Source organism: Saimiri boliviensis, chromosome 5, assembly GCF_048565385.1.
Source record: "Saimiri boliviensis isolate mSaiBol1 chromosome 5, mSaiBol1.pri, whole genome shotgun sequence".
NCBI classification, from domain to species: Eukaryota; Metazoa; Chordata; class Mammalia; order Primates; family Cebidae; genus Saimiri; species Saimiri boliviensis.
In genome coordinates, this window is record NC_133453.1 from 133,099,191 (window position 1) to 133,240,749 (window position 141,559).

Genomic DNA, 141,559 nt, shown 5'->3' on the forward strand with positions numbered 1-141,559 from the left:
GTTGACGGAGGCAGAGGAGAGGTGGGGGTGGTCAGGGAAGGCTTCTGATATGTAAAGGACAACGTGAAGATGAGGTGTCACTCTCAAGAAAAGAGCAAGGGGAAGTGCACGGGAGATGGGTGGGGAGATGAGATGAGGGAAGGGAGGCAAGCAGGTTACGCTCAGGCCTCGTGGTGTCCCGAGTGTAACCCCAAGCCACAAGGTGATTCTAAGCAGAGATGCAACAGGATCTCATCTTACCTCTTTCAATGCGCATACTGCAATTTTCCCTCCACTGAAGAGGAAACTGAGGCCCAAGCTCACATCCCTGGGCAATGATGTGGGTGGTACTACAGCAGCTCTCATCAGCCCTAGCTCAGCAAACCTGCCAATTTACTACTTCTCACTCACCCTCTCCTGTACAGCAGGAACCTACTTGCCGAAAGCCCTTCACCTGCTCATGGGGTCATGGTGCCTGTCTTGATTTAAACTCACACCCCACCCAGGACTCCACCTTGCACAACTGAGGGCCCAGCAAAGGTTTCCATGCCAATGGCTTGTGCTCCTTTCCCACTGTTTCCATCCCCCACAGCCACCGGAGTTGACACCCAAGCCAATAACCACAGGTAAACGTGTTTCTCCCTGTGACACGGAGTTAAACACACAACCACAGAGATGTGTCTTGGGTCCAGAATGGAAGGGCCAGGGTGCCAGGGGTGACAAATCCTCCGGGAATCCAGCTCGAAGCTCCGCCAGGAGACACCCCTCCCCAAAATAGGCAAAGCAGGTCAGGAACACTCGTGCAAACAGCTGATTCACAAAACCCCCACTGTACCCACGGCTTTCCCCACCTCAGACCTTTCTATTTTTATCAGGAGAGTGACAGGGGGTTGCCAGGCGGGGCCATGCTGCTGTTTATGTCTGAAATTTGAAAAGATGCACAGAGTACTTGGGAGAAGGCGTTGGTGTTAAAGGAATTTCGGAGGAGAATTTCAAACCGGGCGGGGTGAATAGGTGCCTTGTGTTCTGACTTTTGACTCTGGAAAAGCCGCGTTTTCAACCTTGGCACGCAGAGGGGCCAGGGTGAGGGAGAAAATGCATGCATGTGAGATTCAGATAGGGAGTGAGACCCAACTCACCTGGGCACAGGAAAGAACTAATTTTCAGACTGGGGATGCTTTGGGAGGAAGCCCTTCTGCCCCTCCAGTGTCATTTCTATGTATTTATTTCCCAAGTAATTCACGGACTTCTTGCTCTCTTAGACTTAGTTGATTATCCCCACTCCATCCTGACCGTCCTCTACTCCATATCTGCCATCTCTCTCTCCTCTTGGTCAGAGAGTTTTGCTGGGTATTAATATTCTTGCTTATTTGCTCGTTAAGGCGTTAAGAGGCAGAAAAGGTGAAGAAAAGGAGGCTATTGGATAAATATGTCAAATATCTGCCCAGAATCTCACTCTGGACACCCAGGCTGGAGTGCTGAGGCATGATCTCTGCTTATTGCAGCCTTAACCTCCCAGGCTCAAATAATTCTCCCACCGCAGCACCCCTGAATATCTGGGACTACAGGCACGCACCACCACACCGGCCTAATTTTTGTACTTTTTGTGGAGATGGGCTTTTAAGAGGCTTTAAGTCACTCCGATTTGTCAATTTTTTTCCTTCCTAATTACATTGTACATGTTCCTTTGATAGCTGTATGTCTACTGTTTCTTTAACACACGCACACAACTTAAACCCGGTGGAGGGTTTTGCTCTATAGGCAATACAGCAGGTCAAATCAGTGCTACCTCTCCGACTGTGTAAAACAGGAGGTAAGAAACAGCAGTAAGAAAGTAGCTCCCGGCTGAAGGAATTTCATCACGCCTCTCCTCTCTCTTCCTTCATCCTTCAAAGGTTAAACTGGCTCTAACGGCCCTGTCGGTTCTAGCCCAGACTACACAAGACCCGTATTAAGCCAGGGATCCTCAGGAAGGTTGGTGTCACTTTTAGGGGGTTTGATTTCTGACTTTGGGGTGGACCTGATCCCCAAGTTTGTAGTTGCTTATCTAATTTCCTTGGGTCTGGGAGTAAGGGCCAAGAAGTTCCAGCCTCACTGATGCAGAGAGGTGCAAAAATGCAACTGTTTATGAAGTTCATTGGCCACAAAGTCCTAGAAGACACAAGATGCAGCTGTCATGCAATTATATAAACTCCAGCTGTCTGTCCAATGAAAGTTCATGGCTTGACAATGCCTGTATTTCTTTTTCTCTAGAACCTCCTCACATGCAGCACCTTTCCTCGGGCGTGTGAGTCTCTGGTAGTCCCTCCCTGTGTTTCTGGGTCTCTCTGTTTCTCTCAGGACCCTTACATTTTTGTCCAATAGCCTCCCTTTCTTCAATTCTTCTGCCTCTTTTATTTTCTCCTGTAATTAGTTTGCAATTAAAATGTATTTTGGCATTTGTTGAATACAATTTAGTACTCCTTTTTTTTTTTTTTTCTTCCAGAATTTGACACTGTCGCCCAGGCTGGAGTGCAGCAGCCTGATCTCTGCTTACTGTAGCCTTGACCCCCACAAGTTCAAGTAATTCTCCCACCTCAGCACCTCCGAATAGCTGGGACTACAGGCGCGCACCACCAGGCTTGGCTAATTTTTGTATTTTTTATAGAGATGGGGCTTTGCCCTGTTGCCTAGGCTGGTCTCAAACCCTTGACCTCAGGAGATCCACCCACCTTGGCCTCCCAAAGTGCTGCGATGACAGGCCAGAGTCACTGCCCCTGGCTTAATGCTCCATTCTTTTCTTAAGTTAATAATTTTCCTGAACTCTCGACCCACGTTTCTCTGCCTTTTGGCCGCCTCCTCCTGGATGTCCCTCTATGTCTAAAAACCCAACTTGTTCACAACTAAACTCTCCATCTTTTCTCCCCAAGCCAGCCGCTTCCTGGTCCCCCACTTCCCTGTTGCTACTGCAGCAACTCCACGTCTCTCAATCATTCAGGTCCAGAAGTTCGAGGCCATCCTGGATTCCCAACCCTTCCAGTCCACTCTCATTGCCGTCACCATAAAATTATTTCACCACTTGCAGATGTATTCATTGCACGTACACTTCTTTGTGTTGGCACATGCCTTGTTTTAAATTTTTAAATTAATCATCATCTGATTTTTTTGGTTTCCCAAGGAAAAAATCCTAACTACTACTGCTGCAGAAACCATATGATGTACCAACAGTGAGCCTGAGTTCCCGATGCCAGCATTCAGTGGGAGCTGGGTAGTCAGTGCTGTCCCATGAATGGGGCTTACACCCTCCGGTTTGAGTGAAAGGCAGGCTCAAAGGAGTACACTTGGGAAAATAACATTCATATCAAGTTCAAAAACAGACAAAATTGATCTATCAGACAGGTCAGAATAGTGGTCTCCCTGGGGTCAGGGGATCTTCAGAGGAGCTAGAAACGTTCTTCATATTGACCTGGTTGTGACTATGACATTGTTCACCGAGCTGTACACTTAAGACATACTTTATGTATATGTTACATATTATAAAAGGAAGGAAGAGAAGGAGGGGGATGTGTTGGCATAGTGCCTGGCTTAGTCCCTGGCACGTAGTAAGTACTCAGTAAATGGTTATTTTTAAAGTTTTGATTGCTAAATGGTTGCTAACTAATAGGGCACTGTATTAGTGTGTTTTCACACTGCTATAGAGAACTACCTGAGACTGGGTAATTTATGAAGAAAAGAGGTATAATTCACTCATGGTTCTGCAGGCTATACAGGCAACATGGCTGGGAAGGCATCAGGAAACTTACAGTCATAGTAGAAGGCAAAAGGGAGCAGGTGCATCTTGCCGTTGCAGAGCAGGAGAGAGAGTGTACAGGGGGAGAGGCGCCACACGCTTCCAAACCGTCAGATCTCGGGGGAACAGCAAGGCAGAAATCCACCTCCATGACCCAATCACCTTTTATCAGGCCCCTCCCCAAACACTGGGAATTACAATTCAACATGAGTTTTGGGTGGGAATGCAGAGCCAAACCACATCAAGCAGCTTTCTAAACATTCCTGTCCTCAGTTTCTTCATCTGTGAAATGGAGCTAATGAGAGTCCCTACCTCAGAGGGTGATTGTGAGATCCATTGAAGCGCATAGCACAAGGCCTGGCCTGTAGTAAGAGCTCAATAAGTGTTACCCTAAAAGGAAGAAAATCCTGACCTATGCTGCAATATGGCTGAACCTGGAAGACATGATGCTGAGTGAATAAGCCAATCATGAAAAGACAAATTTGGTGGGATTCCACTTACATAAGGTACCGACGGTAGTTAAATTCACAGAGACAGGAAGTACAGTGGTGGCTGCTAGGGGCAGAGGGTAAGGGGAATTAGGAATTATAATTAAATGGGTACATAGTTTCAAAGAGGAAGAGGAGAAAAGTTTTGGAGATGGATAGTAGTGATGGCTCTACAACAATGTGAATGTACTTAATGTACTTTAAAACTGAACTGCACTTTTAAAATGGTTTAAATGATGAATTTTATGTTATGTATATTTTACTACAATAAATAAGTAAATGAATATGGCCGTAATGATGAGGCTGTGTTAGCTCATGGAAGAACTGACATTCCACTTTTCGAACTTGAGAATTTGAGACTAGACAGAATACTCTCAGCACTTTGGAAATGCCTTTTGGTGATGGATTTGGTACATGACTATTTTAAGACTGTAATGCTAACAAGTAAATGTCCTAAGAATAAAAGGTAACCCAGCTAAATATTTATTTTTTTCCTTACCTATTCTTTATTTTGTCTCCTTAAAAGAATATGCACTAAAAAACAAACAAACAAATATAGCAATAACAACCACTAAAATGTCAGGAAGACTATTCCCAGCACTGTAATATCAAATGAGTGCCAAGTTCGGTGGGAAAAAGTCATGCCTGTGTCTTAGCAGAACATTTTTAATCTATGGAGTTGCTGCCTGCATCTCTTCGATTTCAATTCTAGCAAATGTTCATGGGACATCATTTTTGCTTGTTTTATAAGTGTGTATTCTGTATCTATGCCATCACTGTGTGAAAATCTGGGACAATAATTTTTCTGAACAATCTAGTATTTACCACTGAAAGAAAATAAAAATATCAAGCCCAATGTGACAAAGGTTGAGAAGCCAGTCCCAAAAGACTCTGATGGCTAGAATAAGGGAAAGAATAGAGAAAAGCCAGCTCCAGCCTCAAGTGCGGGAGCCCCTTAGGGTTCGGGGTCGGGGAGAGAAGGTGAGCAGGATCGCACAAGCCTCAGGGGCTGGGGCTGCTGGGAGGTACAAAGCCTAAATCCTCCTACTTCTCTTCTTACTCTGGAACAAGGTGCTTGGAACTTGCTTGGAAAAAGTTTTTTTTGATGATGACAGTGATGACGGTGGGGGGGATGCTGATGATGATGGTGATACAGTAACATTCCACTCAGCATCCCTCACTGAGTATTCTCAATGATTAAAAAAAAAAAACAACAAAACTAATGAGTAATGAGTAAAATGCTCGCCATAATTTTCTCTTCTATAGATGGCAGAGTTTTACTAAAAATAAGAATCTGCTGTGAATTCAAGAAAAAAATTGAAGCTGAATCTTTAAGAAATGAGTTTCCTTAAACGTGCCCTTCAGTTTCTATGTCTTTGGTGACACAGCACTTTCCCGTTACTGTACGTCATTATTCCACACAGACCTGTGGGGGCTTGTGAAGGTTTCACTAACTTTCTCCATGTTCTTTATAGAACATTTCCCTCCTACTTTGCCACTTGTACAGTGTTAAAGTAATAAAACAGCACTTTTCAAATGTTCCACTAGTTCTCAGTAAACTCCACTCCCTGGCCCAATTCTGCTATAAGAAGGCTTTTCTATATCATGCTTCTATGGCCCTTTGCTTCCAAAAAGCATCACAACCTTCTCTACACATATTACATATAATATTCATCATTGCCACGCTTCTATGAGGTGCATATTTTTAGTTTCTTTTGCAAACACAGAAAACAGCACACAGGAGAGAATGTACTTACTCAGGCACACCAAATTACAGGGGTTGGGGAAAGGGAAGAAAATTAAATATCCTTGCACCTTGAGCCAGATCAGTTGCTAGGTGCTGACATTCCATATCTTACTTTAATTCTCACAACAATTTGATGAGATAGCTCCATTTTACAGATATGAAACCAAAATCCAGACAGGTTAAGAAATTCGCCCAGGGTTCACATACCAGAGCTGGGATTCACACCCAACGCTCCTGATTACACAGGGAATCTCCTTGCTACACAACTCTCTTTGTTGCTTGAGATACACAGGAATCCTTTTCGTGGGTGCCAGGATGGAAACGGTCTTAATTTTAATTGCCTGCAAGATTCAATTTCAAGCAACAGTGGGATGTAGTTCTGAAACTCTATGATCTTTGGCCATACCAGTTGGAGCAGAATGTCCAAATGGTGAGAGAAGAGAGCTGTCCTGGTTCCCCTCTGATCAGTTCACAGTTGGGCTTATGCATCCAATGCTGGGCATTGCATTTGTGAGGGGCATCCACAAACAAGGTTCGCAGAGTGAGGAATCCAGAAGCGAATTCCAGAAGCACCCTCCCTTGGGAAACTATAGAGACCATGAAGGGCCATGCGAGAGCACTCCTGCACTAACTGGAGGCTGTCCTGTTGAAATGGCGGCAGACTGTTGCTCTATTGAGCTGAATGGGGCCACTCACTTGTAAAAGAGTCTGAAATGAATGTTTCAGAGGAATTCTGCAAACACCTTATATTGGGACTTAGCAAGGTACCTTCATGGCGCCCCCACATACAGGGCAGAAACAAGCACTCCGTGGTAATACAGTCAGATGAGCTGGGAGACTGGCCACGCTCTACGAGTTAGTTTGATGGAGTATAGAAGCCAACCTTCAAGATGCCCCCAGCCATCCCCATCCCCTGGTATTCACACCCTGTATGCCCGCTCCCACTCTAATTCAGGGCTGGCCCTGTGTGACCAACAGAATACAGAAGTGTGACTTCCAAAGCTATGACACAGAAGGACTGCACTGTGTCATACACTGTGGTGGAAACCAGCTGCCACGTCAAGAAGACACTCAAGCAGCTCCATTGGGAGGCCCTGTGGAGATGAATGAGCCCACTGACCAGCAACCAGCACCAACTCAACAATCACGTGAGTGACCCACCTTGGACATGGATCCTCAATCCCCAGTCAAGCCTTCAGCTGACTGCAGCTGTAGCTGCTATCTGACTACAACTTTATGAGCTAGTCCAAGCCAGAACTGCCTGGCAGGTTTCTCCCAAATTCCTGATCCATAGAAACCATAAGTCACATTAAATGACTATTGTTCTAAGCCACTCCGTTTTGGGGTGATTTGTTATACAGCCGTAATAACTAGAATATAGAACTGTGTGGTTCATTCCAGGAGGGCTGTCTCCAATGCTCTGCTCTAGATCAGGGAGCCAAACTCATGGCCAAACCGTGTCTGATGTCCTACTTCAGAGCATCATGGACAGAACTGACATACTCCATGGACAGTTGCCCTTAAAGTTATCGAAGAAAGAGCTCTTCCCAGCTCTGAGGTTCTCTTATTCTGTGATTTTGTGATTGGATGAGCAGAACTTGCTGAATGATGTTAGCACAGTGCTTCTCAAACTTCAGTAGGCATATACGCCATGGGAGGGATCTTGTGAAAATGCAGATTTTGAGTCAGTAGGAACCTGCCACTCTGCATTTTGAATAAGCTCCCAGGTGACACTGCCTGTCTATAAACCATACTGAGCAGCAAGAGGTTAGAAATCCCCAGTGACAGCAGATTGCATTGGGTGGCCTGGAAAAGGCATTAGGTAACTGTGAAGTATTCTACAGAGAAGGGATGACCAGCTTCAGAAATCCTACACTGGAACAGAGCTCCTGAGTTGGGCGTGAGGAGCCTGTCTAAGGCACCAAGGGCCTTCTGACACTCATGTCCTTTGATTCTCTGAATATGGTCTTAAAAGCATCCAAACACGTTGCCATCATCCTGGGTTTTCTGAATCCTTTAGGGGTGGGGAGTGTGAAGTCGGGCCAGCCTGCACTCCAATCCCATTCACTACCTTGGTGGCCTCTGAGTCTTGGTTTCTTAGTATGTAAATGGAAATGACAACCATCTGAGAGGCTGCTATACCAAGCAGTATCTGACACATAATAGGTGCCCAATATATGTTTCTTAGACTCATTACAAAACCAGATGATCAATAAACATTTGTTCCCTTCAATATGCAGATAAATTGCCTAATTAATATTTGCCCTTGACTTGAATTGTTCTTCATTAACCACACCTGCCCTAGGATGCATGTCAACATGACCCCATTTTACAATTGAGTGCAATATGTTCTCACCCCAGGCATCAGGTAAATACAGGCATGAGAGTCCATGATCTTGTTGGAATTTCAGGGATTGGTTTTTACCCAGGAGGGTCATTCCCCCTGGTCCAGGCATTGAGGCCAGTAACTACTAAGATTTCATCTCATTTCTTTATCTGAGAGAGAAGCCACTATCACCCCGAGGGGCATCTGTCACCAGCATTTTTTCTGTGCCCTAAATGCTCCGAAACTTACAAACCTCACTCGGAGAAGTGCCCTGAATGCTTCAAGACTTACAGACCCGGCTCAATAGGCTCAGGCAGGAAAAGGGTGAAATCAAGAATGGCTAACCATGGGAACACTTTAGCCATTGCTCTGAGATGTAGGTGGGTCAAGTGGGCACTGCACCCCTCCGACAGGGCTTCACTGCCCTGGACAGGGGAGAGACAGAGGGCTCACAGAGCATGTGCTAGGCCAGGGCCAGTCGTGACCCCAGGCACAGTGCCAGTGGAGTGGCCCTGGGGAAACCCAGGCACTTAAATTCCTTTTCATCAAGGAACTGATTAAAGTGTAGTCTATTATCTCTGTCGTGGGCAGCCCCCAAAGATTCCACTTATTCCTCTTCTTCATTCAGTCCTTGCCCAATGAAAGGGCCAGGAAGCTTCCACCACCATCCTGACTGTGGCCACCACACCACCAGCTTCCTCCATAAGAACTCTGAAGGTCACCAGCCAGCATGAGTCCCCCAAAAGTGCCGTGGCTCAGCCAGCAGCCCGTGCAGCAGAGAGCCCAAGACCTTGGACTTGAACTCAGACCCACCACTTTCTGAGCCTGTTTTCACATCTTTGGTGGGGGGGCAGGTGGGGAGTTGTCATATTTACCTTGTTGGGCTCTTTGGAAAAATTAAATGAAATAATAATGTATGTTATACAACGGGCTCATAGGAGGGATGAAAAGCTGCTAGTTCTTTTACTGGTTTTCCCGGAAACAGTATTAAAGAGTGCTGTAGAGGAGCTGGAGAATTCCTGCCCCATATGGGATGTCCTTGGTCTCTTCTGGGGACTTTGAAGACCCAGAGGCTCGCAACTTCCGTGCACCTACCTCCCCGCCGCCGTCTCGCCTCCCCTCTCCACCATCCCCTGCCATCCCCTGCCATCCCGGTGTACCCCACCACCAGAAAACTTTCAGCCAGCTCCTCGGTGAGGGTCCTTCCAAATCGAGGTCGAGAGTAAGGGGCCGCACCCTCCCTTGACAGCGTCGTGCCCAGCCTCAGCGGCAGACCCCAGCCCGGCGCCCGGGAGCCCCGTCAGGCCGCGGCGGCCCCAGAGCCCGGGCGCTCGGGATTGCTCTGAGGGTGCAGTCCTCCGGGCCCCTCCGACTGCGGAGCTGCGACCGCAATGCAGACGCGGGCCCTCCAGCCCTCCTCGCGCCGCCTTCCTCCCGCCGGCCGCGGAGCGCCGGGTCCGCGCCGCCGCTGCGAGCGTTCCTCTCACGCCCTCAGCGCAGGGTGGCTTCCCCTTCCGCGCGCCTGTCCGGAGCCAGGGTTCAGCGCGCTCCAGACGCCTCTGCCTTCCCCTCCCCCTGCCGGCCGCCCCTCGGTCCCCGGGGGTGGGGTTTCCCTTCGCGCGCGCCCCCTCCCGCCCCCCACCCCTCGCGGGCCCTCCCCTCCCCTGCCCGTCCCTATGTATGTGTCACCGCGCGCTATGCCCGCCCGCCGGCCCACCTACCTCCCCGCCGCTCCAGAGGGGGCTCTCAGAGCTGGGGACGCGCGCCGCGCTGCTCAAGGGCTCGCTCTCTCCGCACCGTCGCCGGCCGGCATCTGACGCGGGTGCCAGGGGGCTCCGGGCACCTCTCAGTGTCCCTTCCCTCGGCCAGCCAGGACTCCGCAACCCAGCAGTTGCCGCTGCGGCCGCCGCCCGAGAGTACCGGCGGACAGGACGCCGGCAGGAGGAGGAGTGCGCAGCGCCCGCGCAGAGCGTCTCCCTCGCGGCGCGGCGAGCCTCGGGCCTCCGGGCCCCGGGAGCCCCCAGCTGCCTCGCCAGGTGTGTGGGACCGAAGTTCTCGGAGAAGGGAGTCCAACTCTTCAAGGTAACTGTCTCCTTCCCTCCAGGGCGAGGCTCTCCTAGGGCGCCCGGAGAGCCAGGAGGGGGGCTGAGGCTGCACGCCTCGGGGCTGGGGGCTGCGCTGCCTGGGTCTCCGCCCGGAAGCTGCGGGCGCCGGGGGCTTCCGACGTCCACCCGCCGCGTCCGCGGTGGAGTTGAGCAAACTTTTTGGCGGTTGCAGACTCAGTGAATGGGGCAAAGGAACACGTGAGGAGGGGCGCTTGCCTCCGAGTCCTCCAAAATAAAGGAACAAGGCAGCCTTGACTCCAAACCCCCGTGTGATTTTTTAAATCCTAGGGTCTGGAAGGACCCGTGGCTGACAGAGTAGCGGCTTCAGAGTCAAGGGAGTGCTGGTTTGAATCCCCCAGGTGTTACTTTTGAGTTGGAAGATGTGCTTCACCTTCCTGAGCCTTGGCCTGACCTCTGTCAGCTGAGAAGGAGAAGGCGTTCGTGGGGTCTGGAGGAATCAATGAAATCATATGGATAGTATGTCAGGGACACAGCAGGTCCTCAGCTGAGGCTACAGAGCCCATCCTTAGCCACTCGGCTTCCTCCAGGGACCAGAGTGCCTGAAGAGCTGAGAGGATGCCCCAGGGAGACTGGCGGAACCTGGGACAGAGCTACTGAACTGCCAGCACGGGAGAGAGCAGTGCCCTGAGCACCCGGGTGTCCAACCAAGAAGGGGCATTTCTCCAGGAAGAAAGGGGAGGGGAGCTGAGGACACGCGACCACCGCGGTTTTTCCCTGCGGGTTCCTCTGCAAACGCAGCCAGTGCTGGCGGAGCGAGAGCCCTTTCCAGCCCTGGGGCTGAGTTGGAGGCTGTCAGCATGTCAACGGAACCACACGCTAGGCAGAGCAGGCTGCGGGGTGAGGGCTTGTCTCTGGTTGCGAGACAGGATCCAACCCCAACTTTTCCTCCTTTCAGTCACGAGCTGGGTTCTGACGGGATCCTACTAGGGTTTCACCATGAAGAAGCTGGAGTTTCAGCATTTTGACTGATGTGTAAATTCCAGTTCTGTGAGGGTGGCTGCCGGGAGAAAAATACAAAGCGGAATTGGGTTAGCACGGTGTTTTGGGGTCGTGGGTGCTGCAGTGGGTGGGTGTCTGACAGTGTAAGGCGGACGCTGGACGTTGAAAAGATACCAGTCTCATGTGAAGAGGAGGGCGAGTGGACCCAGAAAGGTGCAATGAATTTCTGAAGGTTGCACTGTGACTTAGGGGCAGGGGCAGAACTAGAATCTAAGTTTTCTGAGGCCATAGTCGGTCCCTCATCCCGATTTCAGGGTCCAGAGGTCTTGGGTTCTAATCCTTACCTCTCTTCCTCATCCTGGGTTGCCATGTTCAAGGAGCAATCAGGTTGCCCATGTGCCCTGGGCAAGGAGGGATTGGAGGTGCTATGAAGATGCGGAGTAGGACTGTTGACTTGTCAGTCACAGAGTCCAGGGAGAGACTGCGGCCAATGGAAAGGCAATGGGGAAGAAACCCCCGAGGCTTTCTGAGGGCGGAAGCACGGAGTGGGAGAGTGGAGGGGAGATTCTAACCTGAAAGGATTGCAGAACAATAGATCTCCCCAGCTTAAAAAGTTTCAGAAGAAGGAATTGTCAGAAGGAAGAAAATATCTCTTAGAGAGATGCTGGAATTCCGCAAGTTGCCTTGAGTTGTGTTTAGTTTAGATATACTTACCTGTAGTTTCTACTGCTGTGCCTGGTATTTTCATTCATTCTCCAATATCCGCTGAGCGCCACCTAGGCGCCGCGCTGTGTGCTCAGACAGCAAGTACTCATTAAATAGACGTGAGGTGACCCAAGCAAAGGGCTGAGCGTAGTGCCTGGCAGCGGGCAAGTACTCAGTAACTGTTCGATATTATTAATTTTACTATTATTCTTAATTCTAGTAGCAAATGAATGTTTTTATTTTCCTAGAATATTCGGTGAAAATCATACTTACATGGGAATATTTTGTTTGATGTTTGGAAGTCCTCTTCACACCCAGGCACACCTCTTGCCCCTGCTCCCCATCTCTCTGTCACACAACCCCAATCCCAGGCAGCAACTCACCCCTGCATGCCAAGGCAGAGCATTCTCCTCCTCTTACGCCCGTCCCCAATTAGAGAGGGAGCTCCAAGAGAGACCTCACCTCCTGAGACGGTGGGCAAGAGCCGGGACAGTGGACAGCCCACCATGCAAGGAAGACCGGGGTTCAAATCCCAGCTCAGCCACTCACTGCCTACATGACTTTGATGAGGGTACCTCAGCCTCCCGGAGGCTTCATTTCCTCTTCTCTAAAAAGGGGAGAAAATCCTCCACGAAAGGATTTTTGTGAAGATTAAAAGATGTAAAGTGGGTGTCTTGTTCGGCTCTCAGCAATCACCACAAACCTTAATTCCTCTCCTCTAACAGCTCCTAAGCCTCCTTGGGGGTCACCGCAAACCCCAAGTTATGGATAGCAAAAATTCAAATATTTTCTCTTGGCAAGAAACTGTGTGTCCCAACTCTTGGTGTGAATCTTTTTTTTTTTTTTTTTTTTTTTTTTTCTGAGATGGAGTCTCACTCTGTCATCCAGGCTGGAGTGCAGTGGCCCAGTCTCAGCTCACTGCAACCTCCACCCTTCAGGTTCAAGTGATTCTTGTGCCTCAGCCTCCCAAGTAGCTGGGGTTACAGGTGTGTGCCACCACACCCAGCTAATTTTTTTATTTTTAGTAGATATGGGGTTTTACCATGTTGGCCAGGTTGGTCTTGACCTTCAGACCTCAGGTGATCACCTGCCTTGGCCTCCCAAAGTGCTGGGTTTACAGGCTGGAGCTACTATGCCTGGCCAGTGAATTTATTTTTAATGATGTCTCCTAGAACTGGGTTCCTCCCAAGGCCCTTCTTATTGGGCCCTTAGGAGGACCTCAGCTGAGCCAAAGGAAGCCCATGAGACCCTGCTTAGAGACCCACTTTGAGTCTGTCTGCTGCTGCAGGGATGTCTAGCACCGGGTTTGTCCAAAGGCAGGTTGTGAAATCAATTTAGTGGAGTTCTTAATAAAATAGGAAATACTAGATAATCTCATAGTGTCTTCTATGTAGCAAAGGTAAGTATTGTTTCTGGAAACTTTTGTTTCTGTTATCTATGTTGAAGCCCTCTATGAGGTTATGTGTGTTTATAATATAAATGTATCTATGAAAATATATACAAATTTGATCTTTGCATATACATTTTTATTTATTTATTTTTTACTATATTGAGCCCACTGATGTTTCTGTGTCAGAAATTCCAGCATTGTGGTGCTAGGTGGCTTGTGCTGGGGCACCCTTGCTGCCACTGCAGCAAATGCTGGGGAGTCAAGGCAGCTGAGGTGGAAACTGGAGCTGGGGAAAGGCAAGTTCAAGGAAGAGGACCCAGAGTCAGAGAGCAAGCAGGGCATGGAGGACAGGTCTGCTTACAAGTAGAGCAGGGGAGGGAACAGGCCAGCAGCTGCCCTGGGAAAGGGGATCTGAGTATGGGAGCACGTCTTGGGAACAGGAGCTTTCCTCTCCTGCTGTCGCTGCAGCCTGGCCTCGTGGCCATGCTTCCTGTCCTGATGCACTGCCGCCCTGATAACTTAAGGAGGTCCTGTTCAATGGGATGAAAGTCCTGTTTCTGTGACAGCTACCTTGGGAGTGGCTGCTCCCCTTCCCCCAGATCCAACAGGACCCAGCCACCCCTGCGAGGGAATCTGGGCCCCTGGGCATGGTTGAAGAAGGGTCACTGGGAGACCAGCAAAACAAGAGGAGGGCTGAAGAAGGAGCGGGAGTGCAGGCGAGAGGAGGACCAGAGAGGGAGATTTGTAGGGAACACGGTAAAACGGTTTCTTTTTTCAAAAGTTGAATCCAGGGCAAGAACGGAAACAGTGGAGTTTACTTTTAAAAACTCAGAGCCTCCTTGTAAGGGGAGGAGTGTGTGTCTATGTGTGTGTGTGCGTGTGCACGCTGGGAGGGCGGGCCCTGCGGGCTGGCCAGGCCTGTGAGAGGTGACTTCTCTCCCTCTCAATGGCCTTACAGTGTATCCTAAAGAAGCTTTTTGTTAAACCCATGAATAGGTGGATTTGGGGTGTGTGATGCTGGGCATCACGATTTGGATATTTGGTTACCTTTGAGGTTACATGTTTTTCATTTTAAGATACACACTCAAAAAAGGAGGCACCTCTTCCTTGTAGGTCACTGTTTTGGTGGATTTGGGGGCGGGGGGTGCCTGTCTCTGTAATTGACTTGACTTGAGGGGCGAGGGTAAGAAGGAGAAACAGGACACGGCAGGTCTGCAATACCTGGCCTGGAAAACAGCCCCCCTCAGTCCCCTCGTCTCTGGCAGTCTCCAGATCACAGATTCCCAGGGCCTTCCAGGCCTATGATGGCCCTCATTTAAGAGATTGCAAAAGGGACCCAGGCCCAAAGAGGGGAAAGATATGCCCCAGGCTGCTGCCTCAGAGCTGGTTGGTAAGAATCTGGACAGGGATCTAGAACTTCAGGCTCTCATTGCAGAACATGCCGTATTCCCAGAGACCATTCACGACCATTTGTTCATTCATTTCATTCACTTATTCATTCATTCATTCCATTCATTCATTTATTCATCCCATTCATTCATTTATTCATTCATTAATTCTTCTTTCAGCAGCGTTTGCTACATGCCAGGCACTGTGCTAGGCATGGATAACACAGCAGCGAATAAATCAACTCACTCTCCCTGCCCTCCACCTGCTTACAGTCTAAATGGGGAAGACAGGCTATAACCAACCTGAACCTGACCTCTCACTTCTAGACAGCAGTGGCTCTCACCTGGCTTTCCCCAGGGAACATTTGGCCATGTCTGGAGACATTTTTTGTTGTCACCGCTGGAAAGTGAGATGCTACTAGCATCTCATGGATAGAGCCAGGGGTGCTGTGAAACATCTTACAGTGTACAGCACAGTCCCCACCCACATACATACACAGGAGGGAATTATCTGGCCCCAGATGTCAGTAGTCCCAAGGCTGAGAAACTCTGCTGCAGACCTTCATTTAGTTAGTAGGTCAGGCCATGACCTACTGTGCACAGCAACTGGAAGACAGGGGTTAGGAGGACAAGAGGGAGAGTTGGGTAGGCAGTTCAGAGGAGAAAACAAATGAAAAGTCAGGGACCCTGTGGTAAATTAGAAAAAGTGTGGGCGTTGGCCCAGACTGAGGTTGAAATCCTAGCTGTATGCCCTTGGGTAAGGCAGTCGTCCTCTCTGAGTCTCACTGCATTTCTCATATGTGACATGGACTCGTGGGACAGTTGTGAAGGTTTAAGAGAACACAAATAGAGGACCTGGCACAAATTAGATGTACAATAAAATGGCAGCTGTTATTATTATCTTTGAGGCTTTTAAAGTCCCCACTATGGAAAGTTACAGCATCAACAGGTTCAGACATGCATGATCAGGAAGCCAAAGAAGGTTGCTGTTTGGGGCAGGGTTGCCATCGTATTCCTTTCTGCTTCGGGGAGGGGCAGTGGGTGGTGTGAGCATCTCCCTCCACACTCCACTCCCAGCAAGGAGTGGGAAGCTGGGAGGCCTTGCTCCAGAGGAAGGCCCGGTGCTTGCTTTCCTCCAGTGTGTGCGGCGGGAGGAGCACCGCACTCGGAGTCAGCCCATGGACTGGGCACGGATGGTTGCATGACCGAGGGCAAACTGTCTCACTTCTCAGCCTCGGGCTCTTTATTTATAACACGGAGATGCTAAGCCTGCCTTCATGGGCCAAGATCCAGTGAGGTCCTACTGTCTGTGGAGGAGGCTTGTGGGAGTACCTTGAAACGGATGCAGGCACCTTTCATGTCTGGTGTGCCCTATCCCTAATCCAGGGCCAGGCACATATAACAGACTAGTTGAAAGAATGAATGAACCATAGTACTAGAATTTCCTTTCAGTTCTTGACAAGGAGAGCACCAACAATATTCAGATGGGCATTTTGTCACTCCTCCATCTTGCACTCCCTGCAACATGCAGGGATCTCTGGTTCCCAGAACAGGCTGCGTTAGTTGCGGCACCGGGCAGCTGCGTCCTCCAGAGGGCACTGCAGATACAGCAGCTGCACCGTGACTCCACGTGGAGTGAGAGGTAGAGGGGTCCGGGTGTCTGTAGAACTGAGGTGAGCCCAGCTACTGAAAAGAGGACCAAATGAGGATCAGGACCACGGAGATTTATCTCAATGCAGCAATATCATTGAATACCTCCACTTTTCTATCTGTAAGATGGAGTTGAAGTCACGATAAATTCAGGCCTAACTAAAAGCCACTAGCCAAAGGGGTGGATTTGTGTAAACCGTCAAGCTTTCCCGAGCCTCTGTTTTACAGTCATAAAACATTGCAGCAGAGAGATATATAGGGGTCACCACACTGTCTTCTTCATTATGCAGAGGGGGAGGCTGAGTTCCGGAGGAGAGGGCACTTGGATGGAGGGTCTCAGGCTGCTTCGGAGGCTCCTCGCCTCGCTCCACGCACGTCCCATTCAAGGCAGTAAAGGAAATCATCAGATCATGGTAACGCTGTGACATCTCATTAGAACCCAGCTCTAAACAGACTTGGTCCTTGGGCCACCCATTGTCCACCCTTGGAACACCCTGTGGCTCTGTCCCTCCATGTCCTCGCTGTTTCCAGGGCTACTTTTGGGGGAAAAACTCCTCTAGAAGAGAAATGTCTAAGGCAAGTCAGAGCTCAACCTCACATCTCACTCAGAAAACGTGGCTTCCTTGCCTCAGCCCCGCCTCCGGTCCTGTGTAGGGGGTTTTTCCCGGCAAAGTCTGGACCCTTGGCCTGACCCTCCCCTCACTCCTTTCCTCCCCAAGCAGCTGCTCCCTGTCTCCCCTCCAACCCATCTCATTTGACCTGCATATCCAGATGGCTCAGGGGAAGCCTGGATTTTAGGATGACTCAGGCAGAAATGTAGTTAAGTGTTTTTCAACATCACAAGACACTGAAAAGGAGGCCCGGAGGCTGTCATTAGAGTTAGCCTTCGGGGCCTAAAATTAGCTGCATCTGAGGAGCTTTTCAAAAATACGGGTGCTTGAAGCCCTGATGTGCTCCAGGAGATTCTGCTTCAGTGGGATGGAGGGGATGGCGGTGGGGAATCTGTGGGTTTTAAAATGGCCCAGGTGATTCCAGTGTGGTCTAATTTGTCAACTACTAGTTAAAAGCCCAAAACAGTTCCTCAGAGTGTATTGGGTTCTAAGCTCTTCTCTCGAGCCCTGCCTGTTGGGCCACTTGCTCTCTTCCTTCCCCAAGGGCAGAACTGCCTCTGCCCCCAGTTTGCCCTGTAGGGGAGTGAGAAAGTCAAGGCCAGCTTCTCCTGTGTCCACTTCCTGGCCTGAGACAAAGACCCTTCCTCCCTTGGTTCTCCAAGGTGGTTTCTATAGAACACGCTTTTCAAGACCAGCAACAGGCTTTGCAGATGAAAAAGGTCTCATCCCTCAGAGAAAGTCAAGGTTGAACAAAATTAACCCTAGTTAACTTTGGGTCCCTTCCCTGTAGGGCTTCTTAATATGCTGATGGACCTTGGAAATCTCCATCAAGTTTTTCAAATTGAATTTGACCTTGAAGCTTTTTTTTTTTTTTTCCTACAGTAGATGGAGGGACTTGAGACTAAAGAGATGTTAATCTAGGTACTGGTCCAGGTTGAGCCCACAGCAGGAATACAGCAGCTGCATCCAGCCAAGGGGCAACCCAGGGAAAGGGGAGACCCTGATAGTTAGGGCTTAAAATCCTAAATCTCAAATGAAGTCCCTGACCCAGCAAGCACTCTCTAAGCCCCGTCTTCTCCAAGGCCTGGCTGGGCCTTAACTTCCCCTTTTTTTATCTCACACCTGTAACCTTCCCTCTAAAGGTTGGCCATGCTGGGTACTCATTTTGTTCCCTTTTTCTCTGGATTAAAAGAAAACACTGGGGAGAGAGGTGGAGCATTCAGTAGAGTTCACTGCGAGATGGGGTAGGGCCCTGTCCCCTCAGCAGTTTCTCCACTTGTTCTCTGTCCAAGCCTGGCCACCTGCCTCCCCTGTCTGAGCCGAGGGCTTAACCCTGTGTTGTTCCCTGGCCTGTTGGGTGCCAGCCTCCTGGAACACTTGGACTAGCACCAGTGGGGCTGAACAGCGGCCCCTGGAGCTGTGCAAATCAGTGCCCTGTTTGCATGCTTGTCTCTGTCGCCTGTCCTCACTGTCCCATCCATGGGCATCAACCCCACTCCAGACTCACATGGCCCAGCCAGGGGCTTTTTCCCCCATCCCAGGCCATCTATTTCCCCTAAAGCAGCCTTGTTCTGGGATTCCCACTGGTTTCCTAAATACAACCCACGTGGGCCTCTGTTGTGACTTATTTCATTAATGTTTTGACAGAGGGTCCCCTAGTGTGAGACATCAGATTGCCTTTACACCCACTCCTGAGCAGAGGAGGGCTGCTTCAGGCTGGGTTGGGAGTTGGAGTGGCTTCATTAGTGCAGGAGGAGCGTAGCACTGGGTTAGTGCCTCAGCCTCTTGGAGTCCCAGCTAGGCCCTCCCCATCTGCCCTCCTCTCTGGATCTGCCATCTCAGTGACCCAGGGACTCCCGAGTTTACGCACAGCAGGGTCAGCAAGACTTGTATACACCAGATAAGGCTCTGATGCTTCAGCGGCTGGAAAATGGGACTCCCACCCCTTCCTAAGCCACTGCAAGTGCTGTGTGGAATGACTCGCCCTTAGATGCACGCAGCAATTGATCAAGGTTATTTGTGTATCCCTTCTAAAAGCCTCTTGGGGATTGCAGAGGCTTTTAAAAGACCTTAGAGATGGTCCTGTCTCACTTAAAATCAAGCCCAATCCCCGGCCTTGGCCTACAGTTCCCCAAACTGGCTGGCGTCCCCTCCTCCTCCTGTCACCCTCCCCTCCCCCACCTCCCTGCAGCCCCTGGCCTCCCACTTCCTTCAGGACTTTTGCCCTCTCTGTCTCCCTGCGCAGATGCATTTCCCACAGGGCTTTGATGGATGGTTCATTCTGGTCATGCAGGTCCAAATGTCACCTCCTCTTGGGAAGCTTTTTCTTTTCCCCCCACCCGATTTAAAGAAAATAAACACCCCCACTCCCATCTCCTGCATTTTCCTTTAGCTTGTCATTATCTAGAAATTCTGGTCGGCTTCCTTGGTCGGCTTCCTTGGTGATTCTCTGGTCTCTCCTAAGCTCCATCAAGAGCAAAAGCTGCATGGGACACGAGCTCCATCTGTCTTGATCACTCTGTGTCTCCAGCACCTAGGAAATGCTTGGCACACAGTAGGTCTCAGGATAAGCTTATTGGCTGGACAAATAACTTCAGGGATTTTCAAAATATGCTTCAGAGTCTGCAGGGAGTCGGGGTTCAGTCTATGATACCCCATGGGGCCAGAGAGGTGGGTCAAGAAGGGCACAGCAGATTCTATTAGAACATCTCCAGTTTTCTGTCTTTTGAAAGCCATCGATATGTTGGACTCTGCTCTTGTCATAGACAAGAAATCTGGGACCTGGGAGAGAATATGTCTTTACTGTGGCCACGGTTCAGGGACTCTGTACAATCAGAATGGCCACCCCCTGGGCCAGCTCATGTTCTGCCACCAGTGACCCAACTGAGGAGAGCGATGGCCACTTCCATATGCGCAGCCCTCATCTCCCCAGCCTCTCTCAGCAGTTCATCATGACCCCAACATCATCGGGAGGAGCTGCTTTTAGGAATAAATGCCTATTTTTAGGTGCTACCACCTTTGGAGCCTTAGTTCTTATCACTACTGGGCCACCCAGCATGTGCCAGGGCCATCTTTTACCTCATTTCCCTTACATCTTTTGAGCCCCAGGGTCCTAGCACCTCTATGCCACAGTAGGAAGCAGGCCAGGTACTGGGGCTAGGATGGAGAATAAGATATGGTCTCCCTGGCTACTCAGGTTTCGTGACTCTGTAAATCTCAGTGGGCACCTCTTCTCAGCCATTGGAGTCCACACTGAATATCTGTCACCTCACCTCCAGACTCATCTGCATCTGTCCTCTCCAGCACCATGCCCTGGGGGCCCTCCTGGCCCTACAGCTCCCTCTGGTCTTTCCTTAGTTGTGATAGTGACTCTGGCACATGGCACCTACATTTTTATTCCTGGTTCCCTTCCTGATGACAGCTAGTGCTTAGACTCATGAAAGAATCCATTCAGCCATCCTCTTCCAGGAGTGGATCGGACTGAAGGGCTCCAGGCTCACTTTGGTCACTTCATCAGCAGTGTGACTTTGACAGAGTTGATTAGTCTTGCTGTGCCTCGTTTTCCTCATCCGCGAATTGGATATAATGACTCCCACCCAGTAGATTTGTTGGGAGAATAAAAGGAGATAATATACCTAAGCCATGGTACCTCCCACAGAGCAAAGGCTCTCAAAACAGTAGCTGCTGTAAATCATGAATATTCCCAGACCCATTCCTGATATCTCTGAACCTGCATTTTTGTTGGATGATCGTGACTGAGCTGTGACAGCCTCCTCTTGCCCAAACTGAAGTTTCTCAGCTGCTTTTCTGCCAACTTATGCTCTTAAGATAGTCTTACCATCCTGGAGCAGAAAGGGGCCTCAGGAATACAAGAAGAGCCACATGCCATCTGCCACCCTGAAGCTAGCAAGGGATAGGGCAGATGACGAAAGCCAAGGCTGGCTCCTGATAGGCCTGGGAAGTGCAGTGGGTTCTGTTGTACCCGGGGCTCCCACAAAGCATCACTCCAGAGGGCGCCATTCCATCATGGTCCATGGGAATAGCGACTCCTGGAGTTGTGCAATGTGCAGCCTTTGCAATTGATTGCACCCGACTCCTTCAGCCAGCATGTCCGTGCTATCAGGAGGCTCGTGGGGCAGGAGGTGCCGGTGCTGTGTTGGGAACTGCCTCTGGCCCTACTGATCTCTGCCCCCATCGCCTGTCCTCCTCTCCTGGGACTGCAGAATGCGTAATTCTAAAGGTACCAGAAGAAACTTTGGTGGTCCCGAGCCAGTTAAGGTGGCTGAACAGACTCAGTTCTACCATCGGCTGAAACTGTGGTTTTTCTTGTCCTGTGTGGACCCTGCAAAAAAAGATGCACTGAGTCTAGACAGGACAGAAATCTTGAAGAAACACAACGATTGGATTCAAAGTAGAAGGGCAAGATCAGACATGGTGGCTTGTGTCTGTAATCCCAGCACGTTGGGAGACTGAGGCAGGAGGATCACTTGAGGTCAGGAGTTCGAGACCAGCTTGGGCAACACGGTGAAACTCTGTCTCTACTAAAAATACAAAAATTAGCCAGGTATGCTACTAAAAATACAAAAATTAGCCAGGTGCGGCAGTAGGTGCCTGTAATCCCATCTACTCGAGAGGCTGAGGCGGGAGAGTTGCTTGAACCCAGGAGGCAGAGGTTGCGGTGAGCCGAGATCGCACCACTGCACTTCAGCCTGGCACCTGGCGACAGAGCAAGACTCTAAAAAAGATGGAGAGATTGAGACCAGATATCGGAAATGGTTTTCCTGAGAAATCTAAGTGACCCTGAGGTTGATGACCAAGTAAGATTGGGGACTCTTGTTTATAAAGAAGTTTTAAAATTAGTAGTAGTAGTATTATAAAAAATTACCCTTTGTATTCATTTCCTAGGCCTTCCTTAACAAAGAACCTCAAACGGGGTGCTTAAAACAATAGACATTTATAGTCTCACAGTCTTGGAAGCCAGAAATCGGAACTCGAGGTGTTGGTAGGACCATGCTCCCTCTGAAACCCGTAGGAAATCCTTCCTTGCCCTTTCCTGTCTTCTGATGGCAGCCGTCAATCTTTGATGTTCCTTGGCTTGCAGCTGTGTCACTCCCGTCTCTGCCTCCACTGTCACTTGGTGATCTCCATGTGTATCTGTGTTTCCACAAGGACATCTTCCCCTCCAATAGGGACACCAGCCATATTGGACTGAGGGCCCATTCTAACCACCTCATCTTAGATTGATGACCTCTGCAGAGACCCTCTTTCCAAATAAGGTCACATTCACAGGCACTGGGGGTTTGGACTTAGACATAAGGTGTCTTTTTTTGGTGGGAGGGACTCAATTCAACATATAACGCCATTTACTGACTTGCTGTCAATGTATTTAGACCTGCACTTCATCCAAGGGATTTAAGGGAAGTCATTCTCTCAGGGGAGACAGATTAAACAAAAGATGTACTCTCCCATCGGCCAATGCTTTTATGCTGACTAGAGACTGGGCAGGTTGCGTAGCGAAGGTATAAATGCCCTTGTATGATCTGAGCTGAACTCTGGCATGCACATACTTCACGCTGAGGCAGCAGAAAGCTCTATGAAGTAGGTCTAATTATTTCCATTTTATAGATGACGATACTGAGACGTAGCTCGTAAGTGGTAGGGCCAAGTCTTGAACTCATGACCGTCTGATTCCAAAGTTCATGGTTGCCTGGCTATTCCATGCACTAAGCTTAGAGAGAAGGCAAATTTCTCAGTCTTTACTCACATACCGTGACATCTACCATAAGAAAAAGAAGCAGAGAGGCCTGTTACCCAGAAAGGACCCCATGATCAAGTTATGTGCATAAAGGCCTGTTTATTTCAACACACCATGCCCAAAAACTTCATATGGATTCCTTCAGCTCAGAGTCAGAGCCACCTTCAGGTGATAGAGGGCGTGAGCTAGAACGACTTCGAGCCCCAAATCTGTTGAACACAGTAACAGAAGAAAATTCTGTTTCCCATTAGATTCTCAAGAGTTTTAACACACCAGGAGTCTGCTCCCTCCCCAGCTGAGACATTCCTTCCCTCTCTGTCCCCAGTTGGCCGCCATCTTGGTCACTGTGGAATCCTTTGGCTTTGACATACAACTCCTGTTCCCCTAATGACCTTCCAGGCCTGGAATCTATTTTCTCCTGTGATTGTCTTGAATGTAGATTTTTTTAAAGGATATAAAATTCGCTTTATTTTTAGAAACAGTTTTTCTTTAAAAATAATAAAGGACATCATAGAAAATTTAGGAAATAGATATATTCAAGATAGAAAAAAAAAAAAAATCGGCCAGGCACAGTGGCTCATGCCTGTAATCCCAGAACTTTGGGAAGCCAAGGCAGGCAGATCACCTGAGCTCAGCAGTTTGAGATCAGCCTGAGCAACATGGTGAAGCCTTGTCTCTACAAAAAAAACACAAAAATTAGGCAGACCTAATAGCGCATGCCTATAGTCCCAGATAGGGAGGCTGAGATGGGAGGATTGCTTGAGCCTGGGAGGCAGAAGTCGCAGTGAGCCCAGATCACACCACTGTATTCCAGCCTGGGCAGCAAAGTGAGACTCTGTCTGGAAAAAAAAAAAAAGAGAGAGAAAGAAAGGAAAATGAAAAAAAAAGAAAAATTTACTGTAGACTTATTACCCAAAGACAACCAGAGTTAAATTTCTGTCTATCTTTCCTGTCTTTTTCCCATGAATGGATATACAGAAAAACAGAATGGAATTTTATTGTATGTGTTATTTTGCAGCTTGCTTTTTGTGCTTAATGATACAGCACGGACATGTTTCCAAGTCAGTAAACAGTTTTCCTTACTTGACTATTCTGTGTGCCAGGCTCTCTCCGAGACACAGACGGGGATAGAAAAGGTGGGATAGAAGTTTTCTCTGCTCGCAGGGAGCCCACAGTCTAGGTAGGAGAGAGGCATGTCTGCAATGCTAGGTACTTGTCAGTAGGAGGCAGAGAGCCCTTCTTAGCCCCAGCACTGCATCTGATGGCACAACTATGGGTGCATTCCTTCATCAGGGACAATCTGCACAGTTGCTCCCATAGATTTGAGGTTCCACTGCAATACAGTGGTGTGCCACTGGGAGAGAGAACACTTTAGTGAGAAATTCTGCAGGTTATCCTCCTGGTGGTTATGTGTCCTCAGTGAACCAGAGACAAGAGATCCAAATTTGCCATTCCCAGAATTGGCCCTAGTTCCCTTGCTCGCTTATGGTGTGAGCATCTTGAGGCACCAGCATGTGTCTGGTGTTTGATGATACATATTTCTCATATAATATGGCCCTCATAGCAGCCAGTTGATTCATTTGTCACTGCAATACACAATAGTCTGACTCGGCAATGGAAGGCAGATGGTTGTGTGGGACTCATTGGAAGCTAGCATGAGGGTCTCCAATATGGTGCCTTCCTCCAAGATTTTCAAGGGGAATTTTAATTGCACCAGGATTCTGTCTTACGTGGAGCTTTAGGCTCCAAACCCATGAAGAGATAACTCCTCTGTAGAGTATATGATGGCCTCCTAGACTGCTGAAGGTGATGTGTACCTGGGAGGACCCTGTGAATGTGAAGGCTTTCTTGGATATAGAAGGCACTCAAGAATAAAACATGGAACTTGTCCAGTTGGAATAGCATCTAAAGTTATCTAGATACCGGCTGGGTGTGGTGGCTTACGCCTGTAATCCCAGCACTTTGGGAGGCCAAGGCAGGAGGATCACAAGGTTAGGAGTTCGAGACCAGCCTGGCCAATATGGTGAAACCCTGTCTCTATTTAAAAAATGCAAAAATTAGCTGGGCATGATGGCGTATGCCTGTAGTCCCAGCTACTTGGGAGGCTGAGACAGGAGAATTGCTTGAATCTAGGAGGCAGAGGTTGCAGTGAGCTGAGATCGTGCCACTGCACTCCAGCCTTGGTGATGCAGTATAAGAGTCCATCTCAAAAAAAAAAAAAAAAAAGATATCTAGAGACTGTATTGGATAAGGCTATTTATTTCCTCAAAAGAAAAGACAGTAGTCAGATTCAGATTCATAGAGGCAGAAAGTAAAATGGTGGTTGCCAGAGACTAGGAGGAGGGAGAAATGGGGAATTACTGTTTCATGTGTAAGAGTTTCAGTTTTGAACGCTGAAAAGAATTCTGGAGATGAATGGTGATAATGATTGCATAAAAATGTGAATACGTAATGCCACTAAACTGACATTTTTAGAAGATTAAGATGGTAAATTTTATGTTGTGTGTATTTTACCACAATTTAGGAGAAAACATCATCAATTTTTTTAAAGTAAGGGAAGGTAGCTTCTTAGTGAGGATAACGGCATTGGAGAGGCTCTGACTGGAAGGATGTGAGAGGCAGCAGATAGCATGAGTCCCTAGAAGGCACTTTTGAGAAGGCAGCAGCTCAGGCATCCTGTTGGTAGGTTATCAAGCACTATAATCCTAACAGCCTTGCAGGGGACAGTCACACAGCCAGGACAGACTGGCAGAGAACTGGGGACATGCCGGAGACAGCTGGAAAGGAAGAAAACCAAGGGTCGGGGGCAACCTCATGTCAAGGTCTTGCAGCTCTTCCGTGACTGCTCTGGGACAGGTAGGCTTTTAGGGGGAGGTCTGTGAGGGGCTCAGAGAGCAAATCCCTCCTCTTCTGAGGTTGGAGGCCTTATTCTGCAGCCCTGAGGTACCTTGGTCCTTTGAGTCAAATTTGATGCTGAACTCACTTCACGTGGAGAACCCTTCTGTAGCAGACACTCAACAAATGCCTGTGAATTGAATCTATGATTTCAATAAATCTGGGGTTGGCTGGGTTCATTGACTTGCCTGTAATCCCAACACTTTGGAAGGCTGAGGTGGGGAATTGCTTGAAGGCAGGAGTTTGAGAGCAGCTTGGGTAACATAATGAGACTCTCATCTCTACCAAAAAAAAAAAAAAAATTAACTGGATGTGGTGGCTCAAAGCTGTAGTTCCAGCTGTTGAGGATGCTGAGGCAGGAGGATCACTGGAACCCAGGAATTGGAGGCTGCAGTGAGCTATGATCTCACCACTGCCCTCCAGCCTGGGTAACAGAGCAAAACTCTGTCTCTAAAAAAAAAAAAAAAAAAAAAAAAAAAGGCCAGTAGAGGTGGCTCACGCCTGTAATTCCAGCACTTTCGGATGCCAAGGTGGGTGAATCACTTGAGGCCAGGAGTTCGAGACCCCGTCTCTTTAAAAAAAAGAAAGAAAGAAAGAAAGAAAATTAATCTGGGGGCACAGTTGTCAAAGGCCCTTTGATGACTAGAACAAACCTCCAAGGGTACCATCTTCAGCCCCTAGCAACATTCTTGGCACACACATGGAAAGCAGGGAACTGGTTAAGAGCCCAGCTTTTGGAGTCAGACCAATCTGGGTTTGAATTCTGGCTCTACCACTCTCCAGCTGAGGGATATGAGATAAGTTATTCACCCCCTCTGAGCCTCTGTCCCCTTGGTTCTAAAATAGGACTAATCACAGCGTGCCTCTCTTAGGACTATTATGTTCAAAATGCTGCTGGGCACCGTGCCTGGCATGGACTCAAGCCTGGATACATGCAATTTTTAGAGGAAGTAGTTGTGATAGGTGCACACAGGTGAGGGACAGACCCAAGGATGAATAAGACCCAGTGCATGCTCCTCCTGGCAGTCTCCTTGCAGAGACAGACAGGTGCTACAGGCAGCATGTGCTCCTGCTGTGATCGAGGAGGGCAAACTGGATCATAATGGAATCATGATGGGGGACTTTGTGGAGGAGGGGCCCACTACCAAAGATCGTGAGTGATACATACCTGAGTCATTCCTTGACACCCTGAGACTCTCCATCACCTAAAGCATAAAGCCAAATTCTGTAGCCCAATCATAGAGGCCTCTTCAGAATCTGGCCCGTTTGTCTCTAACTTTATTTGATGCTCCGCCACTGGGACCCGCTCCTTTCTCTCTGCCTTGTGTGTGCAGTCTCTGTCTCCTAGAAGGCCCTTTCCCCATCTCTCCGTGTACATATCGTACCTGTCCGTCAAGGATCAACTCAAATCCTACCTCTTCTTTGAAGCTCTCCCAGATCTCCCAAATAGGATGATGCAGATTCTGCCTTCTCTCAACTCCCAGAGCCCTCTCTGTCTCTGCCTCTCATTGAGAGGGGCTCTCCTAGTATTGTAAAAATTTTTTTTCAGACAAGTTCTTTCTCTGTTGCCAGGCTGGGGTGCTCTGGTTGTATTAGTCCATTCTCATGCTGCTAATAAAGACATACCCAAGACTGGGTAATTTATAAAGGAAAGACGTTTAACTGACTCACAGTTCAGCACGGCTGGGAGGCCTCAGGAAATGTACAATCATGATGGAAGGGAAAGCAGACACATCCTTCTTCACATGATGGCAGGAAGGAGAAATGCCGAGCAAAAGGGGGAAAACTCCTATATAAAACTATCAGACCTCGTGAGAACTCATTCACTAGTAAGAGAACAACATGAGGGTAATCACCCCCATGATTCAATTACCTTCAGCTGGGGTCCCTCCCGCAATATATGGGAGTTATGGGCACCACAATTCAAAATGAGATTTGGGCAGGGACACAGCCAAACTGTATCAGTGGTGCAACCAGAGTTCACTGCAGCCTTTACCTTCCAGGCTCAAGTGATCCTCCTACCTCAGCCTCCCAAGCAGCTGGAACCACAGGTGCATACCACCATGGCTGGCTAATGTTGTAGAGATAGGGGCTGGGTTGGAGGGATGGGAGGATGGTTTACCTAAGTTGCCGGGGGGTGGTCTCCTTTGGTTGTCCAGGCTGGTCTCAAATCCTCCTGGACTCTCAATCCTCCTGTTTTGGCCTCCCAATATTATAGGATTTATTCACACATTGCAGCCCTGCCTCACACAGTGAGCTCCTGGGGGTAGATTCACAGCTGGTCCATCTGTAGTTCCCTGTCAGCACCTGCTACAGAGTCTTCCATATGGCGGGTGTTTGACAGATGAAAGGAAGGAGGAGGAAAGCCAAGAAGTGCTTGGAGCTTTCCTGGATGAAAGGCAATTATTCTTGCCACGTGAGGGCCAGAAAGAAGGCTCTGCCAAGGAGGGAAAGCAGTGTCACTGAAGGATGCCCATGGGATGAAGAGGTCTTGTTCACTGTCCACTCAGCCGACACTGAACCATCCTGAGCAGGATGTGCTGACCTGATGAATCAGGTGGGGAGTGACCAAGACCACCCTCTGGTTCAGTAATTTGCTCGAAGGGCTCGGAGAACTCAGCAAAACTGTTATACTCACAGTTACGGTTTATTACAGCAAAAGAGTAGAGATGAAAATTAGCAAAGGGAAGAGGCACAAAGGTTGGGGGAGAGACCAGACATGAGCTTCCAGTTGTCCTCTCCTAGAGGTGTCTGTCCTCCTAGAGGAGGAGCATTGTCTTCTCCCAGAAATCATATGTGCAACATGCACAGAGTCTTGCTAACCAGGGAAGCTCACCTGAGCCTTGGTGTTCAGGGGTTTGACTGGGACATGGTCATATAGACATGGCTGACCTTAGTCTCCAGCCCCTCCAGAGGTCTGGTTGATACCTCATGGCCCAAGGTCCCCACCATACATCACACTGTTAAGCATAGACCATCCAGCATGGCCCAAGGCGCCCACATAAACAGAGTTGTATTAGACAGGACATTTCAAGGGCTTAGAGGTTACTCCTGGAAGCCAGGGTCAAGGGCCAAATCTTTCTTTGGGCAAAATTAGTTATTTGCTGCACAGAAGGACTGTTCTGTGAATGCCCTGAAATCGTACACAAAATCCCATGAGTGTGGGCAATATTTGCTAAGAACTGTGTCCATAGCTTCCATCAGCACTCAAAGAGAACCACGATCCAAGAAGCTAACTATGTGTTTTCTGTGAGGTCCTTCCCAGACTCTGGAATCAGGGGATGCAATTAGGGTCAAAATAATGAGGTTGGACTACAGATAACCCAGCTCCTTTCTTCCCTTTGATCCCAGGACTAAATTCCAAGAACCTGAGTGTCTTCCCCCAAAACTGAAAGGATTGGACTGGTCACCATTTGTTTCCTTTCAGCCACATCGCAGCCACCCGGCCCTTGATTTGTCCAGAAATTCAGCTGTAGCCCACACATCTGACGGCTCTTTCTGGCAAGCAGGCATTTCCACTAGGACCCTCAGCTTCCAGAAACACTTACTGGAGGTCACTTTTTAAACCTGGGCGCAATTTCCGTGCAGGGAGGCTACTGAAGCATCATGCTGGGTCCCCCAGCCCCTTCTCACAGAGGAAAGATCTCTCTGTCCTGCCGGGTTGGCAGTCAGAGCCGAGTAAAGGGAATTTAGCTCTTGGCCCAAGATCCCTGCCCAGGAAAGGTGCTTGTGCCTGATGGAAACTTTGGGCTGAAGTATATTCCTTTCCAAAAACTCAGGTCTGATATTTACACAAAGTCTGAAATTAATGCAGAGAAAACTTCCAAGGGCTTGGGCTGGAGCGGAAGACTGAGAACAGGAAGGGGCTGGTCCCTGGTACCAGTTTTGGTTTTTTTGGGCTTCTTTTTCCTTTCCACAGAGAGAATAGGGCAAGGCCAAGTGTCCCTGGGTGAGTGAAGCAGAAGCTTTTAATCATGCCCAGTGCGTCTCCACTTTAAACTGGTTTTCCTGGGAATTTGCTATCAAGAGTGGGAGGGGTGGGAATCGTGGGAAAAGGCTGATGGTGTTCAGCCAAATTCATCCTTCGCGTGCCACCCTTCTCCAGGCACATGCTTGGGGGCCGTCCACGACTCCAGCCACCCCATCCTCAGGAAGCACCACTGGCCTTCCTTCCCGGCACTGGGACTCGGCATCACTCCCAGCTCCATGGACATGCAGCCTTCATTCAGCACACAGCTCAGCTCTCAGTTCGATTTTGTCCCTGGATGCTCTCTGGGGTCACCCACTACTCCCTGTTTGGTGGCCTTAGGCCTATCCTTCTCTACTCTTGCACCTCTTTTAGCGGAGAAGGAGTGAGAATGGATATTTCCATGGACCGTGTGTGTGTTCCCAGCTACCCTTGATAGCTCTTCTCAGAGCTATCCTTCCTCCTTCCCTGAGACAGGGAGGCTGTGAGATCAGGTGACACTCAACAGCTATGATCTGTCTTAAGATGAACACTCCTACTTCCAAACCTAATAAACAGGGACATTACCTATTGATTAAGAGGCACTCATTCATTCCACGAACACTTGTTGAACACCTACTATGTGCCAAGCACTGTTCTAGGCACTGGGAATATAGCAGTGAGAAAAACAGATAAAAGTCCCTGCCCTCACGGGGTGTATATTCAAGTAGCTGAAACAGAAAACAAAAAAAACAAACAGAAAAGGACAATAATTTCAATTACTAATAATGCTATAGGCCAGGCGCGGTGGCTCATACCTGTAATCCTAGCACTTTGGGAGGCCGAGGCGGGTGGATTACCTGAGGTCAGGAGTTCGAGATCAGCTTGGCCAGCATGGTGAAACCCCATCTCTACTAAAAATGCAAAAATTAGCCAGGCACCGTGGCACATGCCAGTAATCCCAGCTACTCGGGAGGCTGAGGCAGGAGAATTGCTTGAACCCAGGAGACGGAGGTTGCAGTGAGCCAAGATTGCACCACTGCATTCCAGCCTGGCCGACAGAGCAAGGCTCTGTTTTTAAAAAAAAAAAAAAAAATGCTGCTATAAATATCCTACAACAGGGTAACATGATAGGAGGGATAGAGGAGCAGGGTGGTCAGGGAAGGAACATTTAAACAGGCTGGAAGGACAGTAGCCTGCAAGAGAAAGATCTAAAAGTGTGTGCTGGAAGACGGAAGAGCAAGTACAAACCCCTTAGGACAAAATCAGCTCTTCTGGTCAAGGCACAGCTAGAATATGGCGTGGTTGAGGGTTCGAGGAATTGAGGTATGAGATGTGGTCTGGGCAGGAGTGGGAGCAGGTCATGTGGGGCCTCACAGGCCCTGCGAAGGGGCTGGATTTTTCTCCAAGAACATTCATCCTCTTCTGCCGTGAAGTCCAGAGGCCAAGCTCCCTTCTGCTCCCACCCACTCCAACAGCATTAGACTACCCAGGGAACACAAGGGCTTCTGGTGGGTGATTTGGGGGGAATAAGAGGAAGTTCCAAGCAAGTGGCCACAGCAAGTCATTATTCTGTATCCCTTCTCCTAACTAGAAATCAGTAATTTCCAGAAGCCTCACCCATGAAAATTCTGGCCAGAGATACCAAGAAACTTGCCCAAATTACCCAGATAGCACATTATGAGTCAAAGGTGGGAATTCAGCCGGGCGCGGTGGCTCATGCCTGTAATGCCAGCATTTTGGGAGGCCAAGGAGGGCGGATCATGAGGTCAGGAGTTCAATACCAGCCTGGCCAACACGGTGAAACCCCATCTCTACTAAAAGCACAAAAAATTAGCTGGATGTGGTTGCACATGTCTGTAATCCCAGCTGCTCAGGAGACTGAGGCGGGAGAATTGCTTGAACCTGGGAGGTGGAGATTGCAGTGAGCAAAGACCATGCCACTGGACTCCAGCATAGGCAACAGAGCAAGATTCCATCTCAAAAAAAAAAAAAAAAAAAAATATATATATATATATATATATATATATATAAATTAGTCAGGCATGGTGGCAGGCACCTGTAATCCCAGCTACTCGGGAGGCTGACACAGGACAATCGCTTGAGCCCAGGAGGTGGAGGTTGCAATAAGCCAAGACCAAGCCATTACACTCTAGCCTGGACAACAAGAGTAAAACTCCATCTCAAACAAACAAAAAAGGTGCAAATTCAAGTTGTTTTCTTAAGATACCCACCTTCTGGTATACCATGTTATCTTCCAAGAGGCTTGAAAAGAGGCTATTCAAGAAACTGCTAGAGTCTGGGTCCAAAGGGGACCCCAGAGAGAGGATGAAGAACAGCATTTCTCTTGTCACAACAGATCCAAGTCAAAGAGGTATTACTAGCAGGGACATCTATCAGTGAGTGAAGGGAATCAAGGCAGAGAGGTGAGAAAGGTGAGAAACTGATGGCATCGTTTCAAGTATTTCTGTGCTACATGTCCTAAACCCCAGGCTGCTCCTTCCGCTTCCCACTGTGCCCACCCCCACCCCCATAAGCAGGCAGAACCTTCACCTAAAAGCTCACACAGGCCTTCAGCAAACCAAGGCCAGCTCTGTTTTTATTGTTTGACCAGAGTTCGCCTGGCTTCTGGTCAGGACAATGAGGTTGACCTCGGACTGGCATTGGCAGAAACAGCTCCTTGGGGTGATTCTGAAGCTGAAGTTTCGAAGAGGCTTCAAAACACCCCTTTCCCTGCACCTCTGTGATCAGAACACAGGAAGGAGCAGGAGTTGGCCAGCGAATCCACCTGCCAGAGTCACGGGGCCTCCATGGTAGGGTGGGACATTCGAAAAGGCTAGAGACTCAGCTCACTGGGTTGACTGGTAGGTATCCAGATATTCTTGAGCAGATGATGTTCATGCTTTTGTAGGTGCTGGCTGAAACATAGCCCATTTAATCAGAAATGACTTGATGAGTGCGCTTGAAAAAAAACACCCTGAAAACCCCTGGAGGAAGCTAATAGGACTGTTTGCAGCCTTGCCATGCAGCAGGGCATTTGTATAGTGGCCATTTTTTTGGATCCCCTGGGAAATTTGCCTGGAGGTCACTATGGAAAAGCCACTATACTGGGCTGTGGGAGCTAGCTTTGCAGGGTACCCCTGGAGGCACAGGGAAAGCCAGGACTCAGCCCCAGCAGAGCCCTGCCCTGCAGATGGAAGGTCCAAGAGTGACTCAGGACTCTTGCTTGGGAGCCCTCTCCTCCCAACTGGACCCTGTGTTACTCATTGGCAAGATACCACCAATCCTGCCCATATACCAGGCACTCTGCTGCCCTGGGCAGAACTGGAAAGAGATTTGGGTTTTCCTTTCTCATGAACTCATTAGGGATGCATTTTACCCCGTCCCAACCCCTAAAACCTTCCAGATCTGAAATTCCATGAGCACATTCACCATGATTTATGTTTGTCCCCCTTGATTTATGTTTGTTGCCTCGTATGTCATCTCTCCCTTGAAATGTGCTTTTTGACTGAATAATGGAATGAATGAGTAAAGCTAGTGAATGTAGGGGGACTGCAAGTGCTGAGAAAACCATAGCATTGTAGCCATGGGGCCTCACTCCAAACCAAACTCAGCCACTTACTATCTGTGTGACTTTGGGCAGGTTACCTAACCTCTCTGAGCCATTGTCTTACTGCCTATGAAGATTGTTCTAAGGATAAGAAACGGCGTATGTACAGCTCAGAGAGCAGTTCCTGACATCCAGCACACCCTTCCTAAAGATGGCCCCTAGATTGTTCCTGGAACCATGGCATAAGTGGATTCTGGCTATAAAATGCCCATGGGTGGCTGCCCTCCCTGACCACAGAGAAGCTCTGAGAGCTCTGTGGCAAGCCGTGGAGATGGCAGGGGCCGCTTAGGTTCTTACTTGAGAGTCCACAGTTTTATTTGAACTCACATCCTATACCTAGGCCTGGGGTGAATGGAGGGATAATCCCTAGGCTAACATAGTTGGTGGGATGGGGGGGGTCCCATTATTTGCTATCATTGCAGATCAGATGACCATTCACTTACGGCATCATTTAAATTAGATACAGATGCAAATTGTATCTGAGTGGCTCTTCTTATCAGGTTAGCACCCGTTAGTTGGGTGGCTATTTTGTGCAGAGACTGACCTCCGTGCTTCATTCACTTGGACCATCATTTAAATTAGATATAGATGAAAACCGCATGTGGGTGGCACTTCTTATCAGGCTAGCACCCATTAGTTGGGTGGTTACTATGTGCTGAAACTGGCCTCAGTGTCCACAGTAGGTGCTTAGTGTATCCATAGTAGATGAAAGGCAGTGAGGGGCATACACGATGCAGGTGTTCTCCCTCCTCGGTGAGGGGAGGAACCAGCCAGACGAGCCTTGACAAAGGAGACGGACACAGCATCTCATTTAAGTCCCACGGCGTCCTGTGCTATGTGACAGATCCTATCTTACCCACACTTTAGAGGTAAGAAAATTGAGCCTATGAGAAGTTAAATAATTGGGCCAAAGGTCAGATGCTCACAGGAAAGTGTCAGAGCTTTGATTCGGCCACATCTGTCTGACTCCCAATCACAATCTTTCTGCTGCACCAGCCTTGCTTCCGCCCTGGCCATCGCACCCACCCACGCACGCATCCCTTAAGTGGTTAGCCTAGTAGTTAAAACAACAGCGGAAAAGAAGCCACAAGCCAGGATGAGTCTGCTAATAAATTGGTCATAACAACAAGAAATGGCAAAGAACGTGGGCAGACAGGAGAGAGTTTCAGGCTGGGGGGCGTTTCCAGGTGGTGGCATTTGCACAGGGCCTCAAGGAAGGTGGGATTAGGTCAGACATGGAGCTAAAGAGAGAGTGTTTTTGGAGGAATGGAGCTGTGTGAGCAAAAGAAGCAGGGAAAGGGCAGGGCCAGACCCTAGCCCCAGATTCAAACAGGGCACTGCCAGGGGATAAGGTGCAAGCCACATCGGCACTGAGGTAACAAATACAACCAGCAGGTGTGACACCCTTCACAGTGCCATTTCTGTTTCTTATTTTCTTTTCTCCCAACTCCACCACCTGAGCCTTCTTTCGCTCCCCAGAGAGGCTCCCCTCACTTTTGTGAGACGTGGTCACCACCCTCCCAACCTCGAAGCTCTCCTTTCTGCCTTTTCCTCCCCAGCACATTGAGGGCATGGGGGCATCTTTCTGAATAGGCTGGCCCTGCCCAGAGAATGTGCTCGTCAGGCAAGCGAAACCCCTGAGCATTGCCCTGGACGTTGCGGCAGAACAGCGAGCAATGAGCGGGTCCCTGGCCGCGAGGGAGGCTGAGAGCGTGGAGATGCAGCCTCTTCTGTCCCCAGACCTCTCCTCTGCACTGCGTGGAGCTGGGATTTAGAATCTCAGAGAACTCCAGAGCTAATCCTCCCAACCGCCCCCATTTCAGAGATGGAAAATCCGACGCTCGGGGTCAGGCAACCGTTTTAGTCAGGGTCAAAGCTAGGACCCAGAGCCCTCTCACTCGTGTCTGCTATTTCTGGGTACAGGTTTGTCTGCACTCAGTAGGCTAGAAGCAACTTGAAGGAATAACCTTTCTTTTTCGCCTCACTGGGCCCCTCTGTGTTAGCACAGAGCTGTTCAAGGCCAATTGTAGACAGAAGTATGGCCTTGAAGTTTTCGTCTCCAGCACCACCCACCCCGCTGCTACCTGCCTTTTCACAGGACCCACTCTCCCAAGAAGCAAGAAGACACTTGTGGAATTTGATTTAAGATGCTTCATTGATGACAGAGCAAGTAACAAGTTTGGAAAAAAGAAATCAAAGATGGGGAAAAAGACCTGGTGTTGAGGAAGATGGGAGAAGAGAAAGAGGAGGAAATACCAAGAGTATCCGCATCCGCAAAAATTACCTTCACAATTTCCCTGGAGATCACCTCAGGTGGTGGAGTTGGGAGAAAAGCAAATAAGAAAATAAGAAACAGAAATGGCACTGTGAAGGGTGTCATACCTGCTGGTTGTATTTGTTACCTCAGTGCTGATGTGGCTTGCACCTTATCCCCTGGCAGTGCCCTGTTTGAATCTGGGGCTAGGGTCTGGCCCTGCCCTTTCCCTTGCATGATGATCCCAATTTACAGATGGGAAAACTGCAAACTGAGGCCTTACATGAGTTTCCTGGTGAGTTAGGACAGAGCTGGGACTGGAATTGGCTTCCTGGCTTCCCGTTTCTGCACCATCCCATCATATCTGTTTGGAATATGTGGGAAGTTATCAGCTGCAGCTGGGGTGACTCTGGCCAGATGTGCTCTTGGTATAGAGTCCCTGGCCTTTTCCCTATGCTGGGTTTGAAATCCCAGCCTCAAGCGCATATGCTATTGCGTTTATGCACAGCTACCAGGATGATCTTGTCCAAGAGCGAGTGAGTGACAAGAGAAGAGGTGCTGTTGGGAGATTAGGCCGCGAAGAAGTGATGCGCTGCTGGCTGGTGACTGCGGGAATGGGGGACCTTGGTCCTCTCAAATCCATCTTCTAGGACTTAAACACAGAGCACCTTGGTCGCAGGCAAATCTTACTGGTCCATCCGTCTACCAAACCCCAGCGTCTACGTGCTCATCTAACAAGGAGGTGTCAAATGCCAAGTCTGAGTTGTTCCTGGTGCTGTGTGAGTTAGCATGGAGGGATTTCTTTTTTAAATTTAAGACTTGAGTTTCAACCTCAAGGAGGTCACAGTCTGCATGGTAAGACAAAGTTAGCACACATAAAACAACAGAAGAAAAATTAGGTGCTAAAGGGCGTGTAGAAACAGTCATAGCTGGGGGAATAGAACCAAGGGCCAAGGCCAGGTGAGGCTTCAGGGAGGACACAAGAGGCCTTCGGGGTCTGGGAGGGGGAGGCAGGCATTCGCCGCACCAGCAAAGGTTGGCTGAGTCTACACTGATGTGGATTCAGGCTGGGCCAGGGAAGGTGACATGGAGATGAACATGGCCCACCCATACCCTGGGGCTGACAAACTGGCCTTGGTTTTAGGGCCAGCCTCAATGTCCCCAGGGACACATGGAGGACAGCACAATGAATGGAGAATGAGGCTTCATTCAAAGGAAAGAAAAGTGCTCATTAGCTTTCCCCAGCTCGATTCTTTATTTACTCATATAGTCATGCAACATTTAACAGGGATACATTCTGAGAAATGCATTCTTAGACAATTCTGTCATCCAGCAGCATGCGCAGTGGAGACCCCTCCATTAGAGTGTACTTACACAAACCTGGATGGTATAGCCTGCTACACACCCAGGCCATCTGGTACAGCCTAGTGCTCCCAGGCGACACACCCCTACAGAATGTTACTGTACAGAATATTCTATTTTTACTGTACTTTTTCTATGTGTACATAGGTATAGATACACAAAGGTAAGCATTTATGTATCTAAACCTATCTACACATAGAAAACGTATCTTTTAAAAGAGTATTAGCATCCACAAAAATTACCTTCACGGTTTCCCTGGAGGTGATGTTTGCATGATGATTCCAATTTACAGATGGGAAAGCTGTAAGCTGAGGCTTCCATGAGTTTGCTGGTGAGTTAGGACAGAGCTGGGACTGGAATCAGCTTCCTGGCTGTGTGAAAGAGAAACAGTGGTACACCTAGAGGGCACGTACCATGAACAGAGCTTGCAGGACTGGAGGTTGCTCTGGATGGGTCAGTGAGTGAGTGGTGAGTGAACGTGAAGCCCTGGGACACTATTGTACCCTGGTGTAGGCTTTATAAACACTGTACACTTAGGCTACACTAAATCTGTCAAGGTAAATGAAGTAATTGCACTATGACGTTATGACGGCCATGACGTAACCACGTGATTGGCGTTTGTCAGCCCCTTTAGAATCTTACAGGGCCATCGTCATAGGTGCAGTTTGTTGTTGACTGAAATGTTGTTATGCAGCCCGTGTCCATAGTTACTTCCAGTAGTGTGATAGTAAATCCACTCTCAAAAAGGAAAAGAACAAAAAAGGAAAAGAGGTCTCACCTCATTGATAGTGTGTGCTGATATCCATGGTGTAAATACTCCCATCATGACCAGTTTCAAACCACCAGCACAATGTCGCCAAACACAAAATTAGAAAGAGATACATGAAATGGGCTCTGGCCGGCTGGTGCCAGTTAGCTGTAGCACAAAGCTCATTCTCCTTGGAGCCCTGGGAAGGGGCGACCCTGATTGTTCCTCCTCTGGGCTGCACATGGCCTGTGACTTCCCAAAGTCACATGCTACACTGAAGTGTTATCAATTAATAGAGCCATGCACATCACAAGCAAGCAGTGTCTCTAGCTGAGACTTACTGAATGTAAAGTGGGAGTGGCCTACCTTATTCAGCTCAGCACCACGTGGGTGCTCATCATATGCAAGCCCCAATCCCATCCTCAGCCCTCCTCCCCCAAAGCTTGTGATTGAAGGAGATTACTTCTAAGATATAAGGACTGCTATTTGTTTATTCATTCATTCAACAAACATTTTCCGATTGCCCTCTCTCTGTGCCACACACTACACCGGGTGCCAGGGAAATGGGGGAACAAGACAGACACAACAGCTACCTTGTGAAGCTCACCAATGCTGGGAATTATGAGGGCCAGGCCCCCTGGCACTGGGTTCTGGTTTTAGCTCCACTTCCAACCTGCTGTATGGCCTTAAGCAACTCAGCCTCCTCCTTGGACCTCAGTTTCTTCACTTGTAAAATGAAGTTAGACTTAATGTTCACTAAGGTCTATCACAGCTTGGACTTCTGTGTCTCCAGGGGTTAAAGAGAGGTCCAGATGGCCACCACAGGAGGAAGGGTTGGTTGGAGAAACCAAGAATGTCTCCATGGGAGAGCAGCAGGCAGGAAGTAGATTGGACCTCTGAAAATTCACTGTGAGTCCCGTGAAACAGGAGGGACGTGTTTTGTGTGGCTCCTGACGGTGGAACTCTTGGGTGGAAAGTGTAAGGTGGGTGGGCCATTTTGACTCAATCTTGAAAGTTCTTGAGCATACTTGGTTGGAGCTGCTCAGCCGTGGGATGGGCTACCTTGTGAAGGAGTGAGCACCTGCCATTCGATTAGAGGCTCAAGACCACCTGCCTAAGCCTCATAGACAGGATTCACGGCAGGGAGATCACGATTTTGTAAAGCACCATGATCATCAGTTGTGAAGGAATGGAAAAAAACTTGTATGGTCCCTTGTGTTAACGTGGGAAAGACAAAGAGCATGCCAAAAAAAAAAAAAAAAAAATTACAATTACAAAGAACCACAAGCAGATGCTTAAAAAAAAAAAAAGACTAAAAAAAGACTACAATGGCCAGGTGCAGTGGCTCATGCCTGTAATCCCAGCACTACGGCGGGCCAAAGTGAGTGGATCACTTGAGGACAGGAGTTCGAGATCAGCCTGCCCAACATGGTGAAACCCCGTCTCTACCAAAAAATACAAAAATTAACGAGGGATGATGGCACACACCTGCAGTCCCAGCTACTCGGTGGCTGAGGCAGGAGAATTGCTTGAACCCAGGAGGCAGAGGTTGCAGTGAGCTGAGATTGTGCCACTGCACTGCAGCCTGGGCAACAGAGCTAGACTCTGTCTCAAAAAAAAAAAAAAAAAAAAACTAGAAGGCAAACTGTCAAAACACTGACAATGATTGAAGTAGGATTGTGGATGATGGTCATTTTTCCCCAATGCCTTATTTTTCAAATGTTTGGTAGTATGGAAATGTTTTTGAAACTAACACAGTTTTATTCTTTATGGAAAGTCATCTAGATCAACCCTTATCCTGGGACAGGAAGCCTCTCTACAACCACTAAACTCTCTTCCAATCTCCCAGTTCTAAGAGGCTCACTCAGGCCTGCCAACCAGGGAGGTGGGAGGAAGGTTGCACTGGCGGGTGCTTGCTGAGTGCCAGACTCTGTGCTGGGTGCAGAGCCAAAGAAACAGTGTCGGGCCTGGAGGAGGGATGATGGCTGTCACAATTATCTCAGTCTTTGAAACAGTCATGGGGCAGGTCCCGGATTATTAAGCAGTAGGGGTTCACCCACGTCGAGGAGGGATCCCCACTGGGCATGTTGCTGGAAGGGGAATTTAGGGCGAGTGGATGAGCTGCCTGTTCAACCCCATAATTTGACAGAATCCAGGCCAAGACTTTGGCCATGTAGACAACTGTGGGTAGAGTCGGACTGATGAGGAGGTAAAGGGTTTCCGTGTCTCCATCTATGGACACATGCATGCATGCTCACACTGACACACAGCCTCAGCTTAGGCTAAAAGCACCTCACTTTCCCCTACCAAATCTCCATATAATTCTTCCAAGAAAGTCAGTTTCGTGATGATGAACTCAACCCACATGGCTCTCACCCGGCCTTCACCCGGCATCCCCTTCCTGCTCCCCAAGCTCCCCTCTCCACTTCATTTCAGGCTCCCCATCCCCTTCCTCTGCCTCACCTATGCATTCCCCCTGCCAGCACCTAATTCTGCTTCCCATGGAGAAAGGCCTCCCTGTTGACAGGGCCATGCTGGGACTAGGGGCTGGCAAAGTCAGTCTTCTCACATAAAAGGCTCAGTGAGTCCTGGAGACACTTGGAAGCCAGACAGAATGGAATTTCTCTCTATTTTCTTTACAGCTGAGAAAACACGCACAAACACAAGAGCATATTTATTGCGATATTTCTATCCCAAAGTTTGTCTTTAAAAAAAAAAAAAAGAAATAAAATTAGTTTCTCTGCCCACTCCACCCCTATCCTCTCCCCCACCCCCCACCCCACCTCTTTTCATTCCGTCCCGTTTCCTGGTCTAGGCCAGGGAGAGAAACAGAGCGTCCAAGCCCCACAGAGCAGTCCTGCAACCCGGACAATGTCCAGCTTGTTCAGAGAGCGAGGGAAGAAACGCAGCTCCAAAAACATACACACAGCCTCCCAATGAAGGGTGTTCTGAGGGAAGAACAGGCGGGCCTTGTGTCTGAACACGAATCCCTGAGGCTCTGGGAAGAGAGGAGCCCGAAAGTCTAGACCCCTCCCCGGCATGGAGAAGACACCTTACCCCTGCCCTCGGGGGAACTATTTCCTAGCCGTACTTGGTCACAAGGGGCTTGAACGAGAGCCCCTCATGGTGCCTCAGCCTGCTGCCTTTTCTTAAAAAGGCAGCATCTAGGTAGAAAAATTCCTAAGGAGACACAAAGGGCTACTTCTCAGAACTTTGGGATTTTCCAAACTTTCTCCAGTGTGAGGATGATGTGCCTCATGCATTCGCCTCGTACCCCGAGTGTCTGGGCACCCCTGGCCCAGTCAAGTTGACTCACAAAATTAACCATCACAGGAACTCATTCAGATGAGCCTTCACTGGCTGAAGATGGGAAGTCAGGTTTATTAGCCCAATGCCTGGAATTAAACTCAGAAACCTGTGAAGGTTTTGTGAGGGGAGGATTCTTGAAGAAAATATCTCACAAACCACGTGCAGCCTCCTTCTCTAGCAGTGATTCCAGGTCCCTGGGTGTGGAATTATCACTTTGCATCACATGTCACATGACCCTGTTTGACCTCACCTTGCCTTCACTGTCTAAATAATGCCTCTACCTCCCCTCTTCCAGGTCAACTATGACCACTTTACTCTGGGTTTTTGTGACTCTGAGGGTCATCACTGCAGCTGTCTCAGTGGAAGTTTCAGGTGAGGACACTCATATGCATGTCTTATGTATCAGTAGGCACGAGTACTGGGTTTGAGTACTGGGTACTGAACCTGGTGTTACTAGTCCCAGGGAAATATGATTTCCCCTTTCCTGGCCTTTTCCCGGCCCTGCCCTTCCCCTATTGTTGCATGCATAACTGTGATAGGAGGGCACCCCTGCATGGGCACAGGCATCCAGACCTCCAGGAGCCTCGCTCAGATAGCACTGCTCCTGGCTGCCCTCAAGCCCCGACAGCTGGCAGAGAGAGTTCCCAGCAGGTGCCTTTCTTCCCTCCATGGATCTCGGCCAGTACTGCTGCCCACTGAGCTTGCAGGAGGGGCAGGACATAGACCAGTGGGGAAAGGGCCACTGAGGGAGGATCGGCTGGAGCACCAAAGAAAACAGGTCACTTGAGAGATAGCCAGAGAAAAGCCCCAGGGAATCAGACAGGTCTTTGCCTGTTTGGCAAACCAACTCCGGAAGCCCCAGCCTGGCCTTGTGCATGTGGCAGGCACTGGGTCTACTTCCGCTCATTGAGCATTGGACCAAATGAACAAACCTTCCACTGACCCCAGGATGGGCTTGACCCCAGAAGGGAAGGTATATCTCCCCTAGACTCAGACAAGAGGGGACGCTGCTCTTGGCTGTACATTTTAGAGGCCCCCACTGGCCCTCTCCAGCCTCAACCCTCTCCAAAGGGAGAGGAGCCAGTAGGGCCTGTGTGTCCATCCAAATCTGCATTTCCCTTTAGATCACATTCTGGGATCCCAGAATGCCCAGAATTTCCCGTCCAAATGGCCCAGGCTACATCCAGGTCCTGCATGGGTCCATCCTCCTACGGGGGCACCACACCCGTGATGGGAGCCACCCTGGGTCCAAGGGAGGGCCTGAGGAGTGGCTGCTTGTATGGGGTGTGGGCAGAGCAGGGCTGTGAGGCTGAGATAAGCACAGCAGCACGTGAGACCCCCTCACAGTGCACTTGGTGCAGGGAAAAGAAGGGCCCCACTCACCATGCTCCCACCCAGCCACTACATCCCAAGGCAAAAAGCCAAGGAATCCAAGAATTCTGAATTTGAGTCTGTTTTTTCAGGTCATTCTGAAAGGTATCATTGTCAAACAGGAAGATAGAAGATAGAACACAGAATGTAACAATCTGTTGGCCCAATTTACAACTTTTGCATCTGCAGACATATGGGACAAGGGCCTTCGTTTGTACTGTTGCTGGGAGACCCACAGCTATGCAGCCCTGGCTGTACCGGGGGTGGTTTGCCCACGCAGGGAAACCAGTTCTTTAGGTTTGGGTGAGGACTTTAAAAACTCCTGAGCACCGCGGTCCCTCTCAGCTCTCCCCTGAGAACCACTACTGCTAAAACCCAGCTATGTCCAGGGTGCGAGGTCCCAGCACTCAGAGGAAGGTGCCTGTGGAAGGGGCTGATGGGCCTGTCCAGGACATCAGAAGGTTAGAGCTGGACTCCAAGCATTCCTGGCTCCCCTTCACTTGCCCTGTGATGTATCTACCACCCACAAATAATCTCAAACCATTTTTATTTCAACCTGTAGGCTCTCCTGAAAGAACAGTTTTCATAAATGTACGAGTCTCCATGAAAGGTGCTATTTTTTTTGTTTGTTTGTTTTTGAAAGCTGGTTTTTTCCCCACTCCCAGCAGATCTTTTACTTCTAACAAGATTTGGTAAACTCGTTGCACCTTCCCTATCAACGCCCTCCATTATATTAATATTTCTGGAGTCTGATCCTATCCCGCGTCACCTCTCCCGCATCTGACTCTTTGCAGATTGAAATGTCTAATCTTCTTGGATGCTTCTAGACCCGAAACCCCCGACTCCCAAACAGCAAAAGAGAGCGACTTATCTCAACTGCAAAATCAGACCTCCTCAAATGGGACACATCTTGGAAGTTTTCTGTCTCAGCTTTAAAATTGTGTAGACTGCCTTTCCACCCCCAAATCTTTGAGTTAAGCTGTCACCCAAGTAGATGGGTCCTGTTTTATTCCATGCTTTGATGCCCCCTGTAGTACCCCAGTTTGAGAAACAGGGTGATGGTCTTGACACTGATGTCTCCCCTGCCCCACTCTGGAATCCTTTTCTGGCTCCATAATTTTGGTCTCGAGGTGCAGAGGCCAGGGGGTGAGGAACGCTGCCCTGGAAAAGGCGTTGCAAGCCTTTCTGGGAATTCCCACATGACACCGGAGCATTGGCATCGTAGACACAGACACACTCATTGGATTTCTCTGTCTCAGGAGAGCTCATTGCCGCAGGGACGGATGGGGAGGCGGGCTGGTCCTCTCTAGGCACTAACAGATCTCTCTTCCACCCCACCCCTCCCGTACAGACCATGACAACTCGCTGAGTGTGAGCATCCCCCAACCGTCCCCGACGAGGGTCCTCCTCGGGACCTCCCTCACCATCCCCTGCTATTTCATCGACCCCATGCACCCTGTGACCACCGCCCCCTCCACCGCCCCCCTCGCCCCAAGAATCAAGTGGAGCCGTGTTTCCAAGGAGAAGGAGGTAGTGCTGCTGGTGGCCACTGAAGGGCGCGTGCGGGTCAACAGTGCCTACCAGGATAAGGTTTCGCTGCCCAACTACCCTGCCATCCCCAGCGACGCCACCTTGGAAATCCAGAGCCTGCGCTCCAATGACTCAGGGGTCTACCGCTGCGAGGTGATGCACGGCATCGAGGACAGTGAGGCTACCATGGAGGTCGTGGTGAAAGGTGAGAACCTCCCGGGGGGACGCTGCTCCACCCGCAGAAAGCAGCAGAGCGGTCTGGGCTTCGGGCAGGTGTAGGCAGGCTGGCCTTCAAACCAGCCCCTCCGCGGACCTCAGCCAAGTTACTTAACTTCGGCTGCTTCCTCTGTGACATGGAGCTGGTAATATCATTCTCTCTGGACTTTAGGGAGGATTAAATACTTCCTGGCTATTATTAAATACTTCACAGGTAACTGACAGTTTGTGCTTCCCAAGAATTCTGTGAGCCGGTGGGTCTTGTGGTGGTGCCCATTTTACAGACAAGCAAACTGAGGTCAAGTGACTTGCCTGGGGTTACCCTGGAAATAAGTCAGAGCAGTCTCCTGACAGCTTGTCCCCATGTCTTTTCCCTCCCCCTCCCCAGTCCCTCATTCTCAGTTCCAGAAGCCAAAGCAAGGGCTGAAGACCCCCTGGTCTCTTTCTCTCTGTGGTCCAAGGAGAACAGTCAGGTCCTTGGTTAGCTTCAGGACTTTGGCCAGCACCAGATTTTTCCCAGGGGAAGGTACAGTGGGAGGCTCTGTCAAAGCTGTTCACTCCTAGGCACACCTTAGATGGATTTCCCACTAGGGTGTCCCTGGGCTGAGGGTGCAGGGGGTTCTAAGTGTCTTTCCCCCAATACAACCTGAGGGTCCTGGAGTGATAAGAAAAAATTGCAAGCAGGCAGATTTTAGTTTAATTCAAAGAACTTTCTGATTATCAGGATTATCACAAGTCTTCAAAAAGGAATGCCTTATAAGGTAGTGAGCTCCCCATTACGGCGTGTTCCAGCAGATTCAGAAGGATCACATGCAAAGGTGTACAGGGGGTCATGCACCAGCCTGGGCCGGCCATTTCCCGAAGGTCCCTTTGACTATTGCCGTAATTCTGCGGGGACCTCCGCGATGGGAGACTGTGCCTGACCAGGGTTCCCACATGTGCGCACGTGTGTGTCTTGCAGGTGTCGTGTTCCATTACAGAGCCATCTCCACACGCTACACCCTTGACTTCGACAGGGCGCAGAGGGCCTGCCTGCAGAACAGTGCCATCATCGCCACGCCCGAGCAGCTGCAGGCTGCCTACGAAGATGGCTTCCACCAGTGCGACGCCGGCTGGCTGGCTGATCAGACTGTCAGGTAAGCCCCAGCCCACCAGTGAGTGGCGGCCAGGAGTCAGAGGCCACAGGCCAGTCAGGCAGGTGCTGGGATGGAATGTTGGCCAGCACTGAGCTGGTGCCAGCGTGACACCATGGCCAGCCTACGTTAGGAGCCTCGGTCATGCCTTGGCCAAACAGGCGCTCAATGACCCATCCCAAACCCTTGCTATTCTCTCTTGCAAATGGAATGAGGGACTGCTAGCAACCTTGCCCTACGCATCAGTATTTTTCCTACCCATTTTTTCTTTGCCACAATTTCCTCACTTCTGAACTGTGATGTTTTCTGTATTTTTGTAAAAGACCTTCCGTCCTTTCTGTTTTTAATAAGGTAAGACATAAGTTGAACGCCTGGGTGCATCCTTGCCTGAGTGTAGGTGCTGGGGAGTGAGGCGCAGAGCAGTCCGGATAGACCCTGCCTTCAAGGGATCTCAATGCACTCCAAAAGCAAAATGATGTCACTCATTCCGGGAGCATCACAGCTCCAACAGCCAGAGCCACAAAGTCTCAGGAAGAAAACCTAGGAAAATGTCTTTGCAATCTTGGGGTAGGCAAAGAGATCTTAGGATACAAAAACCATAGCCATAAAAAAAGATGAGACAGCCGAGCGCAGTGGCTTATGCCTGTAATCCCAGCACCTTGGGAGGCCTAGGCAGGTGGATCACAAGCTCAAGAGTTCGAAACCAACCTGACCAGAGAAAGTGAAACCCCATCTCTACTAAAAATACAAAAATTAGCTGGGCATGGTGGTGTTTGCCTGTAGTCCCAGCTACTCGGGAGGCTGAGTCGGGAGAATCGCTTGAACCAGGGAGGCGGAGGTTGCAGTGAGCTGAAATCACCACCACTGTACTCCAGCCTGGCAACAGAGCGAGACTCCATCTGAAAAAAAAGAGAGAGAGAGAATAGTCTGGCGTAGCACAAGAGCCCACACCGGGGCCACATCAGGAGCTGGACTCAAATTCCAGCTCCAGCGCTTGGAAGCTGCGTGACTATGGACAAATCATTTAACATCTCTGAACCTCAGTTTCTTCGAGTGTAAAGTAGATGGATGATAGCACCTGCCTCATTGGGCTGACATGAGACTCAAATGATATAGAGTGAGGCCTGACAAACTATGGCCAGAGGCCAAGTCCAGCCCTCTTCTTGTTTCTGTAAATCAAGTTTCACTGGACTGCAGTCAAGTCACACCCATATGTGTATTGTCTGTGGTTGCTTCATGCTACAGTGGCAGAAGAGTGGTCACCACAGACGCTGTGCAAAACCTAAAATATTTTCTGTCTTTTTTTGGAGACAGAGTCTTGCTCTGTCACCCAGGCTGGAGTGCAATGGCATGATATCGGCTCACTGCAACCTCAGCCTCCCGAGTTCAGGCAATTCTCCTGCCTCAGCCTCCTGAGGGGCTGGGATTACACGTGCCCGCCACCATGCCTGGCTAATTTTTGTATTTTTAGTAGAGATGGAGTTTCACCATGTTGGTCAGGCTGGTCTCGAACTCCTGACCTCATGATCTACCCGCCTCGGCCTCCCAAAGTGCTGGGATTACAGGTGCAAGCCACTGTGTCTGGCCTATCTGATCTTTTATAGAAAAAAATATGTAATCCTGAGATATTTAATCGGCAAAAAAAAGATATATATATATATAGATAGATATATATATATATGCCCCTGATAGAGAAAGTATGTTGGGTACCACTAAATATTCAGTAGAGGGAGGCTGCGTTTAGTCATTATTCACTGTTAAAACAGATAAGCAGTTCACATATTCAGAAGAGACATGCCAAATGCAATATTAAGTCATTGTTTCCTCCCATGAGGGAGGAGGATTCAAGGGTAGAGGCCATGGGCTTCCCTGTCCCCTGAGTGTCACACCTCCATTTGGGGTTCCTGGCAGATATCCCATCCACACTCCCCGGGAAGGCTGCTATGGAGACAAGGATGAGTTTCCTGGCGTGAGGACATACGGCATCCGAGACACCAACGAGACCTATGATGTGTACTGCTTCGCCGAGGAGATGGAGGGTGAGCTGCCCTGCCACCACGAGGCACCTAGCTCCCTTCCGGAGGGCCCTTCCCCTCCCCATCTCCCCATGGACACTTGAGATCACACAGGGTGTCAGCTCAGGGCCTGACACTCTCCATCCCCCTCTGCCATGAAGGGAGGTGGGCTGGGGCCTACAGGTCTGGACCTCTCATTCCCCACTTTGGAGAGGGTCTCAGTGGTCCCAACATCTGCAAAATGTCTGGTGTCACCACTGGGCCCCAGAGCACCTGTCACCAGAAGTCTCTCACCTAGGATTGCCCCTTCCAGCTGAGATCCCAGCTGCCATGACCAGCCCATCCCTGTTCTAAGGTCCCCTGTGCCATCAAAGTCCAGCCCAGCCATGGCCCCCTTGCAAGCCATACTACACCAGCAACGTAGCACCTAGGGCAGCTGGCCACCCAACCACCCTCTCCCGGCCTGGACTTTTTCTCTTTTGTAAAGGGCACCAGTTTTGGTCACAGAGTTAGCCAGGCCCGTGGACGCCAACCTTTCCCCCATCTGCTCCCATATACTCCTTTGTACATTCCAGACTCTGCAACGTCTGTCTCCTTCCTCCCTGTCCACCCCCACTTCCCCTCACATGAGTACAGTGCCCACAGCTCCTCCAGGCTGGGGAGAAGAGCTGGCAACCGGCACTTTCTGAGTGAGGGGCTGCTGCCGCCAGGCTTTCTCACCACCACAGCCCCCTGCTGCATTCCCACCCCAACACCCAAACCCGTGTATTAGGTAGCAAGTTATTTGTGCGTTCCCACATTTGGCTAACCAAAGACAAACAGAACCACCATTTAGAGATGCCACTAAGCAGGGTAGCCAGAACCGCCCCCACCGCCCCACCCCTACCCCTGGCACAACCCTGTTAGGTTTTTGTAAACTTGTTTTTTAAGCTCACAGTCCCCAAATGATGCCCTTACAGACTCTTCAGGGTCTAGAGACCCCAGGTTTTTTTTTGAATCACTGCTCCAAGGGCTCAAGGTCTGATGCCCGCTCTTCCCAGGATAACTTGAGTTTTTTAAAAGGATTCGCCTTAAGTAGGCAATGCTTAACTCCTAGGAAAGCTTCCCCTAGCGGTGGGAAGCAAATGGACCAAAGAGGCTTTTAGAAGAATTTTCCTCCCAGATTTCAAGTTTGCTTCACCGATCTCCCTGCCATTTTTTTTTTTTTTTTTTTTTTTTTTTTTTTTTGAGATGGAGTTTCACTCTTGTTGCCCAGGCTGGAGTGCAATGGCACGATCTCAGCTCACTGCAACCTGCACCTCCCTGATTCAAGCGATTCTCCTGCCTCAGCCTTCCAAGTAGCTGGGATTACAGGCATGCGCCACCACACCCAGCTACTTTTGTGTTTTCATTAGAGACGGGGTTTCTCCATGTTGGTGAGGCTGGTCTCGAACTCCCAACCTCAGGTGATCCACCAGCCTCAGCCTCCCAAAGTACTGGGACTACAGGCACGAGCTGCCTCGCCTGGCCTTTGCTGCTGCTTTCTTGGTCCCCTTGTTTTAGGAAATTGATGTCATCCTACACAAAAGCCCAGAAATAAGCAATGAAGGGCAAGATCTGAGATACACACACTTGGGACCAGGACTTTGGGAAGTCAGAGGACTCCCAAGACTTCGTGGAAAAGTGTGGATCTCTCTGGGGATGCAGCGCAGGGGGAGGGGGAGGAGACCGTCATTCAACCAGCTGTGTCCTTCACAGGTGAAGTCTTTTATGCAACCTCTCCAGAGAAGTTCACCTTCCAGGAGGCAGCCAATGAGTGCCGGCGGCTGGGTGCCCGGCTGGCCACCACGGGCCAGCTCTACCTGGCCTGGCAGAGCGGCATGGACATGTGCAGCGCTGGCTGGCTGGCCGACCGCAGTGTGCGCTACCCCATCTCCAAGGCCCGGCCCAATTGCGGGGGCAACCTCCTGGGCGTGAGGACCGTCTACCTGCATGCCAACCAGACGGGCTACCCTGACCCCTCATCCCGCTATGACGCCATCTGCTACACAGGTGGGGCAGGGCTGGAGGTGGAGAGTTCATGCCACTAAAATGGGGTTCTAGAGGAAGAGGAGGTCTTGGAAAGGGAGGGTCGGTTTTCACCCTTGAAGGGGCCACTGGGTACCTGAAGCCCTGTTTTTAGAACACCCCTCCATTTTCACTGGTTCCTAGAAAGCCCTAAGGTAGAGACACTGGAGACTGCAGCGTATCCAGCCCTGTCTCATCAGATCAGCACAGAAAAGGGTTAAAAGCATGAGCTTAGAGCAGGCGTAGGCCGCATGTGGTCCCCCTGAGGCCATTTATCTGCCCCCTCCCCCCCGCCACACTTCAGGAAGGGGCACCTCTTTCATTGGTGGTCAGTGAGAGGAGCACAGTATGTGGCGGCCCTCCAATGGTCTGAGGGACAGTGAACTGGCCTCTTGTGTAAAAAGTTTGGGGACGCCTGGCTTAGAGTGTGTTTTCTCCGGTTTGAATCAAAGCCCTGCCACCTACCGCTGTGCAACCCTGGCAAAGTCAAGGCCCTGAACCTCACTCTTCTCATCTGTCTAGTGGGGAGATGGGGTGCCGCCTGGGAAGACTTTGGGGGTCGATATGAGACCCTGGCACCCACAGGAGGGTGCTGCTATCTGCCTTTTAAAATTGAATGTGTTTAACAAGAGGGTCAAAATGGGTTTTGTTGTGTTTTGGGTGTTTTTGTTTGTTTTCCTTTTAGACAGGTTATCACTCTGTTGTCCAGGCAGGAGTGCAGTGTTGAGATCACAGCTCACTGCAGTCTTAGCTTCCTGGGCTCAGGTGATCCTCCCTCCTCAGCCTCCAATGTAACTGGGTACGTAGGCACCACCAAGCTCTGTTAATTTTTTTTTTTTTTTTTTTTAGAGACAGGGTCTTGTCATGTTGTCCAAACTGGGCAAAATGTTATTATTATTATTATTGTTATTGAGACAGAGTCTCGCTCTGTTGCCCAGGCTGGAGGGCAGTGGCACAATCTTGGCTCATTACAACCTCCACTTCCTGGGTTCAAGCGATTCTTCTGCCTCAGCCTCCTGAGTAGCTGGGATTACCGGTGCACACTACGATGCCCAGCCAATTTTGTATCTTTAGTAGAGTTGGGGTTTCACCATGTTGGCCAGGCTGGTCTTGAACTCCTGACCTCAGGTGATCCACCTGCCTCAGCCTCTGAAAGTGCTGAGATTACATGCATGCGCCACCATGCCCAGCTGCAAAATGTTATTGAAAAGAGTAGGGGAAAGTTTGATGGGGGCTTTATTTTGAAAACTTAGACTAAATGTTTAAATAAGTTTTTATCTTATATTTAACACATTTTGGGTTATAATTATAATCACATGCTAATTCTTGGAGGAAAAACCAATGCATCACATAAATGAGGAGTTGCAAAACTCTCATGTCTCCAGTGGCGTTAACACAATGACAACCCATTACGTGTTTCATTTACACAACCTGATCTTAGTGGAAGAGGGTTGCTTTTGCAACAATATTTGGAATTTCCTCCTTGAAGCCTCTCTTAACCTATTCTAACTGTTCTTTTGGAAGTAGTATCACTCTTATGAGACTCTCATTTGTTTGTGACTATGACACAGGCAGTTCTCCAAAGCCACCTTTATCAATTTCACAAACTGCACCTTCTGCAAGGTTTTCTGATTTCTCTTTATAACTGACTTACCTGCTCCCATTGGATAGTTACACATCAGACGGTTGGCAAGGTGCTTCTGAACGCGTGAAGCAGCAGCTGTGCGGAGCAGGAAGGGATGCTGGGATGGGAACTGATCTTCATGAGCAGTCAGCTCATTGGTCAATATCCTGCCTTCTGATAACTCTTGCACTCTTTTGCAGTCTTGAAACTGTGGGGACGCCTATAATGAACATGCTGATAGCTGGGTACCCCTGCAAGGGGCTTGGCAAGGCGCCTGGCACACAGTGGTGCCCTCCTGCCCCAGCGGGGAAAGAGAAGGAGCCATGCTCATCTCCACTCCTCGTCACCCTCAAGCCTGTCCCTTGAGAGGCTAATAGGCTACACCTCTTAGGCTGAGAGGCTAAGGCTTGTCTTTGTCCCCTCCTCCAGGTGAAGACTTCGTGGACATCCCAGAAAACTTCTTTGGAGTAGGGGGTGAGGAGGACATCACCATCCAGACGGTGACCTGGCCTGACGTGGAGCTGCCACTGCCTCAAAACATTACCGAGGGTGAAGCCCGAGGCAGCGTGATCCTTACTGCAAAGCCCGTCTTCGAGGTCTCCCCCAGTCCTCCGGAGCCCGAGGAGCCCTTCACGTTTGCCCCTGAAATAGGGGCCACTGCCTTTCCTGCGATTGAGAATGAGACTGCAGAGGCCAGCAGGCCCTGGGCCTTTCCCACGCCTGGCCTGGGCCCTGCCACGGCCTTCACCAGTGAGGATCTCGTCGTGCAGGTGACCGCTGTCCCAGGTGCAGCCGAGGTCCCTGGGCAGCCGCATTTGCCAGGGGGTAAGTAGCTGCCCGTAGATGCATCTAGGGGCAGATGGAGAGAATTTGGCCTGGGGGGAAAGGACTCCCACAGTTGAAGGCTGTAACTTCTACTTAACCTGGCACCTCAGACAATCTTCTCTCCAATCAGATCTTGTTGTTTTCATCTGTGAAACAAAAAGAATAGGCCAGACTAGTCAGGTCCACACTCTTTTGCCATGAAGAATTTATTTCAAATGAGGTCGTATGTAGAAACCAGTCTCTATATCAAGCAGACGCACGTGCCACGTGGACCTAAGGGAAATGGAGTGGGGAGCAGCTGGGCCTCCTTCTGTCCAAGGCCCCTCCTTGTCCCATCAGACACCCCCACTAAATAGAGCCACTAGAAAACCACTGCCTTGGATGACCCCTGAGGCTTGTCACTGTTCTGACAAAGGCCAGCAAACTGTGGCCAGCAAAATGTGGCCTTTCTTAAGTCATATGGCCCATGACTTAAGAATGATTTTTACGTTCTTAAATAGGGGCAAAACATCACATATTCAAAAAGTCAATATTTTGTGACACATGAAAATTATATATAATTCAGATTTCAGAGTCCACAAATAAAGTTTGATTGGAACAAAGCCATAGCCATCTGTGGACGGGCTGTCCCTGGCTAACAGAGGACAATCATAGTGAGGTTGAATAGTCAGGATTTCATGTCCGGATTCCACCAACTGTGGATGGAAAATATTCCAAAAGAAAAGAAACAATACTATTTTGTTTTATTTCATTTCTTTTCATTTCCATGAGAATTACTGAAATATTCTTCAATTTGCAATTTTGGAAATTGAACAAAATAACAACACAACAATAAAAGTAACATAAATTTAAAAACAGTACAGTATAACTACTATTCCTATAGTAGTTGACATTGTATCATTGTATCAGGTGTTAGAGGGAACCTAGAGGTGATGTATGGAAATACTACATTTTCATTTCCGGGACTTGAGCATATGTGGATTTCGGTATCTGAGAAGATCCTGGATGGCAAAGATAACTGTAGTTGTAACAGAAGCCACATAGTCCACAAAGCCTGAAATATTTACCATTCGACTCTGCAGAAAACGCTTCTCGCTCCTGTTCTAAGATGACAGTGTTCTAGGTGCTTAACACGTGTGAGAATCAGATGTCAGGGAGCATAGAGCCCAGTGATTCCCAGACTCAAGTCTTTGAAGAAGGACATTCTGGCATGGCCTTGTTCCATAAGGGCCTTGGTGGGTTCCCACGCTGCCATCCACCATCACACCCACATGGCTACCAAGTGGGATTTCAGCCTGCATTGCCCACATAAATCCAGCGTGTCAGGCAGCAGGAGTTGGACTCCCTCTGTGCCCATGGAGCCTTGGGAACTGCACAGCATGGGTCTGTGAACCTGACCGCTGCCTCCTCTTGTCCCCCTCCTCCCCACCCAGGAGTCGTGTTCCACTACCGCCCAGGACCCACCCGATACTCGCTGACCTTCGAGGAGGCACAGCAGGCCTGCCTGCGCACCGGGGCGGTCATTGCCTCGCCAGAGCAGCTCCAGGCCGCCTACGAAGCTGGCTATGAGCAGTGTGATGCTGGCTGGCTACAGGACCAGACCGTCAGGTGAAGCCGTGCTCCTTGCCCAGCACAAACCCAACTGAGGAGGTCAGGCTTAAGGAGCCACAGCCTGGCACGGCCCCCAGCACACTGACCACCCAATACTTTGTGGGTCAATTAATTAATTAGCGACTCAACTGAGGCATATCCTGAAATGGTGGTGAAGGGCACCCGGTCCTGTTCAGTTCTTGGTCATTTCTCCCCATCAGACAGAGGTGGCAGCCCCCTCCTCAAGTGCCCCATTTCCTTCCAGCCTGACCCCATGCCCTTCCATGCAGCTGCTCTCGCCTGAAGACAGAAATCCCCCAGGAGCCACCAGACCCTCCCCCAGGCTGCTAGGAGAACTTGCTGCATGAAGGGCTCCTTCCTGGTTTGAATCCACCAGACAATGAAGACGTGCCTAAGTCCCTGAGTGGCCTCTGGCCTCAGCCCAGCGCCCTGCATCTACCAGCCCCTGGAATAGGCCTTCATCTCCTCCTCCCACTGTCCTTTGCAGATACCCCATTGTGAGCCCACGGACCCCATGCGTGGGTGACAAGAACAGCAGCCCAGGAGTCAGGACCTATGGTGTGCGCCCATCAACAGAGACCTACGATGTCTACTGCTATGTGGACAGACTTGAGGGTACAGGCCACATTCTCACATTTCGGGCCCTAGATAGACAGGGGGCTGACAGGGCAGCTCGAAGAGAGGAAGTTACCACCCACCCACCCCGGATCCCACCCAGCTTTCCAGGTGGAAAAGGGTCCTGCTGAGAAAGGAAGAACCCCAGCCCCTCCCTTAGAAACAGCTCCTGCTCTCCTCCTGAATGTTTCATGTGGTCATAGCATTGCAGGGGAGCATTGGTCCCTTTAAAAAGCAATGAGATCTGTGGGTAAATGTCAGTTTATTATAAATAGATGCTATATACACCAACTGCTTCTTGGAGAGTCCCAATGCCTGGGCACAAATCAAAGGCACTAAGTCCTACAGTAAACAAACAAGCAAAAACCACTTAGGCCAGGCACAGTGGCTGACACCTGTAATCCTAGAACTTTGGGAGGCCAAGGCAGGTGGATTGCTCTAGCCCAGGAGTTCGAGACCAGCCTGGGCAACATGGCTAAAGCCTGTCTCTATACTTATTTTTTAAAAAAGAAAAAGGGCCAGGCGCGGTGGCTCACGCCTGTAATCCCAGCACTTTGGGAAGCTGAAGCAGGCAGATCACGAGGTCAGGAGCTCGAGACCAGCCTGACCAACATGGTGAAACCCCATCTCTACTTGTGTGTGCCTGTAATCCTAGCTACTCAGGAGGCTCAGGCAAGAGAACTGCTTAAAGCCAGGAGGCAGAGGTTGCAGTGAACTGAGATTGCACCACTGCACTCCAGCCTGGTGACAGACTGAGACTCTGTCAAGAGAAAGAAGAGAAAAGAAAGAAAGAGAGAAAGGAAGGAAGGAAGGAAAGAGAGAAAGAAAGAACGAAAGAAAGAAAAAGAAAGGAGGGAAGGAGGGAGGGAGGGAGGGAGGGAAAGAAGGAGGGAAGGAAGAAAGGAGAAACTTCTTTAACTCTCTTTAACTCAGCATTGCTCAATTTTTAACCACAGACCTTTATTTTCTTTTATTTCTTTTAATTTCCATGAAAATTACCAAATTATTCTTCCACTGAATGCAATTTTAGAAATGCTGGTATTCCAGAAAGATTTCAGTATTGCCACTCACTTGTTTCAAGACCCTGGCCAAGTCACTTAACCTCTCTAGGCCTCAGTTCCTTCATCTATAAAATGGGGCTGATTTATATGTACATCAGAGGCTTTTTTTTTTTAAAGTATTAAATGAAATATGTATGAAACGTTCTTGGAACAAAAAAGTGTTCAGTTAAGTGTAAGCTCTCCTCCCGCTGAACTGTATAGGTACCGGGTGCATTGCTAGGTCCTGGGACCCAGGCCTTGCCATGGATGAGTTCCCAGGGTGTGGGGTGAGCAGGTCCCCAGCAGTCACAGTGATAAGTGTAGGGGTGCACAGGGATTGGAGGGGACCAACGAGAGCCGCCTCACTTAGCTAAGGGAGGTGATGCCTAAGTGTGACTGGAGAATCCAGAAGACAGGGAAGGAGATGTTGTGGAAACAACTCAGCCCAGTTTGACTGGAATTTTGGCTTTTTTGGCACTGAGAGTCCTGTGTCCCAAGAAAGCCCAGTCCAGTACAAACCAGAGTGGTGATCACCTATTTCTCAGGGTCCCAGAAAATCTAAGGCGAAGTGGTCATAGGAGGAGTATGATGGAGCTGAGCGGGGTCTTAGCCCTGGTGAGGAGGGTTGGAGGAACTCTTTCCCGGATGGGCAGGGACTGATCTGGCCTGAGTGTGGAGGGTCATTCTACCACTTGCCTCTGCCCCCAGGGGAGGTGTTCTTCGCCACACGCCTTGAGCAGTTCACCTTCCAGGAAGCACTGGAGTTCTGTGAATCTCACAATGCCACGCTGGCCACCACGGGCCAGCTCTACGCCGCCTGGAGCCTCGGCCTGGACAAGTGCTATGCCGGCTGGCTGGCCGACGGCAGCCTCCGCTACCCCATCGTCACCCCAAGGCCTGCCTGCGGTGGGGACAAGCCAGGCGTGAGAACCGTCTACCTCTACCCTAACCAGACGGGGCTCCCAGACCCGCTGTCCCGGCACCATGCCTTTTGCTTCCGAGGTAGGCATCCTCGCCCGGGCTCCAGCAGCCCCTTTTGTCTGGAGAGGATTCCCCTGGGCTCACCCCTCCTGGCACCGCCCACTATCGCATCCATCAGAGCAAGAAAAAGTCAGTCCTTATGGGGCAGGGCCAGCTCCGAAGCCAGCATGACGCAGGCTTTGACCTCAAGGCAAGGTCATCCTCTAAAGTTCCCCAGAGACAAGTAGAGATAAATAAGAACTTGGGCTCATATTTATCTCTACTGGAAATGAGGCAGATCTGAATTTGATGGTTCTGCTACTTAAGAGCTGTGTGAAAATGCTACTTCAGAGGCAGCTGCAAGAATTGAGTGCATGTGGTGCCCTTGACATAGTGCCTGGGACACAGTAAATGCTCAATAAATGTTAGCTTTATTTCATATACTTATATATATGTAAAGCTATCATATATAGCTTTATTTTATATGACCTGTAATTTGTACACACTTGTCAAACTCTCTCCTGTTTGAAACTATTTCTCTGTTGAGTTCAGTGAAATTCTATTTTTCTCCGCTAAGCACTGGTGATTCACATTTTTCATTGACTCATGCTACGGATATGCTAGCATTTCAACCATGACTCCCAGTTGGACTTCTGAGAGTGATGTCATCAAGCAGTGTAGTATGTGTGGCCAGGGTGTAGCCAAGACATTGTGGGGCTCTGATTGGATGAGTTCCTGCACAGGCCATGGAGGGTCTGAATGCATGGATCAGAATGTAGATTGTAATAACAGCCTGTGCCATGTTTCAGATATTTTACATCAAAACTGAGTGTCTTCGCAACTTCCTGTGAATCTATAATTATTTTCAAATAAGGGAAAACAATTTGAGTGTCCCCAAGTTTCCCAGATATCCAGGGTCACCTTTTAAAACAAGGCTGGGAGCAGTGGCTCACACCTGTAATCCCAGCACTTTGGGACGCCGAGGCAGGCAGATCACTTGAGGTCACGAGTTCGAAACCAGCCTGGCCAACATGGCAAAACCCTGTCTCTAATTTTAAAAAATGCAAAGATTAGCTGGGCATAGTGGTGTGTGCCTATAATCCCAGCTATTAGGGAGGCAGAGGCAGGAGAATCACTTGCTGGGAGGCAGAGGTTGCAGTGAGCCAAGATTGCTCTGTTGCACTTCAGCCTGGGCAACGGAGCAAGACTCTATCTCAAAAAAAAAAAAAAAAAAAAAAAAAAAAAAATCGAAGTTCAGCCCCACTCAGACTCAGCCAGCCTCAAAAAGTCAAATCTTCTCCCAGAGGCTCTGATGAGGCTCTTGTCCCAGTGCCCCTCCCCCTGCTCTGGGAAGCAGAAGCCACGCCGGTTCCGCCCAGGAACTTCCCAACCATGCTATCCCCAGCCTCCCACCTCTGCCCTCCATGAACTCAGCTTTGTATATTATCCTATATACAAAGGATATTTCTGACCTTGGATATTCAGCAGAATATTTCTGACCAAGCCCCTGCTGATTTTCCCCACACCAGAACAGCTGCCCCCAGCCCATGAATCCTGCCTTCACACTTTCAGATGCCCTGATGGTTTCATGGGATTTAAGCACCATCCTCCTGTTTTTGGTCCTGACACACTTGGCACATAATCTCCATCCCCAGGATCAGCAGCGTTGTTCAGTAGCTGAGAGCATGGAGTCTGGCACCAGATGCCTGAATTCAAAGACTACATGTGCCATTTGTAAGCCACTGACCCTGGGCAAATGATGTATCTCTGTGCCTCAGTTTCCCCATTTGTAAAATGAGATAATTGTATCTCTCTCATAAAGCTGTTGTGAGATAAAGTGATTCTGTATACATCAGCCTTTAGAGCAATACCTGGCATGTGTGATTGATTCTGCAGGGGAGATGCCCCAGATCACCCGGAACGAAACTGCTGATGGTGCATATGGATATTGTATCATTGGTGCCGATGGCTCTTACTAAGTGAGAAGGCAAAGAGCCATCCTCTGAATTAGGAGGTGGGGCCCGGCCCACCTCAGAGTCCCCTAACTCCCCTCAAGAAGGGCCAGCCAAGGATGGGTCACTGCTAAGAGAGGGACCCACTCTCACCACCCACATGTTTTCTAGGCGTTTCAGCAGCTCCTTCTCCAGGAGAAGAAGAGGGTGGCACACCCACATCACCCTCTGGTGTGGAGGACTGGATCGCGACCCAAGTGGTACCTGGTGTGGCTGCTGTCCCCGTAGGGGAGGAGACAACTGCTGTACCCTTAGGCGAGACTACTGCAGTCCCAGAGTTCACCACTGAGCCAGAAAACCAGACAGAATGGGAACCCACCTACACCCCAATGGGCATATCCCCGCTGCCAGGTTGGTATGGCTTGGGTTCCAGGGCACACCCTGAAGCTGTATACCCCTGTCTGCCTACAGTGTCCCTGGTGGAGTGGGGGTTTCCCTCCCTGGGATTTGTGCTGTTTCTCCAGCCCTGACACCGGCTGGGTGTGCTGCTGTGGGCATTTTTATCCACCTCAGCTGGCCTTTCAGGACCTGCCCTAGAGTGATAAAAACAGCCTTGTTCAGAAAACGCTTCCATACACATTTACTGTTCTGTCCTTTATTTTCCTTGCACGCACCCCCAAATGCCCTAGACTGTGCTGATCAGAAGCCCCTCAGTCACCTTGTCCTCCCGCACTGACACTCTTACCCTAACCTCAACCCTCTCTTGCAGGAGGAGAAAGAACCAGGGACGGGGTTACTGTTGGCAGTCTGACTGTGACTGTCTCCTCGTCTTTCTCCTCCTTCCATGTCCCTCTTCTGGGCCAGCCCCCCTCAGCCAGAACTTCCTGAACTCCGTCTGTCACAATTAAACCAGAGGAGACTTAACAGGATGAAAGCAGCAGTCCCTAAACATTGTTGGTAACGTGTTTCGTGGCCACTAAGGTTTGGGAAATGCTGGCTTACAGAGATGAACAGGTTTCCTCACTGCAGACTTCTCAGAGCCTTGAATATGCTAGCTAATATGCACTGTAAGTCTCCAAGAGGAGGTGAGAGATGTAGTGTGTCCGAAATGAACCTGACAGCAGAGCCTGCCCCCACTCCCACAGAGCACTGTTAACATCTAGCAGCTTCCAGCTGAGGTAAGCCTGATTTAAAACAGTGTACAGTAGTGTGTGTGTGTCCAGGCAGTTCTCCTGGGGGCTACATGCATCTGAAAAAAGGAGTGTATCTGAGCTCCTACTAATTCATCATCCAGCCATGCATCAGCATTCTGTGCATGGTTCTAGAGCAATTTGGCCATGCCAGGCGCTCTTCTGGGCACTGGAAATGCAAAGCCTGGCCTCCCTCCATATCAGAAGGTTAGGGTGCCTCTGTAGAGCGGGGGTGAGTCTGGCCCAGCAGCCTCACCCAGCAGCTGCACCTGCTCATGGCCTCCCTCGCCCTTCACCAGGACAAGAATGACTGAGTCCTCTTTGGCATCAGGGTATGGCTTTGAACAGGACTCTGGCAACCACTAGTGGGAAGTTAGCAGTGGGAAAGTAGCTCCAGCAGCCCTGTAGAAATGTTTTCCAGACTTCAGTTCCTGACCACCTTGCTGATTTCAGCCGTATCTGGGAACCATCTGCACTATTGTTTGTTTGTGTCTTTTTCTTTAAATTGACTTGCTTTCAGAAAAGAAATGTAAACCTGAGTTCGGTCGCTCATGCCTGTAATCCCAGCACTTTGAGAGGCCAAGGTGGGAGGACCATTTGAGGCCAGGAGTTTAAGACCAGCCTGGCCAACATGGTGAAACCTAGTGTCTACTAAAAATACAAAAATTAGCCAGGTGTGATGGTATGCACCCTGTAGTCCCAGCTACTCAGGAGGCTGAGGCAGGAGAACCACTTGAATCCAGGAGGCAGAGGTTGCAGTGAGCGGAGATGGCACCACCACACTGAGGTCTGGACAACAGAGTGAGACCCTGTCTCCAAAAAAGAAAGAAAGAAAGAAATGTAAATTTATTTAAGAGGGAACTGTTATATTATAAATGCAAATGGTTATCCTGGTGTGTTTCATAGATAGACAGATACATACATATATACATACATACATACATATCAAAATAAAAATAATCTTTTTCTGGGTCCTGCCAAGCTAATTTTTTTTTTCTGCATGGCACCACTGCTACCCTTCAGGCCCCGCCGCTCCCTCTATGATTCTCCTCTCAGCAAGAACAAACTGAACCTGCTCAGTGGACCCAGCACCCTCAGTGCTCAGCTGGGAAGTAGGCCCCATGGCACACACAAGGTTAAAATGCGGTGCGGGAAAGAAGACCTAAAGCAAAGGATGTAGCCTTGATTATTTAGAATTACGGGGTTTCCCTTTTCCTTTGCTCTACTTTTCAAATTGTCTGTAATAGGGTTCTCAGAATGGGAAAAAGTCGCTGTATGTTTACAAACAGCACCACCTTTCTCTCCCTTCCTCAGACGGATGGCTTCAGATGCACAGTTCTTACATTCAGACGAGTTCCAGCATCACAGGGAGGGCTTGCTAAAATACAGCGTGCCAGGCTCCTCCCCAGAGTTGCCGAATCAGTGGGGCTGGGGCGAGGTCTAGGAATTTGCTTTTCTATCAAGCTCCCTCCCAGAGGATGCTGGCGCTGTGAGTCCAAGCTTTGAAAACCATGACACCAGATCAATGAGATAGGAATGTGGAAGTACTTGCAGGGTGACCTTGGTGGTCTTTGGTGGTGGCCAGGCCCCCACATCCAGTGGGTTGTGTGGATAGTGGCCCCGTGTCTCACACAAAGTAAGCCTGTGTAGCCCATGGTCCTGTGGGCAATTGGGGGAGCTTCCCAGTTCCCTATCTCCCTCCTTCCCTTCTCCCTAGCCTCCTGCCTTCCCTTCTCCCTATCCTCCTGCCTTCTTCCCTCCCTCCCTCCCTTCCTTCCTTCCTTCCTTCCTTTCTTCTTTCCTTCTTTTCTCCCTTCCTTCCTTCCTTTGATACTTTACACATTTCCATTAGAAAGCATCCAGCCACATCTCGGAGCTCTTGAGAGAAAGATTTTACTGTGGAAATAATGAGGTTCAGATTCTATGTATGAGCTTAAAATGGGGCAGAGTTAACAAACCCACATCTCATCTTTCTTCCTTCTTTCCTACAGGGATCCTTCCGACTTGGCCTCCCACTGGTGCAGCAACAGAGGAAAGCACAGAAGGCCCTTCTGCAACTAAAGTGCCCTCAGCCTCAGAGGAACCATCCCCCTCAGAGGAGCCATTCCCCTCGGTGGAACCATTCCCCTCAGTGGGGCCATCCCCTTCAGCAGAGCCGTCCCCCTCAGTGGAACCATTCCCCTCAGTGAGGCCATCCCCTTCAGCAGAGCCGTCCCCCTCAGTGGAACCATTCCCCTCAGTGAGGCCATCCCCTTCGGTGGAGCCATCCCCCTCAGTGGAACCATTCCCCTCCCAGGAGCCATCCCCCTCAGAGGAGCCATCAGCCTCAGAAGAGCCATATACACCTTCACCCCCCATGCCCAGCTGGACTGAGCTGCCAGGCTCTGGGGAAGAATCTGGGGCCCCTGAAGTCAGTGGTGACTTCACAGGCAGTGGAGATGCTTCAGGACACCTTGACTTCAGTGGGCAGCTGTCAGGGGACAGGGCAAGTGGGCTGCCCTCTGGAGACCTTGACTCCAGTGGTCTTACTTCCACAGTGGGCTCAGGCCTGCCTGTGGAAAGTGGACTGGCCTCAGGGGATGGAGAGAGAATTGAATGGTCCAGCACACCTATAGTTGGTGAACTGCCCTCTGGAGGTGAGATCCTAGAGGGCTCTGCCTCTGGAGTTGGGGACCTCAGTGGACTTCCTTCTGGAGAAGTTGTAGAGACTTCTGCCTCTGGAGTAGGAGATCTCAGTGGATTTCCTTCTGGAGAAGTTCTAGAGACTTCTGCCTCCGGAGTAGGAGACCTTAGTGGACTTCCTTCTGGAGAAGTTCTAGAAACTTCTGCCTCTGGAGTAGAAGATCTCAGTAGACTTCCTTCTGGAGAAGTTCTAGAGACTTCTGCCTCTGGAGTAGAAGACCTCAGCAGACTTCCTTCTGGAATAGAAGGTCTAGAGATTTCTGCCTCTGGAGTAGGGGACCTTAGTGGACTTTCTTCTGCAGGAGAAGTTCTAGAGACTACTGCCTCTGGAGTAGGGGACCTCGGTGGGCTTCCTTCTGGAGAAGTTCTAGAGACTTCTACCTCTGGAGTAGGAGACCTCAGTGGACTTCCTTCTGGAGAGATTCTAGAGACTTCTACCTCTGGAGTAGGGGACCTCAGTGGACTTCCTTCTGGAGGAGAAGTTCTAGAGACTTCTGCCTCTGGCGTAGAGGACATCAGTGGGCTTCCTTCTGGAGAAGCTATAGAGACTTCTGTCTCTGGAGTAGAGGATGTCAGTGAACTTCCTTCAGGAGAAGGTCTAGAGACCTCTGCTTCTGGGGTAGAGGACCTCAGCAGGCTCCCTTCTGGAGAAGTTCTAGAGACTTCTGCCTCTGGAGTCGGGGACCTCAGTGGACTTCCTTCTGGAGGAGAAGTTCCAGAGACTTCTGCCTCTGGAGTTGGGGACCTCAGTGGACTTCCTTCTGGAGGAGAAGATCTAGAGACCTCTGCTTCTGGAGCAGGGACTGACCTCAGTAGACTTCCTTCTGGAAGGGAGGGTCTAGAGACTTCAGCTTCTGGAGCTGAGGACCTCAGTGGATTGCTTTCTGGAAAAGAAGACTTGGTGGGTTCAGCTTCTGGAGACTTGGACTTGGGTAAACTGCCTTCTGGAACTCTAGGAAGTGGGCAAGCTCCAGAAACAAGTGGCCTTCCCTCTGGATTTAGTGGCGAGTATTCTGGGGTGGACCTTGGAAGTGGCCCATCCTCTGGCCTGCCTGACTTTAGTGGACTTCCATCTGGATTCCCAACTGTCTCCCTAGTGGATTCTACATTGGTAGAAGTGGTCACAGCCTCCACTGAGAGTGAACAGGAAGGGAGGGGAACCATTGGCATCAGTGGTGCAGGAGAAGTGTCTGGGCTGCCTTTCAGTGAGCTGGACATTAGTGGGGGAGCTAGTGGACTCCCTTCAGGAACTGAACTCAGTGGCCAAGCATCTGGGTCTCCTGACATCAGTGGGGAAACATCTGGACTCTTTGGTGTCAGTGGACAGCCCTCAGGGTTTCCTGACATCAGTGGGGAAACATCTGGGGTTTTTGAGGTTAGTGGGCAGCCATCAGGGTTTCCTGACACCAGTGGGGAAACATCTGGGGTGACTGAGCTTAGCGAGGTATCCTCTGGACAACCAGGTGTTAGTGGAGAAGCATCTGGAGTTCTTTATGGCACTAGTCAACCATTTGGCATAACCGACCTGAGTGGAGAAACATCCGGGGTCCCTGATCTCAGTGGGCAGCCTTCAGGGTTGCCAGAGCTCAGTGGGGCAACATCAGGAATCCCTGGACTGGTTTCTGGTGCCACGAGTGGCAGTGGTGAATCTTCTGGCATTACATTTGTGGACACCAGTTTGGTCGAAGTGACCCCTACAACATTTAAAGAAGAAGAAGGCTTGGGGTCTGTGGAGCTCAGTGGCCTCCCTTCGGGGGAGGAAGATCTGTCAGGCAAATCTGGGATAGCAGATGTCAGTGGACAGTTTTCTGGAACAGTCGATTCCAGTGGGTTTACATCCCAGACTCCAGAATTCAGTGGCCTACCAAGTGGCATAGCTGAGGTCAGTGGAGAACCCTCCGGAGCTGAGAGTAGGAGCACCCTGCCCTCGGGAGCGTATTCTGGCAGTGGACTTCCGTCTGGTTTCCCCACTGTTTCTCTTGTAGACAGAACTTTGGTGGAATCTGTAACCCAGGCTCCAACAGCCCAAGAAGCAGGAGAAGGGCCTTCTGGCATTATAGAACTCAGTGGTGCCCATTCTGGAGCACCAGACCTGTCTGGGGACCATTCTGGGTTTCTGGACCTAAGTGGGCTGCAGTCTGGGCTGGTAGAGCCCAGTGGAGAGCCACCAAGTACTCCGTATTTTAGTGGGGATTTTGCCAGCACCACTGATGTAAGTGGAGAAACCTCTGTAGCCGTGAGCACCAGTGGAGAGGCGTCGGGACTTCCAGAAGTTACTTTAATCACTTCTGAGTTCATGGAGGGTGTTACTGAACCAACAGTTTCTCAGGAACTTGGCCAGGGGCCCCCTGTGACACATACACCCCAGCTTTTTGAGTCCAGTGGAGAAGCCTCTGCAGCTGGGGACATTAGTGGAGTTACCCCAGTGCTCTCTGGGTCTGGAGTAGAAGTGTCATCTGTCCCAGAATCTAGCGGTGAGACGTCCGCCTATCCTGAGGCTGGGGTCGAGGTATCTACTGCCCGTGAGGCCAGTGGAGAAGCTTCTGGGTCCCCTGATCTGAGTGAAACCACCTCTGCATTCCACGAAGCTGACCTCGAGAGATCCTCTGGCCTAGGAGTGAGCGGCAGCACTTTGACTTTTCAAGAAGGTGAGGGGTCAGCTGCTCCGGAAGTGAGTGGTGAATCCACCACCACTGATGACGTGGGGATGGAGGCATCAGTCTTGCCTTCAGCCACTGCCATGGCTTCTGGAGACAGGACTGAAATCAGCGGAGATCTGTCTGGTCACACCACGGGGCTGGGTGTTGTCATGAGCACCAGCCTACCGGAGTCTGAGTGGACCCAGCAGACCCAGCGCCCTGCAGAGGCACATCTAGAAATTGAGTCCTCAAGCGTCCTATACTCAGGAGAAGAGACTCAAACAGCCGAAACAGCCGCCTTCCCAACAGATGCTTCCATCCCATCTTCTCCAGAATGGACAAGTGAATCAGAGTCAACAGTTGCAGGTATCGTTGGGATTTTTTTTTTCCCCCTTTAAATGTGCTTGGGTAGTTCAGACTGTAGGCTACTGTAGTGTAGAAGGAGGCAGCATAGCTTTAAGGTTCTAAGAACAGCTCCACCATAGGTTAGCTTTGCAGCCTCAGGCAAGAGTCTTCACCTCTCTGAGCCTCATCTGTAACATAAAAGTAGGATAATACTATACCAGGGAAGATTAAGCAGAGTATAAACATAGACAAAGTGAGCACTTAGCATCACACTGTGCACACTTACGAAGATTAGTGATGTTCTCATTACAGCAGTGTTACAATCCATGAGTTTTCACATTGAATTCAACTGTCTGTACTTGGCACAGGGAGAGAAGTATGACTGTTTAGATAGTGCTAGAAATTCTGCTCATGCACCCTACCCTGGAGTGAGTGTGAGATGAGAAAGTAAATCTGTAACTTCTGACCATCCATGAATTAAAAAAAAGAGAGAGAGGGAGTAAATCTGACGGTGTTTATTTCTGGCTATTTATTTTGTGCAGGGTTAAAACCTATACAGTTTGGCCGGGCGCGGGGGCTCACACCTGTAATCCCAGCACTTTGGGAGGCCGAGGCGGGTGGATCATGAGTTCAGGAGATCGAGACCATCCTGGCCAACATCGTGAAACTCCGTCTCTACTAAAATACGAAAAAATTAGCTGGACAGTAGCATGTCTGTAGTCCCAGCTACTCAGGAGGCTGAGGCAGGGGAATCACTTGAACCTGGGAGTCGGAGGTTGCAGTGAGCTGAGATCCGTGCCACTGCACTCTAGCCTGGTGACAGAGCATGACGCTGTCTCAAAAACCAAACAGAACAAAAACCTGCACAATTGAAGAAACTATGAAGTGACATTTTGGCCGTCTGGCTCTAGATTCTGCAGCCCCAACCCCACCCCTGTACAAAGGGTTTTCTGTACTATCAAGCTTGTCTCACCATGACATAACCCTAAGCACTGGGCAGTGGGTACTAGTAGCTGATTTTCCTTTGCTTTTTGATCTGGGATCTTTTGTACCTTCCTTTGTGCTGAGAGAGCTTTCACAGCTGTAGAGCTCCCCGTGACGGTCAGGTGCCCAGGAGGGAGAGGGGCCCCAGAAAAGTGTTGACCCAAAGCCAGCCTCGTGGACTTCAGGGACCTCATGCCCCAACTTTGAGGTCTTGGAGGTCAGGGTAGCCAGGTGACCGTGTTCTTGATGCTCAACCTCTCCCCTGGGGGTTGCAGCCCCCACCAGGTCCTGCGCGGAGGAGCCCTGTGGCGCTGGGACCTGCAAGGAGACAGAGGGACACGTCCTGTGCCTGTGCCCCCCTGGCTACACTGGCGAGCGCTGCAACATAGGTAAGGCTCTCACTGGCCGTGGGGAGTTAGGGCAGAGGCGCTGGACACACTCCTTCAGGCCCCAAAGGGCCCCCAGGCGGGAGTTGGTAACAAGGTCCACAGAGGCTCAGGCTTCTCAGGCTGGGAAGGAGCTGCACGAGGACGTGTCGGGGGCAGAAGCCACAGGACAGACATGGCTCATCTTTCTTGAATGTCTAGCTTTAGGAGAAAAGAGTCAAGTAGTTAAGCTGGTAAGTATTTTTATATCAAGCCAATGACTATTGTATCAGTAGAATGAAAAGTGTGCTTGAATTTTGGAGATAAAACTTGAGACTTCAAAGACATATTGAGCGTGAGGTGAGTATTAAATAGAGCGGGTCACACCTCGCCGCTCCTGGCGAAGAGTCTCTAAGTGAGGCTGTCTTGTATCATGCAGAGTGAACCCCACCAAGTTGCTTCCATGCTTGGGCGTGGGTGGGGTTTGGGTCCCCTTCTTGCTCTGAAGGAAATGACACAGACAGCGTTAGTCACCCAGCACAGGGATCCATGGCTGTAGGGCAGCTGTGACCCAGCAGTGTGCCTGCCTAGGCACCCACCATGAGCCTATTTGTCCTTAGCCATGGGTGGAGCATGTGGGATGGGTTGAGAGCCTGGGGACCCTTTGATCTGAGGTGGACCCCAGAAGGAGATGGTTAGAATCTACCTGTTGTTCCAAAGACACACGGGAGGCCTGTGCCCATAAGGATATCTCATCTCATTAACGTCACCACCCTGGAGGAAAGAAACGCCCAGTTACCACCAAGCTCGTGTTCTTCAGTTAGTTCTCCCACTGCCCTGGTGCCCTTATCCCTTGCCTCCCTCCTAAGTCAAGAATCAGAGACCTAGGGTCTTTCATAAAAGGGATCACTCCTAGGACATGTTCAAAAATGAAAAAATGAATCCTGGAGAAAGAACAACCGCTTCCAGGTAAACCACGCTGGGCAATTATCCTTCGATAGCCTTTACATGAAAGACAGAGAAGAATTCTGTGTTTTTATATATTAATATATATGCAAATTAATGCATGATTATATGTTATATATTAAATATATCATGTAATATAAACATGCTATAAACTTGGTACTTATGCAGTAACTATTTTTATATCTATATAAACAGGCACTTGGGTAAACATTCATTCACTCTTTCCCCAGCGTGTAGGCTCCAAGGACAGGCAGGGTGGGATATCCTGGAAAGGTCCCGGGCTTACTGCAGAAGGGGACAGCATTTCCACTGGGCCATAGTGACCCAAGGGTCTGTAGCTGCATCCCACCATCACTCACCCCGATGGGTGACTCCACTCTTAGCAAATCTTTCTCAATCTGGTACTTAAGGCAAAAATCTGACACTAGCATCAGAAGTCAAAGCAAGGCTCATGTTCTTGGAAGCCCTGAAATTAGAAGTAACTGGCAGTGGGCTCTAACCATTCTGCTGTAAGGACAGCCTTTCTGTGATCATGTATATTTCCAAAGGGCTTTTGTTCCCACGATTTCTCCCCAGACAGCTCTGTGTTAAGTTTGGTAACTATCTCCATTTGAAACTAGAACACAGAGGAGTGAAGTAATTTGCCTAACTCTGAGTAAGTGGATCGAATCAAGAATAAAGAACTTAATTCACTTGTTTGACACACTCAGCTAAATAAGAAACTCCCTCTTGAACGTAACGGCTAGTTGTTGGTCTCAAAAAACTGAAGCTGGACTGCAGGGGAGCCAGAGTGGAGAGGAGCTGAGGAAGCCAGGGTGGTCAGATTCAAGACTTACAGCCCAGCCTTCATTTCCCGCATTTATAAACAGGGATCAGTGGTCGTGGTTCTCAGCTTTGAAAAATTACGATGCCTGAGATCTATACCCACAGATGGTGACTGAAGTGGTTCTGTGGCCTTGGCATTGGGGTTTTGTAAACTCCCAGGTGACTCCCATGTGCAGCTAGGGCTGAGAATCGCTGCTATGAGGGTTGAGATCACCCGTGTACAGCATCTGGTCAGAAGAGACATTTAGTAAAAATTGCTTCGCTTTCCCCATCTCTCACTCTACTGGCTGAGAGAAGTTTTAGCATCTCCAAAGAGTGAGTGGTAGGGATCAGCCCAGCACAAAACCTGGGTATCTTTTCCCATGTTCGTACCTTGGAGTCCCAGGTCACTCCTGTTCAATTTAGCTCGAGGTTCAAGTGAGTCCAGAAAGACTGCAGATAGTGGCCAGTCTCCAGGGCTGACCCACCATTGTCTTGCACCAGAACCAGGAACCACAGGTTGTTAAAAAAGACCATGGATCAGTATTCTCAAGGGCCACAGGGAGCAAAATGCAGCATGATTCCCACAGTAATATTTGAATCCTCAGGGAAAACTTCCACCTGGTAAAGGGGGTCAGAAGCTGTATGTAGTCCTTAAAAAAGAAAATGACAATTACTATCATCTTGTGTAGTCAGTCTTCCATAAATAAGTTCTTGATAAATTATTATAAGTTATCGATAACTTATCAGTTATCAATCAGTACTTTTGACTTCAAAATTAAGATCTATGTTTAATGTCGTGGCTCACACCTGTAATCTCAGCACTTTGGAAGGCTGAAGTGGGCAGATCACTTGAGCTCAGGAGTTCAAGACCAGCCTGGGCAACATATTGAAACCCCATCTCTGTTAAGGAAAAAAAAAAAAAAAAAGTCAAGATATGTTGAATGAATACTCTGATTCTTTAGCAATTAAAAGCAGGTGACAGTGGGACCTAACCATTCTGCTGTAGGGACAGCCGTTCTGTGATCCTGTACTGACCCACTTCAAAAGCAGCAGCATTTTGCCTACTGCCATTACTGACAGCAGCACCCATGGGAATTAGGCTTCAGACTCTGAGCTTTCTATCCTTGCTGCAGCTTCGAATCACCTGGGGTGCCTTCAAAAAGCATCATGCCTGGGCCCCACTCTGAGAGAGTCTGATCCAGTTGGTCTAATGAAGAACTTCAGCATTGGTATTTTTAAAAAAAAATCTTTAAATAAGAATATTTTTAAAGTTATTCCAGTAATTCTAATGTGCCAGCCAAGGTTGAAAAATACCGTTTTAATCAGATCTCACATCCAATTTCCAGTCATCATGGGTGCTGTATGGATTTCTCTTATCTCCTCTGTTAGACAGGCATGACCTTAAGCTTAATCAGTCTCCTTCCTATCTTACTGCTGTTTTTCACTTTCTGGGTTTGAAGCTCTGTTCTATGACCTTACACTCTCTCTTTCTCTAGGAGAGATGTCTGAATGTCAGCAAAACCTCTATCCCTGGGAAAGAAATGTTTTCAAAGCAAATGAAAATGCAGGGTTGCCGGTGAAAATACAAAGTATACCTTCTTGACTTAACCAAAAAGTTTCTGGGTGGATTTTAACAGGCAACTAATTGATTTAAGAAAAAGGATATTTTGGTGCACACCTGTAAACCCAGAACTTTGGGAGGCCAAGGCAGGAGGATCACTTGAGCCCAGGAGTTCAAGAACAGACTGGGCAACACAGTGGGATCCCATCGCTACAAAATTTTTTTTTTTTTTTTTTTTTTTTTGAGACAGAGTTTCGCTCTTGTTACCCAGGCTGGAGTGCAATGGCGCGATCTCGGCTCACCGCAACCTCTGCCTCCTGGGTTCAGGCAATTCTCCTGCCTCAGCCTCCTGAGTAGCTGGGATTATAGGCACGCGCCACCATGCCCAGCTAATTTTTTGTATTTTTAGTAGAGACGGGGTTTCACCATGTTGACCAGGTTGGTCTCGATCTCTCGACGTTGTGATCCACCCGCCTCGGCCTCCCAAAGTGCTGGGATTACAGGCTTGAGCCACCGTGCCCGGCCCAAAATTTTTTTTAAAAAAACTAGCTGGCCATGGTGGCGAATGCTTGTAGACCCAGCTACTTGGGAAGCTAAGGTGAGAGGATCACTTGAACCCAGGAAGTCAAGACTGCAGTGAGCTATGGTTGTGCCACCGTACTCCAGCCTGGGTGACAGAGTTAGACCCTATCTCAAAAAAGAAAAAAAAAAAAAAAAAAAAAGAAGAAGAAGAAGAAGCAAGATATTAAAGTTACATTCAAGATCAACCTTTAAGCAAAAGATTTGAAATGGTACAAATAATGACAGCATACTTTTTAATTCAATTATTTTCTCTTAAAAGGAAATTAGGACTGGTAAATATGTTTTTATGATCCTTCTCTCATTTGTGTAACAGGCTGAACCAGAAAGTCAGTGTATCTACTCAGGTCTGTTCATCTTGTTTGATCCCAGGTCTTTGCAGCATGCAGAGCATCCACTGAGTTGACAGATTTTCTCTGTATTTCTTGAGCGGTTTTCCCCATCCTTGCCCAGGAAAGTTATGTCCAGAGTCATCACATACAGCTGCACAAGTGAGCACTGGACAACTTGAGGAGTTCTATTCATATTGTAGTCTTTATGAGTGGCAACCCTTTTAGTCAAGTATCATTTGAGTGAAAACACCTGCGTACCTCTTCATTCAGTATTTTTTTTATGAGCAAATAAGCTGTCACTCACTCTGGGCTCTGACCTAGGCAAAAGCTGGGCAAGATCTGTTCAAGGAGGAGGCCTGAGGTCTCCAATTCAGACAACCGCGTGATGATTTGCAAGTATCTCTACTCCCCTAGCCTTTACCAGGGGCTCACAGTTATTTTCCCTCCCAAGTTAGAGATATTGCTGAAGGGCCTTGTTCAGGAACAAACCAGCCCTTTTGGTTATAGCAGTAGGAAGAGGACCCTGAGAGTCCTGATGCTCCCCAGAGTCTCTGCTCAGTGATGATGGGTGAGCCCTGGGTGGTTGTAGCAGCAATGGTGAGGAAGTGCTGGGAATCCGGGACTCCAGTGTCTCTCCCCCTCCATGTGGGGCAGAGGCCCAACTTCCAGTCTCATTTCTTGATTCCTCCATCTCTTCCATTCTGTCTCCCCAACACCCAAGTTGGGCAATCCAATTCACCTGTTTTCTTTTTGTTCTCTCTTTCTTTCTTTTACTGTTTCTTTTTTACATCTCAAACACGTTAAAGAATTCACTTGTTTTTCTCAGCTATAAATGGCATAGTGATGTCTTGCCACCTGGCCATTGGAAAACGTGTGTGTGAGTCAGCACTTGGCTCACAGGAGGGTCTTGACAGTTACTGGTTTCCTCCCTTTCCTCTCTTTCTCTATGAAGCCTGCCCATTGCCCAAAGCCCTTCCCTCCCTTCACTAGCAAGCTCCTTATCCGGATCCCTCACTCTGCGTTCACAGCAGGGCCCAGCCCAACTCCTCTATCAGTTCCAGAAGCCACGAGCTGTCCTAATTGCCCTTCTCAGAAAGAGGTGGGACATGCAGGGCCAGAATGGCCCTTTCAGCCAGAGCAAGAGGAAATGAGGCACCATAGGCCAAAAGAGCTAATAAGAAAGTCCCACACGGACACCTGGCCTTCTGCCCACTGCTGAAGATGCTGACTCAGCCTCTCCAAATTGCCCCGACGGCAACCACAGGTTTTCTGGTTTTCAGGATTGTGGCCCTTCTTTCCCTCCTGATCTGTAAATCCAGGGCACTGAAAAAAAGCTTCTGAGCCCTGGCATTGGTTCCTTCAGTCCCCACAGCCTTCTCAGATTTTGAGCCCTGGCCAGACACAGAAAGAAGGCAATACTACCCCTCACTACCGCTGCGGCAGCCTGGGAGCAGGTTTTGTGAGATCAGTCTCTGGGACAACTGGATGTCCCCCAGCCTGACCTCCACTGGGGCCTCTTTCCTTTCCCGCCCTTTCTTGCATGGGCAGCCAGAGGCCCCAGGGTTGATGTTGAGCTCTTCTCCCCAGAGGCCACTCCTGTTCCCTGCTCTGTACAACTGCTTTAGCACCTACATTTGCTTAATTCCCCTTGCCCAGTGCTTCCCATCTCCCATAATGACGCTAATGGACAAAAGAGAACGTGCAGGAGAGCTGCCCCCAGCTTCCGCCCCGCCGACTGGCCTGACCTATTGCTGCTACTGCTGCTGCTGGGAATCCTGGGGCATGCTGGGAGTCAGTCCAAGTGCATGATGGGATTTCAGTCTGTTCCTCCATGCATTCTGGGTTTGCTTGGAAACAGTTCCAACTTGGAACTGTTGGTTTTAGTCCGTGATGTGCACTCCCCGAGGTGAAGTTAAAAGAACGTCGTTGCCTGACAACTGGAGAGCAGGTGCCTCATGGGTTGAGCAAGATGCCTGAAAGCTGGGGATTTTCAGGCCACCTGTTGCACAAATCCAGCTGTGGCCTAGAAGATGTCTGCTATGCACTGGCGTAAGGACTCAGAGGAAAGTGCCTTTACCATCTCATCAGAGGGTTGGCTTTAAGGTCTGGTCTGCTCTTACGGGAGGCAAGAACTAAGTCCTGGCACATTTGTAGGACTCTGAGATCCTATTCCCACCACAGGGCTTCGCCCACCTGTGGACACATCCTTGGATCTGGAAGGTTGTGTGGACACAGCTGCACATACTGAGGCTTAGTATCTTCAAACCACATGTCATGGTGCCCCATAGCCAATGGAACCCACTCACTGCAGAATTTTACTGATCTCCTGGCAAGAGGAGCTTCATAATCCATTTTTCATGTTCCCAGAGGAAGAAATCAAGTGGGGAGAAAAAAACAAACACAAAGAAAGCAGAAGAGATCCTCCAGGACTGCTGGTTTCTCAGCAAGATGCAGAAAAACCAGATGGGGAGATTCAGTTCTCACCTTGGCTAATTCATGAAACTTTGAGGCAATGGCCAATGACTTACCAATTCAAGTACCACAAAGAAGTTTGATCAGAAAGGATATCTCAGGACCAGAAGAACAGAAAAGAAGAAGAGCCTATCTGAAAAGAGGCAAAGGATGGGGACCTGTACCCCAGGCGTGTGCCAGTGCTGTTGCGTGGCCACTTGCTAAGCACCTCGGTAGCTCCAAACACTTGTCTCCCACTGGCCAGGATGGAATCCCTCTAGAAATTGGGTCTCTCTGGAGATAGCCATCTTCTGGGGCCTTAAGCTGAAAAGAGATTATATGGGGAAATGTTGGACAGGGTTTCCATCCGTCTCCCGAGTGAAAAGATGCATGTACAAAATATTCTAAAATCTTATTTACTGAAGACAAAGAAGGGGTCTGCAGCCAAGAAGTCAATGAGTCTCATGCAGACATCCCATGCTGCCGCTTTCATATGGATCTACACTCTTCAGACCACTTCGAGGTCATTCATTCTAGCCCCACACAGCCTTGCCCTCTTTCTCTGGGTCATAACTACAAAGGAAGCCAGAAAAAGAAAGACCGTTAACCTAGCTTCAAGAACTTGACTTCAGTTTTCTTCAGTTCAGAATCCATGGTTTCTTGAAATACTCAAAGAGAAGGCATCTTGGGAGAACGCTGTGCTCTCTGTCACAAAAGGCATTTGGCTTTAGACATATTAGGTCTCTCCAACCCACTGGGGAATCTGGCTCCGATGCTCCAAGTTTACCAATCAGGAATCACACACGCCCAAGAAAACCCTTGTCTGGATCTTTGCTTCAGCACTCCAAGATGGTGGCAGCAGCAGCAGCAGCAGCAACAGTTCTTAGGAAAACCAGCCAGTTCCCTCCCAGGGCTCTACAGAGCAGCAGGACTGGCCACTCAGAAGGAGGCCACAGGGCTTGTGAGGCTGGAGTCGCCGGCAGGAGTCCTAATGTGGCCCTTGGTTTCTTGCAGACATTGATGAGTGCCTCCCAAGCCCTTGTCTGAATGGAGCCACCTGCCTGGATGCCATCGACTCTTTCACATGCTTATGCCTTCCCAGCTACGGAGGGGACCTGTGTGAGATCGGTACGGCCGTCTCGGCTTCAGCTAATGTTACTAACCGCTGCACCACCCCCCACTCCTCCCTCACCTTTCCCTCCTAACCACAGGCTCCAGGCCCTGGCTGGGGCCCCCAAGGTCCATCTGGGCAGTCATTTCAGGGGCCACATCTGAAAAGTCTGCCCCACTGATTCCTATTCTTCTTCTTGCTCTTCTCCTTGAAAACCCTTTTCTGGAGCACTGGCTGATCTGACCTTCTCCAGGGCTTCCAGACGTACTGATGCCACCACTGAGGTTGGTGTATGGTTCAGACTAAGAGAACAGGGCCGATTCGGAGCACATGTCTGGACGGAAGCTGTGGGGTAGGAGTCATTGATTTTCATTCCAGATGACAGCCACAGATCTCCTCTGTGTGGTCACGGGCATGGGACCTTTGCGGTTGCTCCATGGCCCTGGGAGCCACTGTGCCACACTGGCCAAGCTGCCTTTCTCTTCTCCTGGGTCGAGAGCCGTGGTTGGTCTGCCCGAGATATCCCGTGTCACCAGCATGCTCAAGTCATGCATGAACAAGGACTGCTGCATGTCACCTTCCTCTCATCACTCTCATGACAGCTGCCATGGCAATGCCATGCCAGCCTATGCTTCTTTTCTCCCTCCCTTGTGCAAGGCGAAGAGAACAGAGCTGTTACAAGGGGCAGGAGCTGAGTCTCCTCTCTTGAGCCTTGCCCACTTCTCCATTTCTGCACCTGGGCAGGGCCACCAGTTCTGCCAAAAGGAACTGTGCGCCAGGAACCCTCCCAGGGCTGGACTGAAGCCTCGGCCATCTCACCTTGGTGCTTCCTACTCTCCCCACCAGCCTCCTGGTTCTCGGGAGTTTCCCGACTCAGAAAAGGGGAGATGGGACCTTTGGATGCTTGTCACAATGGCCCAGACAGAACTGGAAGTGTGCATGGGCTTAAAACCCTTTTCAATGAACTCTCAAGTTGGATTCCCAGAAACTTCCAGAAAGCAGCTGAAACCCTTTGGTCCTAAGCAGCGTGGGGAGGTCGTTTTGGGTGGCATATTCCTTTGAGGCACTGCCAAGGTTATAAACTGGTAGAGGAGCTTCTGGGGGGAAAAAAAAAAAAAAAAGCCTGGACATTCCTACTCCTTTGCAGCCTCCCACCCTCCATCCTCACCCCAACACCCCAAGAAATTGGTATATGGGGTCTTGGCTGGCGTGGAAGCAGAGACTACAAGGGTTTTCTCCCCAGGATGCTAAAACATTTGCCACAGGGTAGGAGAGTTTGGGGCTTCCACGCCGACAACAGCTGTTTGCTTCCAGACTGGAAGAGTGGGCTCTGCTGGAAAGGAGGCAGGGCCCTCCTAGGGCTCTGTATGCTGTTGGAGCAGAGAGATGCTGCCAGAGCCACCCAGCTCAGCCCTGGGCCTGGGCGCCCAGCTCAGCAGGGCTGCATCTCCTCTCCCATTCCAATCCCGAGTGGCCCGCACTCCATGGTGCCTCCTGCCTCAGCTCTGTCCTGCTGCCTCTTCCAGCCTCCCTGGAATTGTTTCTGTTTCCTAAGAACTTCCAGCCTGCACAGCTCTGCCCTCTCATGCCCACCTCCCAGAGAAGCTGCACCCTCCAGCTCTGCCTGCCCAGCTAAGCCCTCAGCCACCGAAGGGGCCAAAAACTGACCCCCCAAGTCAATCCTAAGATGATATCTCTGGGCTCTTCAGAGTGCTGAAGGCCTCTCCAAGGCCTCTCCCCTCTTTCCAGACTGCAGGCATTCCTAGCAGAGAGACCAGAGGCCTCTTCCACAGCGCCTCCTACAGCTCTGCTCTCTCTGCTCCAGCTGCTGACCTCCCCCTCTGCTCTCCCTCCACTGTTCCCACCTGTCTCTCCTCCACTTGGCCAAGCATCTGGCCCTTCAGCCTAAGACTCCTTCCCCTCGGGTACTGGTCCTTCCATTCCGGGACAGCCAGACTGTGGTGGCACCCATCAGGGAGCCCACCATGTAGCTTGAGGGGTTTGTGGCCCTCCACCTGGGAGGCCCCAGGGGAAGAAGGAAGAGGGGGGCTTGAATTCACTCTGTCCCACGCTGTGCTGGCAGATGTTTAACAACCGGCTCTCACAGGGGAAAAGGGAGCCCTGGTCGTAGCATCTGCCAATTCTTGAGGTGTAAATGCTTCTGCCAGGGCCAGTTTAAAGTTACTAGCATGATGTCACTGACGGCGCAGTTGGGAGGAGACAGAATGAATGCTCTCAAAGCTGAGTGAGCCGGCTCAGCACGGTTCTCCCTGTCCCCCAGCCTGTCCAAGAACTCCAAGCCAGCCCCTTCTCCAGACTGAGAATCCATTACAAATTGAGGTTTGTGAGGAGAGGCGCACCTCCCCTCTTCCCATTCACCCCCAAAATAAAATAAAAAGCCAGGGCCCCTGGATCCCAGACCCCCAGTGGGTTATCTGAACCCCCAAGAGGCAGGCACAATGTGCTCAACTGAAGCCATCTCTGATCGATGGCCTTAGAGCGCTGAGTCTTCTCTGGACCCTAAGCCGACTTATTTCTGCTGCTCTGTCCCCACCCAAGGTTCTGCAGGAAGAAAGCTGCCAGCTCTGCTCCGTGCCCCAGCGCTGCCAGCTCCCACTGCCCCACACATTTTCCACAGCTCCTCTCCCCACTCCCCCTCTCCCTGGAGCCCCTCAGAGACTCAGAACCATGTTTTGCCTTAAATATCAAGACCTCTCACCTTCCCACCTCTTTTTACCTGGCCTGCTGACTTCTGCCGGCCCACCAGAGCAGGCATCCTTGGAGAGGGCGAGGGGGGAGGGCGTGGCATCGGGGAAGGAAAGGGCTCCTGGCATCTTCCAGAGTGGAAGCATGTACAGAGGCTCCCAGGGGCCAGACTGGTTCCCAGCTGGAAGCCCCTTCAGCTGGGCCTCTCCCTTCCCTTGAGGGCACAGCATTGCAGGTGGGGTGAATGCAGGAACCCACGCCATAAGACTGGCAGTATTCGCCATCCCCTGGTGGTCTCTGCCCCTCCCTTCAAGCCTCTGACCTGTGTTGCAGACCAGGAGGTATGTGAGGAGGGCTGGACCAAGTACCAGAGCCACTGTTACCGCCACTTCCCGGACCGCGAGACCTGGGTGGATGCGGAGCGCCGGTGTCGGGAGCAGCAGTCACACCTGAGCAGCATCATCACCCCCGAGGAGCAGGACTTCGTCAACAGTGAGTGCAGCAGGGCCTCTGGGGCCCGAGACAAGAGTGGCAGTGAGGCAAAGGGCCTCACCTTTCAGAAGGCAGCAGACGTGGGCCTAGTGAGACTGCAGGACAGGGACCTGGGGGAGGGGGACAGTGTTCCCGCAGTCTGAGCTCCCCGAGAGACAACAGCAGTCTTTGGGGCCAGCAGATTTGGCTACAACCAAGGCAGCCCACTGCCAGCCAGAGTCAGCCCAAGACTAAGCTGTGGCTGTGACCTGCCCGTGCCAGCTTGGAGAGGTGGTGCAAAGTGCACTCTAAACACGCCCGTGCTGAGACCCTTGTGAGGACCTGAGAAGCAGGTGGCTTTTGCTCCTACGAGCCCACCCACCTCCATCCCTCCTCCATCCCCTCTGCCTCCATGAGCTCACATTTCTAAGACACCCTCGGGATGTCCATCATGAGGCCTGACACCCTCACCCTTTCCCCAGACAATGCTCAAGACTACCAGTGGATCGGCCTGAACGACAGGACCATCGAAGGGGACTTCCGCTGGTCAGATGGACACCCCATGGTGAGTTCTGCTACAGGCCCAGCTCATGGCCCAGAGGAGAGGAAGTGGGATAAAGACTCCTGGAGAGAGAGGCATTCAAACCCCTTGCAGACACTCACTGAGCAGCTGCGGGACCAGGAGCCCTGCGGGCAGGAATCGTGTCTCCATCTCTGCCTCTGGAGCCCAGCCTGGCGCTGGACAGATTGAGCTAATGACGGCGTGAGGCAAGGGATGGAGTGAGGGAGGAGACGAAGGAGTCAAAGCCACCACCATGAGGAATATATGGAAGCTTTAGAGAGGTTTCTTGCCCACATTGGACCCAAGTCTACTCAAGAAGACAGACAGAAAGCAACATAGATGCCAGCCATGCTTCTCTCTGTCCTGAAGCAAGGCTGGAAGGAGGAGCTTTGGGAGAGCTTAGGAGCCACGTTTCTGCCACCCATCCCTACCCAAGCAAGGCAGCCTCTTGTGTCAGCCCTGGTTGGCCCTTCTGGATAAGAGGAGAGGAATCAGCACATTAATAGGGCCTGGGAGTCTTGGGGGTTCTGAGCTCCTGAGAAGGACCCAAGTCAGGCTATGTGACGGATTCCCTAGAGGACCCCCGGGTTCCATGGCCCCTAGAACAGCCCAGAGCAGACTCCTAGCAGCCTCTGTGTTGCTATCAGATGAGCCTGAAGTTGGGCTAAACGAGAAAGGAGGCGACAAAGAGAATCCATGGGGAGGACAGTGGGGTCAGGCCCCCGCCCTGCGCTGCCCACTCCTGACTCCTTCCCCACTCCCACGCACAGCAATTTGAGAATTGGCGCCCCAACCAGCCTGACAATTTCTTTGCCGCCGGAGAGGACTGCGTGGTGATGGTCTGGCACGAGAAGGGCGAGTGGAATGATGTTCCCTGCAATTACCACCTGCCCTTCACGTGTAAAAAGGGCACAGGTACGCTGCGGCCGGGAGGGCCGGGGAGGACAGGATCCAGACCTCCAGCTACAGGTGAGGCTCTCGCTCTGTGGTCTGGGGTGACTTCCTTGTCTCCTGGCTGCTGGCGTCTCCTCACCTGTCCAAAAAGCTGACCTGGGGATCCCTCCCAGCACCAGCATCCCAGGGCCAGTGGCAAGGGCGAGCTCTCTGCCAGGGACCATTTGCAGGGACAATGAGCACATGAAGGTCACGGGTTAGAGGACAGGACCCCCATGCCACACTGCACACATTCCCTTGGATAGCAGCAGAAGAGTGATCCACAAGGGCCCCCAGGTGGGGAGCCTCCCTGTCTTTGGGATTCCCAAGGCCATCAGTCACAGAGTCATAGCTGTCAGGCCTCGATCCCTTGGCTTTCAGCCTGCGGACACTGAGTGCTGGTAGGATAAGCCCCACTGCCCCTGCTCACAACCTTGTGTCCCCCGGGCCTCCTTTGGGTCTCATTTTGCCCTGAACTGGGTATTTTCATCAGGAAGCCCGAGTCTGCCACACCTTTCTTCCTCCCTTTCTTTTTGGGACAGTCTCACTCTGTCGCCAGGCTCGAGTGCAGTGGCGCCATCTTGGCTCACTTGCAACCTCCGCCTCCCTGATTCAAGGGATTCTCCTGTCTCAGCCTCCCAAGCTGGGATTACAGGCACACGCCACCACGCCCAGCTAATTTTTGTATTTTTCGTAGAGACGGGGTTTCACCATGTTGGTCAGGCTGGGCTCCAACTCCTGACCTTATGATCTGCCTGTCTCGGCCTCCCAAAGTGCTGGGATTACAGGCATGAGCCACCATGCCTGGCTCTTCCTCCCTTTCATCTTTTCTCCATTCCTTTAAGGACCACCCCCTTTGTATTCCCTTCCTGCTTTTCTAAATTGTTGAGGAACACAGATGTTAGAGCCAGCAGCTTCCAGATTCTTAGCGCTGCAGGAAAACACCCAGGGCTCAGTGTCAGGTATTGAGGCTGTGCCCCCCACAGTGCCTCGGGTCACAACCAGTATAGGTCATCCCAGAAGACCCTACGAGACCCTTTATAAAGGGTGTTTGCCCCTCAGTGGCCTGCGGAGAACCCCCTGCAGTGGAGCATGCCAGGACCTTTGGGCAGAAGAAGGACCGGTATGAGATCAATTCCCTGGTGCGGTACCAGTGCACGGAGGGGTTTGTTCAGCGCCACGTGCCCACTATCCGGTGCCAGCCCAGCGGGCACTGGGAGGAGCCTCGGATCACCTGCACAGACCGTGAGCATCACCCCTGCCACCCTCGCTGAGCACAGGGTTAGCCTCTGCCAGCACAACCCTCCCCCCGTCCCCTCTCCCGGGGACCCTGCACCATCTGCAGGGTTGAGCAAGGCTGGGGAGGTCAGGGGGTTGCTCAGTCACAAATCGCTGACCAGTGCCCCTAAAAGGGCCACGTATTTGTCCCAGGAGGGGACTCACTTTCACTGACAGAATGAAGGACAAAAAGCCAGAAAGTCCAAGAAAAATCAAAACCGGGGAAGCTGATAAAGCCTCAGGCACCTCACTGAGTCCCCGGTTTCCGCAAGGGAGAGAGGGTAAGCTGGGGAGAGCCTAGGCTTGCCCCACTTTCTTTCCAGGTCCAGGTAGATTTCCATCTCTCTTTCGCCCTAGCCACCACCTACAAACGCAGACTACAGAAGCGAAGCTCACGGCACCCTCGGAGGAGCCACTCCAGCACGGCCCACTGAGAGGAGCTTCCAGGACCCACCCAGGATGCTGAGCCCAGGAGCCTGCCAGGCTGACGCGGACCCACCCAGATGGTGCCCTCTTCTTGTCGCTTTTTGTCATATAAGGAATCCCATTAAAGAAGGAAAAAATAAATCCCACGTTGTGTATACACCCACTCACCCCTCCAAATCACCAAAACCGCATCTAATTTGTCCGCCGAATGCCAAAGCAAAGCAAACTTATCATAACTCGTGGACTAAGTTTAGAGACATTTCTTCAATCTCCCATCGTGCCTTTCGAGGAACCAGTGCAGGGACAGGGGGAGAAGGGGAGGGTTTAAGTTAAATAAAGAAGATTATTTTTGTTTCCTGACTTTATCCAAGAGCAGTGCAATCGTTGGTTATTTCACCTCCAGGGAGAGCTAGGGAGGAGGGAGGAGGGCTCCGAAGGAGCTGGAAAGGGCAAAGGCCTGAGAGCATGAAGAACTCAGAACCACAGCTGAATGTATTGGATGAGGAGCCAGGAGGGCTGCACCGTCTGTCTGAGGGAGAAGCCTTGGGGGAGAGGGGCGGGTTCCTGCCTCCTGCCGAGGGTGAGCTGGCAGGGGAGAGCCATCAGAGGGACCTTCCGCCGCGTGGGGCTTGGGTTCCCTCCAAGGGTCCGTCTTCCAGTGTCCTCTCACCTGGGTCTGCCACCCTAGCAGGTGGAAACTTGGCAGGGCTGCTGGGGGCACTTCCGTCCCAGTGGGGGTGCCACCCAACCTCCTCCCCTCCCCACCCCCGCCCCCGGGACCGTGCAGGCACCAGGGTTCCGTGCACCTATTTATATTTTTGAAAACCGAAGATTATGATATTATAATAATAATAAAGACATTGGAAGAGATCTCTCTCTTTTCTTTTCCCTTTTTTAATTTAAGAAGGCAGTCATGACCTGGAGTCTCCCAAAGGGGCTCTTAGGAATGGTGGCAGTGGAGGCAGGTTTTGATCCAATGATCTCAAATTGGTGGGACTCTGCGACTCTGGTCTGATCAGAGAGCCTGGGACAGTCACATCTGTTGTGTTTTATTTTTACTAGGGTGCCAATGTGTTCGGTGGATGATCTGCATGTAAGCACAGGTGATGTGTCTGTATCCGTGTGTGCACCTGGGTGTGCCTGTCATGTTGTGATGTGTCAGTCAGTGGATGCCGTGTGGATTTGCAAGTGGGCACTGTCAAAGAACAACTCAAGCGAGACATCTGGTCACCTGGCAGTTTGGTTCTCTGTGACCACACTGCTCATGTGGGTTGGTAGACTGCGTCCAAGAACAGAGGCAAAAATCGGGATTTATAAGAGGGGAAGGAAAAAGCAGACTGCAGACCGAGCGGGAACCGTGAATCTCGCTTACAAGTTTTCAGGGTGAACTGCTTGCCAGCTACTAATAAAAAGGCCTGGACATTCTCCCCCTAAGTACGCAGAATAGCGACGAAAACAATTCCAATTGTTTACAGACTCCCCCACAAACCTGGAGAGTTGAGGTGGCACGTGCATCCCAGGCAGTGTCCTTCCCCCAGTGCCTCCCCCTCAGATGCCTCCCTCATCACAGTGGCTGGACACACACCATAGAGTCTTTGTGAATGTGTGTGTGTGTGTTGCTTAGTGCATGCCAGTGTGAGTTCCTGGGTCCCGGTAACTTTTCAGGCGTGGGCGTGTGTACGGTTGCTTTTGGGTAGATATATGCTTGTACCTCTACCTCTAGAAAGAACAGTGGGCCAATCCCAGCACTTCGGGAGGCTGAGGCGGGCAGATCACCTGAGGTCAGGAGTTCGAGACCAGCCTGACCAACATAGTGAAACCCCGTCTCTACTAAAAATACAAAATTATCCAGGTGTGGTGGCGCATGCCTGTAATCCTAGCTACTCGGGAGGCCGAGGCAGGAGAATCACTTGAACCGGGGAGGTGGAGTTTGTGGTGAGCTGAGATCGCGCTATTGCACTCCAGACTCAGAACAAGAGCGAAACTCCATCTCGAAAGAGAGAGAGAGAACGAACGAAGGAATGAACAAACAGTGGGCCAAAGTAAAGTGTACAGCATTGGTCACATAGTAAGTGCTCAATAATTACTTATTAATTTACTGATTAGGTGACTGTGCAACTGTGAGTGGTTTTCAAACTTGAGTGTGCATCAGAATCACCTAAAGAGCTTGGTGACCACAGCGTGCCGGTCAGTATCCCAGACTTTCCGACTCAGCAGGTCTCTGGCGGGGCCCAGGAATGCACTTCTCACAAGATCCCAGCGATGCTGACGATGCTGACGCCGCAGGCCACACTGTGAGAAGCACCGAGCTAAGGGAAGAACCAATTGAATAACTGGTTGGTGAGTGGCAACAGCATTCCTGTGCAAGGCAACGAGTCTGGTTTCCTGAGGCAGGTGTGGGAGTGGGTGGCACAGGGTGAGGCACACAGATTGGCCCTTGATCTAGGCCTCAGGTCCTCTGGAGGCACGGCTTCCTCTGCCTTCTGAGAGGTGCCTCTTGTTCTGCTGGGCCTCACAAAGACAGGCCACCAGGGGGTGGGGACGGTGGGGACACAAGCCAGGTCCTCTGCCACCAGCCCAGCACCCGGGACCGGGTGAACCACGGGGCAGGCAAGGCTAGAACCAGCCCGAAGAGTTCCCTGTTCACCCCAGGGCGGGACGCAGACGACCTGGGAAGTCTGGGCTCAAACTGCCCCCACCACACCCTTCAGGCAGAGGGCTGCACCCTGAGACCGAATGAGATGGAGACACAGAAAAGGGCTGGGGACGGCAGAAGGCTGTCGTAGCACCATTTATTGTCCCAAGGAAGTACACACACCTGAGGGCCCCTCCCCACACAGGGAAAAATGAGAAACAAGTGAGAACAATACAGACTCTTTGGAACTGAGCGGGGTGGGGAGGGGAACTTCTCCCTTCCCTCAGATTTCACCCAGAAGCCTGGAACTGGCTTCTGGCCCTGGCCCCCCAGTGGGCAGACTGGGGTTACCAGCTTCACAGAGAGGTCGAAGGGGGCAGAGGAGGCCCAAAGCCCAGCTGCAGAGGACCTCAAGGCCCTCTTCTTCCCCAGGCTGAGGGGCAGGGAGAGCTGTGGCCGCCATGCCCTGACTCCTGGCAGCATTCCGGGCAAGCCACCACCCGCTCTAGGCACCAACCCTCTTAATGAAGGGAGACCAGCCTGGATGGCGGGGAACCCTCCAGAAGCCCAAGAAACCGCAAAGGGCCCAGAGGAGCCGGCAGGAGGATTCCTGAGTGGGGCATCCAGGAGCAAAGGGAGGTACTGGGTTCTGAGTGCTTTACAAAAAATAGTAAAAAAAAGTTTAGAAAATTAAATTGAGAAGTATAAAAACAGTTAAAACAGCCCCAACCCACAAGGGAAAATGAACCAATCAATAAATACACAGCCGGTGCGGGAAAGCTGTGGGGGAGGGCCCAGGTCCTAGGGCTGGCGGTAGCAGTAAACACCATACAGGCGGCTCTGTGGGTCAGGGAAGCCAAAGCTTCGGACCCCAGGCTCTGGGGGCCCGCAGTTGGGATGCGGGTGAACCACAGGGTAGCGGGCGCTGCCATCTGCCAGCCAGCCAGCGTCGCAGCGGTCCAGGCCCTGGAACCTCCAGGCAGCAAAGAGCTGTCCCACCTTGGCGATGGTGGCACCATCTTCCTGGCAGGCCTCTCTCGCCTCCGTCAGCGTCAGCTTCTCAGGGTGCTCCAGGTAGTACACCCGCCCTGCAGGAAAGGGGGCGTGAGTGTGGGGCTGGGCAGCAGGCAGCCAGAGAGCACAGCGAGGCCTGCAGAGATGCCAGCTCCAAAGACCCATCTGAGCCGAGAGCTGCCATGCTGTAGGCATCTGCAGAGAACACCTCAAGGAACACCTCCTGGTTTTCACCCTCTCCCAGCGAGCCCCATCCCACCTGCCGTAGAACCGGGGTCCCTCCAGTCATGTCTGCACTCCCCCACCAGCCTTCCCCATTTGCACCCTGGGCGGGCTCCCCACCTGGGCTGGACCAGAGTCTCTCTCTCATTCAGGCATTTACGGAGCTTCCCCCACCACACCCACCAGACAGGGGGCTGCGCCCTTAGACCGAATGAGATGGAGACACAGGAAAGGGCTGGGGATGGCAGCACCCGCTATGTGCCAGACACCTTTCCAAGGGTTGGCATATGGCACTTGAACCAGCTTCTGTTTCTACTTGCTCATCTTCCTACGAAATGAGCTACTTTGTGAAGACAGGCTGTGTTTTATTTGTCTGTGATTCCCCAGAGCCTAGACTAGGTCCCAGCATATGGTAGGCACTCCGTAAACATTTGATGAATGAAGAAACCAACGATGGGCACGGAGCAGCAGCAGCAAAGCAGTCGGAACTCAACCGATGGGCTTCAGGGTTGGCTGGTGCCCTTGGCCCCCAGGTGGCAGTGCCAGCAGAGCAGGCAGAGGGGGCCAGAGCTCCCCAGAAGCTGCCCTCTCACAGGTCCCGGATGGGCACCAACCCTGAAGGCCTGGGTGTGGCCATTCCACTCACCCTTGAGGGCAGTGGCGAAGCAGAACACATCATAGCGGTGCAGGCGGCGGTGGCGGGGGCCGTAGCTTCGCACGCCAGGGGCCAGGCCAGGGCCGCCGCAGGGCTGGCGGGGCAGCATGATGGGGTACTGCACCGTGGCGTCCTGGAGCCAGCCCGCGTTGCACCAGTCCAGGCCCTCCTCCCAGGCCCGGAAGAGCTGCTCAAAGGAGGCCACCGCCGCACCCTGCTCCGCACACACCTGCTGGCCCTCGTGGAAGTTGAGCTGGTAGCGCCCCTGGGGAGACTGGTAGGGAAAGACCACACCTGCCGGGGAGGAAAGAGGAGCTTAGCGGGTGGCCAGGGGCCCAGCAGCTGGATACCCCGATCTCCTCCCACCCACACTGAGACACGTGCTCCCTGCAACACACACACACACACACACCGTCCCTCAGAAAAACTCAGCGAACCTCTGCACTCCCGTCCATTGCCACCTCTCTCCTGAGATCAGCTGGTTCCCAGCAGTACGCAGAAAACATTCAGGAGTTACGGTAATTAATTAATTAGTCAACTAATGTCCCCAACGATAGAATGGAAATGAAACCTAATTCACAAGGCTGTCCCAGGCCCCTAGTGAGGTTGCGTATCTTCTGCAGACAGGCCCAGGCTTTGGGCTGCAGGGCCCGGTTTGACTCCCAGCTCTCCTCTCATTAGCTGGGACCCGATCGTATATGTTATTATGAATGTGGAAGTTTCCTAGGAAAATGCAAGAAACTTTCCACATGGGGCAGATAATTGTCAGGAGGAGGAGAGGCCCTGGAGGCTGTGGGGAGAGGCTGGTGAAGGGTCCTTCCATAAGCGAGGCTCAAAGTCAGGGAGGTCCTGGGGCAGGACACTTCTCTCCTTGTGGCCGGGGTCTGATAGGGGCCACAGGCTTCCCTCAAAAGGTATGTTCATGTTTGAAATTTTACTATAATAAAAAGTTTTGAAACTTTTGAGATTCAGTCTCTACCAAGTCAATGAAACCTGACAGTAGAGGTGATCCTAGAGGTCTGGGAAAGACACTGGTTGGCTGCCTTTGTTTACCCAGAGTCCTTGGAATCTCCTCCCTGTGCCAAGGACCTGAGAATAGCCTGAGTCCCAAACCTCCAATCTCACCAGACACGTGGAACGCAGGCACCTGAGCAAAGCCACGCTGGGTGGCAGGGAAGCCCAGTGGGCCCTGACCGTCAGCTGGTAGCCTCCATGTGTTTGCAGGGGGACTATTTCATGGCTGGTTCCAAATTCCTAGCCCTCGCAGCCCTGAGAATGGGGTGAGGGCTCCCTGTTTCTTTACGCTGCCCCTGCAGACCCCAGACCAATGACTCTTGCAGGTTCTCCCCAACTGCACTGCCACCCCAACTTCAGGAAGGAGGAATGTGGCCCCTCTGAGCCACCATCTAAGCCATGTGGACACTGGTGGCAGAGAGAGAGAATGAATTTCAAGGATGTACATTTGATCTTCATCACCACTGAGGGAGGTAAAGGAGGAGTGACTGTGATTCCCTATTTTACACCTAAGAGGCCAAGAGCTCCGAGGCGGGTGAGGCATTTACCCAGATGTCACAGCTGGGACGGGCTGGTGCTGGAGTCACGTCACCTTCCTCTACCCCCGAACTGCCTCCCTAACATGTGGGAAAGATAGGAGGACACACGGCCCCATCCTAGAGACAGAGAAGCCAAATACAGATTAAAGATCAAACAGGGACCCCATATACAAGATTAGCTTGAAGGGTGTGGCTGGTTTGGACAGCACTAGATTTGTTTGTTTTTTTTAAAGGAGGTTTTTACAGAAAAATCCGGAGATCTCACATAAAAATAGAAGCTTATCTCATCAAGCCAGAAAATCTGGCAGAGCAGGGCCTGCATTCTGGTGTGGCATCATCAGCTGGACCTGAGTAGGGCAGGGGTTCCCTGGGGACAGCATGAGGGCTCAGGAGGGTGCCCAGTCCCCCCGACTCCCATCAGCTCACACTGGGCTGCCTCATTCGCTTGTGTTGCCTGCTACCTTTGCTTAAATCTCAGCCCTGTCTCTAAGCTGTGGAGCCAGCTCTGGTTTTGCTCTCTGAATGGGATATGAATGAGAGCGGGTAGAGAGGGGAACAGATTCTAGAGGCTGGGTGCTTGCGTTCAGACCCCAGCTCTGCCATTTACAAGCTGTGTGACCTTAGGTAAGTTACTTGACCTCTCTGTGCCTCAGTTTCCTCACCTGTAAAATGGGGGTGGTAACAGTAGCTTCCCCCTGGGGTTGTTTTGAGGATTAAGTACTTTTAAATGTCTGAAGCACAGAGGACTGGATGCTTTCTCTGGTCCTCTCCACTCTGCTCTGAGGTCCCAGTGTCACCCAGTCCCTGCCAGGGTCTCACCCCGCAGCTCCAGCTCCACCAGACCGCTCTCATCCTCCAGCCCGTCAATGACCTCACAGCGGTAACGCCCATAGTCCTCCAGCCGCAGATCCTGGATCTCCAGCGACACGTCATGCTCCTTGTCCTGCCGCAGGTGCACGCGGCCTTGGTAGTCCCCAAAGGTGCGGTGCCTCAGCCCGATGGCCACCAGCACGTCCTTCTCTGGGGCCCCATTCTCAGACAGCTTCCACCATTTGATGCGCACGCGCCTCGGGGAGACCAGGGCTGGCTCATAGCGGTAGCGGCAGGGCAGGATCACGCTGGTCCCTTGGTAGGTGAACAGGGTCTCCTCGGGTGTCTCCACCACCAGCTTCACTCCGTTGAGGAGGTCTTGGGGGAGAGGTAGGGGGCAGATGAGACCTGCTGCAGCACGTCTGTACCCCTGCGAGGGCCACCACACACCTCATCTGCAGCTCCTCCAGGCTCAGATTGCAAAAATGGCCACCAGGCTCCACCCCTCCCTGTATCCACATGTTCTGCAACGTGACTTTGCGTCTGCTTCCATCCAGAGATGACCTTTATCCCCCCACCCCCTTGAATCTGTGCTGGCCTCACCACTTGCTTTGACCAACTGAATGCCTTGGAAGTGACTGCTCATCATGCCTGTTCTGAGCATAGGTCCCAGGTGGCCTTGCTGCTTCCACCCTCCTCCTTAGGACTTTGCTAGTTACCATGAGCACGTGGCCGAACTCGCCTGCTAGAGGATGAGAGACTACACAGGACGGAGACAGGTGCCCCAGTCAAGGCCATCCTACAGCAACCAGCCCCTCGCTGACCTGCCCACCAGGGGCAGGCACATCTGCAAGACCCAACTGCAAGACCTGAAGAAATGGAGCCCACCCCGAAATGCTGACCCACAGAATCATGAGCTAAGCAAATGGCTGTCATCTTAAACAAATCACTACGTTTTGGGTGGTTTCTTATGCATCAAAATCTAATGATGCAGCAGGCAACCAGAGCCTCCCCACATGAGGTATGTGGCCAGGACAAGTGGCCCTGACAGGGATCCCTCAGAGTTTCCTTCCCCACCACACTGGCCAGAGGACAGCACAGCCCTGGCTTCAGTCACTGGTCCAACTGTCCACCATGCCTCTTCCCAAACACCAAGCAGCCTAGTGAGCTAAGGGCAGAACTTCTAAAGGAGACTACGCTCAGGGCTCAGAGTTACAAATACACACAGAACCCAGCATGCAACAAAAGAATCAAGTTCATAGGCTAAGGCTGCCTCATCTTTAACTTGGGAGCCCCTACTGGGACCTCACTGTTTCATTCTTTTGGGTCTGGACTTCAAGACATGCTTGATTTACTCAAGGTGGGGACAGGGGCCAGGCACAATGGCTCATGCCTATAATCTCAACACTTTGAGAGGCCAAGACAGGAGTATCACTTCAGGCCAGGAGTTTGAGACCAGCCTGAGCAACATAGCGAGACCCTGTCTCTACAAAAAGTGTTTAAAAACTAAACGAATATGGTGGCATGTGCTTGTGGTCCCAGCTGCTCAGGAGGCTGAGGTGGGAGTATTGCTTCGGCCCAGGAGGTCAAGGCTGCAGTGAATTATGATAGTACCACCGGGTGACAGAGCAAGACTGGGTGACAGAGCAAGACTCTGTTGCTGAAAACAAAATAAAAACAAGTTAATTAATTAAAAAGGTGGAGGCTCTGGGCATGGTGGCACATGCCTGTAGTCCCAGCTACTTGGGAGGCTGAGGTGGTAAGATCGCTTGAGCCCAGGAGTTCGGGGCTGTAGCGCGCTATGCCGATCAGGTGTCCGCACTAAGTTTGGCATCAATATGGTGACCTCCCGGAAGCGGGGGACCACAAGGTTGCCTAAGGAGGGGTGAACCGGCCCAGGTCAGAAACGGAGCAGGTCAAAACTCCCGTGCTGATCAGTAGTGGGATCGCACCTGTGAATAGCCACTGCACTCCAGCCTGGGCAACATAGCAAGACCCTGTCTCTAGGAAATAAAATAAAAATTGGAGACAAGGGGACAGCCTGAAGGGTAGGCAGAAGACAGAAAGGGAGGTTCCCTGTAGAGGAATGACGTGGAAAATGAGCTATACCGAACGTGGCGGGTTCCCACATGCAGAGGCCTCAAAACGTGGTCCCAGGCCACCAGCATTAGCAACACCAGGAATGTGTTAGAAATGCACATTGTTGGGTCCCGTGCATCAGAAACTCTGGGAATGGGCCCCGCCTCCAGGGGACTCTCAGGCTCGTTCCAGCTGGAGCTGCCCTGGTCTGCAGAGGCAGTAGGTACAGAGGTTTGGAGTCAGGCTAGCCAGGCCTGCATCTTGGTTCCACCTTTTCCCAGCTGTGTAATCCAGAGAAGTCAAGCCTCAGCTTCCTCATTCGTATAATGGGTTAATTACAGTTTCTACAGAGGGCTGTGGTAGGTTCACATCAGGTACGGCAGGACACCTGGCACACAGAAAGTGTCCGATAGAGATGAAGCAGGACTATCATTTAGGGGTCACTTCCTTGGCTCTTCCCAACTCTCTGAACTCTCCTGAGTAAAGCTACGTTTGAAGCTTTGACCTGAATAAAATGAAAATGTACATCCATATGATAAAATCTATCCAGCCATGTAAAACAATCTGGTAGATGTATATTCATTCATTGATTTAGAAAACGATTTGTATTCCATGAGATGATAAGAGAGGCCACAAAATCACATGTACGGCATGAGCTGAGTTTTGTTGAAGAAAGTTTCTTAAATCATAAAGGAAAGCTCAGCCAGGTGCAGTGGCTCACATCTGTAATCCAAACACTTTGGGAGGCTGGGGTACGCAGATCACTTTGAGGCCAGGAGTTTAAGACTAGTCTGGCCAAAATGGTGAAACCCCATCTCTACTAAAAATACAAAAACTAGCTGGGTACGGTGGTGCATGCCTGTAGTCTCAGCTACTGAGGAGGCTGAACTGGAACGATCTCTTGAGCCGAGATCACACCACGGCAATTCAGCCTGGGAGACAGAGTGAGACCCTGTCTCAAAAAAAAACAAAACAAATAACAAAGGAAAGGAAAGGCTAGAAAGAGATTCCTAAAATTTTAGCAGTGGTTCCTCTAGGTGGGGAGACTACCTATGACTTTGCTTGCATATTCAGGGACAAAGGGGGAGAGAAAAATGTGACGCTGTCCTGGTAGTGTGATGAAACCAAGGGTAGGAAGTTTTTTAAATTTCACAAATCTCATTAAAGTAGCGCTTGTACAACTACATAAATTCTGAAGAAAAAAGGTATGGTCAGCTAAACAATGGCTTCCCAAAACACCCTAAATCCTGATCCCTAGAACTTCTGAACATGACCTTATGTGGTAAAGTGGACTTGGACTTTGCAGATGTGGTTAAACTAAGGATGTCGAGATGGGGAGGGTATCCTGAATTTTCCAGATGGTGTTTAGAGGGAGGCAATGGGAAATTTGCATATGAAAGAGAGGGCCACGTGACCTTGGAGGCTGAGACTGGAGTGAGGCAGTAGCCTCCTGAACTGGAAGAGGTAAGGTAAGAACAGATTGTCCCCGAGAGCCCCGAGAGCACAGTCCTATTCACACCTCGATTTCTGCACAGTGAAACTGATTTTGGATTTCTGGTGCCTAAAATGGTGCGAGAATACATTTCTGTTGTTTCAAGCCACTATGTTTGTGTTAATTTGTTACAGCTGACCTAGGAGACCAATAAAAAGGGGGGAGTTTCTCTGCAGGCACCATCATCTGCTGAAAGGTAGAGGGGCAGTTGGGAGTCACCCAGCCCCTGCACTCACTTGCAGGCTTACACATCGTCTCTGAACCAGGCTGTGAGCTCTTCATGGCAGCTGCTGGGTATCACTGAGAACAGTAACCTGATTCGATCCTTCCACAAACAAGTGGAATAAGTTTGTCTCTTTTTTTTTTTTTTTTTTTGAGACAGAGTCTCCCTCTATTACCCAGGCTGGAGTGCAGTCACATCATCTCAGCTCACTGCAACCTCCGCCTCCCAGGTTCAAGCAAGTATCTGCCTCAGCCTCCCAAGTAGCTGGGATTACAGGTGTCTGCCACCACACCCGGCTTTTGTATTTTTAGTAGAGACGGGGTTTCACCATGTTGGCCAGGCTGGCCTTAAACTCTTGACCTCAAGTGATCTGCCAGCCTCAGCCTCCCAAAGTGCTGGGATTACAGCTGTGAGCCACCGCACCTGGCCCTCAACTTGTATTTTTAATAGCTGTGTGATCTGGACAACTGAATCAACTCTCCCTGGGCCTCAGTTTGCTCATCCACAGGAAGGGAGGATAACAGAATCTACTTTCAGGCTGTGAGGGCAGGCAGCATCAATTCAGCCTGGTCAGCACGCATGCTGTGCTGGTGGTTAAAAACGTGTATTTTAACACTTGCCTACCTCAGGGCTTTTGTGATTTTTATAGATGACATATGCAAAGTATCCAGAAGCATGCCCAACCCATGATGGGCGCACAATAACTGCTACTTTCAACAGTTCCCTACCCAAGGCCACACAGCTACTGAGAGGTAGAATTATAAGATTCAAACTCGGGCTGGGCACGAGGGCTCATGCCTATAATCCCAGCACTTTGGGAGGTCGAGGTGGGTGGATCACCTGAGGAGTTCGAGACTGGACTGGCCAACAAGGTGAAACTCCATCTCTACTAAAAATACAAAGTTAGCCAGGCGTGGTGGCACGCACCTGTAATCCCAGCTACTTGGGAGGCTGAGGCAGGAAAATCGCTTAAACCTGGGAGGCAGAGGTTGCAGTAAATGGAGACCATGCCACTGCAGTCCAGCCTGGGCAACAGAGATGGTCTCAAAAAATAAAAATAAAAATAAAAAGATTCAAACTCATATCTATTTGACCCCAAGCCCCCTTTCCACTAGGGGGACATATTTAAGCCGGACCTTAAACAACTGGCAAGACTTTTAGGAAAAGTAAAAAGCCTAAGTGAATTGGGCCCCATGACTAAGGGGCTGGCAACACAGGGAAAGTCCTTCCTCTGTCTTAGGCACGCTGGTCCACTACAAGGGCCCTGCTGGGACATGGCTGCTGCATCGGGCCGTGTCCCTGTCCCAGCCTGGAACCCACAGATCACAGCAGGGGCCAAGGAGGTCTAGATCACCCAGGGGAGCAAAGAGCTGCGCGTGGGAGGTTGCCTACCTTTGCCTTGGCCATTGCCTGCGTTCTGATCGTTGGCGCTGTTGGCATAGTAGAAGCCATTGTAGAAAGGCAGTCCGTAGGCGCCAGGCAGCAGGAGCGGCAGGACCAGGAGCAGCAGGCCCATCTCCTCATGCCACGGTGACCTGGGCCAGGCTGGGGCCCCCGGGCAAACTGGGGAGAGGAGGAAAACAAGGCAGCTAGAAAAGCCGGGCGGCGCGGCCACGTCCCTCCGCTTCGGCACCGCACACTCACTTGCTCAGCTGCTCACTGCGGAACACCTTCAGCCTGCGTGCCGGACACTGTTCCCGGAGCCAAGAAGACAGCAGGGACCAGCGAGATGGCGGTCCTGCTTTCAGGGAGCGGCACCCCAAAGGCAAGACGGGCAATAAACAGACAAATCATAAGAAGGAAGTAGCAGGCAGCTAAAAGACAGTAGAGAAAAGTAAGCAGGACGATCTGACAGGCTCAGTGTTTTTCAAGCCAGAGGTTTGAATTTGAAAGGTTGTGAGGAGTGTTTTTTAATGACACCAAATAAACTAGACTAGAATAGAAACTATGAGGGCGCATAGATGGTACGTTAAGTAAAGACGAACCCTGCATTGAGAAACTTTTGTTCCAGTCCACCAATGTCTGTGGGAGGTGAGGTAAAGGGTCACAACGTAAAATGTAGTTCTTAATCCTCGTCAAGGTCAAAAACAATGTTTTTCATTGTAAAGTTATTTATTATTATTATTTTTACATGCTAATGTTTTTACATACTGATGTTGACTATATATCTTTGCCCAGGCTGGTCTCAAACTTCTGGCCTCAGGCGATTCTCCTGCCGTGGCCTTGGGCTGGAATTATAGGTATGCGTCCGGCCTCTGTGCTCTTTTTATTTAGTTTGGTTTGGTGTTTGTTGTTGTTATTGTTGTTGTTTTGGTTTAGTTTATTTTTTATTTTTTATTTTTTTGAGACAGGGTCTTGCTCTGTTGCCCAGGCTGGAGTGCAGTGGCACAATATAAGCTCACTGCAACCTTCACCTCCTGGGTTCAAGAGATTCTTGTGCCTCAGCCTCCCAAGTAGTTGGGATTATAGGTGTGCACCACCATGCCCAGCTAATTTTTGTATTTTTAGTAGAGACAGCGTTTTGCCACGTTGGCCAGGCTGGTCTCGAACTCCTGACCTCAAGTGATCTACCCACCTTGGCCTCCTAAAGTGCTGGGATTACAGATGTGAGCCACCGCACCCAGTAAGGTAAAAAATACATATTTTTATTATTTTTTTGAGACAGTCTTGCTCTATGACCCAGGCTGCAGTGCAGTGACATAATCTTGGCTCACTGCAACCTCTGCCTCCTGGGTTCAAGTGATTCTCCTACCTCAGCCTCCTGAGTAGCTGGGATTACAGGCGTGTCCTACTTTAAACAGTTCCCTGCTCAAGGCCACACAGCTACTAAGAGGTAGAACTAGAAGATTCAAACTTGGGCTGGGCATGGGGTCTCATGCCTATAATCCCAGCACTTTGGGAGGTCGAGGTGGGTGGATCACCTGAGGAGTTCGAGACTGGACTGGGCAACAAGGTGAAACTCCATCTCTACTAAAAACACAAAAATTAGCCAGGCATAGTGGCACGCACCTGTAATCCCAGCTACTTGGGAGGCTGAGGCAGGAGAATTGCTTGAACCTGGGAGGTGGAGGTTGCACTGAGCCAAGATCATGTCATTGCGCTCCAGCCTGGGCAACAAGAGCAAAACTGCATCTTAAAAAGAAAAGAAAAGAAAAAAAAAAAGAATTATGAAGAAAAGATCAGCCCTGTGCCCAAGAATGACAACCCAGGAGGAAGCTGGTCGTTTTCCTGTGCTCTCTGAGAGAGGAGCAGCACACGAGGCCCGAGGTTTCACATTAAACTCGTTGACTTTGGGTCTTGGCTCTGCCACCTACTAGCTGGGTGATCCTGGGAAACTCATTTGACCTCTCTGAACAGAAAACTTCCTCTCTCCAGAGAAGACTAAAGGGGAACTCAGGGGCTAAGGTCAAGTACAGCCTTGAATGCTAAGGTTGATGCACAGGACAGGGTCCTAGGTGGAGTCGGGAGTGGCAATTGCCATTCAGTTGCTGCCTTGCCCCAGGTCCATCTCTGACCATCTGAGGGAAAGGATGGGCAGTCTCCGCTCCCCTACCCTGGCTATCCAGCCACCAGCTCCTCAAGACCACCACAGAGGTGCCACCAGCTGGAAGGCCCAAGACCAAGTCAAGCTATCCCTTGGCAGTGGATAGCTCCCCAAATCAGCTGGAGTCCTGCCTGGGCACTCAGACCTGGGCTCGGTATTGGAGCGGGACACACTGCATCCTGCTGAGTTACTTCCGGCAAGTTCAACTATCTGTGCCTCCATTTCCTCATCTGTTAAAAAAAAAAAAAAAAAAAGGCTGGGTATGGTGGCTTACACCTGTAATCCCAGAGCACTTTGGGAAGCTGAGGTAGGTGGATCACCTGAGGTCAGGAGTTCGAGACCAGCGTGGCCAACATAGTGAAACCCCTACTAAGCCTCTACTAAACCTCTACTAAAACTCTACTAAAAATACAAAAATTAGCTGGATGTAGTGGCAGGTGCCTGTAATCCCAGCTACTAGGGAGCCTGAGGCAGGGTTATGACAATACTAACCAGAAAACACTTTTGTGAAGACTAAGGGAGAGAATACCTGCAGGGCACTTAGAAAACTGCTCAATAAGGAGCAAGCACGGGGAGAACACAGCCTGAAACTACACCTGTGAGAATTGCTTGAACCTGGGAGGCAGAAGTTGCAGTGAGGCAGTAAGCCGAGATTGTGCCACTGCACTCCAGCCTGGCTGACAGAGCAAGACTCCATCACACACACAAAAAAGGAACTTGATGGGCTGTGGTGACAATTATGGCATGTAGCAGATGCTCAACAAATGAACATGGCAAAGATTTCAGTCTCTAGAAGGAGACTGGCCACCTGGATTCAGTTCTGGCTCCACCCACATACTAACCCTCTGTCATGGAACAAGTCACTGCACCTCTCCGAGTTTCAGTTTCTTCATCTGTAAAATGGGGGTCACAAGCTGGGCATGGTGGCTCATGCCTGTAATCCCTGCACTTTGGGAGGCTGAGGTGGACACATCACCTGAGGTCAGGAGTTCAAGACTAGCCTGACCAACATGGAGAAACCCCATCTCTACTAAAAATTCAAAAATTAGCTGAGTGTGGTGGTGAGCACCTGTAATCCCAGGTACTCGGGAGGCTAAGGCAGGAGAATCGCTTGAACATGGGGGGCAGAGGTTGCAGTGAGCTGAGATCGCACCATTGCACTTTAGCCCGGGCAACAAGAGCAAGACTCCTTCTCAAAAAACAAAAACAAAAAAAAATGGGGGTTACGACAATACTAACCAGAAAACACTTTTGTGAAGACTAAGGGAGAGAATACCTGCAGGGCACTTAGAAAACTGCTCAATAAGGAGCAAGCACGGGGAGAACACAGCCTGCAACTACACCTGTGAGCAGTTGGCACAGTCAAGTCTTACATCGTCTCAGTGGTTCTTTCTCCTCTCTGCCTAGAGAGAAAGTGGTCACCACTGCCTCCTCTTCACAGTTGAGGAAACCAAGGCCAAGAGTGTGGAGATCAGTGAGACATTGTTTTTGTCAAATATCTCGAACTTAGAGAAAGTTGACAGCCAGCCCTTTGCTTTTCCCAGGCACCTCTTCCCTAGGGATGCCTCCACCTACGAACAATAAGCTGAGCCTGGGTTTGGAGGGAGGGTGGCTGCCACCTCCCCGTCAGGTGCACATCAGCACTGGGCTGCCAGGAGTACAAGTCCCCCAGGTACGAGCAGGAGGCAGCATCACCCGCGAAGTCTGCCCAATCGCGGATCCCAGCGAGAAATCTGACATCCCTGTCCCTGTTTGGACAAGGCATGACGCGCACCTTTGAAACCGGCAGCCCCCAGGAAAATGAAAGCGGGACGCGTTTCCTACCAGCACTCCCAGCAGCTGGCCCAGGCAGCGCTACAGGAGAGGAGCCAGGGCCCTCTCAATCGCCACCCCGCTGCTGCAGGGAGCACAGGTACTCCCGAGGGTCAGCGTTGGGCACCGACGGCCGGACAGGGTCACAGGCTGCCTACGGCCACCCAGCGGGCTGGTGGCAGGACTGCGTCCAAGTGCCGCGCTGTTTCCATCCTGGCGGCGCACGAGCCTCTGTTCCTCCCTAGGGGTCGCCATCCCCCACCCAGGGTTCTGCCCTCCACCCTCCCTGCCCTTCTGGCCTCGCTGTGCCTGGGGCAGGAACCCTGGTGAGCGAGGCCTGGAACCCACAGGCATCCGTTGCGTTTGCCCCAGGGCTGCCAGATCGGGCCCGCTGCGGTCCGGAGGTGCAGGTTGCCCCCAGCTCCTCCCAAGGCTCCCGGCCCCCGGATTATTCACAGATGCCCAGGAGCAGACTGGGGCGCCGCGGACGGCACTGGAGGCAGAAGACCTTGGACACACGACACGGGAGGGCGCCGAGCGGTCCCCGGCGGAAAGGGGACTGGAGATGGACTGTGGTCTCGGAGGCCACTGGGTCCATTCGGGCTCTGCGCCCTCGCGGTGGGCACGAGGGTCCCACGGGAGTCCGCCCGCGCCCCCGCGCAGCTCCCACCCCACCTGTGCCCCGGGCGCCCCTCGCCCGCGATCACAGCCCATCTCAGCTCTGGCCTCCGCAGTGCCCAGCCCACGCCTCCTGCCCCTTCCCCGACCCTGCCCGGGAGGACCCGCAGGGCACCCAAAGCCGGAGGGAGAAACCCGGCCCGCACACGGCCCGCACACAGCCCCAGAAGCCCGGCGACCCCGGAGCCAGGTACCGTCCTCAGGCGGCTTCTCGACAGCTAGAGCGCTCGGGGGCCGCGAGCTGTCCCGGTCCAAGACGGCAGTCGGATCTGGGGAGCTTAAAAGGCCAGAAAGGAAGCGGCAGCAGACAAACCCCCGTGCTCCCGCTGGACCAGCCCCTTAAAGGAACACGAGCGCCTAACCCTCCCAAGGGCTGGCACGAAGGGAGGAGTTGCTGCAGACTTGAGCGGTCTCCGGACTTGCTGGGAACCCCCGCAGGATTTCAGGTCTTGGGAAAGGAGAGTAGGGGTGGAGTAGGAACGTTTGAGGAGGGGAGCTCCCCTTTGAAAGCCTAGTTTGCCAAAAACAGTGGGAGTAAGCAAGGAAGCCACTGTCCAGCATTCTGCTACCAGCTAAGCCTGCTACCCACCTTTGGGCGTGGAAGAGGTGAGACTTCTGTATTACTTTCTTTTCCCAATAGAAAGCAATGGAGTGAGGCTGGGCGCAGTGGCTCACGCCTGTAATCCCAGCACTTTCGAAGGCCGAGGCTGGTAGATCACCTGAGGTCAGGAGTTCAAGACCAGCCTGGGCAACATGGTGAAACCCCATCTCTACTGAAAATGCAAAATTAGCTGGGAGTGGTGGAGCATGCCTGGAATCCTGGGGAGGCTGTGGCAGGAGAATCACTTGAACCCAGGAAGTAGAGGTTGCAGTGAGCCAAGATCATGCCATTGCACTCCAGGCTGGGCAACAAGAGCAAAACTCCATCTCAAAAAAGAAAAAGAAAAAAAAAAAAAAAAGCAAGGGTTGCTGACATCCTCCTGCCCGAGTTTGCCCATGATGAAACACTGGCCACATTCCTAACTCACTGTAAGGCACACAGCAGGTGCTATCCTCGGGACATGGGGCTTGAATGAGTGGTCCCTGGCTGGGAGGGAACCACAGGATGGAATGTCTCTGCAGCTTGCAGGGACAATCAGGCTTCTGAGTGGTCCCCCAACAGGGGTGGGCCTCCCTTCAGAATCCAGCTATCAACACCACCATCCAGGAAGCCGTTCAGGATGCCTCTGTTTGGACAGGGTGTTTTATTTCCTGTCCAGACCAATGGGGTCCCTGGCCTGTACAGCCTGATGTTTCCTCAGCAGCAAAGACTACGGAGGTCCTTTAGCTTTGGCTGGGGAAAGGGTTGAAGGCCCACAGGATCACAGGGTCACAGAGCCCAGAGCCTCTTAACACAGCCCAGGTTGGCCCATGAGTGTGTGTGTGCATGCATGTGTGCATGCATGTGTGTGTGTTACACACAGCCAGGGGCAAATCAGAGCACAAAGAACTGTGGTTAACAAGTAAACAGAACCTAAAAGGAACGCCAGGCTTGATGGGCAAAGGGGAGCCAAGCTTCCTCTGCAGGTTCCCAACAGGGGAGAGAATGGACAGCAGGGAGAGCCCATTTGGTTACAGTAAGTTGAACTGAACATGCCAGCCAGGGTAGGGGCAGCCAGCAGGTGGAATCTTAACACTCACCCTCTGCCTTTCAGTCGGGCAGAAAAAGTCAATGTGTAGGAGTGATGGTAAAAGCTGGGCAAATGGAAGACACTGCTGGGGGAGAGAAGCCAAGGAAAGGAGGAGGAGCTCAGGAGTGAAGGGACTCCGCTCCAGGGTCCCAGGAGGGGGACTTTCAGAAGGCCGTGGCCAACCCAACCCAGAGCAGAGATGCTTCTCCCACTGTCTGCTTATCCCAAGGGGAGGCTGGAACAGGGGTTCAGGGCAGGAAATGCCCCCGGGAAGGAGTCCTGAGGCTCAAAGGCACCCAGAAAGACATGGCTCAAAACCGAATCCACACCACTCCACAGAAGAGAGCTCGAAAACAGGAAGCAGTAGGTCAAGGGACCACCAGAAGAACAGCGTCCCCCATCCTCAGTTCCTAGGAAGACCACTGCCTGGACCTTTTATTCCGACCCTGCCAGGCCCGGGAGCCCAGCATCGGTAGGTCTCAGAAAGGAGCCACTTCCAGTGCATTTCCCTGGTGTGGTTCCAGCAAAGCCACGCCCTCCCTTTGGCCGCCCTGTGGCCCCACCCCCTGCTGCTCAGAGGTACCACCACCTCCTGTTGCTCAGAAGCACGCCCTGCCTGAAGAGCACAGAACAGCTCCCAAAGTTTGGAAAAATTCACCTTGAAAACGAGAGTGGCTTTTTCTACACCTCTTCCCAAGCTAGTCAAGCCTCTGACTGCAAGTCACCCTCCCAGATCAGCAGGACACCGGCCTGCACAGCCCACCCCGACTTCTTGATGGCCCCCACACAGGGGAGAGCAGCGAGGGTACCCCTAGAGCACACACACCAGTGGCCAACAGGAACCAGTGTGTTCAGCCAGGAGGCCTCGTGCCCACTTGGCAGAGCCCTGGCCCCTCCTCCAGTCCCACACTACACCCACCCAAAACTCCCACAGTTGGAAGACGTGCAGTTTCACTGGATTTCTAATAGCTTCTCCAGCCCCACTCCAGTTGCAGAGAGAATGGAAAACCAGCTGCCCCAACCTGGCCTGTCTTCCTGGCAGGAAGGGCGTGAAGGCATTCAGGAGACAGCGTCTGCCAGGTGCTCGCTGGGCCCCTGACCAGGCAGCAGCTGTGGGTCCCAAGGCCAGACAGGCATGGAGGTAGAAAGCAGAGGGAAGAAGGAAAGTCAGGATTTGATGATCTGACTCCCTCCAGGCCACCATGGACCACAGTCACCCACCACCTGCTATGAAGCTATCTGTAGTCAGGCAGGTGACAGAAAGAAAGTTGGGGCTCAGGGAGAACCACAGGCGGGGGGTGGGGAAACCAGCGCAAATTAAATCCCATTCCCACAAAACAAGAACGAACGACACCAAGAGTTCCCGTGAAAAAGATAAATATATTTTGGAAGCTGCCTGTGTCCTCTGGGGTGAAGAGCCAGCACAGAGGGCCCTGAATGCCCACCCTGCTAACCCACATCCTCCTCTGACCTCGCTCCCTTATCTCCCCATAGACCTGCCCCGCCCCCTTCTGTCTCACTGGGCTTCAGGACAAGTGACAAGAGAGGTCTCCAGGGAGACAAGGGCAAGTGTCTTGGGGGCAGGGGGCAACAGCAGTTGTGGCCACATGGTACCCAGGGCTGACGGGCAAGAGGCTATTATCTCCAGCCTGGTGCTTGCAGCCTTTCTTGAGGTCACCATGTGACGTGTGGGAGAGGGGCTAGGAGAGCAGAGACACACGCGACTGGGATTAGGGGTCTGGACAGGGACAGGGAAACCACACACCCTACTTTGCCCTTCCCTGTCAGTCCCAGATCTACTCAGCTCCCTCGGTGCCTAAGAAAACAGGACAGTGAGGGCTGGGGGTTAGGGGCTGGGGGTTAGGGGCTGGGGGTTAGGGGCTGGGGGTTAGGGGCTGAGGGTTAGGGGCTAAGGGTTAGGGGCTGGGGTTAAGGGTTGGGAGTTAGGGGCTGGGGGTTAGGGGCTGGGGTTTAGGGGCTGAGGGTTAGGGGCTGAGGGTTAGGGGCTGGGGTTTAGGGGCTGGGGGTTAGGGGCTGGGGGTTAGGGGCTGGGGCCAGGACCCGTGAGAGGTGGAGGGTGAAGAAGAGGGAGGGAAGGAGGGAGGGGTGACCACGCTGCCTCTGAACACCATCCCCTCCCCAGTCCCCAGCCCCATGGTGATTTAAAGGGGCTGAGGACACAGGAGGCGGCAGGCCGGCGGAAAGCAGGAGGACCGGGGGGGCAGGTGGCCGCTAACAGCCCAGCAGCTCCAGGCGCAGGGCGACGCGGTTGTGCCAGGCCACCGGCAGGACGCGCACATAGCGAGCCACGACAGGCGTCTCAAACAGGTTCTTCTTGTGGGAGTGGTTGTCCCAGTTGCCAGGGAAGATCTAGAGGCAGAGGGGCTGTCAGGAGGACCCCAGAGCCAGCCCACTCCCCTCAGGGCCCCAGGCCAGACTCCAGGAAAGTGATGAAGGCATGGCAAGGGGTGGGCAGCTGGACAGACACCTACCTTGCTGCTGCCAGTCCTGCGGTCCTGGTACTCAGTCCAATTCATGCTGTCATTACTGTAGGCCACCTTGTAGGATGCCACAAACTGGATGGAGCCAAAGTTACGGACCCCCTGTGTGATGATGCCCTTCACCTGCTTCGGGGAGCCCAGGTCCACCTACAGAAGAAACCAATCGCATTTTCTCTGCTTGGACCATCTCTAGTTAGGTGAAAAGAGGCAGACACACTGAGGCATGAATTCTAGTTTTGAAAAAAAAGCTACTTGGCTGAGCCTCAGTTTCCTCAGTTATAAAATGGGCATAAGGCCAGATGTGGTGGCTCACACCTGTACATAATTCCGACACTTTGGGAAGCCAAGGTGGGTGGATCACCTGAGGTCAGGAGTTCGAGATCAGCCTGGCCAACATGGTGAAACCCCATGTCTACTAAAAATACAAAAAAGTAACTGGACATGATGGAAGGTGCCTGTAATCCCAGCTACTAGGGAGGCAGAGGCAGGAGAATGGCTTGAACCCAGGAGGCAGAGGTTGCAGTGAGCTGAGACTGCTCCACTGCACTCCAGCCTGGTTGACAGAGCAAGACTCTGTCTCAATATAAAAAAGGAGCGTAAATAATACAACCTACCTTGCCATACGTGGTGTTAGGCACCTCTCACAGAGTGTGAGCCCTGGCCAACCCCACACCAAAACCTCCCTGAGACCTGCACTGCAGTGTGATGGGAAGAGGGACAGGAAAAGCCACAGCCTAGAAGGGCAAGAACCGCTTTGGAGGCTCCCTGCAGTGCTGCTCACAGTCTGACTCTGGTCCTGAGGGTGTCCCCAGGCAGGCAGCTCCTCGTGGAACCCACCTCCGCAGTGTGCTCCATGGGGCCCTGAGCCAGGCCTCCTGTCCCCAGTCCCTGACCTCCCTGGAGAGCCTGCCAGCTGCACCTGGACACACGACTTCCCCAACATCCGGGTGCCAACCCAACTCACTACCAGCCAGCAGGCGGGCACTAGGCAGAGCACCGTCCTGCCAGCTCAGTTTCCACATCTACAAAACCAGCCCTGGTTTTCATGACTCTTTTGTTTCCCAGTTTCAGTGACATACAAGGGCTGTCCCATGGTGGCTTCTTAGACACTGAGTCAGAGAATATGTACGCTGTGCTCAAGGGGAGAGGTCCCAAGATGCCTCCACCCTGCTGTCCACAGGCTGAGCCTTGTCAACCCTGTGCAGTCATGGAGTGGCTCTCCTCCTGTGTACACACACACACACACACACACACACACACACGCAAACACACATACACACATACACTCACACATACAAGCATTCTCACACACACACACACATATACACACACACATACACATACACACACACATACACACACACATACACATACACACACACATACACACACACATACACATACACACACACCCTTTCTCCACCTTGGTGGAAGCAGGATCAGGAGAAGGGGGTTCAGGTGGGAAGAAGAAAGAACAGCCAAAGAAAAACACGGCTTTTCTAGAACTCTTTGGGGAGCACAGCCGGGGCAGGGGAGAGGTCAGACCTGGCAGCCAGGCCTCATCCCACCCAACCCCACCCTGCGTCCCAGGCGGGGCTCACCCACCTGCAGCCATGGATCCTTATCGTAGCTCCCCGCCACCCAGGCATTGACGTTGCCCTGCTTGTCCAGCCGCGCATACGAGGGGTTCCAGCTGAAGAGGTGCAAGCCCCAGGTCCTGTAGCTGCTGGAGGCCGTGATCTGCTTGTCTGGGATGCTGTTATTCTTCAGGCCCAGGGGATGGTGGCATCCTGCCAGCAAGATGGGCTGTCATCTGAATCTCGGATCCACAGCTCCCAGGGGTGGGAGCACAAGGCGATGAAACGGAACACGCTCTGTGGATCCGGAGCAGCCCCTGGAATGCTCTTGGACAACAGAAAGCAGCTCCATCTGCCTTGCATGGCCAACTGTGCTACCTTCTGCACTGCCAGCCCCACCAGCGCCTCACCTCAACCAGCTGGGCTCAGTTCCTCATAAATCACCCAAGACCTCCCACTCACCACCCTTTTCCCAGTGCACCAGGGAAGCCCCTGCTCCACCACTTTCTGCCCTTCTTCATGCCTGACTTGTGAGACCCCACCTCCAAGAAGCCTGCCCTGACTACTTCACTTGGGCAGGATTTCTTCCTCTTCTGGGCTCACAGCACTGTCCCCAGCCATCCCATGGTACAGCTGCTATCTACGTTAATAACAACCTCCTTGTTTATTCAGTGCTTAATTCAGTCATTTAACCTGCCACCAAAAAAAAAAAAAAAAAAACCACTAAATGAAGTAGAAATTAGTAAGCCCATTCTACAGATGAGAAAACAGAAAGACATGAAGCCTCATGCCCAAGTCACTCAGACTCCTGATGCCACACTATGACATCAGCTCTACCTTCCACACATCCTGCCTGGCTGATGAAGGCCTGCCTGGTGGCGACCCAGTGATGAACAGGACAACCTCCCTGCCCTCCAGCAGCTGGAACTTAGAGAAATCAGACAAATCCTGGGGCTCAGGAGCATCTCCACTTCAATTCTCCAGAAAGCCCCCCAACTTAGTGTCTCCCAGAGGGCGCACTTCGCACACTCAAATGTTTTGGGTCACATGGGCCTGTGAGGCCTGGCCCAGAGAGGGGGCCTTTGTTTCACTCAGCCCTGCCCCAAACACTCAGGAACGTGCCGGGCTGCCTTGCACTCGTATCTGCACCTGCATATGGATAGAAGAGTTGGTGGCAGGAGATACAACTCCCAAGAGAATGATGGGGGTGTCTCCCACCGAGAAGAATCCTCACTCCACAGTATCTATCCCTCTGGGGAACTGGGGGAGGCGATCCCCCAGAGGGATCCATCTGGGAGCCAGCTAAGTTCTATCACTGCCCCCAGACACCTGCACCCTCACGACGCAAGACATTTGCCTCCAGGGTGTGTTGACAATTGCCTGCCGAGGGGACCGTCTCCTCCTGATGGAACCATGACCTTCCCTCAAAGAGAGGCTACTGGGCTGGGAGCTGGCCGTCCCTTGGCTCCAGAAGAGGAGAGGCCTGAGGCAGGCTAACACCTGGGCAGCTTTGCAGAGGACACCAATTCTGCACAATGTGTTCATCACAGACCCCTCTACACATCATACTCGGCTCGCTCTCAACCTCCCAAGAAGTCAGACAGCCTTCCTGGCAAATTGCAGTTGGGAGGGGCACCAGGGCAGGGCAGGGCAGGGCAGGGCTTTCAGCTCCCTCACTCTAGGAAATCCCTTCCTCTCTCTGGGTTTCAGTTTCCCCATCTGTAAAATGAGATACTAGGAAATAATTCTCACAGATCACCTGAGATCTTATTTGAAAAATACTCTTTCACCAGGCACAGTGGCTCATGCCCCTTTGGGAGGCCGAGGTGGGTGAATCACAAGGTCAGGAGTTCAAGACCAGCCTGGCCAAGAAGGTGAAACCTCATCTATACTAAAAATACAAGAATTAGCCCAGCATGGTGGCAGGTGCCCATAATCCCAGCTACTTCGAAGGCTGAGGCAGAGAACTACTTTAACCCAGGAGACTCCATCTCCAAAAAAAAAAAAAAAAAAAGGTTGTTTGAGCAACTCTAGGCTGGGGATTTCACTCTGCACTTCTTTGTTTTTTTAAGATGGAGTCTCACTCTGTCACACAGGCTGAAGTGCAGTGGCACGATCTCGGCTCACTGCAACCTCCGCCTCCTGGCCAGGTTCAAACAATTGTCCTACCTCAGACACCCTAGTGGCTGGGACTACAGGCGCTGACCACCAGGCTCGGCTAATTTTTGTACTTTTTTTAGTGGAGTCAGGGTTTCGTCACGTTCGCCAGGCTGGTCTTGAACTCCTGACCTCAGGTGATCCGCCCGCCTCGGCCTCCCAAAGTGCTGGGATTCCAGGCGTGAGCCACCGTGCCCAGCCTTAGCCTGCATTTCTAAGAAGCTCCCAGGTGATGATACTGCTGGTCCCTGGGGCTCTTCGCCCATCAAGCTGCCCCTCACTCTCTAGGCTCCAGCCCCACTGGCCTTCCTTGCGCCCTCCGACATGCCCTGGGGCCTTTGCACTCGCCAACTCCTTGCCTACAGTGCTTTTGTGAGTTCTTCCTGTGCCTTGCTCTCCACCATTCAGGCCCCCAGTCAACGGCCTTCCCAGCAGAGCAGGCCTTGTCTTGCTCCCTCCCTGCACCCCAAGTCATGGTCATCTCATCACCCTCTAGCTTTTCTTCAGAGCTGTGACTGCTCTCTGACTGTCCTTTTATCTGCTCCTTGTCTGCCTCCTCGGCTACAGTGCAGATTCCATGAGGTCAAGGAATCATTCCCTAGAGCCAAGTATCCAGAAGGGACTTAATCAATATCTTTTTTTTTTTTTTTTTTTTTTTTTTGAGACGGAGTTTCTCTTGTTACCCAGGCTGGAGTGCAATGGCGCGATGTTGGCTCACCGCAACCTCCGCCTCCTGGGTTCAAGCAGTTCTCCTGCCTCAGCCTCCCGAGTAGCTGGGATTACAGGCATGCGCCACCATGCCCAGCTAATTTTTGTATTTTCAGCAGAGACGGCGTTTCACCATGTTGACCAGGATGGTCTCGATATCTTGACCTCATGTTCCACCTGCCTCGGCCTCCCAAAGTGCTGGGATTACAGGCGTGACCCACCGCGCCCTGCCTTAATCAATATCTTAATAAACATCAATTGAATTAAATAACTAATTCGCCAAAGGCACCATCTCTGCAAAGAGGAATCCCTCGTGGAGTCCCGGGTACACCCAGACCTCAGCCCCACCCACACACGTGCACACGTGCACCAGCACTCCCCAGCCCACTGGAGTGCCTATAGGGAAACGAGTGGTCCAGAGCCTGCAGTGTAAGGCACGCCCATCCCTCACACGCCTGAAATTACATCACCAGAATCTGCACTCAGCATCTAGCTTTGCCACGCCCACCTCTGCACTCAACACTAAACTCTGCACTGGGCACCTAGACCGCTGTTGGAAATCCCCTCTGCACTTAGCACCAGGATCTGCACTCGACACTACACTCTGCACTGGGGACCTAGCCAGCCGTTGGAAAACCCACCAAAATTTAAAAGAAGCCCCGCCAAAACCTGCCCAATAGCGCATTGCCCCGTCCAGCCCGCTCACCAGAAATCCCGCCTACCTACCTATAGCAGCTTGCCACGTCCACGTCCGGTTCTCCACAGCCAATCAGAGCGCTTTCTCTCCCTATATAGCCCCCAAGCCTGCGAGAAGTCAGGTGAGACTTCTCTGGCCCCCTTTCCCAGAACCATAGAACCTCGCCAGGGAGCTGAATATATTGGCGTCTAATTGTTCTCCGTTTTCTCATTTTAAACTCGACAGTAGACCTCACAGAGAAGGAACCTTACACTGGCCTTTCTTGGTTTGCAAGGCTCACCCTCTCTTGGCCTGCAGTGGGGGCCAGCCATGCCTGAACGCAGGCAGCTTCAATGGCCAAAGGCTTCAAGCCAAGACAGCAAGTGGCAGGGACTCCAGGGAGAGGCACGGGGACTCGGCTCTGTCCTTTCCCAGTAGGCTCTATTTCCTCCGAGAAGAAGGCAAAGTCTTAGACTCCCCGTCGAAACAACGAGCCTCACAAGGAGCATTCCTAGTGGAGGAAGCAAATACCTACTGAAGTTCATGCTAAAAACACTAAACCCAGCCAGGCACGGAACTCAGCTCCGAGGGGGACGTGGGTGACGTCTGAAATGAGATGACGGGAGGCGGCGTCACAGAGGGAAAAATGGGGTGCAGGAGGGCACGTCTGGGTAAGAGAAAAACGTCCGTGGGTGACAACCTCCACTCCGCGCTCTGCTTGGCCAGCCCTAGAGTTCCACGGATGGCCAGCAGGTGGCCCTGCGGCTGCAAGGCGACAGAAATACCCAGACCTCAAAAAGAAACGCTGGTGGAGCTGGGCGGAGGCAACGAACGTCTGTCAGCCCAAACCCTGCATGCACCCTGACCTCGCCAAGGCCGTCTCCGGGCTCTGAAGAAATCTGTCCTTTCCTGGTCCCCCCAGCTCTCCACCTGGGCGTCTCTTTGAAGAAGGCAGCAGTAGAAGCCCCTCCATCTCTCTGGAGTGTAGACTCCGAGTTTGGCAGGGAAAGCTGTGGTGGGGGGGGGGGGGGTCGGGAGCCCGGAGGTCTGGACCACGTCTTAATAGCTACCGGATGTGCACCCTTCATAAATCATTCATCCGGGCCCCACTCATTCATTCATTTACTCATTCATCCGATATTTATTAAGCACCCACGAACCAGACGCCGTTCTAGGCACTGGGAATACCGAGGCAAACAAAACGGACAAATCCTCTGCCCTCGTAAAACTGACATCTGCAAAACACACCTAACGCTTCGTGTTCTAGACGCTACAGGACAGGAGCCAACCAGAGAGAGTGAAAATCCTTCAAAAACGGTGTCTTTTTTTCTCTATCAACCAGAACGCCCTGGGTTACGGGTTGGCAGGCAGCAAATACCTGGGCGGGACTGCCGTGGCCAGGTGAAGCCCTAGACTGCGTTTCCCGAGTGAAGCCTGGTCCCCGGGCCTTGCTGCTGCCCCACGCAGCTCAGTTCGGCTCAGAAGAGAGGCAGGAGGGAGGACCACCTCCTAGGACTGGCCCGCAGCGCCCCCTACCCACAAACCCAGCACTCACCGTTCAACTCACAGCCCAGTAGCTCAAAGCGCAGAGTACAGGCCGTGTGGCAGCTTGTGGGGTACAACCTCACGTACTGAGCCTCCACAGGGGTCTCAAACAGGTTGACGTGCACCGTGTTTTTGTTCCAGTTACCCGTAAACTCCTAGGAGGGAAGAGACAAGACTGGAGAAGCGGGCCCATCTGGGCAGTCCCCCTCCTCGGTTTACCTTATCTTCCTCTTCAGACCTGGGAGGCAGAGGTGGGGCTGGGAGGGTGAGGAGGGCTTGGAAGAGCCACCGGAGGCTCACACAGCAGCTTCTCTTTTGGCCACCCCACAGCCCTCCACACAGATTCTCATCTCACCTTCCTTAATCATCGTGGAGCCTGGGCATAAACTGCTATAGGTGACACAGGTCACCTGTAACCTACAGGGTGCCTCTTTGCAAATTAGGAAAAGACACTTTTTTTCTCAAAGTTTATTATGACAATTTTCTGACAGAGTTCCACAAATGTGCCATGACTGTAATGTGAATGGTCCCCACTTCATAATGACATCCTTGAGCAGTGTACAACCTACACAACTGTACATGTACCCCTGAAGGCTCAGAATGAAACCCAGCTCCACCACCACTACCACCCTCAACAGGTCATGGCACCATTTTGAGTCTCACTGTCCTCATCTATAAAGTGGGATTATTGCTTATAAACCACAGAACATGGACACATCTGGGTTTCCCAATTTCTAGAAACCAAGATGCACCCAAAGACCCACATCATGGCCAATCACCTAGCATTCTCTGGCCTTACTGGGGGTCCTCTGTCAGTCATGGTACCCTAGAGGGTATGGACTACAGCCCTTCTCTCTCAGGCCCCAACAAGACCTACCTTGTGTTTTTGATTAACATCATGGATGAAATCGAAGTCATGTCCATTAAGGCTGTAGGCCACCTTGAAGGTCTTCAGGTACTCATGATTAGCCAAGTGGCTGGCACCCTGCGTCACCACACCTGCTACCCACATCCTCCGCAGCAGGTTCACCTGGACGCGGAGCAGGAGAGACGGCACCCTTATCTCCTGGGTTCTTTCCACTCAAGATCCAAGCAGACCCACCCCTTCACTCCCCCCACCAGGTGGGGGAACAACAAGCAAAACAGAGGGGGGCAGCTGAGCACGCTGCCCTCACAAAGGGCCTTCTCCTTCGCCCCAGGCCTCCAGAGGCCTCATCCGGCACAAACAGCTCCCCCTCACCCTAGCCCTGCACCAGGCTCCCCCAGGGATGCCATCCACTTACAGACACTTCATCTGTGGGAACCTGCTACCTTGCCACCTGGACCCACGATGAACCTGAACCCTCCCGTGGATACCCCCAAATGCAGGAACATGCCTGGAGCCTTCTCTCCATCACCCGCCCCAGGGCCATCCCCCGCCTACCTGGATCCAGGGACTGTCATCATTACTGCTGGGGGTCCAGGCATTAACCATGCCTGCCCGGTTCAGGCGGGCCAGCTCCGGGACCCAGTGCTGCACACCCAAGAAGGTCACGCGCACAGATGAGGCGGTGATCTGTGAGTTGGCAATGTTCCCATTCTCCATGCCCAGTGGCTCGGCGCACTCTGAGGGGAGGGAGATGGCAGTCAGGTGGCCACCCCCAGCTGGGACCCAGCAGACAAGAAAATAGCACTATATGGCTTCTGCCTAGGCCCCAGAGCCAGAGAGAACCTCAGACCTTCACTTAGAACAAAGACCACAAAGGGCCAATGCAGGCAGTGCCCAGCAGGAGGTGCCAAGAAAAGGTGTGTGGCAGGGGGTGCTGAGGATGAGGGGGGTGGGCAGACTCATGGGAGGCTGGGACCCAGGGCTGCCAAAGGATTCCGGCCAGGGTGGCACTCTGGGGATGCCCGTGATTGGCACTCATGGGAAAGAGTCCCCTCCAGGCTGTGGGAGGTGGTCTCGTTCATATAGGGCATCTGGCAGCAATTAATCTAGTGCAGGGTTTGGACTGGTAGCACAGAATACCGGTGTGACCCCTCTTCCCCAACGTCCCCCTCCACCAGGAAGGGACGCCATCTTCAGCCCAGCCCCTGGCTTCGTCGGGAAGGCGGTTTGGAAGAAAAGCTACCTTGGATGGCAGTGAACAGTACCAGCACTGAACACAAAGAAAGAAGCAAATTTGCCTGGAGTTTTCTAGAATCCCACTGGCAGGAGTTCTCTGGGTGGGGCACAAATGCCATTCGGCTTTCCCTCTTTGCGCCTTCCACCTGTGGGCCCTCGCCCTGTCTGGGAACTTGCCCGTGGCCGAGACCCCACACCCTTCACCGTCACTCCAGCAGTGCGGTCCCAGGAACCTCGGCCCACCTACACACCAAGCTTCTCTCTTCGCTTGGGGATCCCCCCAGTATGTGTCTGGGCCTTCCAGCTGCCAAGCAGAGAACCCAGAGACAGACCTGCTCTTCCTTCCACATCACATCACAGGCTCAGACAAGCTCGGTGCCGTCGCACTCTGGCAGGGAGGGGAAGGCGCGAGGTGAGGCCATCGGCCTCAGTGGGCTTTGACTTGACCACTCCCAGATTCTACACAAAGTGTTTCCCATCTGACGAATCAAAACATACGTTCAGCTCTGTGAGATGAATCCACACATTGCAAAGAGGTTTCACAGATAGTTGCTTCTAGGCTTTACTCCCAACACCAGGGCAGCCAGTAGCTGAGCTGAGATTTGACCCCAGCCTGCCTCTGGGACAACCCCCATACCCCACCACGCTCACACCCTGAAGGAGTGCAGTGTGCATTCTTTGGGCCTACAGGGTCCTTGCTGGCTGCAAGGAAACACACCACGTAAAAGGCAAGGAAGGGCTGCAGCGGTCCCTCCGGGGGTTCCTCCGATGTGTGGCCACCCCTGCCTTCCTCCGGGACACGGCCATACCCAGCCTGGGGCAGATCCCAGGCCCAAAAGCTAGAAGTCAGGGTGGTAATTCCAACTCGGGTCACCCACAGTGACCTCAGCTCCCAGGACACAGGTCAGTGGGCCCACCTGGCCCCACCTAGGGCTCTGCCTTGGCAACCCATCCCCCAAACTGTAAACACACCCTTTCACCAGGATCTCAAACACACCTGGCCTCAGGCCAAGGCCCAAGGCACAGGACCCAGGGCCACTTGGAAGGTAAAAGGCATCCTGCACACTTGACCTGCTTTCTCCCGGGGCCCCTGCTCAAGCCCAGCTGGCTCAAGCACCCCCCCACCCCCTCCTTCTGGAGGTCAGCAGACCTCAGAGCCCATCCCCACATCTGCCTGAAGGAGAGCAAGACGTTCCCTGCCCCCTACCCAAGAGGCTCAGACTGACCTGCTGGATTTGGAAACCTAGGACCCCCATTCTACCCATCCCTGGGCCCTCATGTGGGCACCTGCCTGCCCCATGAGGAGTCCCGGTGGGGTGGGAGGGCCTCCAGCTGGGCCTGGAGGGAGGACTGCAGGGGAACCACTGTGGACACCCCACCCAGGGCCATTCTGTGGCCAAGGAGATGACCAGGCAGGTCACACGAGGACACACAGGGCCTCTGACCACCTCACCACGAGGGGACGGCTCAGCTGGCCAGGCCCCTCCCTCCTCCCCAAGCTCTGTGATGAGGTCGCAGGTCAAACTTGGGCCAGGAACTGTCAGACTCTGAGACCAAGCCTGATTTACTGAGTCCCTGGGCCCCAAAAGGCTAAGAATGTGTTTGTTTTCCCCTCAGGTAGAGAAATCCCCACGACTTAACCCTAACGCTGTGTGTCTGGCTCATGGTGACTCAATAATAACATTCCCATGACCTCCAGGGTGACCACAACCCCTCACTCCTCTGCGGCAACATCAGGCCCGGCCTGCAGTCCCAGGAAAGCGGGCTGGGCAGAAGGAAGAAACCGCAGGACCCTCTTCCCACCTTGTTTAACTGGGGCTCCGTCTCTCTCTCAATCTCCCCAGAGGAGGCCTTGCCAGCTCCCCTGGGGTGGGGACAGCAGAGAGGAAATCAGGCCAGCACATGGCCTGTGCCACCAGGGCTGTGGCTCAGGGTCTCCTGCCAGGAACAGGCAGCAGGGACTCCCAGATACTCACTCAGCTCACAGTGGCTGCCCACGTATCCCTCAAGACATTCGCAGGTATAGGCAGGGAAGACATCCCCTCGAACTTCCTGGGCAATCTCCTTGCATAAGCCATTGTTGTGGCAGGGGTTTTTGGAACAGATATCTGGGGACAGAGACAGGGAAGGTTAGCAGGTGATCAGGAAGGAGCTGGGGACAGAGATGAGAAGTGGTAGATAAGCCCAGCCCAAAAGGACTCTCCACTCAAACTCAGCCCATTCTCTCTTCTTCTGCCTTTTCCCTAGTCTGCTGGATGGAGCCTGAGCCAGGCTAGAGCCAAGGAGGTCCAAGTGTAGGCAAATCAGCCCAAATAAGGGAAGTGCCCAGCTTTCCAAGTGGCCTGGGAGTGTCCTGAAAACTGCTGGCTTGCCGGGTGCAGTGGCTCAAGCCTGTAATCCCAGCACTTTGGGAGGCAGAGGCAGGTGGGTCATGAGGTCAGGAGTTCAAGACCAGCCTGGCCAACACAGTGAAACCCCATCTCTACTAAAAATACAAAAAATTAGCTGGGCATGGTGGCAGGTGCCTGTAATCCCATCTACTTGGGAGGCTGAGGCAGGAGAATCACTTGAACCCGGGAGGTGGAGGTTGCAGGGAGCCAAGATCACACCACTGCACTCCAGCCTGAGCGACAGAGCCAGACTCCGTCTCAAAAACAAACAAACAAACAAATAGAAAAATTAGCTGGACATCATGGTGCATGCCTGTAATCCCAGCTACTCAGGAGGCTGAGACAGGAGAATAGTCTGAACCAAGGAGTCGGAGGTTGCAATGAGCTGAGATCGCGCCATTGCACTCCAGCCTGGCAACAGATGGAGACTCCATCTCAAAAAAAAAAAAAAAATGCTGGCTGACAATGAGAGTGGTGCTGGGGGCCACTGCCTACTGAGGAAAGAGCTGGCAGCTAGGGCATGGAAAGGCAGGCAAGGTCCAGGCCAGGTCTCTTGGCAACACTCTGATTGCAAAGAAGGCCCATGAGTCCTTAAAGGCAGGGGCAGTGGAAGGAAGCACTGTCCTGGCCCACAGAGCAGGTTCTGCCCACCAATTCAGGCACGGGTTGGAGTCACAGATGTCACCTCCAACAGCAGCCCTGACTCAGAAACAGCACAATGATCATCCAGGAGACACTGGGAGGGCCAGTGACCATGCTGGGCCCCTGCGACAGAGAAATCAGGTGCAGCAGGCCTCAAGAAGCCAACGAGAAAAAAGGCCAGCAGGTCCACAGATGAGGAAGAGTGCCCAGCGCTCCAGAAGCCTGCATGGACGGCCGCTGGGGGCCTGATTTCTGCTGAGACCCAGAGGAAGGGATATTCGAGCTGGGGCTAGAAGACAGAGTAATGTGGGTGCCAGACTGGGCAACGAGGAGAGAATGTTCCAAGAAAAGCAGAGGCACAGAGGGCAGGGCATGTTGGAGCGCAGTAAGACAGAACCGGATGGGAGGCTGGGGCCAGACTGAGAGGGATCTTTAGAATCCAAGTTTAGTTTTTTTTCAGCCTGTGAGCAGTGGCTTTTAACCTTCCTTCACCCTCCTCCCCACTGCCCACCAGAGGGAGAAAAAAAACAAGAAACAGATTCTCATTTGTGAGATGGGGGTGGGAAAGTCAGTTCCAACTGCCGGATGCAGAAGGCTGAAAGGCCACGTGCAGACCTGAGCCCCCTGCAGTGGGGAGCGGCTGGTAGCTGCAGCCAGGTCCCTCTGGCTGAAAAGCAGAAATCCCACTGAAGAGGGTGAAGGTGGGAAGCAGGAGAGGGTGGTGAGAGAGGAAGTCAGGGCAGAGGAGTGAGAGAGAAGGGTGATTTCAGAACACCAGGGGACAAGGGCTGGAGAGGCCACCAGAGCTTCTGGATGGGAACCTGGATGACAGATATGCACTATCAGCCCCGGCAGTGGAAAACACAGGAGGAACAGGAGGAGAGCATGTCCTCAATCCCTTCACTCTGGTCGCTCAGCCGGCCCCAACAAGGGTCCTCTAGCTGATCATAGCATCCCAGAAGGGCTGCCCCAAACCCTGCACCCAAATCTGTCATTTGGAGTAAGACATGAGAAACCTTTTTTTTTTCTTTTTGAGACCAAGTTTCACTCTTATTGTCTAGGCTGGAGTGCAATGGCACAACCTCAGCTCCCCATAACCACAGCCTCCTAGGTTCAAGGTATTCTCCTGCTTCAGCCTCCCGAGTAGCTGGCATGCACCAGCACACCTGGCTAAGTTTGTATTTTTAGTAGAGACGTGGTTTCTCCATGTTGGTCAGGCTAGTCTCAAACTCCCAACCTCAGGTGATCCACCTGCTTCAGTCTCCCAAAGTGCTGGGATGACAGGGATGAGCCACCACACCCGGCCCGACATGAGAAATCTTTTTGCCTCCTCCTCAGAGTCAACCCATCTAAGGCTGGAGAGTCCTCCTGAAATCCCACAGCCCCAGAGCGTTCACCCTGCTCCAGAGAAGGCAACACCATTAATGAGGCATCTGCCCTCAGAGCTCCGCCTCCAGAGGCCTGTGGAGCTTAAAGTGGCTCCCAAGAAGCTATTAGTCATTGGCTTTAAATAGCAGGTAATCCGGCCGCTGACCTGGCAGGCGGGGGCGGGCACTGACACAGAGAGGCCTGGGTTAGGAATGGACTCTTCCTCCCCTCCCAACCGCGCCGGCCCTCGGCCCTCTCCCTACCCTGCTCCAGGGCGAAAACGGTCCAGTGGGAAACAGGAAAGTGAAAGGTGTACCCTACCCAGCCAGGTTACCTTTGTGTAAGGTAGCTACCATGTCTCCTCCTCCTGGAAAAGGCCAGCTCACCCTGTATAAAACCATCTTTGGGGACGGGCACGGTGGTTCACGCCTGTAATCCAAGTACTTTGGAGGCCAAGGCGGGTGGATCACCTGAGGTCCAGAGTTCAAGACCAGCCTGACCAACATGGTGAAACCCCATCTTTAAAAAAAAAAACATCTTTGATACTTCAGAGCCCTGCTCTTTCGGGGACTTTCCAGGAACATTTGGCCAGGGTTCAGGTTAGGGGTTACAGAGAGGAGTAAAAAGGGCTGTGAAGATCCAGCTGTCTTTCAGGGTGGCCGGGGAGGGCCAGGAGCTCCCAAGTTTCCGGGAGCTTGGAGCACTCTGCAAGCTCCAGCCCTGGAGGTCAGGCAGATCACAGGTCATAGGGCTGCGGCTCAGCTGTTACTTCTCTCGCTTCAGTCAATCCCATTTCTATGAGAAAATGATGGAGGGGCCACCTAATCCCCTCCTGGGCACTCCTTTCCCAGCGCCCCACGGTGAAGGGCATGGGGCATCCGCAAGCCCAGCTTGCAAGGGGCCCAGCTGGCCGCTGGAAGCCTACTGAGCGGCGGAGGAGGACCAGGGAAGATACAGCAGCCGGCCAAGGCCGCGGGGGAGAGGGAGTCAGGAGACTCCCATCAACGGGCAGCCCTCTTCCAAGTTCCTCACGGCCTCTGCGTCCCCTCCTGGGCCCCAGTTAGGGCTCGCGTCCATTGCACCGGCTTCCCAGTCCTTTCCTTCTGTGACCAGGCATGGAGCGCAAAAAATCCAATGAACTGTCCGGCCAACAGGGGTTGGCGGGGTGTTGCCAGGGTAGAGTTATCCCGAGAAGACTCATCAATACACAAGAGTCCTAGAATCTCCCAGGTGGAAGGGGTGCGGTAACGCAGTTCCCTGGCCTCATTTTTAAGACGGGAAAAGAGAGGCCCGACACAGCGGATTCCTTTGTCATTATGTGTAAGCCGCATCCCTGGGGGCGGCAGAGCTGTCACCCGATGTCCCGAGTCCCCACCCAACGCACAAGCCCAAAGGCCCCAGCGCAGAGACTGCAGGGGCGCGTCCCGCGGTCCCGCCAGGCCGCAGCGGGAGAAGCCGCCCCTCAGCCCGGCCCGGTCCCCGGGGCTTTGTCTAAGTTTGTCAACAGTGGAGGTGGAGGGAGGGCGCCGGGCGAACTTCCGAGCGGCGCGGGGAGGAGGGCGAGGGCCCGAGGGCGGCGCGCTCCACTCACCCAGGGCGACGAGCAAGCTGGGGGCGCAGAGCAGCGCACCGCACAGCGCGGCCAGCAGGCGGGGGCGCGACATGCTGCGGGGACGCGGCGCGGGACGGGGTGCGCGGGCTGCTCAGACCCCGCGCGGTTCTAGCTCCTGCTCCTCCGGGATAGGAATAATTCAGGAGGCTCAGCACCTCCCACCGGCCATGCGCTCCGCCCAGGCCTTCCAGAGGCGGACTCGGGGAGGGGCCCGCGGCTGTGAAGGAATTGGTTAAAAGGAATTGGGGGGCGGGGAGTGGTCCGCCACATCCGCCTTTTCCGCCACGGCCGCCCCGGAGTCCTGCCTAAGGCCAACGGCCTGGTCACAAGTCTTGAGTCTGTTGGGTGGGAAGAGTTCAGGAGGAGTTTTTTGTGTTTGTTTTTAAGATTTTGAGACGAAAATATGTACTTAGGCCGGGCGTGGTGGCTCAAACCTGTAATCCAAACACTTCGGAGGCCAAGGCGGGTGGATCACCTGAGTTCGGGAGTTCAAGACCAGCCTGACCAACATGGCGAAACCCCGTCTTAAAAAAAAAAAAGAAAGAAAGAAAAGATGCTCTTTATTCATAATCAAATAAATGCAAATTAACACTACAATGAACATCGTGTTTCCCTTCTCGTATTGGCAAGTATCAAGATGTTAATTTAACAAGGTTAGTGGAGGCTGTGGGGAACAGGTCCAAGCATGCTTCGCTGAAGAGTATAAATTGGTTCAAGTTCCCCAGAGGGCTATTTGGTAACACCTATCAAAACTATCAAAACGACAAATGCTGACACCCTAAGAACTAGCATTTCCGCACAGAGGCATTCATTCTACAGAAGCTCACATGTGCAAAATGACGTATATATACGAAGATAGCATAGCAACATTGATTGAAATGGTAAAAGACTAAAACAAAACAAACAACAACAACCAAAAAAAAAAAAACAATCAGCGAAGAACCGTTCTGTAAAGGACCTAATAGAAAATGTTTTCTGGTATATAGTCTCCGTAGCAACTATTCATCTCTGCCTTTGTTGCAAGAAAGCCACCACAGACAAAATGCAAGGAAATGAGCACGTGTTTGCCAAAAGGGAAAAAAACACAGCAAGCCTGTCATCGTTGACTGTTTACTAAATGATTTCTACTTATCATGTGCAAATATTACCTATTTACAAATAAGTGGTTTTAATTAATTAGTTTAGAGACGGGGTCTCGCTTTGTTGCCTAGGCTGGAGTGCAGTGGCTATTCACAGGCACGATCCCACTACTGATCAGCACGGGAGTTTTGACCTGCTCCGTTTCCGACCTGGGCCACTTCACCCCTCTTAGGCAACCTGGTGGTCCCCCGTTCCGGGGAGGTCACCATATTGACGCCAAACTTAATGCAGACACCCGATCAGCATAGTGTACTACAGCCCAGAACTCCTGGGATCAAGCGATCCTCCAACCTCAGCCTCCCGAGTAGCTGGGTCTACAGGCACAGGCCACCGCGTGGGCAAGTGATTTTAATAATAGTGTTTCAGGCCCGGAGCAGTGACTCACGCCTGTAATGTCAGACTTTGGGAGGCCGAGGCAGGCAGATCACTTGAGCTCGGGAGTTCAAGACCAGCCTGGGCAACATGGCTAAAGCCTGTTTCTACCAAAATAAAAAATAAAAATAAAAAACATTTCAGATGCATGCCTGTAGTCCCAGCTACTCAGGGGACTAAGGTGGGAAGATCACTGGAGCCCAAGAGGTCGAGGCTGCAGTGAGCCAAGATGGCACCACAGTATTCCAGCTCTGGATGACAGAGCAGGGCCCTGCCTCTAATAATAATAACAGCCAGAATCGGTGGTTCACTCCTGTAATCCCAGCACTTTGGGAGGCCAGGTCATGCAGATCACCTGAGGTCAGGAATTTGAGACCAGCCTGGCCAACATGGTGAAACCCTGTTTCTACTAAAAATACAAAAATTAGCCGGGTGTGGTGGCAGGTGCCTGTAATCCCAGCTACTCAGGAGGCTGAGGCAGGAGAATCACTTGAACCTTGCAGGGCAGAGGTTGCAGTGAGCAGAGATCATGACTCTGCACTCTAGCCTGGATGACAAGAACGAGACTCTGTCTCAAAAAATAGTAATAGTAATAAGTATTTAAGTCAGATCAGCCAACAAACAAAAAAGAACAGCCACACATCTCCCCTACTAGCTGTGTTGAGACCTAAGTGGGGACTAGAGTCCACTGGCAAGATGCCCTTCTTCAAATATTCAGAAGGGGAAAAGACGTATAGGATCGACTCAATAATCACAGAAAAAGCATTTGAAAATATACAACACCTCTTCGTGATAAAAACTCAACAAACTAAAAGTGAAAGGGAGGTTCCTCAACCTGATTTTTTAAAATCTATGAGAAACCTCTGGGCACAGTGGCCCACTCTTGTAATCCCAACACTTTGGGAAGCCTAGGCGGGCAGATCACCTGACCAACATAGTATAATCTGGTCTCTACTGGTCTCTAAAAATGCAAAAAATAAGCTGGGCACAATGGCTCACACCTGTAATCCCAGCACTTTGGGAGGCTGAGGCAGGTGTATCACCTGAGGTTGGGAGTTTGAGACCAGCCTGACCAATAAGGAGAAACCCCATCTTTAAAGCAGTGAGTAATCTTGCAGTAAGCCAAGATTTCACCACTGCTCTCTAGCCTGGGTGACCGATGGAGACTCTGTCTCAAAAAAAAAAAAAAAAAAAAACAGGCACGGTGGCTTAAGCCTGTAATCCCAGCACTTTGGGAGGCTGAGGCGGGTGGATCACAAGGTCAAGAGATCGAGACCATCCTGGTCAACATTGTGAAACCCCGTCTCTACGAAAAATACAAAAAATTAGCTGGGCATGGTGGCGTGTGCCTGTAATCCCAGCTACTCAGGAGACTGAGGCAGGAGAATTGCCTGAACCCAGGAGGCGGAGGTTGCGGTGAGCCGAGATCGCACCATTGCACTCCAGCCTGGGTAACAAGAGTGAAACTCCGTCTCAAAAAAAAAAAAAAAAAAAATTAACAAAAACCCATAGGTACTGTCATACTTAATGGTGAAAGACTTGAATGTTTCCCCTAAAATCAGAAATATGACATGGTGGTCTGCTCTCATCACTTCTATTTCATCACAGTGTGGGAGGTTCCAGCCAGGACAATTAGGCAAGAAACAGGAAATACATCCACATTGGAAAGGAGGAGGTGAAACTATCTCTATCTCTATTTGCAGATGGCCTGATCTTGTATGTAAAAAACCCTAAAGAATACATACACACACACATACAACACAACCATTAAAAATAATAAATGAGCTAAGCAAGGTTGCAGGATACACAATTAATAAACAAAAATCAGGCCGGGCGCGGTGGCTCAAGCCTGTAATCCCAGCACTTTGGGAGGTCGAGGTCAGTGGATCACGTGGTCAAGAGATCGAGACCACCCTGGCCAACATGGTGAAACCCCGTCTCTATTAAAAATACAAAAAAATTAGCTGGGCATGTTTTTTTTTTTTTCTTTTTTTTTGAGACGGAGTTTCGCTCTTGTTACCCAGGCTGGAGTGCAATGGCATGATCTCGGCTCACCGCAACCTCCTCCTCCTGGGTTCAGGCAATTCTCCTGCCTCAGCCTCCTGAGTAGCTGGGATTACAGGCACGCGCCACCATGCCCAGCTAATTTTTTGTATTTTTAGTAGAGACGGGGTTTTACCATGTTGGCCAGGGTGGTCTTGATCTCTTGACCTAGTGAGCCACCCGCCTCGGCCTCTCAAAGTGCTGGGATTACAGGCTTGAGCCACCGCGCCAGGCCGTTTTTTTTTTTTTTTTTTAGAGACCGGGTTTCACCATGTTGACCAGGCTGGTCTTGAACTTCTGACCTCATTATCCACCTGCCTTGGCCTCCCAACGTGCTGGGATTATAGGCATGTGCCACGGCACCTGGCTAGCTGTATTTCTTATACTAGAAATAGACAATCCAAAAATGTGACTTTTACAAATCTCATTTACAATAGAATTAAAAAGAATAAAATACTTAGGAATAAATTTAACAAAATAAATACAAGACCTGGCCAGGCACGGTGGCTCACGCCTATAATCCCAGCACTTTTGTAGGCCAAGGTGAGTGGATCACTTGAGATCAGGAGTTCAAGACCAGCCTGACCAACATAGTGAAAACCCATCTCTACTAAAAATACAAAAATTAGCCAGGTTTGGCGGCTGACGCCTGTAATCCCAGCTACTTGGGAGGCTGAGGCAGGAGAATTGCTTGAATTCAGGATGTGGAGTTTGCAGTGAGCCAAGATCATGCCACTGCACTCCAGCCTGGGCAACAGAGAGAGACTCAGTCTCCCCCCAACCGAAGAAAAAAAAAAAGGAAAGAAAAAGAAAGAAACAAAGGAAGGAAGGAAGGAAGAAATGAAGAAAGGAAGGAAGACAGACAAGACCTATACACTGAACACTACAAAACATAGTCAAAAAAGTTAAATATCTAAATAAATGGAAAATTATCCCCTGTTCATCGGTTGGAGGACTTGTATCGTTAAGATGCCAGTACAACCCCAAATAGATGTACAGATTCAATACAATCTCTGACAAAATTCCAGCTTCCCTTTTTGCAGAAATTGACAAGTTGATCCTAAAATTCATACAGAAATGCAAGGGACCCAGAATAGCCAAAACAATCTTGAGGGGGAAAAAAAAAAAAAAAAAGAACAAAGTTGGAAGACTAACATTTCTCCATTCCAAAATTTGCTACAAAGCTACAGTAATCACGTCTTCTAATTAGAATTACTGTTCCTAATTTACTATTCTCTTACATTTGCAGTCTCTCCTATAGTTCTTATCAAATTTTGTCTCATATTAGAAAGATGACCTCAATGTCTGTCACTCGATTTTAAGTCCCGGCATATGGAATAATGTCATATCTATTCCTGTCACCCTAGCTCAGCACCTTTTATGTAGAAAGAGCTCCATTAGCAATGTTACTTTCAGTCACCTCCCTGTCACCAACCAAGCCTTCTCTCCCAGAGAAGGAAGCTGCCCTGCTCAGGGACATATGACCCATCCCCAAACCACAGGCTTCCTCATGGTCTGCAGGGTTGAGCGAAGAGGGCTCACTAGGAATCCTCTGGGGTTAAATTAATGATACACACAAAGAAAACAAGTTAAAATACTGTTAAAACCAGGTGCAGTGGCTCATGCCTGTAATCCCAACACTTTGGGAGGCCAAGGCAGGCAGATCACCTGAGGTCAGGAGTTCAAGACCAGCCTAGCCAATATGGTAAAACCCCATCTCTACTAATAATACAAAAAAATTAGCCGAGTGTGGTGGTGCATGCCTGTAATCCCAGCTACTCGGGAGGCTGAGGCAGGAGAATTGCTTGAATCCGGGAGGTGGAGGTTACAGTGAGCCAAGATTGGGTCAATTTACTCCAGCCTGGGCAAAACAACAAGACTGAAACTCCGTCTCACAAAAAAAAAAAAAAAAAAAAAAAGAAATATATATATATATATATATGCACGTGAAAGAAGCCAGTCACAGAGACCACATTGTGTATTATTCTTTTTCTATGAAATATCCAGAAAAGGCAAATCTATAGAGACCAGTGGTGGCTAAGCAGTTGCGAGGGGCTGAGGAGGGGAGAATGAGGAGCGTTGTTCCTGGGTACAGAGTTTCTTTTTGGGGATGATGAAGATGTTCTGAACGTAGTGATAATGGTCATATGACCTTGTGGGCATGCTAGAAACCACTGAACTGTACTTTTTTTTTTTTTAGACCAAGTCTCGCTCTGTCCCAAAGGCTGGAGTGCAGTGGTGCGATCTTGGCTCATTGCAACCTCCACCTCCCAGGTTCAAAGGATTCTCATGCTTCAGCCTCCCAAGTAGCTGGAATTACAGATGTGCACCACCATCACCCCCAGCTAATTTTTGTATTTTTAGTAGAGACGGGGTTTCACCATGTCGGCCAGGCTGCTCTCGAACTCCCAACCTCAGGTGATCTGCCCACCTCAGCCTTTCAAAGCGCTGGGATGACATACATGAGCCACCAAGCCCGGCCTCTGAACTGTACATTTTAAGAGTGTATTTTAGATTATGTGAATTTTATTTCAGTAAAAAGGAAATACACGACTTCGGAAATCCATGTCAGATGGCAAGTAGAGAGAGTTGTGAGCACAGTGCCCTTCCCAGTTAATGCCACTTACTTCTACAGAACACAGCTTCCTAATCACCCTCACTGGCCTTCTGCCACCCACATGGAACAACAGCACAGTTACCCAATTAAGACACATTTAATCATTGAGTCATTCAAGAAACGTGTATTGAGCACTGACTGTGGTTAGCTTTATGACTGGAAACCTCAGCTGCAGATGAGCCTCACTTGGGAAGATTCTCCCAACACAGACGACCAGGCTCCACCCCAGAGCAGTCAGATCAGATCATTGAGGTGGGGCCTGGGCATCAGTAATTTGTTTTTTGGTTTTTTTTTTTGAGACGGAGTTTCACTCTTGTTACCCAGGCTGGAGTGCAATGGCGCGAACTCGGCTCACTGCAACCTCCGCCTCCTGGGTTCAGGCAATTCTCCTGCCTCAGCCTCCTGAGTAGCTGGGATTACAGGCACACGCCACCATGCCCAAGTGATTTTTTTGTATTTTTAGTAGAGACAGGGTTTCACTATGTTGACCAGGCTGGTCTTGAACTCCTGAGCTCAGGCGATCCACCTGCCTCGGCCTCCCAAAGTGTTGAGATTACAGACGTAAGCCATTGTAAAAAAAAAAAAAACACACACACACACACACACACACACACACACAAAGCAGGGAAACCAGAGATACCTTCATTTTTTAGCTAGTCCCACCCCTATACAGAGAACATATTCTGTTTTCCAGAGACTTAACAAAAATCAACTAAATTGATAAAACTTAGTCGATGAATGGGCTGTGGGGAAAATAAATCCATTTATGCCTAATTGATGGAACTGTAAGTTGGTTCAGTGTTTCTGGATCACAGTCTGTAACAAAATCTATGAAACTCGTCTAGGTAAAACTGCCTTTGCAAAATTGTGACCCAGAAAGTGAAAAAGATCTAACTTAACTGACTCCATCTTGCTTCTAACCTCCAAGCTGTCCTTGTTCACTCCTGGGCATAGGCTGAACTAATTTTGGGACAGACTTAGTTTATAGTTTAAACAAAGACAGTAACAGCCTTCCCAAAGAAGACCTTGTTCTTGCCTGGGGACTAGATTGCCTTTGTAGGCCTAACATTAGCCACAAGATTAGAATTTATGGTTAAGGCCAGGCGCGGTGGCTCATGCCTGTAATCCCAGTACTTTGGACGGCTGAGGCAGACTGATCACCTGAGGTCGGGAGTTTCCTCTCTACTTAAAACACAAAATTAACTGGGCATTGTGGCACATGCCTGTAATCCTGACTAATCAAGAGGCTGAGGCAGAAGCATTGCTTGAACCCAGGAGACAGAGGTTGTGGTGAGCTAAGATGGCACCATTGAACTCCAGCCTGGGCAACAAAAGCGAAACTCTGTTTCAAAAAAAAGAAAGAAAGAAATGATGGTTAAGAAGCTGGAAGCTACAAGAGTCTGACCCTCCCTAAACTGCTTGAGATATTGTGCAGACCCTGCACCGAATGGATCAGCTGGCACCACTGAGATCAATAAACTGGCTCCCCACCCAGGAACTGACAGCACAAGAAGACAGCTCCAACTCCCTATGATTTCATCTCTGACCAATCAGCACTCCTGGCTCACTGGCTTCCCCCTACCCACCAAGTTATCCTTAAAAACTCTGCTCCCCAAATGTTAGGGAGACTGATTTCAGTAATAATAAAACTCCAGTCTCCCGCACTGCTGGCTCTATGTGAATTACTCTTTGGCTATTGCAATTCCCCTGTCTTGATGAATCGGGTCTGTCTGGGCAGCGGGTAAGGTGAACCCCTTGGGCAGTTACACAGGTATTCAGCTTTGGGAAAATATGCTGAAAGAAAATTACCCAAATAAATAGGAATACAGAAAGATGCCACAGGGTGCAGTGGCTCACACTTGTAATCCCAGCACTTTGAAAGGCCAAGGTGGGCAGATCATTTGAGGTCAGGAGTTTGAGACCAGCCTGGCCAACATGGTGAAACCCTGTCTACTAAAACTACAAAAATTAGCCATACATGCTTGCTTGAACCCAGGAGGTGGAGGTTGCAGTGAGCCGAGATAGTGCTACTGCACTCCAGCCTGGGTGACAGAGCTAGACTCCACCTCAAACAAAAAAAAGAAAAAAGAAAGATGCACATAAACTACTGTTTATGGTTTTGAAAATCTGATAACAGTCTAAAACACCGAGAGGTGGGGAGCTGAATAAACTTGCAATGACAGACCATGGTATAGCTATAAAAACTGAAAAGAATGTGGAAATTTGCACGTAGGAGAATGTAAACTGATCACGTAGAGGCCTGTCTAAATTCTTCAAATTCGTCAACAGCACACCTACGGAAAAATACCTCTATGTAAAAACAAACATCAAAAAAGACCTGAGTCACACAAAAAAATAACATATGATTCCACGATTTTACTTACATTTGGTATCTAAAGTAGTGAAATTTATAGAAATCAAACGTGGAATAGTGACTTCCAGGGGATGGAAGAAGGTGGAAGAGGAGAACTGCTGTTTAATTCGCATCAAGTTTCAGTTCTGGAAGATGAAAACATTCTGGAGGTTTGTTTCACAAGTATACTGTAAATATACTTAACATTACTGAACTGTATACTGTACTTTAAAATGGTTTAAAAGGTAAATTATATAGGTTTTTATATGGCAAAAAAAAAACAAATAATTTTTTATAAAGATAATTGTACTGTTATTTTATTCCACCAAAGCTCTTGGAGCCAGGCACCATCCCACTTGCTTGGAGTAGGAGCTGAACTTAGTTCCTTGCTTCCAAAGAGCAGAGTGTACAAAAGGTGGGTGGCCGGGTACAGTGGCTCATGCCTGTAATTCCAGTGCTTTGGGAGGCGAAGGCGGGTGGAAAGCTTGAGCCCAGAAGTTCAAGCCCAACCTGGGCAACATGGCAAAATCCTGTCTCTACAAAAAAAAAAAAAAAAAAAAATTAGCTGAGCATGGTGGGCTGCACCTGTGGTCTCAGCTATTCAGGAGGCTGAGAGAGGAGGATCACTTGAGACCCTGGAGGTCAAGGGTACAGTGAGCAGTGTTCACGCCACCGCACTCCAGCCTGAGCAACAGAGCAAGAACCTGCTCAAAGCAGAAAGAAAAGAAAGAAAGAGGGAAAGAAAGAAAGAAAAAAGAAAGAGAGAGGAAGGAAGAAAGGGTGAGAGGGAGGGAGGGAGGAAAGGAGGGAGAGAGGAAGAAAGAAAGGGAGGGAGGGGGAGAGAGAGAAAGAGAGAAAGAATGGGAGAGAAGAAAGAAAAAAAAGGAAAGAAAGAGAACGAAAAGGCCAGGCGCGGTGGCTCACGCCTGTAATCCCAGCACTTTGGGAGGCCGAGGCAGGTGGATCACGAGGTCGAAGAGATTGAGACCATCCTGGTCGACATGGTGAAACCCCGTCTCTACTAAAAATACAAAAAATTAGCTGGGCATGGTGGCGCGTGCCTGTAATCCCAGCTACTCAGGAGGCTGAGGCAGGAGAATTGCCTGAACCCAGGAGGCGGAGGTTGTGGTGAGCCGAGATCGTGCCATTGCACTCCAGCCTGGGTAACAAGAGTGAAACTCTGTCTCAAAAAAAAAAAAAAGAAAAGAAAAGAAAGAGAACGAAAAGAGAGAAAAGAAATAGAAAAAGAAAGAAAAGAAAGAAAGAGAGAAAGAGAGGAAATAAAGAAAGGAAGGAAGGGTGGGTAGATGGTGACAGAGGGAGTAGATTTTTAGTGGAGAAAACTTGCAGAAAAAATAGCTACTTTCTAGACCAGATGATCAAGGTTAATGACATCAGGGATAAAGTCTGTTGATAACATTTACCCCAATACCATCAGAGGCGTTTGAACCAGAGCAACTCCATCTTGAATAGGAGCTGGGTAAAATGAGGCTGAGACCTGCTAGCTGCCTTCCCAGGAGGTTAGGCATTCTTAGTCACAGGATAAGATAGAAGGTTGGCACAAAGTACAGGTCACAAAGACCTTGATGATATAACAGCATGTGGTAAAGAAGACAGCCAAAACCCACCAAAACCAAGATGGCAAGGAAAGTGACCTCTGGTGGCCCTCACTGCTGAGTATATGCTAATTATAATACATTAGCATACTAAGAGACACTCCCACTTGTGCCATGACAGTTTACAAATGCCATGGCAACATCAGAACCCTAAACAGTCTAAAAAGGGGAGGACTGCTCAGGTCCAGGATTTACACACCCTGTTCCCAGAAAACTCATGAAAAATTCACCCATTGTTTACCATATAATCAAGTATAACTAAGAATAATTGGCTGAGCAGCCCAGGGTGCTGCTGTGCCTATGGTATAGCCATTCTGTATTCCCTTTTTTTTTTTTTTTTTTTTTTTTTTTTGAGACAGATTCTTGCTCTTTCACCCAGGCTAGAGTGCAGTGGCACGATCTTGGCTCGCTGCAACCTCTGCCTCCTGAGTTCAAGTGATTCTCCTGCCTCAGCCTCCTGAGTAGCTGGGATTACAGGCATGTGCCACCACACCCGACTAATTTTTGTATTTTTTTAGTAGAGGCAGGGTTTCACCATGTTGATCGGGCTGGTCTCGAACTCCTGACCTCATGATCCGCCTCCCAAAGTGCTGGAATTACAGGCATGAGCCACCTCGCCCGGCTATTCCTTTACTTTTCTTTTTTTTTTTTTTTTTTTTTTGAGATGGAGTTTTGCTCTTGTTACCCAGGCTGGAGTGCAATGGCGCGATCTCGGCTCACCGCAACCTCCGCCTCCTGGGTTCAGGCAATTCTCCTGCCTCAGTCTCCTGAGTAGCTGGGATTACAGGCACACACCACCATGCCCAGCTAATTTTTTGTATTTTTAGTAGAGACGGGGTTTCACCATGTTGACCAGGATGGTCTCGATCTCTTGACCTCGTGATCCACCCGCCTCGGCCTCCCAAAGTGCTGGGATTACAGGCTTGAGCCACCATGCCCGGCCTTCCTTTACTTTTCTAATAAACTTGCTTTCACTTTACTCTATGGACTCGCTCTGAATTCATTCTTGTGTGAGGCCCAAGAACCCTCTTTTGGGCTTGGATTGGGACCCCTTTCTGGTAACAATATGATGTGAAAAGGACGACACTTCACCTCCATGACCTTCCTCTCAAGAATTCAAAACAGTCCAATCATTAGAAAAACATCAGACAAACCCAAATGGAGGGACATTCTATGAAACACAAGACCAGTACTCCTTGAAACTGTCAAGGGCATCAAAAACAAAGCCAATTTGAGAAATTGTCACAGGTCAGGAGAGACTGACACATGACGACTAAATGTGATGTCATATTATGGATGTCATTCTGGAACAGAAGGACATTAGTGGAAAAGCTAGTGAAATTTGAGTAAAATATGGAGGTTAGTTAATAATAATGAACAGGTTGGGCACAGTGGTACATGCCTGTAGCCCCAGTTACCCAGGAGGCTGAGGAAGGAGGATTGCTTGAGTCCAGGAGTTCTGGCTTGTAGAGCACTATGCCCATCAGGTGTCCACACGAAGGTCGGTATCAGTATGATGACCTCCTGGGAGTGGGGGATCACCAGGTTGCCCAAGAAGGGGTGAACTGGCCCAGGCTGGAAACGGAGCAAGTCAAAACTCCTGTGCTGATCAGTACTGGGATGACACCTGTGAACAGCCACTGCACTCCAACCAAGGGAACATGGCAAGACCCCATCTCTAAATATATACATAGGCCGGGCATGGTGGCTAACACCTGTAATCCCAGCAATTTGGGAGGCTGAGGCAGGTGGATTGCCTGAGGTCAGGAGTTTGAGAACAGCCTGGCCAACATGGCAAAACCCATCTCTAGCAAAAATACAACAATTAGCCCGGCATGGTTGTGCTTGCCTGTAATCCCAGCTACTTGGGAGGCTGAGGCAGGAGAATCACATGAATCTGGGAGGCAGAAGTTGCAGTGAGCTGAAATTGTGCCACTGCACTCCAGCCTGGGCAACAGAGCAAGACTCCATCTCAAAAAAATTAATTGATTATTTATTTAATTAATTGTAATGAACAGATTGAGTATCTCATCCAAAATTCCTGTGGGACCAGAATTGTTTTGGATTTTGGAATATTTGTATAATACGCACATATACAAGGAGATATCTGAGGGATGGGACCCAAGTATAAGTGCAAATTATATGATGATTTGTTCCATATAAACGAAATGTATGCATGTTTTGTATATACCGTATACACATAGCCTGAAAGTAATTTTATACAATATTTTAAATAATTTTGTACATGAAAGAAAGTTTATGTTAAGTACTTACATCTGGAATTTTCCGCTTTGGGCATCATGTTGATGTTCAAAATTTTTGGGTTTTGGATCATTTCAGATCTCAGATTTTTCAATTAGGGATGCTCCACCTGTACCAACATTGATTGATTTTTTTTTTTTTTTTTTTTTTTTTGGACAGAGTTTCATTCTTGTTGCCCAGGCTGGAGTGCAGTGGCTATTCACAGGCTGGATCCCACTACTGATCATCACGGGAGTTTTGACCTGCTCCATTTCCAACTTGGGCTGGTTCACCCCTCCTTAGGCAACCTGGTGGTCCCCCCTCCCAGGAGGTCACCACACTGATGCCGAACTTAGTGCGGACACCCCATATGCACTTAGTGCATAGCACACTACAGCCCAGAACTCCTGGGCTCAAGCAATTCTCCCACCTCAGCCTCCCAAGTAGCTGGGACTACAGGCACATGCCACCGCTCCTGGTGATTTGTGTAATGTTTTAAAGACATGTTGCACTGCATACAAATTACAGTTTACTTTTTCTTTTTTTTGAGACGGAGTCTCATTCTGCTGCCCAGGCTTGAGTGCAGTGGCAGGATCTCAGCTGACTGCAACCACCACCTCCCGGCTTCAAGTGATTCTCCTGCCTCAGATCCTGAGTAGCTGGGATTACAGGCATGCACCACCATGCCCAGCTAATTTTTTTTTTTTTTTTTCTTTTTTGAGACGGAGTTTTCGCTCTTGTTACCCAGGCTGGAGTGCAATGGCGCGATCTTGGCTCACCGCAACCTCCGCCTCCTGGGTTCAGGCAATTCTCCTGCCTCAGCCTCCTGAGTAGCTGGGATTACAGGCACGTGCCACCATGCCCAGCTAATTTTTTGTATTTTTAGTAGAGACGGGGTTTCACCATGTTGACCAGGATGGTCTTGATCTCTCGACCTCGTGATCCACCCGCCTCGGCCTCCCAAAGTGCTGGGATTACAGGCTTGAGCCACCGCGCCCAGCCTGCCCAGCTAATTTTTATGTAGACACGTGGTTTTACCATGTTGGTCAGGCTGGTCTCCTGACCTTGTGTTCTGCCCTCCTTGGCCTCCCAAAGTGCTGGAATTACAGATGTGAACCACCGCATGCCTCACCCAAAGTTGACATTTTAAAAAATTCTATAATTCTATTAAAGGACTTTAAGGAGGAGAGTGCCAATTTTTTTTTTTTTTTTTTTTTTTTTTTTTTTTTTTTTTTAAAGACGGGGTTTCACCATGTTGGTCAGGCTGGTCTTTTTTTTTTTTTTTAAGATGAAGTTTCGCTCTTGTTACCCAGGCTGGAGTGCAATGGCGCTATCTCGGCTCACCGCAACCTCCGCCTCCTGGGTTCAGGCAATTCTCCTGCCTCAGCCTCCTGAGTAGCTGGGATTACAGGCACACGCCACCATGCCCAACTAATTTTTTGTATTTTTAGTAGAGACGGGGTTTCACCATATTGACCAGGATGGTCTCGATCTCTTGACCTCGTGATCCACCTGCCTCGGCCTCCCAAAGTGCTGGGATTACAGGCTTGAGCCACCGTGCCTGGCTGGTCAGGCTGGTCTTGAATACCTGACCTCAGGTGATCCGCCAGTCTTGGCCTCCAAAGTGCTTGGATTACAGGCGTGGGCCACCATGCCCAGCAAGTGCCAATATTTTTAAAAGATGGTCTGGCTGCTATGTGAATAATGGGTTCTATGGAGACAGGAGAGATGCCCAAAAGCCAGTTAGGAGGCTAGCACAGTGGCCCAGAAGAGAAACAAGGGTTGCTTGGGCCGGGAGTAAAGGAGTGGAGTTGGAAGAAAGAAGAATACTCTATGCATTCTGGAAATAGAACCAACAAGACTTGCTGGTGGGTAGGATATGTGGGGTTAGGTACACAGGAATCAAGGATGCTGCCCAGGTTCTGGCCTGAAACCCTGAGGGGATGATGATCCTCGTATGGAAATAAGTTGCCTGTTACCTGTCTATCCTTGCCAGGTGAGCTCCTTATCTCCAGGACTGGGTGTGGGCCCTGCATGATGGAAGTATCTTTAAGATATTTGTGGAATGAATAGAATGACTGTCCCTCATGGAAGAACCAGAAGCAGAGCGTGCAGACGACAGAACAGCAGATGTATACTGTAGAGGAAGAGCTCTCCAAAGAGGGGTGGACTGCTCTTGGCGGCAGTGACTCCCTGTGATGGGAGGAATTCAAGCAAAAGGCATATGTGTCAGGACAGTGAGAGGGATCATGAGAGCAAGCGACACTTTCTCTAAGCTGACGGCTTTGTCAAGGCTGCCTAAGTCCATCGATGTGAAAAGAGGGAAGAGGTTCTCCAGGCCAGCGCTTCCTCCTCCACTTTCCAGCATCGCATGAGCTTGAGCAGAACAGGACCAAAGCTCCACACTCACACCCTCCAAATGCACACCCCGATCCTAAACCAGATGCTCTGAGCGCACATCACAATCTGTGAGCAAACATCCCAGTCCAGGGACCAAACAACCCCCTTTTGTTTCCAATTCAGAGGCCAAGAGCCAGAGGCCAGTGCTGGGAAATAAATATGGCTTCAGTTTAAACACGTAAAGGTGTTTTCTCACTGCAACCAAATGGGTGGGTCAAATTCTGAGGTTCCTTAATGTCATTTCCATACTTCAGTTGGGTTTCTGTTGACTCCTGTCCTCCACCGAATTCCTCTGGCTACTCCTTCCAATTAGACAAGTTTCCTTCTCTGAAATCCGGCAGCCCCGACACTTGGAACCAGCCAGTGTTCTATTCACAGTTGGGTGGTGCCTTGATATGTCTTCCCACCCAGTGTGTCTGTCTGCTGTTTGGAGACAGGCAGCTGGCTGTTGTACAGAAAGATTTAGAGTCTGGGACTCGGATTTGAGCCCCAGTTTCACATCTTATCTGGATGATGACCTCTGCTGTGCTGTTGCTCAGACACATTTATTTCATTGATTCGCCATCATTTCCTTTGTTCTTTCCCAGATAATCAGTGGCATCTATTAGCCCTGAATAGTTCAAGGAGCTTGAATCTCTTGTGGAAAAGAAACACACTCAGGCCAGAATTGGGTATTTCGTTGCAGAATAAGGACATGGAAGAAATATATTAGAAAAAATATATTTTTACAGGACTATGCTCAAAACCTTTCTAACTGGGTCAGCTGGACATCTGGACAACTCATCTCATGCTGGAGTCCACAGTAAGGCCATTTCCGGAAGAACATCAAGTTCTTTGTTGGAAATCCAAGAGCAAGAGCCCCAGAATGGGCAGGGTTGAGGGGTAGGCAGTGAACCACAGGCCCAGGAAGATTTGCCACACACAGCCTCTCCAATACCTCCCTCCTTCTTCATCCCTCAGCTGGAAACGCCTCTCTTTAAGAGCCCTGGGGGCTTTTTTTTTTTTTTTTTTTTTTTTTTTTGAGATGTAGTCTCGCTCTGTCACCCAGGCTGGAGTGCAGTGGTGTGATCATGGCTCACTGCAACCTCCACCTCCTGGGTTCAAGTGATTCTCCTGCCTTAGCCTCCTGAGTAGCTGGGATTACAGGCACCGGCCCCCATGCCAGGCTAATTTTTATGTTTTTAGTAAAGATGGGATTTCACCATGTAGACCAGTCTGATCTCAAACTCCTGACCTCAGGTGATCCTCCTGCCTTAGCCTCCCAAAGTGCTGGGGTCACAGACTGAGCCACTGTCACTGGCCCAGCATGGGGATCTTTACAATGCAAAGATACTTGACCTGTTTAGGAACTGAATACCCTCTTTCTCCCACCCACCATTCCCCTTTTCCAGCCAGCAGCTCCAGGAGAACTTGTCTGACATTTATTTTCCCATTTTAGTCAAGAAAAAGTCAACCATGTCCATCAACTGAGCAGCAACTTCAAATTTCAGACTCTTTGCTGCAAACCTACTGCTCTACAGCTCTGGCCTCAAAGCTTTTTAGAACTCAACTCCTGAGTCCTAGCAGATGTCAAGAATGACAGAGTTGACAAGTGAAAGAATTGGTTGACTCAGCCTCTGCCAGTTTTCAGATATATCACTGAGTCCAGTGGGGTCCCAGCATGGCTGTACGGGACAACCCCCTCCCCCTCAACACATACGCACACACCAAAGGAGGAAATTAGACTTCATCTGCTGTCCTGATCCCTGGGCCACATGTTTGGCCATTAAACAACAGCCTCCCTACCTAACTACTACTGTGTCCATTCATTCATTCATTAAAAACATTTATTGAGCAACTGCCAAGCCATGTGGGATGGGGAATAACTCGGAACCCTAGAGTGTGTGTAAAGATTATTTTAAACTGAAGACAACTGAAATTCAACAGCTGCAGAAAGAAGCCTGTATGTCCATTCCAAGCATGAGTAATCTCTTCTCTTGCTAATCTTTGTTAGTTTAATTTGCATGTCCCCAGGTATTAAACCTAAGAGGGTAGAGGAATAGCTTTTTCTTCCCAGTAGCATTTGTACGGAATCTTGTTTTACCCTCCAGTTCTTAGCAGGGCCTGGACCCCCTAAGACCCTCACCTAGAATTGCCAACTTCTTTATCCCCAAACAATAAACGCTTCTCATGGGGCCCTTTGGGTATTCTAGTTCATAGCCTTGTTCCCCTCCTGTCCTTATTCTCCAGGTGTACCCTAGCCTTGGAAGAGGAACTGTCTGAGGTGTGGGTCTTGAGTCAGATTCACTCCTTTCCCAGTACAGCCTCAAGTCGGAGTCTAGAATCTAGAATCTTTTTTTTTTTTTTTTTTTTTTTGAGACGGAGTTTCACTCTTGTTACCCAGGTTGGAGTGCAATGGCGCAATCTCAGCTCACCGCAACCTCCGCCTCCTGGGTTCAGGCAATTCTCCTGCCTCAGCCTCCTGAGTAGCTGGGATTACAGGCACACACCACCATGCCCAGCTAATTTTTTGTATTTTTAGTAGAGACGGGGTTTCACCATGTTGACCAGGATGGTCTCGATCTCTTGACCTCGTGATCCACCCGCCTCGGCCTCCCAAAGTGCTGGGATTACAGGCTTGAGCCACCGCGCCTGGCAGAATCTAGAATCTTGATTAATGCCTAGGTGGCTCCTGCCAGGGAGTGTGGTGGCATTTGGTCACATGCGCTTCGGTGTATCAAGTCTAGACCCCTTCAAAATCTCACAAGTCAAGTGAGTTGCAGAAAAGCCTCTTCATTTTTCCGATAATCCAGCTCATATTGGCTGAATCAGACACCTATGTATTTCCAAAGGGCACACTTTCCTTCTCAGAGATAGTTCCGCTTCAACCTTAAAAAGGAAAGAAAATTTAAAAAGAAAAAAATTTAAAAACAAGAAAAAAGTTAAAAAAAAGGAAAGGAAAACGTTTGTAAGAATCCTTTAGTTTGTAAGGCGATGTCTCTCATCCTCAGCTAATACTTCATTCACCCTAGGGCCTGCCAGGAGCAAGAAAGGGTCCCAGGCTAAGCCGAGGCTTCCTAAAGGCTGCTGTCAGCTACACACACAAAGAAATGGCAGAAGCTTTTAAATTACCACTTGAAAGGACACAATTGCATTCACAGGCTAGTGGGTGGGGCTGGCTCTTCTTTACCACTATCAGGAGGTGGGAAATAGGGGGAAGTTCATTCTTCCCTTGATCTTAGCATATGGGGCTTGTAAAGTTGAGGTGCTTAAGCCATCTAGGCAGTTGGAAATAAAGCCCCTAGGAGTGAGTTGATCCCTTCAGAGAGATGTGAAAACCATGAGCCATAAAATGGCAGCCCAGGCTGTGGAAATGGGGTGTTCCCGTGGGGGAAAATACAAGGAGAAAGCAGCACCTGTTTCCCCACTCAGTTCTGCGAGGATGTTCTCCCTGTAACCAAAAAGTATCTGAGATGGGTCTCAATCAATTTAGAAGTTTATTTTGCCAAGATTAAAAACATATCCTTAGGCAGAGCAAGGTGGCTCACTCCTGTAATCTCAGCACTTTGGGAGGCCAAGGAGGGTGGATCGCCTGAGGTGAGGAGTTCAAGACTAGCCTGACCAACACAGTGAAACCCCCATCTCTACTTAAAAATACAAAAATTTGGGCTGGGCGCGGTGGCTCAAGCCTGTAATCCCAGCACTTTGGGAGGCCAAGGCGGGTGGATCGCGAGGTCAAGAGATCAAGACCATCCTGGTCAACATGGTGAAACCCCGTCTCTACTAAAAATGCAAAAAGTTAGCTGGGCATGATGGTGCGTGCCTGTAATCCAAGCTACTCAGGAGGCTGAGGCAGGAGAATTGCCTGAACCCAGGAGGCGGAGGTTGCGGTGAGCCGAGATCGTGCCATTGCACTCCAGCCTGGGTAACAAGAGCGAAACTCTGTCTCTCAAAAAAAAAAAAAAAAAAAAAAAAAAATTTAGCTGTGTGTGTTGGCAGGCGGCTGTAATTCCAGCTACTTGGGAGGCTGAGGGAGGAGAAGCACTTGAACCTGGGAGGTTGGAGGTTGCGGTGAACAAGATCGCGCCATTGCACTCCAGCCTGGGTGACAAGAGCTAGACTCTGTCTCAAAAAAAAAAAAAAAAAAAAAAAGTCCTTAAATTAATGGAGACCTGTCTCAGATACTTTTTGGTTTACAAGTTGGCAAACAACAGAAGGGACTCTGAGTGGCAGTGGCCTGGAGGTTTGACAAATCTTTCAGTGCTTGGCACCAGCTTGAGCTCTCTTGATGGCTCAAACCAATAGGACAACTCCCTAAGGCCTGGGAGCTCCGCCCCCCTCTCCCCCCACCTCCACACTCTTCGCAGAGAACCCCTGATCTCCAAAATGTTAACTGAGATCTCAGATTTATTTTGGGCCAGGTCGGTGTGGTGGCTCACACCTGTAACCCCAGCACTTTGAGGCTGAGGCTGGTGGATCATGAGGTCAGGAGTTCAAGACCAGCCTGATCAACATGGTGAAACCCCATCTCTACTAAAAATACAAAAAATAGTCAGGTATGATGGTGCATGCCTGTAATCCCAGCTACTTGGGAGGCTGAGGGAGGAGAATCACTTGAACCTGGGAGGCAGAGGTTGCAGTGAGCCAAGATCGCACCAAACACTCTCCAGCCTCTGAGACAGAGCGAGACCCTGTCTCAAAAACAAACAAACAAACAAACAAAACAAAAACAACCAAAAAAAAACCACTTATTTTGCTGTATGCCTCCTCTTCTGGAGTTTTCCTGCTTCCATCATGATGATGTTGTACCCGAGCAAGTCAAGGAATGCACCACACTCTGAGATTGAATTACGAGTCCTTTATTATGCCGGCAACCTAGATCATTATGTTAATGCCCAAAATTCTCTCGGCGCCTAAGAAAAAGTTAGGTGGTCTTTTTTCCGTTTTTTTTTTTTTTTTTTTTTTTTTTTAGGAATTAAGAGTCTTTATTGGGCTCAGAGCAGGAGTCCATGGGTCTTGAGGACCTCTGTGTATTTGTCAATTTTCTTCTCCACGTTCTTCTCGGCTTGTTTCCGTAGTTTTTTTTTTTTTTTTTTTTTTTTTAGGTGGTCTTTTATATCCTAGTGTTGAAGCGAAGGGGAGCCTAGCTGAAGCAAATTTTTTACAAAAGCAGAGTAAGCAAAAAAGTTAAAAGATAAACTGGTACATGAGAAATAAAACAGTGCCAAGTGAGAGGGGTAAAGCTGTCATGAAAGACATACAACTTATAGATAATGGGGGCTCTGGGCACTCAACAGCACCTGCATTCCCAGGCTCTGCTGGTACCACTTAACTTGGCCCCTTATCAACAAATGCATTCCTGGAGGTGCCCAGTGTCAGCCTGCCCCAGCTGCGTACTATAGTTACACACTTACTGGTGGGAAAATAACTAAAATGAAGACGCTAAGATGGAGTCCATCCGGCTCAAGGAGCTCACATAAAGTCTGAACAGCTTTTAGTCTGAGAAAGAGAGTTAGTTTTAGCTGTCAAAAAGCAGGTTATCACAATGGAGGGCAGGCAACTCCTTTCTGGGAGTCTCAGCTCACTTCCAACAGGGAAGGCAAGTTGGAATATTCTTCTGCTTCTAGGATGGTAGAGAGCAGTTTTCAGCTGGGCCCATTCTTAGGTAAGTAGCTGAATGGGGCTTTCTCTAGGAAATTCTTTTTAATGACTAAAGGTTAAGATTTTTTTTTTTTTTTTTTTTTTTTTTAGCCGAGCGCGGTGGCTCAAGCCTGTAATCCCAGCACTTTGGGAGGCCGAGGCGGGTGGTTCACGAGGTCGAGAGATCGAGACCATCCTGGTCAACATGGTGAAACCCCGTCTCTACTAAAAATACAAAAAAATTAGCTGGGCATGGTGGCGCGTGCCTGTAGTCCCAGCTACTCGGGAGTCTGAGGCAGGAGAATTGCCTGAACCCAGGAGGCGGAGGTTGCGGTGAGCCGAGATCGCGCCATTGCACTCCAGCCTGGGTAACGAGAGCTAAACTCCGTCTCAAAAAAAAAAAAAAAAAAAAGCTTATATCTAAGATATACAAACACACATAAGCACATATATATATAAGCTTATACATATACTTTTCTCTCCTAGGACCTTGTTTTTTGAGAAAAAGGTGGTTTTCTTCTCAATCCACTGAATTCTGTTTTATTCATTTACTTCTGCCTGTCTTTTCTTCCTCTTACCACCCCCGGCTGCATGAGGGACATAAATATTTCCTAATAGCCTAGGATTCCTTTAAGAAAACAGAGAAGGTGCCAGGTTTCTTTTTGGGAGAAATCTGTTTTTCCTTATGGAATTCCACGAGTTTAAATAGACAAGTTCCTCTCAGATCTGTAAATCAAAAGCATCTGAGACAGGTCTCAATTCAGATTGATTTTGCCGGTTAAGGATGTGCCTGTGACACAGCCTCAGGTCCTGACAACATATGCCCAAAGTCAGCCGGCTACAGCTTGCTTTTACCCATTTTAGGAAGCATACGTTATTAATCAATCTGTGTAAGATGTACATTGCTTCAGTCCAGAAAAGCCGGACAACTCAGGTGAGGGCTTCCAGGTTATAAGTAGATTCAAAAACTTTCTGATTGGCGATTGCTTGAAAGGGTTTATCTAAAGACCTGGAATCAGTAGAAGGGAGTGTCTGGGTTGTGGAGATTAAGGTTCTTATTACGCAGATGAAGGCTCTAGGTGGCAGGATTCAGAAAGAGTAGAATGTAAATGTTTCTTATCAGACTTAAAGTGTGTTCCTGTCAGACTGTTCTATCAGTCTTAACATCTGTGTTGATATTAATGCTGGTCAGCTGTGCCTGAATTTCAACGAAAGGAGGGTATAATGGGGCATGTCTGACTCCTACTTCCCGTCATAGGCTGAACCCAGAAGGCAGAGGTTGCTGTGAGCTGAGATCGCGTTATTGCACTCCAGCCTGGGCGACGAAAGTGAAACTCCATCTCAAAAAAAAAAAAAAAAAAAAAACTATAAGGTGTCAAAATTTGGCATGAGGGTTACTATCTTTGTATAAATTTGTATAAATAAGGTATTTAATATTGTTGGCTTAATAAAAACAGCTAAATCCTGAGTTTTTGGCAAAAAAAAAATTTTTTAACCTTAATGTTCTTACTTAGGTAAACACTTGAACTTCACAGGCTATAAAAATGATTAACCAGGAAATAATATTTAATGATGACTATCAGAGTCTTCTCTTTTTGTTTTTTTTTTTTTCTTTTCTTTTTTTGAAACAGGGTCTCCCTCTCTTGCCCAGGCTGGGGTACAGTGGCATGATTACAATCCACTGCAGCCTCAACCTCCCAAGTTCAAGCAGTCCTCCCACCTCAGCCTCCCAAGTAGCCAGGACCACAGGCTCACACCATCATATCGGCTAATATTTTTTTTAATTTGTTGTAGAGACTGGGTCTTACCATGCTGCGCAGACTGATCTTTTTGTTTTTTTGTTTTTTTGTTTTTTTTTTGAGACGGAGTTTCACTCTTGTTACCCAGGCTGGAGTGCAATGGCGCGATCTCGGCTCACCGCAACCTCCGCCTCCTGGGTTCAGGCAATTCTCCTGCCTCAGCCTCCTGAGTAGCTGGGATTACAGGCACGTGCCACCATGCCCAGCTAATTTTTTTGTATTTTTAGTAGAGACGGGGTTTCACCATGTTGACCAGGATGGTCTCGATCTCTTGACCTCATGATCTACCTGCCTTGGCCTCCCAAAGTGCTGGGATTACAGGCTTGAGCCACCGCACCCGGCAAGACTGATCTTAAACTTCTGAGCTCAAGCAATCCTCCTACCTCAGCCTCCCAAAGTGCTGAGATTTTAATGTGAGCCACTGTGCTCAGCCCCTATACTTTAAATGATCACTAGATTGCTTATAATGCCTAATGCAATGTAAGTGCTATATAAATACTAGTTATACTGACTTTTTTTTTTTTTTTAAACTGGAGTCTTGCTCAGTTGCCCAAGCTGGAGTGCAAGTGCAATGGTGCTATCTCAGCTCACTGCAACCCCTGCCTCCTGCATTCAAGCAATTTTCCAGCCTCAACCTCCCAAGTAGCCGACATTACAGGAACCTGCCACCATGGCCAGCTAATTTTTGTGTTTTTGTAGACATAGGATTTCATCATGTTGACCAGGCCTGTCTCAAACTCCTGTGAACTACTGACAGAGTCTTGCTTTGTTGCCCAGGCTGGAGTGCAGTGGCATGATCTCAGCTCACAGCAACCTCTGCCTCCTGGGTTCAAGTGATTCTCCTGCCTCAGCCTCCCAAGTAGCTGGGACTACAGGGGTGTGCCACCATGCCTGGCTAATTTTTGTATTTTTAGTAGAGATGGGGTTTCACCCTGTTGGCCAGGCCGATCTCAAACTCCTGACCTCATGATCCGCCCGCCTCAGCCTCCCAAAGTGCTGAGATTACAGGCATGAGCCACCGCGCCCAGCAATATTTTTTTTTTTTTTTTTGAGACGGAGTTTCGCTCATGTTACCCAGGCTGGAGTGCAATGGCGCGATCTCGGCTCACCGCAACCTCCGCCTCCTGGATTCAGGCAATTCTCCTGTCTCAGCTTCCTGAGTAGCTGGGATTACAGGCACGCGCCACCATGCTCAGCTAATTTTTTGTATTTTTAGTAGAGACGGGGTTTCACCATGCTGACCGGGTGGTCTTGATCTCTTGACCTCGTGATCCACCCGCCTTGGCCTCCCAAAGTGCTGGGATTATAGGCTTGAGCCACCGCGCCCAGCAATATTTTTAGGTTTTATGGCTAGCTTTGGGGAATAGGAATTCTCTGGTTTTCATGACCTCTTTTGGGAAAGAGGGATTCTAGTTTCTATGGCTAGCCTCTGGAGAGAATGAGTCTAGACACAGGAGATTCGAAGGTCAGAGAGAGCTGCCTCTGAAGCCTTCATTTTGGGCTATTGTTTTCTTTTTTTTTTTTTTTTTTTTTTTGAGACAGAGTTTTGCTCTTGTTACCCAGGCTGGAGTGCAATGGCACGATCTCGGCTGATCGCAACCTCCGCCTCCTGGGTTCAGGCAATTCTCCTGCCTCAGCCTCCTGAGTAGCTGGGATTACAGGCACGTGCCACCATGCCCAGCTAATTTTTTGTATTTTTAGTAGAGACGGGGTTTCACTATGTTGACCGGGATGGTCTCGATCTCTTGACCTCGTGATCCACCCGCCTCGGCCTCCCAAAGTGCTGGGATTACAGGCTTGAGCCACCGCGCCCGGCTGGGCTATTGTTTTCTAACCCCCAAGAGGCATCACAGAAAAGTGGGTACCCAGTAACCCAATGAAGTTCTCCAATCATCACTGTTGAAGGACTGGGATATGTTTGAGAAATGCACCATTAGGCAATTTCATCATTGTGGGAACATCATAGAGTGCTCTCACAGAAACCTAGCTGGCATAGGCTACTACACACCTAGGCTGTAGGTGTAGCCTGTTACTCCTGAGCTATAAACCTTACTGCATGTTACTGCACTGAATAAATACTCTAGACAACCGTAACACAATGGTATTTGCACATCTAAACACGTCTGACCACAGAAAAGATAATATGTCACACTATGACATTACCAAGGCTAGGATGTCACTAGGTGATAGAAATTTTTTAGCTCAGCTAGGTAGGACGGCCTCACACCTGTAATCCCAGCACTCTGGGAGGCCAAGATGGGAGGACCACTTGAGGCCAGGAGTTCGATACCAGCTTGGGCAACATGGTGAAACCCTTGCCTCTACAAAAAAAAATCAAAAAAGTAGCCAGGTATGATGGCATGCACCTATAGTCCTAGCTACTCAGAGGCTGAGGCAGGAGGATTGGTTGAGCCTAGGAGGTGGAGGCTGCAGTGATCATGCCACTACACTGCAATCTGTGCAAGAGTGAGACCTGTCTCAAAAGAAGAAAAAAAAATGAGCTCTATTTTAATCTCATGGGGCCCCCATTTGACATGTGGTCTGTCATTGAATGAAACATCCTCGGCCATTGGGTGACTATACAGTCTTCTTCACAGGGGAGTGGGGTATGCAGGCCACCTGCATACAAATGGTTATGACAGAAAAGGAATGAGCCTTCAGAAGAATAGGTCATAGTCTGGAAATGTCAACTTCAGTCTCTCCTAGGTTTGAGTCCCGTGACATGTTAATCTTCCCAATAGATAAAAATTTCTAGGAAGGGTTTTCATGACAATTGGCTTCCTTCTGGAGAATCTACCTTTACTCAGATAAGGGAAACTCAGGAAAAGCCCTCTGGATACCCACTGTTTTCCCAGATGCCTTCTGTTTGAAGTGATCAGCATACCAAAGTGGCATTTTGGGGGTATTATTTCCCGGGTTCATTCAAAATATTAGCAACATGCTTGGCAGCTTAACTCCCACATTACAATAATCAAGAAGGTATTGCGGACATTGTCTCTCACCTGGAACAAAATCTTCTTGGTCATCAGCAGTTTCATAAGGTGGTGCAAAACATTACTTTTTATTTTTCCCGTAAGGGAATGAGACCCCGCCATCCCTTTTCCTCTCCAGTATTCCTCTTTCCCTTTTTTGTCCTCTCTGCCCTCCCTGCAAGGCTGATGCCCCCCTGACAGCTGCCATATGTGGTTCTGGAACTTTGTTCCTGGTACATCCTAGGGTAGTGGGCAAAGATGGGGCCTCACCTACTCTAGGGGGCACAGGTCTTTCAGATTAACCAAGGTGAGAGTCTGCAGGCAGACGACCGTTCTTCGTGACCTCTCCTAACCTGACTCTGCCTCATTATCATGCTAAAAATGTCTTTTTTACTAG

The 141,559-nt window shown here is 50.5% G+C and overlaps 3 protein-coding genes across 5 annotated transcripts; 1 reads left to right on the top strand and 2 right to left on the bottom strand.

Moving 5' to 3' along the window:
- Positions 1 to 10,250: 10,250 nt before the first annotated feature.
- Positions 10,251 to 81,148, top strand: ACAN (aggrecan). 2 transcript variants are annotated; one of them, XM_074399995.1, is made up of 19 exons: positions 10,251 to 10,391; positions 41,293 to 41,369; positions 43,720 to 44,103; positions 45,076 to 45,250; positions 47,159 to 47,286; positions 49,000 to 49,293; positions 51,362 to 51,757; positions 53,191 to 53,365; positions 53,856 to 53,983; positions 55,732 to 56,025; positions 58,107 to 58,346; positions 61,117 to 64,812; positions 66,051 to 66,164; positions 73,851 to 73,964; positions 76,987 to 77,145; positions 77,607 to 77,689; positions 78,457 to 78,601; positions 79,682 to 79,864; positions 80,255 to 81,148. In XM_074399995.1, the coding sequence occupies exons 2-19, from the start codon at positions 41,300 to 41,302 to the stop codon at positions 80,329 to 80,331; spliced, it is 6,855 nt and encodes a 2,284-aa protein (XP_074256096.1). In that variant the 5' UTR covers positions 10,251 to 10,391; positions 41,293 to 41,299; the 3' UTR covers positions 80,332 to 81,148. The 2 variants fall into 2 exon arrangements, with proteins under 2 accessions (XP_074256096.1, XP_074256095.1); XM_074399994.1 differs by lacking the exon at positions 73,851 to 73,964.
- A 1,951-nt stretch (positions 81,149 to 83,099) lies between these two features.
- Positions 83,100 to 97,360, bottom strand: HAPLN3 (hyaluronan and proteoglycan link protein 3). Of its 2 annotated transcripts, XM_039479874.2 has the most exons (6): positions 97,235 to 97,312; positions 92,651 to 92,744; positions 92,399 to 92,569; positions 87,222 to 87,590; positions 84,841 to 85,143; positions 83,100 to 84,046 (listed from the first exon to the last, which is right to left on the bottom strand). In XM_039479874.2, the coding sequence occupies exons 3-6, from the start codon at positions 92,520 to 92,522 to the stop codon at positions 83,760 to 83,762; spliced, it is 1,083 nt and encodes a 360-aa protein (XP_039335808.1). In that variant the 5' UTR covers positions 92,523 to 92,569; positions 92,651 to 92,744; positions 97,235 to 97,312; the 3' UTR covers positions 83,100 to 83,759. The 2 variants fall into 2 exon arrangements, with proteins under 2 accessions (XP_039335808.1, XP_003921686.1); XM_003921637.4 differs by lacking the exon at positions 92,651 to 92,744 and having other exon boundaries at positions 97,235 to 97,360.
- Positions 97,361 to 100,070: 2,710 nt separating this feature from the next.
- Positions 100,071 to 116,174, bottom strand: MFGE8 (milk fat globule EGF and factor V/VIII domain containing). The gene is made up of 8 exons (XM_003921634.4): positions 115,970 to 116,174; positions 111,955 to 112,086; positions 109,298 to 109,479; positions 108,752 to 108,904; positions 107,885 to 108,029; positions 102,817 to 103,001; positions 101,203 to 101,358; positions 100,071 to 101,080 (listed from the first exon to the last, which is right to left on the bottom strand). Exons 1-8 carry the CDS (start codon positions 116,040 to 116,042, stop codon positions 100,943 to 100,945), a joined length of 1,164 nt encoding a protein of 387 aa, XP_003921683.1. The 5' UTR covers positions 116,043 to 116,174; the 3' UTR covers positions 100,071 to 100,942.
- Positions 116,175 to 141,559: the final 25,385 nt, after the last annotated feature.

Coding starts and splice junctions, on each gene's coding strand:
- ACAN (XM_074399995.1), top strand. CDS start 41,300: ATGACCACTTTACTCTGGGTTTTTGTGACTCTGAGGGTCATCACTGCA. Junction 49,294..51,361: donor TGACGCCATCTGCTACACAG/GTGGGGCAGGGC, acceptor CCCCTCCTCCAG/GTGAAGACTTCGTGGACATC. Junction 77,146..77,606: donor GGAGCAGGACTTCGTCAACA/GTGAGTGCAGCA, acceptor CCCTTTCCCCAG/ACAATGCTCAAGACTACCAG.
- HAPLN3 (XM_003921637.4), bottom strand. CDS start 92,522: ATGGGCCTGCTGCTCCTGGTCCTGCCGCTCCTGCTGCCTGGCGCCTAC. Junction 87,591..92,398: donor AGGCAATGGCCAAGGCAAAG/GTAGGCAACCTC, acceptor CTCTCCCCCAAG/ACCTCCTCAACGGAGTGAAG. Junction 84,047..84,840: donor CTTCGCCACTGCCCTCAAGG/GTGAGTGGAATG, acceptor CCTTTCCTGCAG/GGCGGGTGTACTACCTGGAG.
- MFGE8 (XM_003921634.4), bottom strand. CDS start 116,042: ATGTCGCGCCCCCGCCTGCTGGCCGCGCTGTGCGGTGCGCTGCTCTGC. Junction 109,480..111,954: donor GGGCAGCCACTGTGAGCTGA/GTGAGTATCTGG, acceptor CCCTCCCCTCAG/AGTGCGCCGAGCCACTGGGC. Junction 108,905..109,297: donor ATGACAGTCCCTGGATCCAG/GTAGGCGGGGGA, acceptor CTCCGCGTCCAG/GTGAACCTGCTGCGGAGGAT.